This window comes from Epargyreus clarus, unplaced genomic scaffold, assembly GCF_041222505.1.
Source record: "Epargyreus clarus isolate Ecla_fem2 unplaced genomic scaffold, WU_Ecla_fem_2.2 ptg000034l, whole genome shotgun sequence".
Taxonomy (NCBI): domain Eukaryota; kingdom Metazoa; phylum Arthropoda; class Insecta; order Lepidoptera; family Hesperiidae; genus Epargyreus; species Epargyreus clarus.
In genome coordinates this window covers 821,653-965,831 of record NW_027332239.1, presented here as the reverse complement: position 1 = coordinate 965,831, position 144,179 = coordinate 821,653, and the positions used below count along the sequence as shown (strand labels likewise).

The following is a 144,179-nucleotide window of genomic DNA, read 5'->3' as shown; positions in this document are numbered from 1 at the left end:
AAATTTTGTAGGTTGTGAGAACTTCGTTTTAATTTTAATGTTATATATTCGATAAAAAAATGCGATTATATGTTATAGGTGTTAATTGGAAATAAAATACGTAATAAATTGTAACCGTTACAAATTATTACTAACATTGATAATAAGCACCCAATGATATAGTGTCATATATAGAATACAGCTATATAAATATTAGAATTAGTAGAAGTTTGCATCCCATAAAACTTATTTAATTATTAAGCAGGGAATGAATTTTAATGACATTTCTAAGTAAGACATGCAATTAAAACATGACATATACTATACATACATACAATAAAAGATTACATTTTATCTCAAAGCACTGTTAGGGATACGCTCACGCGATCGAAAACAGAAGTACAATAACAAAAAAGTTTAACATCACTAAAAGGGACAACCCTTAATAATAATGGGACAGATTATGGTAAGTTAAAACGTTTGACATTTATTCAAATCGTAAAAAGTTTTACAATATAGTATTAGTTGTTTTGAATTGCATCTTGTACTAATTTTATGCACGTTTTATGACGCTAATAATAAGTATTTATGTGTTCTATGTACTATTTTAACATAAACTAAGCGAACTGTAATATTCCAAGTCATTTAATGAGTGAATCATGACCAGTTCATTATTGTTGCAATGATTTTCTGCGACTTTTTCATATAACGTAGTAGCAGAAGTAGCAGAAGAACATGCAGTCAACCCCTGACAAGCCTAAATTCTTACCTGAGGTCGGCCGCAGACACTTTACTACCCCTGAGGACTAAGCTGGAATGCCTCGGAAAAGTACGTCTCCCTTACCACAAAAACAAGTAATCTAAATGATTCTATTCCAGAGGCACCACAGCCAATATTCTACTTGTGAATGAATTACAAGAAACTGGTGGATTTATCAATTAAGTGGTTAACGTGACTGAAGAACTGCTGTGAAACAACTCCGAGACTATTTAGTAATTCATCCATATATTAATAGTAATCAATCAACTGTTTCGTATCGAGAGATTATTCGAATAAAATTAAAGATAATTATACTGCTCATTGATCACTCGAGCGATTAATTGGACACCTGAGTGGCAGACGCTTAATTTATCTGTTCAGTGGTATTAGCGACAAGATAGTAATTTTAGCAATTGCATATGGGCGGAGCATATGCAACCTAAAGCTTATCAATAGCTACCAAAGAAAAAAAGAAAATCAGCTCACAAACAAAAAAGAAAAACTGTTTTGCCTTTCCTTATCAACATAGATAATGCCACCTCCACGCACCTACGCCCAAACACTTCGTACATCCGCAGCGAGGTCTAGGTGTCTGCCGATAGCATCGCCGGCGGAACCCGCGGTCATCTCCGATCGCCGGATTCCATTCACGCAGAATTTTAGCCCATGTTTGATTTAACACCAATTATGGACTTCCTTGTTCCAGGGTTAACCGTGCGATTTGTTTTGCCATTCCCTCAGTTGGTGTCATTTTGCTGGATGCATGGATACTGTTAGATTGTGTGGACGTCTTTGTTGAGAAGTTTTATATTTAAACATCTACATAAAAGTAGTAATAAACGTTTTACTGGCATTTTTCTCTATAAATGTTAGTATCTGTAACTAAATTTTATTATTTATTATTATAATTATATTATTTTAAAAACTTTATACTACTAATTTATTTTACAAAATTATTTCTAACAGTTATTGTTTTTAATCACAGTAAATCTTGTTTAAAATAAATACTTTAAAAACATAGCTATTATTGATATGTCAAAGTCTATGAAAACAGTGCTTTGTGGTTAAAATTAAACAGTAGGATAATCATAGTTGCCGAATAAGTCAGGTATCTCTAAACAAAGGTAATGGTCATATAATGTAACCTTGAGGTACACCTATTTCCCAATACAATTTTCAGCTGACAATAATCAATAAAATGCATACGAACGATCGTAATCGATTGTCTTGTCCAGAGACATGCATGAGGGCCGAGGCATTGTCATGTTTTTTCCACATTTTCACAGTGAAGGGACTGTGTGAACTATGGCGCATCAAGGTCATCATTGTCAAAGGCTGATAACTACGCAAAATCAACTTTGCACTCTAGTAATCTACGTAAACGCCCTATTGTTCGGATGTAAGACCCAGATTGCCTTGCAGATAGCTTCGGGCGATAAGAATTAGCTTTGCAAACGCGGGTTAATGTTCCAAGCCATTGTACGGTTCCCGACTTTTTATACGCTAGACATATTGTTTTACGGTTTACTTATAACTCTTAGCCTTCACAACTTATTGAATGGGTAGGATAATAAAATAAAATCATATTTACGACACGACACAACTTTACGTAATGCTTAGAACGTAATGAAATCAAATCCATTTTTACCGGTCGAATCTACTTAATGCGGTAAGTTACAGCTTATGGCATCGATATGTTTTTGAGAGTCACCTAAAGTGTATGTTTAGCTTAATAAAATCTGGCAATAAAATCGATTTATAAATAGGAATGGGAGATCAGAGGGATGTGAGATCGTCGGGCAGCTGTGGGCGTAATGTGGTTGGCGTCGATTGCGAGTGAATAAATAATCGATTTAAAATCGTCATAAGGGCGTATTGTAACCCGAGACGAGGTTACGACCGCCAATACGGACGCGAAAAGATGAACAGGTACTGACGTCATCTGAAGTTTCACTTTTTAAATCGATAAAAGTAATCATTATGTTGTAACATACATAAAATTTAATCGTGTCTCTGTTTAGCTGTTATGCCATTAAAGAGATCATTTGCAAGAGGTTGCTGACCTGAAGAGTTCATTGGAACAGATTAAATAAAAATGCATTGTTATTGTAAAATAGTAAAGTATGCTTTGGTATAAAATGTGAGGTTCAGTATACATAAAAGGATACACTTAGATCATGATAATAATGTACATAAAAAAAAAAAAACCTATAATTAATGTGCTTTTATTGCTGGGATTACCCGTTGAAAATAGAGGTGGAATCATCATATCAGTCTTATAAAGGTACAGTGGGATATAAAAAGGGTTGCAGCGAGAAATCTGTGGATGTCTTTAAAATTTGTATCTCAGCATTTTTTAAATCCAAAAGTAGATTTATTATTACATTATATTTTATTGTAGCAAAATATGGTATGACGACCCAAAGATGTACCTGATATGAATATGCGCGTATTTCAAGTGTACTCTACCGAATAAGATTATAATTGTGAATGTTATGAAGAACCCTTTGTGGTTCGACTCCGGCGGCACCACCACCACTCTTATTTCTGCCTAATAACAGCAGTGTTAGGCGCTGCTGTTTTCCATTTTAAAGGGTGTGGTAAGGGAGACATACTTTTCCGAGGCATTCCGGCTTACCTCTGAGGAAGAGGTAGCGGCGCGTATGTGGCCGACCTCAGGTAGGAATATCTAGTCCTAACTGGGACTCATTACAGATTTTCATGGGCGGCAGTAGCCACTTACCATCACGTGGACTGTATGCTCGTCTGCTACTCCTATATTATAAAAAACATGTGTTACTTTAAATTATTTTTCAAGATAAAAAATTAACAACAGATCTCTAAACCTGAGTGACACAAAGAATGAGAATCAACAATTAAAATTATTGTAAACGATTTGCAAATACGTCATTGCTAATTACTTTAAGACACGCTATGCCTTTTTATCAATGAATAACTGGCAATTATTATAAAAACCTGACTGCTTAAAATTATAGCCCGTGTTACTCTCATAACGTAATCGAATCGAACGACACGTCAAATGATACAATACTTCAAGCCATTTGGGCTGAAGGACATGCCAAAGAATAATGTCAATAACGCTCTCTACACTCACAGCCCCTCACTAGGATTCCGTGTCGTGCTCAAACCGCCCGGCCAGCAACCCCGGGAACGACGGCGGTATGTGTGGTCGCATACCGTCGTGTATAACAGACGGTGTGGCGAGTGGCATGCTAACCTGGACGGAGCCCGACGGGGCAACGCGCTAAGAGGACTCCGGTTGCCTTCCTCTGGAGATCCCGGAGTCCTTTACGCAGCGCCGAGGACGGCCACCGGGGGGGTCTTAGTGCGGTAAGAATCCCACATAACTATGTGTCGCTCCCACGGCACTGGGTACCTTTCGAAGGGTTCCCCCTCAAAAACAAAAAAAAAAAAGGATTCCGTGTAGTGGGTGCTATGGACACACACAGACACAAATACACAAACATCCAAACTCAGAAACAGAAACCTAAATTCATTATTTAGAGATCTATCTGGCCGGGGATCGAACCCGGGACCCTCTGCGCGTAGACCGGTATGGTGACTGTGGCTGTGGCTGAACCCACGCGGGTCATCGACAAGAGACATACGCTTGGTTTATACCTTCCACAGTGGGGTGAAAAGACTATATCGATGAATATTATCAGTGATAGTCCAGTGATTTGCAATTCGCTCTTACAATCAGCAGAATCATGATTCGATTTTCAAAGAAATTCGAAATTAATTGTCATTTGCTTAAACGGTGAAAAAAATGTGGTGAAGTTATTTAATTAATAATTTACTTAAAAATAGAGAATAAAATAAAATCTCCTTTCGTTGTCTCAATAACTAGCCTCGTCACACCGTTTTCAGCCTAAAAACAACGGCATACTTATCCGAGTCGTTCCAACTTATACCTCAGGAGTAACGACACATCTATGGCCGACCTCACATACGTCTTATTCTCGCGGTATTATTACAGATATCCATGTCGGTAGCAACAATGTGCTTGAAGGTGGTAGAACAATTTGTGGTTCGACTCCGGTGGCACCACTGACACACCTATTTCTACCTATAAACAACAGTGTTTGGCGCTGCTGTCTTCCGTTTTGAAGGATGTGGTAAGGGAGACGAACTTTTCCAAGGCGATCCAGCTTAGTCCTCAGGGGTTTGCGGCTGCTCTGTGGCTGACCTCAGGTAGGAATATCTAATCTTATCTGGGCTTGATTACACATGTCTATGGGCGGCAGTAGCCACTTACCATCAGGTGGACTGCATGCTCGTCTGCTACTCCTATATTATATAAAAAAAAAACACTTACCATCAGATAAACTGTATGGTCGTTTGCTACTTCTATATTATAAAAAAACCTTCTGCAAATAACTAGTGCCTATTTGGTTATTCTAATGTGAATATATAAACAGTGCTATTAAAATACATATGCCAATATGCATCTGACACATTTTGTCCCAATAACAACTGTCAGTCCAACATAGGGTCCTTCTTCATTACGACACGACACGCCACGGCTGCGGTACCGGCACCAACGACACGACGGCGGTAACTACTGGCAACAGCCCGACAGGTTTTTGATTCTATCATTTGAAATTTTCATTAATTCGTATATTATTTACCTTATTATTTATGAAATATATGTCAACTAGTATCCTTCCTAATGGAATCTTACGTGGGTACCCGACACATATATAACGATGCAGCAAACAGTATATCAGTGTCGTGCCATGTCAGCGAAACAGTAAAGTTCAATTTCATAACCATGCATCCAGTGATGTCCCAGCCGCAGTCCCGGTGTCGTGCCGTCCCAATAAAAGAGCCCATAGTCGAAACGGGCGTATGACTCGAATATTATTAGAATTCACAAAATAATCGGTTCATATTGCGTTCCTATTAATAAAGTTCGATTATCCGTCCAATTCAAACTACAATATAAAGGCCATTCCATCCGAGCATCACCACTTACATAAAAGAGCGTACCTTATGGTACAACGAGTGTACAGATATAAATATTGCAGCAAATTAGTTTGTTTGTTCAGATCTTACGAGCGATAACCGTCTATATATAACCTAGTTAGCATTCGGTATGAGGTAGGTGAGATTCTAGACCGCTTCCTTTCTGAACTATATTTGTGGTAGTCGAGTGGTAAATTGTATCGTTTTCAAAAGTACCTACGATGAGTAGACTACGAGGTCTGGTCTTAAATGCGTGTGGTCGAGTTGCTGATACCAGTATATGTATAATCTATGCCAGTACATTATGTTCTAATACAAAGCATACATTGTATTGAAAAACTCATTAAACAATTGAGACAGTTTCTAGTGATTCTCGCGGCCTAACACTCAGAGTGTCGAGTTCGATCCCGGATGAAAAGAAGACTACGAGAAGTTTGAAACATCGCTAATTTGTTAGCAGACATATATGGCTTATAATATGTTCGTCAGGGAAGCTCACTATGTGCAGTTACAATTATCCATTAGCCAAATAATCATTTATTCTTTACATAATTACAATTTTTACTGAGACATGACAATCTAACTTTTATTACATCGATGAGCTTAATATAGGACCGTAAGTATATCCAGATACTTTGCAGAAAACCTATTTTTATCAACTAGCTGCAACATATGCATTTAAACCGTCCTCAATTCGAAGGAAACAGCCTGCGACAGTCGTAACCATCAACACGGTAACGTATGGGTTGAAAGGTCCAGATGGCCTTATGACGAAGATGGCAACTCGTTGTTATGAGCGGGTTTTACCGGGTTTCTAATAGAATTACTATGATATGATACTGTACACTTAGGGTTGAATGTTTCAGAATAAAGAGATGATACGTAATTTATTATTACTATTTATTAATCGACATCAGAGCAACCTGGTCGAATATGCATTTTTTTCATATCATAGAAGTATTAAGCCAGCAAGCACTCCAGCTGATGGTAAATAACACCTGCCCATGGACATCTATAAAACCAACCACAGTTACAAAGTAGAGTTCAACCTGAGGACAATCACATGCGTTGCTATTCCTGAGGACTAAATAAAAAATCATCTAAAATGAATTTCTCCCTTACCACATCCTATAAACCGGAGCAGGATTAGATTTGACTCTTATAAAGCAGAAATAAGTGTAGCGATGCTGTCTCCGGAATCGAAAGGTGCCCTTGGCATAGTTAGTTTCTCCACCAGCGGAATTTGAACAGGTTTGTTTCCTCGCTAAGTAAATATCTAAGAGTGAGAATTTGAAGCCTCGTGTAAGTGTATTTATCTTGCTGTTTCAGTCTAACCAGGATTAGGTAGGTTATTCTATACAACTGCAAGTCACCCTGCAGTAAAAGTACCTCAGGCAGAAATTGTTGTGGTTTGATACCGCAGTCGAATTATGAAGTGTTCTCTACTTCCTTGCATAAAAAAATATGACAATTAAATAGTCCTTCGCAGTATTTGACAATGCTGTGTAATTTAGTAATAAACATTAACGAATGTATTTTATATCCTTTTTAGGATTAATAAATGTTAGTCTAGATCTTTAAGCACATAAATAGAAAAGTGGATAGTTTTACGAGACAATAAATAAGCATTAAATACGCGACAAATTGATTTGTAGCACCCGCGCACTGCCGAGCGCGGTAGTCCAACAAGGTGGCCACCCAACACGGTGCTCCAGGATAATATGAGACTTAATTTTTTTTCGAAATGTCACCGGACTTTGGTAGCGAGCGCAAAACTCAGCCGGGACAAGAAGAAAGGAGGGATATTTTCGGTCACCGTAGCCAGTTTCCTAAAGACAAATACAGTACCAGTTTCGATATTGGAACGATGAAAATATAATTATATTATATAATTTCTTCTACTGATGACTTTTTTAGTTTACGTGTCAATCGTGACTCGTGATTGTAAAAATCTTTGTGTTTTTGCTATTGATAACAAGTTAATAATAATCACAAATCAGTAGTAGTATTATTTAGTCACTCTTTGTCACTGAATACAATGTTTTATTTTATGCTTCTTAGAAATTCAAAGAATATCTATAAATGCACAAATAATTATTTAAATTACTTCATTAAACCAGTAAATTCTTTCGTTTTCTCACTAAAGAAAACTATGTGCACACTTTCGTAAATTCACATTATTTTTAACTTTATTGCAATATTTTAAATTTTCAACATTGCAAGCCACATCATTTTTAATTATTTTACCTGTAGTCCACGTTATTTAGTTTTAAACACTGCGACCTAAATATAGCGGCAAATTAAATCAACATTAAAAACATGATCATAACAATTTAAAACTAAACTTAACTCTTATTTTTTTTCATAATACAATATCGAATTTATTTTCTGAACCCTCTTTTGTCCGATCTCAGGAGTCTTTTATAGATTTTTATTCCGTTACGGACCTCAGTGAGCATTCAACTGAGCAAACTGCAAATGCATTAGGGAGAATTACTCTTATTTCCAAGCAACCTGGCCACCCTACCACAATCCACATCGCCACACAGACGCGCAATAAATAGCTGATATGACAATGATAACGTGAATAATTCTATAATGCCATATAAAATATGACGCGTATGGGGTTTCAGTGGTAGCGGAAGGCACGGCAATATTTACAGCTCATTGCGAGCCGAGTGGATGCGCAATTTTTCAAAGGATTTCACGGTTGTATTAAGCTTAGTGGATTCGTTATGGTCGTCTATTCGCGATAAGTATATCGGGGTCGTTAATCGATACATTTGCTAAATGCTGCACCTGTTGGATTCGTAACGCTTCTGTATTTTAAGATCTCTTGTTTTATAATATTATTATGTGTTACAGTGAAAACATTTTGATAAAAGGATATTTTGCAGGGAACCTAATTTGGTGATAGGTGTTCACTGGCGTTGGCCCTGTAGTTTCGGGACCAGAATAGGGCTACGGTATCCCCTGCCTGTAGTAAGAGGCGACTAAAAGAGGCTTTCGAGGTTGCGGGCGGCAAGAGTGGGAGCTCGAACCGCCGCCCACGGCACCGGGTACCTTTTGAAGGTTTACCCCTCGAAAAAAAGAAAGAAAATAGAGCAGTGGTTTTACGTGAAGCTGGTGATAGCTGGATATACTGATAACTCCTCAGGACTTAGATGGCTGCCTTATACACATGTTAGTTAGCTGGCATCCACATTCTTCCACCGAAACATAAGAACTGTCTCACTCAAGTAGTAGTGTGGTGATATTCAAGAGCCACGATCACAGGGCTACTAACCTAGAGTAGGTAGATTCATCTGCCTCCAAAATTAACGTGGAATCAATTCTATTTGCGATACAGAAGTTCATAGGCCAGTGACCCCTTACCTTCAGGTTGACTCGTGCAATTTTACAAAAAATATATAAGAACCTAGTCCAAACGCAATACCCGGGTAATCAGGTTGCATTTGCTCATTCAAGCTGTTATGCGTCTATTTTATGTCCTTCATACACTACGATCGCTATCACTGAATGTAATCCATACTTTATACGTCATAACATTAGAGGTTGATACACACGGTACACATGCTCACCTGCTAGGAAATATTGACCATCAGTGCCACCTTTGGATATGTGTGGCCAATTCCATATAGGCTGATGATAGTACTTAGACAACAAACTTAGTGCTTTCTAGTTCTGAAGACTAAAATGGCTCATGAAAACTTACCTAAACACCTTAACTCACACACACAGTCACACAGCACATACAGAACACAGCATCACTTAACAGTAGTGTTAAGTACAGAATATAAGACAGAAGATAGGTATTTTGTTTCTACCAATTTTAAATACCTTTACGTCGTAATATAATTCAAAATATGTTCACCATAGATTATTATGCTACATGATAGCATCATGTGTGCTCGCCTTACACAGCTGGCCAAGAACGCATGAAAGCATTCAAACTTGAAAAGTTATATTTTATTGCCCCTACAAACGCAGATCGAATTAAAATGGCTGATGATGATGAAACTCGATTCATTGCTCAGTATCGATAGATCATTTACGACCTATCGAAGTATTCAGATTCAGATCTTTTACGGCAACATAAAGATATTGACTATAAATTATATATGAAACGAGGTATAAAAACTTCGGTGTAATATGACTTCATAATGTGTGTTCGAAATGGAATCGAGTTTGAAAGGCTGAACTATCTGGACCATACATATAAGCCATAAGCAATAGAGGTGAAAATACAGTTTTCAAATATTCGTAATAAATGTTAAGCAAATATAAATGGTACAGATGTTGAATGCAAATGAAATAAATAGTATGTATTAATGATTGATTTCTTTCAAACTTACATTTATTATATCCAATGTTTTCCTATCAAAGATCGAAATTAAACAATTTCTTTCTACTACAAATTTTCAAATTATACTTAAATTAATATTTTGGACAAATATTTAAAAAAGAACTAAAAAACGAAAGCGTACAAACAAAACCAAAACAGCACGCAATCAGACAATCTAAACGCCAAATAGAATCGAAAATTAGCCACGTAATTTAAATATTAAAGTTAGGTAACCAGCAAACAATGGTATCAGCGGCGGTCGATAAAAAGCGCACAATACACAGTCGCGATTGTCGGCGTGTGTGAACCGGGCCGCGCCTTGACCGCGCTGCGCCATGAGCGAGTCCGCGAGTGACGTTCAGTGCATACGTCTTATGCTAACTTTAATAAGACCTTTATAAATGACGAGATATTGTTTTTGATCATAAAAAGAACCAGTACCTGTACAGTCCGCTAGGGGCGCTGATCGGAAATGTAAGGGCAAATACAAAAACAGTCATTTTTGTAGAAACGTTAAAACTCATACTAAGGGTACAGGTCGGTATTTGACCATGCTGCGCCATGAGCGAGTCCGCGAGTGACGTTCGGTGCATACGTCTTATGCTAACTTTAATAAGACCTTTATAAATGACGAGATATTGTTTTTGATCATAAAAAGAACCAGTACCTGTACAGTCCGCTACTGGAGCGCTGATCGGAAATGTATGGGTAAATACGAAAACAAATACAAAAACAGTATTTTTTGTAGAAACGTAAAAACTCATACTAAGGGTACAGTTCGGTATTTGACCATGCTGCGTCATAAGCGAGTCCGCGAGTGACGTTCGATGCATTCGGCTTACGCTAACTTTAATAAGACCTTTATAAATGACGAGATATTGTTTTTGATCATAAAAAGAACCAGTACCTGTACAGTCCGCTACTGGAGCGCTGATCGGAAATGTATGGGTAAATACGAAAACAAATACAAAAACAGTAGTTTTTGTAGAAACGTAAAAACTCATACTAAGGGTACAGTTCGGTATTTGACCATGCTGCGTCATAAGCGAGTCCGCGAGTGACGTTCGGTGCATTCGGCTTACGCTAACTTTAATAAGACCTTTTTAAATGACGAGATATTGTTTTTGATAAAAATAACCAGTACCTGTACCTAAGGTACAAACTCATACTAAGGTAAAATCTTTATGGATTACGTGATATGCTATTTTAATAATAAATTAACCGAACTACCATGAGGATGTTCACAATTAGCATTGAGTGCATTCATCGTATAGCAATAGGTATTTATAAATGACAAATTATATTATTTTCGATCATAAAGTTAACCAGGTTACTATCTTTCCGCGCTGCGCCATGACCGAGTCAACGAATGACGTCGACAAGATACAATGTTTTATCATAAAAATAACTGGGCCGCTCATTGACTGCGCTGTGCTATAAACGGGTCCTTAAATGACGTTGAGAGATCTTACGTAAAAGTTTAATGCGTCCTTTAAAACAGACAACAGATGTGAAAATACTACATCGTGAACAAAGTTTGAATGACTCGATATGGCTTGTAATGATTTTATATAACTTAAATAAATTTTATTTTTATCTCTACGTATATTGACAGCCTTACATCATAAACAGCTTTCAGTACATCTAATGAAACACGTTTGACTTCTATGAGTCAAATATCAACGAATTAGTGAAGGTGTGAATTGCAAAGCGATCTAGTGATATCGTTATACAACCATTGTTCGCGCTAAGAATACTATCTTAAACATTTAAAACCCGGACCGAGGACGATACCTCTCAACCGAAAACTGGTTTCCATAACGTTATTTAAGACTTGTTGATTAATAACAAAACATTAGAACCGGATGACACCTAATAGCACCGAACATTGAAATCAATAGAAAAAAATCATACCGATAGTAAAGACGTCAGTGATAATCTGAAGATAAATAGTGGCAAACTGGAATTATCAGAGCGTGATCGTCGGAGCTGCGGGCGCATTCACACCGAAGACCTGTGATAAATCGACGACATTTATCTGTACGCGATTGTATCAAAATATTTTAGTCGATCTTCGGGATAAGTGTCAAGATGGTAATGGAGCGGGGCTAGAGTTGCTCCCTGTGAGACTCCGCGTCTGAATGGAGACACAATCGGGCGTTTGTTACGTCGTGGCCGTTTGAACGATTGTATCGCCGCCCAGAGATAAATTCCGGGTAAATGTAAACTTTAGGTAGCCTTTTAGAGTGTTTCAGTGACTATTGACAACGGGGCGGCAGTATCAAATGCTACTTACTATTATATTATTGAATACTCTTCTCCTATACAAAATAACTTATGACCAAAAGTTGTTACATAGATCATGCACGTTATTAAGAAAATTAAGTTACGGATAACAAATAAGTAATCCAATTACAAAATACGTTTTAATAATCTACAAATTTAATATATTTAATCGTGGCCATTTTTTAACCAGAGGAAACGAATCTTTAATCTGATCATCTTTTAATAATTCACATGAATATAATTTATCTGCTTGTTGAAACTATTTAATCTAGTATTAATTGGTGATATATTTGAAACAATTTAGCTGGAAATCTCAGACATCTATAAATTTTTAAAGAATTATATGAACTTGCTAGTAAGTAAGTACATACAATTAGTAATGAATGGAACTTTATTATAAATTATGATGAATGTTATAATGGTTTATTAAAGAATTTAAATTTCAATGACGTAAATGACAAATAAACCCCTGTTCATTTGAAGTTAATTATACAAGTTTCACATTAATTACGGACAATTATCCAAAATTATTGTTGATAATTTCACTATAGCTCAAAGAAATGCGACCTACAATTGAAATACAATGGAGTGAAAAATTACACCTTAATTAATTGGTGTTTACATCGTTCATATACATTTTTAGTAGCTGCTGTAACCTCAAAACATTTATGTACTCTCGATCAAAAATAGAATAAATTGTTTAGCATTAAAGATTTATTTATAAAAAAAAAAACTTTCTTTCGGTAGCAAACGAAATTTCGATTACTTTTTGTTATTATTGATACATATATTATCACCATTTTTTGTAGACTGAAATATATTTTTTTATTTACTTTAGATTTTAGAACTAGGTTAGAACTTTGATTTTGAGTGCTATACGATCAAATGGTTTAGTGAGCTAAAAACTGCACTACAAGCATACAATTTTGTACAATACAATAATTTCAAAACTATATCAAGTGACAAATGGGTACCCACTCATTAATTTATTAATATAAGCCATAACCCTCAAGCGTCTACCGAAGCCAGCAGACAATACGCATTGTGTAGTGAAACAAAAAGGGATAGAGCCGCTCTCATAACATTGTTAAAATTCATCCCGTTCGAGAATAAAACTAACGGTAACTATTATCTAAATGAATAATTTAACAGGACGGGTGTGAGATTTGCGCATTTAATCATATTGCTGTAATAACTCCGGTTTTATAGAGAGAGTTGGCGATCGAGGCGAGTGGAGCGTTCTTAGGTCGCGGCTTCAGACTTGGTTTTTACAGTGAAGCGTATTTATACTGTAGAAGTAAAAAGAGAATGAGTAGTTCATTTAATGCTAAGTAGACTACAATGAGACGGCCGTCTATGTCCTAAGGAATATCAGTTGTGATCAGCTTCAGGTAAAACCTCATGTTCTATATGAAGTTGGTTATATATATTACACGGGTCATTTACCACCAAGTAGAATACACGCACGTTTGCCACAACAAATTAAAAAAAACACCTAGAGCAAAATCCATACAAAACAAGAAGTCATCTGAAGGAAATTTCAGAAACATTGCTATACTAAGAACTAATTTCGAACACTTAAGACATGAATGGGCTTTACGAAAACCTTAAAATAAAAAGAAGTATTAGAATTATAAAAAACATACAATTGAAAAAAGGCTTATAGTTTTATATACAACGAAGTTAAAGGGGTTCAAAATGGCCTGAATTGCTTCGAAAAAAGAATGGTACCGCCGTGCTGCGTTTTTTTGTCTCGACTTGGCGGAGGCACCACCATGCCTCCAGATTATATTGAATTACGACAAATTAAGCAGCATAGATCTCACACGCTAAAAGTTTAGGTTCAAATCCCAAGCACATCTAAATATATAAATATAATTTTGAAAGAATATTACTTTTTTTCTAGTTCTCTTACTACCCTACCACACGCTACGCTGTCCACTATAGCCGCGGTGTTAGTGCAGGGTCACAGGTTCAAGTACCGGACGCATACCAATTAGTTTACAGTATTGTCGTAGTTATTTCTAGTGGTGGTGAAATTCATAAGGCGATTGTACACGCATGAGTATGGGATGCAAATTAACTTATGGTTTTGACATACTTTGTGTGAGCACTGATATATTAGGTTTTATGGGTAAGTCTGTAAATATTAATGTTAGGTGTCATATATCGATTTATTTTAATAATATTAAAATAGCAAACGGGCAGTCTACATCTTTATTTTTACGAGCATGCAGCCCACCTGATGGTACGTGGCTTCTGCCGCCCATGAACAACTGTAATCAACCCCAGGTAGGATTACATATTCCTACCCGAGATCGACCACTACACCCTTCAAACCAGAACACAGCAGCTAAGATAAGACTAAGTTCGGACATGAATGCATAGCGACCCCTAAAAACTAAACTGAAACGTCGTAATTAAAATACCACATCACGCAAACCAGAATATAATAGTTCCTGACACTCCTGTTGTAAAGTAAAAATATCAGTGGATTTTTTTACGAAACTGAACCACAGAGGGTTCTACCAACTTCAAAACAGTTAAAGAAAATAGTGTTACAAAACTGTTATATACTCGTACTTTGTTATATTACTTGAGATGTGATGCACTAATAGTTACCATTTCACCATAGAACTCCAATATATCTAAATTCTAATCATAATAAATATTATATTCATATGTATATTTTATCGATTGGCGCTTTTATCATGTTTTATTGGATTTCTGGTATTAATACATCACATTATTAATGTCAACGAAGTTTTCTGCATAATGTGAAGTTCGACTAGCACAAAATGCGTCTAGTATTAAGTTCAGTTCAAGGTATAATAAAGTCCTTAATAAACTACACTTTTTTAAAAAATCTTATTTCACTGTCAAAATAAGTAACATTTAATTTCTACTGAACATTTAGGTAAGTTTAAAAATTAAGATTATATATCTGGAATTCAAACCCAAATCACCAAAGTGGAAGCTTGACCACTGTTATCTGTATTGAAATATCACTTGCCAAAGATTACTCTAAAGATTATTCAACGCTAATTATTATTTTATACTATAACAATCACACCACACCACCAGATGACGAATGTACAAAACAATACCCGGATTTAATCCTTACAATTTGTCACCAACACGTTGATTTCCGTTCCCAGTGACAAAAACGGGGCTCTATATTTTTTGTACCTCCAGTCAAATGAGATAAGACTTATTTGTACCGTTTTGTTTTGGTCCCTAAGTTAACTGTCGCAGAATGGGACGCTAATCGGTTTTTTGAATCTATTGTTGTTTGCGGTTTGGTACAGGTATGTTTCAAGACGTGCTATGATTTTAGACCATTTTACTTATTTGTTTGTCTTTTTTTATTTTAAAAAATATTATTTTCTTTTTCATTTTTTTAAATGCCATTATTTTTACATATAATTAACAAAGAATTATACAATATTATTTACAATATAGAAAAAAAACACTTGTAACATGCGCTATATAACCATACTACGAATATCATTTACGACAAAACTTTTCCAACGTACGCATAAGCCTAGACAATGCCAAAACAACACCGTTAAGCAACCATTTATATGGATAGGCATAACTTATATAATTCTTATTAGCGACACTTTTTATTAGCGGTCATTGAACCGCCCATTCACAAGTAACATCACTACTTTACATTTTGAACTCTTTGTGTATTGAAATTAAGCTGTAGTAAGGTAATGACATTAATCAATTCATAATGCACATGAGACATTTTAAGTGTTATTTTAAGCGGTTTTATTTGAAAACGGTTACGTTACCGATATTTTCATATCGATATGGAAAACTGTTTTCGATCGATATTTGAAACAGCTTATTATTGTCGAGTCGAGTAGGTAGTTTGTGAACAATTGACAAACGCACTTGCACATTTTTTTCCACATATTTCATTGTTTTCGTCTCTTCTCACTTCACCTGACAGACAAAAACGTAGTGAAAATAGGACTGATAACATTTTAAGGTACGCTTTCTCTAATTTTGTTTCGCGTATCTGTCGAATCGTTGTTTTTGTTACAACGGTTGGCTACGTCAACCGATATGGTACGATATATGAATGAAAACGGTTTTTAGTTACAGTACAAATATCGGAACCATGTCTAATGCAATAAATCGAGGCGAGCTCCCTAAGTACTGAGTATCGGATTATCAGCCCCTAAATGTCGCACGGACAAACGATATCTCACTCGGAACGAGTTAATTCCAATCTTTTTAGGGTTCTTTGGGAAAACTTTAGATGTTATAAAGCGATTAGTTGGTATTATGTTTTAGGAAATTTATACTTATCTTTAAGTTTTGCTGTTTTAAAGTGTATTTGTGATATCTGCTTTGTAACACCAATGTTAAACGCTACTGTGAATGTTTGAACGGTTTGGTAAGAGAGATTTTTTTCCGAGACATTCCTACCGCACACACACACAGACAGGGAGTCTGCCCCTGTTTAATATGCTAATATTAGCTGGGTCAGAATTCAGTGAGTGTAATTCTACCTGTCGTTGATTACAGATGTCCATAGGCTACATGGGCTATTTGCCAAATAATGTGCATGCTCGTTTACTACATATTACTCTCTCTCTATATATTATAAACAATTACCTAAATTAGTTACACTTACTATTGTTATGTACATTACATGCACATGAACTCACACATCAAACTCAATACTCAGTAAGCACACCACGCCACCATAAAACTTACGATGATATAATATTATTATGAGTTTGTTCACCCATAATTATTTGCCGTCACTCATCGAAAGACCGACCGCGGTCAGCTATATCTTTGGCTTAAATATGTAACTTGTACCAATATTCCTAAATTCTCAATAGATGAAGTCTACCAATTCGTACTTGGCCAGTATAGTCTAAAACCCAAAAATTTTCTCTCTCCCAGAGAAGAAGTGGGAGCAGCAGTGGGATAGTAATATTCTGGTGATGAAGATGCCTGTACCTTCGATATGACGTCATTTACCCCCGAAATAAGAACACGTCTTATTAATTTTCACTTAAGAAATCAGTTACCCATCTGTACCTATTACTTATCCCATCATAATCAGTGACTCACCTAATCACTGAATGAAATAAAAATCCTGCTAAAACCGGTATACCCGTTTTAACCACAACAATACAATATACAGAAAGACATTCATAAATTAAGAACACACATAATAACGTTAATTCGTGACTACTTACTATTCAAACACTTAGTTTGTACTCTGATTAATTCCTTCCTAGAAAAATAGAATATTTCGAAGAGGTAACAATAATCTCGGTTACGTCATATCTATTTCTGCTTGACTGGTAATAGACCAGGGATCGTACGTGTCACGCGTTGTAATATCAAGCCTTTAATGCCTCATTATAATATACCTATATGAACTAGGAAATGGTAGTAACCGTCCGTTATTTAAAAGTGTATGGATGATTCGATTTTTATGTAAGGAAAATTGATGCATGTTATTTTCTCATAATACATATGTATATCTTTACTGCCTACATTTATTTTTGCAGCAAATAACAATAGTGAGCAGAGGTAACCCGCATCATATTAATGGTCTAATCCCTCATGGTCTTTTAAAATTTTTAATAACATCGAAATCCTACTATTGAAGAAATTTAGTTACCTAAGCAGCTACGGTCAAGACTTCAAACATATTTGGAGTAAAAGAAAAATAGAAGGAGGTATAGAAAACCTTTTTGTTTCTATAATATCGGAGTAGCAGACGAACTTGCAGTCCACCTGATGGTAACTGGCTACTGCCGCCCATGAACATCTGAAATCAACCCCAGATAGGATTAGATATTCCTACCTGAGGTGGGCCACAGATGCGCCGCTATCCTTGAGGACTAAGCTGGAACACCTCGGAAAAGTATGTCTCCCTTACGTTCCTTCAAAACGGAACACAGCAGCGCCTAACACTGATGTTATTAGGCAGAAATAGGTGTTGCGGTGGTGCCGCCGGAGTCGAACCACAAAGGGTTACCACTTTCAAATCAGGCGGATTTCATGCTTTTATGTGAGTACTACACTAAATTCAAACAAATAACCGTCTACATATTCTACTTCAATGACAAATGTCTCTTACATCATATTTTCAAGCAAGGTGTGTCGACAAGGCTTAATGTGTGTTATCTTAAGAACCACCGAGCTTATCATTGCCTCTTCAGTTTACCGACTCTAGTGTAGAGTTGACACTCGAAGTGTCATTCGATTGCGTATTTTGAATAATCGGTAGTGAATTCCTATGTCGAAAATTATGTAGAGTTTTGTAGAGTGACGCAATTTAAAAAAAAATAAAATTTAATTGTCAATTTCGATTTAGTCTTTCGTGTCTTATGGTTTACTTGTTGGTACAATTCGAAAAAATGCATTTCTTGTGTTTTGTAAATGGTAATCTTGATAACAGACTTAACTATAAAAGAGGCTTTTTTTGGAATTTTGTAGCAAACTAGAAGTCGATCTAGTAAAATGTTGCTTATGATCTGTAATCAACCCCAGATAGAATTGAAATTGCTATCTCAAGGGTAGCTAGCCTAGGGTAGGCTTACTAGCCCTAAGAACCACCCCTTACCTGTGTAGATCAAAAGGATAACGGATTATGTTGGAACTTCCACGATAACTTTATTGGACGAAATTGTAATACCTAAAAGTATTGCTAAAATTGTCATTTTGCAGTAGTTTATATATTTTTGATAATTTACCCCAATTTCTTCAGAATTAAATTATTTATCAGGAACCCAAAAATTAAAATGTCGTCCAGCCACTTAACAAATAACTTAAACCAATAAATATCGGAGGCCCGTTATTCTATACTCGGGTACTACTATCTTGTATAACGACGTATTTAGGTACAGTCGGCGTAATAAATATACCGCCGGACACAGTACAGTCAGACTAATAAATTTATTGTAAAATTAAGACATATGAACGAGATCTAATCTCTCCCCAGAGATTTATGTTCCGAATAGATTTATTTTTTATAAAAAGGCATAGAACGTCGCCTCTATTAGAATACGGTGAGACTTAGAATATGTGTCATTTTTTCTTTTTTCTAATGTTCGTCGGATCGCATTAGATTGTACAATTTGTTATGCGATTAATTTATTAGCGTTATATCGTTTTCTTGATATATTTCGTGATATATGTGGAATTGTTTCTTTTTGAAATTTTGGAGCGTATACTAATGTGGTCGGGTTTTATCAATTTTAACTGTATTATCAATAATTTATTTTTATTTATAGTAATAGAAGGCATGGCAATATGTTTGCGCCGAAATCTTTTGGTTCAAAGGGTAATTCAAATTTGTACTAAGGCTGACTACACAAATGAGTTAATTGTACTTCACTTAAAATTGTTGCATCTAACAGTAGAAGTAAGCGGGAGTTGAAATATCAGTATCAAAATGAAGTATTTTACTTACTTTGACAATCACACTACTTTGAATATTCTCACTAAAAGAGTTCAACACATGAACACTGAAGAAAATAAAAGACACGAGAAATGGTACCCATATTTGTCTTATTTTACATGTTGTTTCTCCACAAAATATCGAGCGTGTAAGTCTACCGCGTGGTGAATTGGTAAAGTATCAAGTACCAGTACTTTTAAAAAAATATGTAAATTTAAGTGTGTAGATTTCCTTACTTTTAACTTCACAACAGCCACACAAGCCAGTGATAATTAATAACAAAATGGTCTAAATAATAAAATTAAATTAAATAATTGATTTCATTCCAAACCCTAAACCAGTAAAATAAGAAAGTTAAATACTTAAATTCATGAAGTTAAGTAGAAGTTAAAACATAGAACAGGTCAAGGTTAGATTACTATGCAATTAGTAAAAAAGTGCACTTATTTGAATACTTTTTGAATACTTTCGCTTAACATGTTAAGATACAACCTCTTAATACTGGGCATAAGCCTCATTCCACAATTGGGACGAATCTGGAGCGTACACCATATTATCGGTCCATTACGGCTTAGTGTGGCATACGTTGAATAGTCATTAACATCAAAAATGTCATAATTATCAAAAAATGACTGAGTTGCGCCACTAAGCTTTAGGGATTTCAGTATGATTTTATTTCAATATTATCTTTTGAATTTAAAAGTATTCTGGTATGAAGGGTGTGCTAAGAGATACATACTTTTCCTGGCCGTTCCAGCTTAGTCCTCAAGGGTAACGGTGCATTTGTGGTCGACCTCAAGTAGAAATATCTAATCCTATTTGGGGTTGATTATAGATGTCCGAGGGACATCTCTAATCAACCCCAACATCGAGGGAGGGGGGAGGGGGAGGGGGAGATCGAGGGGTCCGAGGTTCAAATCCCAGGCACGCACCTCTGATTTTTCAAAGTTATGTGCGTATTAGAAACTAATTATCACTTGCTAAACGGTGAAGGAAAACATCGTGAGGAAACCTACATACTTGAGAGATTTATAAAAAAAAATCTCAAAGGTATGTGAAGTCTACCAATACGCACTTGGCCAGCGCGGTGGACTATGGCCTAATCCTTCTCATTCTGAGAGGAGACCCGTGCCCAGCAGTGGGACAGTAATGGGTTGTTGATGATGATGATAGATGTCCATGGGCGGCAGTAGCCACTTACCATCAGGTGGACGCCATGCTCGTCTGCTACTCCTATATTATAAAAAATAGGTATGAATAGACTCAAGTTACTACTACTAGTACCTATGTATATAATAGATAGTATTGATTAATACGAGTAAATAATCGTTATGACGTCAGCAAAATTATTTTCTGATATGAATATTGTACGTATGTGATAATTTTATGCAAACGAGGTAGAAATAATGCTCAATAATACACACATACGAGTTCATAGTGAAATAAATACAAAACAAAACTTGGTATAAATATCTGTCCTTCTATAGCAAGAGCGCTGCTTTTTTATACTATAGGAGTAGTAGACGAGCATTCAATCAATTTGATGGTAAGTGGCTACCGCCGCCGGTGGACATCTGTAATCAACCCCAGATAGGACTAGATATTCCTACCTGAGGTCGGCCACAGATGCACCGCCACCCCTGAGGGCTAAGCTAGAACGCCTCGGAAAAGTGTGTCTCTACCCCTTCAAACCAGAACACAGCAGCGTTTAACACTTAATATTCGCTATAAAATTTGTTTACGCGATTCAAAATTGAAGGTCATTGATCCTGTCATTTTCACGTGACGCTGTGTTCCCTCATAAAATGTCACTCACTCCCATAGATTAGTAAAGATTACTCACTCCTAACAAGAAAATGTACCCAGTTTTGAGAATTGAAATAGTTGCGTAAAAAAGTTTTGCCACGTTTCCGTGCTAAAATGTCCCTAAAATATTTGAAAAAATATTTATTTATTACGTACATTACGTAATTATTAGGTAAATTAGTTATTTATTCATTAATTTTCTCTAAAAATGTTATTAATTGTCAAGGATTCAAAAAAAGAACTTACTAAAATAAGCCGTTTGTGGCTTCATTCAATTTCAAGGCGGCGAAGTATCTTTACTAATCTATGCTCACTCCACAGAAAAACTACGTTACAAAATATTTTTGCGAGCAAAAATAATACACGTAAAGCCAAGAATACGGCTAGTCTTGTAATAAATGGTGCTATTACAGCATTACTGACTTATAATTAACTTACGAATGGCAAAGCGGTTCGTGCGAGATACATAGTCATTTTTAAATTACCTACACCTTGTAAATGATTCATAGGGAATGGGTATTAGTGTTAAGTGTTTAGTTGTTTCATTTGTTGAATGAGAAATATGAAGATAAAGAAGGAAACTTGTTATAGATGGATTGTGGATTCGTCGATGAAGAATTCTTCTTTGTAAATATAACGCGTATTTTAATTTAATTTTGTAGCGACGCATATTGTTGCTGAGTCGTGGATTCGTCGATTTGGGATTCGTCGAGATTTGTGTCGAATAAATTTAGTATTTACGAGTATAATATTTTTCTTATATTATTTATAATAAATTTATCATGGATTCGTCTATTTATTCTAGTTACACGTTACAAAATTTATATTTTTTTAGGTTTCATTCCTATTGTTAAGTCTATCTTATCTGTCCGTCTACTTATACAATAGTATACACACTAATTTAAAGGATTTATTTTATACATAATGTTTTAATACAGTAACGAGACAAGTGTGGGTGGGGCCACGACAAAGATCCCGGAATAAAAAAGGTTATTTTTGATAAGTACTATTAGGAAATAAGGTATGTGGTCGTACTGAACCCTCGCGGATCGACCCCTATTCGTACTTCACTATTATTAAAGTAACTGCACCTTGTACATGACTAATAGAAAATGAGTATTAATGGTTAGTACCTTTTTTAGTTATTACATTTATTAAAAAAGGCTTATTAAGATAAAGAACAAACTATATGAAACGTATTATTTGTATCATTGAATTGTAAAAATGTCGTAGGAAATAGAAATATTACCTACTAGTATTAGATAAATTACTAGAATAAAAAGAGTTGTCGAGTATAGGAACTTATGTATGCGCATTAGAAGATAAATTTCATTTTTTTTATCTTTACTATACAACAATAATAAAGTACAAAATATATTTTTTGTGTTTAACACATCAAATTAATAACTAAAGTCAACGTTATATTAAGCCTTATTTCGTCCTTTTATATGATGGTAACGCATGGTGAAATTTCGCTATATTTTCTCTACCGCTTACAGAAATACAACTTCAATAATAAAACGTCGAAAAGGTTATAAAAAAGTTTGCAAATATCTACTACAGTTACAATAAATTCAATTTCATTTACAAAAGTTTTTCAACCAAATAACGGCAGTCCTTAAACGGTAAAAGCTGAACCCAAAAGTTGCGTCACAGGCCCGTAAAACCCTATTTGAAAAAAGGTTATAAAAGCCGGGCGTCATCTGTTAACTGATCGGTACCTTTATCGGTACCTTTACCTTTTTAGTTAACCCAATCTTTTGTCTATAAACATTTGTTTCGCAAGGCGGTATTCTTTGCGAATTTTTTGCAATTTTACGCCATTTTTTGCTACATAATTGCTACATTAGCACTTTGAAAGCAATTAACAAACGGGTAATTTCTTTTGCAGTGTTTGCGCAATTAAACCATTACTTCATAGTAGTATTGCTTTCTTTTATTGAAATGTGTATCGCCAAAACGTAAATACAGCAGTAAAGTTTGTGCGATTTTTATGTTTTATTTTTTTAATGGTTTAACAGTTACATTTTGTGATTAGTAAAACTGTTTGTACACTATAAAAAGTAACCCTAGTTTTTTGGTATAAGTACTTAGTAGTTTTTCCTATGATATAAATTATTTAAATTTCAATTTTGAATTCCATCCATTAGATTAATACGTTCGGGGTCATTTAAGGATTTTTAAATAAGCTGCCTCATTATTTTTTATATTATTATTATTTTTTAATTAATTATTTTTTTAATATAAAATGCGTCGTAAATGCATATTTGTCATTTCGTAAGTATAGAAAGCAGTGGTAAGAATTTTAACCACCGACAACGAAATCGGGGTTCGAATCCAAGAAATTATTTGTCACTCTGATAAATGAGAAGTAAATTCTAAAAATCTAGAATTCGTTAACGGTCAGGTAATCAGGTATGCATACGTCTGGGCAATGCTTATTTGGCCAATGCTCGTATGTCCAAAATCCCGTGTGTCCAATATCCGTGTCACTAACACTAGACTAATGGAGTGATAATGACACATTTTAAATTATGAGTATTATCATTAATTTTCGCAATCAAATATTCATATGATCCATTAAAAATTACATTTAATCTTCCAATGTTGACTAATTTGTACACATTAAAATAAATAGCATAGTTGGCCACTTTGCATAATAAATGTTACAGATATAAAGAATGTACTAAAAAGATATGAGCGAATTTATGCTTACATAGTGGTAACGGCACATTCATACGAAAACATATTTAAAGGCACAGCTGCACTTTTTAAATGAATCTTTCATAGCTTATCTACCTATGTACTTAACGCAGTATAGGTACCACAGCTTTTATATAAATGGTAGCAAACGAGCATGATGTCCAACAAGCGGTAAGTGGTTTCAGCTAAGTAAGTCCCATTGCTGGGCACGGGTCTCTTCTCAGAATGAGAAGGATTAGTCCATAGTCCACCGCGCTGGCCAAGTGCGTATTGGTAGACTTCACATACCTTTGAGATTTTTTTTTGTAAATCTCTCAGGTACGCATGTTTCCTCACGATGTTTTCCTTCACCGTTTAGCAAATGATAATTAATTTCTAATACGCACATAATTTCGAAAAATCAGAGATGCGTGCCTGGGATTTGAACCTCGGACTTCTCTATCGAGAGGCCGAATTTCTTAACCACTAGGCTATCGCTGTCTTCCGCCGCCCATTGACATTGAAGTCGATAACAATAAAGTAGCACCTTGAATTGATCAACTTGCTAAGTTTAGTCTAAATGTAATAAGACTAGTAGGTCAATAGGAGGCATTCTAACTTAAAGCTTAGTAGTCGCGATTTATAAAAAAAAATCAATAAAGGTATTAAGGGGACATAGGAGGCATTTCAGCTTAGTCCTCAGGGTTAGTACAACTGTGGCCGTGTGTGGATTGCAGATGTTTATGGTCGGCAGTAGCCACTTACCGTCAGATAGACTAGATAAAAATTAAAGGTAGGAAAAAACTCACCACATCCGCACATAGTCTGGTATCAGCCTTAATTATGCACAAGCCGTCTAATTAATTATAATGCTCTGTATAATGTATAATGTCCACTGCATAATTTGCAGCATCCTAGCAAGATATTGATTTATCTGCCGCTGAGATAAGAGGCAAACGAATCAGTCACTTGTGATTCCGTAAGCTTATTAGACTGGTTTTATAGACTTGGCTTAGATTATAGAATATCTAGATAGGATGAGCAAATTAATTTGTGTAGAGTATGAAAAATGTTGCCCCGTGCCAAGGTTATGCAATCTTGCAGTTAGGCAAAATTAAAACGGTTTTTGCATTTCTTATCGTTGGCATAGTTTTATTTTAATGTAATTAGTGTGAAATAGCATATTGAAATCGGAAAAGACCAAAAAAGTTTATATAAAATGTAGAGATATTATATATTGCAATTATATATTGTGTGTTGCTTAGGTACAGCAAAACTTCGAAATCGTATTTTTTTCTCTACGTCATAGTAAAATTAAATAGGTACTATAACTATGCTTACAATGTAATATGAGGATAGAGTTAGAATAAAGTTGTATATTTTGTTTTTATTTAAGATTCTAAGAAAGTATTAAAGTAACAAAAAACGGTACATTCATTTTGTTAGAATTGTTTCACGTTTTTATTGACTGCATCGTTTCTTATGCCACGATACAGGACATAGCTTGTTTTTTACAATTAGTAGAGACTTGAAGTATTCTCTATCACGCTGTTTCAAGTTGTATTTGCTGGGCATACACGTCACTTTTGAATTCGAAAAAATTTAAAACTTAGTCCGCCATGTTGGTACATGTAAATTAATACAGTTAACATGCCTTTAAAAATAATATAGACAACTTTTATAACAGTAGAGTTCCTTGTAATATTTGACAAATTCAAATTATAAATATTTTCCGCGTTCAAGTTTTCAAAAAATAATAGAATATTATATCTCTGCCTTTCGGACTCAGAAGCCTCATTTTATACCGCAAGGCTTCATATCTTTCGTTGCATGGATCGTAGCAGACAAAACTACGAAGACTAGTACCTAAAACGCGATAGTAGTAATTTTATTTCCGCGGCAATATCCTAAAATATATTCTATTCACGTTCTGTATTGTATATTTAATTAATGGAAATTAGTATTAATGATCCTAATTAGTGTGAATGATGAATGACTTTAGATATATGTGTATTTTGATGTTTAAATGCGACCTATATAAGTATTTAATTTAAGATACAATAGTGCACATTCACCTACGCTTTCCGGAAGGCATATATAAGTTTTTTCTTAAGATCCACATTTTCGAGGATGAGGATAGTTAATTGTATATTGACCTTTAAAATCAATAGTTGACTTAGTAAATATTGATTTATTAAAAAAAATTGCAACTTTCAACAAAATGTCTCTTTACATCGTAGATAGATATCTATTTAAAAGTTATTAAACCTTGATAGAAACGAGAAATAACCCAATCAGCTTAAATAATTAAAAGTACCTACGCACTGCTAATAAAAGAACGTAAAGCTCGAACATTAAACGCAACGAAACGCAATGCATCAAACTATAAAGTTGGTATAATCGTCGCGATCTATAACGTATCGTTTCATTAATCCCAGGATGCGCGAGCGCAGTGGCAAAGTTCACGCTCCCACCACCAGCCGTGCCTATACGGTAACGCACGAGCATTAGAGAAAAAGACGGAGAGATGTAGTTTTGTACACGTGCAAGCAAGATGGTGGTATAGAAAGATGTTGCGTTAGAATGTGGCCACGCCCCCTCGACGTCCGACCGCTCGTGTCCACCTCCGACAGCATTCGTGCGCGCGCGCCGTCGAAGCAACACGCTCGGCGCCGAAAATTTTCGACAGAAAATGGAAAAGATCGCGCGAACTTTAAATCAATAGACCAAATGTTTACGCTCACGGCGAAAGTTGAACGGTTATATGTAACAGTGCGGTTAGCGCGATTTCAGTTTGCGTTTTCAGTTAGAGGGCGGCCGCGAATGAAATGACATATTTGCTGAAAGTGACTGTATTGTGACAATTTTGAAAACGATAGTTGGCGCGTGTGCGACGCAGTGTACTGACTCGGATTTTGAATTTAACTCAGTGAAGTGTTCTGTGGGATTTTTCGGAGGCGGTTCCGGTTGGCGCTGAATACACACCAAAGATACAAAGGTCAGTGGTTCTGTTAATTTCTTTACCAGTTTTATAGTCTACTTTTTGTACCGTTTTATCTCATCGCATACGAATGTATAAACATATACATTGTTCAACGATAAAGCTTTTTAACACAGAAATAAAACACACTAGCAAAAGACACAAGTCTAATATTACTTAATGTTATTGGTATTTATTTTTTATTTTCATATAAATTAATTTTTTTTTTGTGTATTAATTAACCTTTTACTACATTATCGCATATTACCAGAAAAGTATAACAATATCCTTATTAAAGCTTTATCAAGCTTGTAAGGAAGTAGAACCCGACATAATTAAAAAAACACAGTTCAACATTAGAACTAAGTGTCTGAAGTGTCAGCACATTTTAAGGATAATTTAGAATCAAATATAACAACTAAATTAAAAGCTCCATTTGGTGAATGACACTAAGCCAGATGTTTATAAATTATCCCAATGCGAAATAAATTATTGTTTAAAGTCATGTAAGGTTAGAAAATATCTATGGTTCTATCAAATTTAAATACACTTTTATTAATATCTTTATGAACATAGAAAATATAATCGACCGCAATAGAACACGCTTTCTCCTGTAAAAGACATCAACGAGATCCCCATTTCTCCACTCTTACTAAAACTTACAACTTTAAACATAGTAACGGTTTTTAATCATTAAATCCGCTTAAACGATGCCAATTCTTAATCCTGGACGGATTAAAATAAATTCGCAAGTTTATCGGATCAAGTAGGCACCAAAACGTTTCACTTTATCTCGCGATAAAAGGACTATTTTTTATCTTTAGCAGATTACGATCTCGTTCCGAAGATTGGCTCAGTCCTTTTATTATTTTATCTTTATTAGATTAATCATTTTAACAAGCTTTCGTTTAAAATGTAAGCCTTAAAACTATAAGCCAAATATAATTAGCTAGACTTAAGAAGTCGTTAATTTCTTTTGTACTTATATTTAAAATATGATTACTTTTCTAGTGAAATATCGCAATTTGGATTAAATAAATAGCAGTCTATTAAAAAATAAGTATATCTTATCCTAGATTTCGTTTCCTTATTATCGCAAACACCTCCATTAAAGTTGTTAATAGCTATTTATTAATTATAATTTTCAGTTTAATTTCATATTTATGAATATAAATACCCAATTATATTACGAAATTATGAGATTAATACTTTAAGCTTAATATTCTAGAAGAGAATTACGAAAAAAAATGTGGTCCAAAAATTATAATTACTTCGTTACGCTATACTATAAATTTAATTTCCAAAACGATATATATAATATACATATATCCTAAGTGTAATTATCAAAAATTAATTTACATAAATTAATTATTTCGATTTAACGGACCAAAAGATTTGCTTAATTTCCCGTTCTGGTCATTAAGTATTTAATTTAAATTATACAACAACAGAAATTTTACAAAAAACCTTATTATTAATAAACGAAAAGCACACAGTGCATAATTAGACCTAATGGTCAGAAGGAACATTTGGTAATCAGTAATAAACTAAATGGTATGACTATTAAATATCTTTATTCAGTTAAGAGGCCTGCGTGACAAATTATCGCACATTGACAGGTGGTAAAATGTTTGCAGGTCGAATCATTAACTTCACTTTTACTCCTTAAAGTTAGAGTATTATTGCTGCTATGTTCTAAATACAAAAATGCAATCCAAAATTATGATCGCACGAAAAACTCCAACATAGACCCCAAGGGTAGCAATGCATCCATGGTAACCTTCGTCATGACGATTTTTCTACATGAATTTGGGCATGTCCACAAATAATATGTCCACAAATACTTTTAACGTACAAAATGAATGTAATTCTACTCTCTGAACTAAATGTAAGCTCATCAGTTAGATACCTGACCGGGGATCAAAGCTGGAACCTTTTGTTCTTTAAAAATACTGTAATGAATACAATACGGCATCTTACTCGTATCAACTAATGTATTTTAATTACTTCATGAAAGATTTCTTCATGAAACTAAGTGCATTATTTGAACTTTTACCTTGGTGTTAATATTAAATCATATTTTGAAGGCGATAGAAGGTAATAGAAGAATAAGTACTGAAGATTTATAAGAACTATGTAGTTTGCATTTGGCTATGTAATGCGTTTTCAAATGCGTATTAATAGGTTGTGAAGTAAATTAGTAGAGACGTCGCGTCAGATACCATCTCTAGTGTTAGTCAAAGGCATGTTTTTCTATTTCTATCTTTGACTTTCATTCTTTCTGTCAAATATATAACAATGTTCAAATATTTAATTCAAAGTTATATGAACTAATTTAATTCTGCCAATTTTGCTAATGCTGCCAAAATCAAATTTTAAAAACACATATTCCAAATTAAAAAAGACGAATGTTTTCCTTATCATTTTCCTTAACATAAAATTCTAAATGACTTCACAGTACTGTGCATCAACACAGTGCATGCTAGTCGCTTCATTAATTTAACAAACAAACACTTAATTCACAGACATGGCGGCACGAAGCAATAATCATTATAAACATTAACCAAAAGACAATCAGAAGCTATACCATACTGACCTCTTTTAAAATCGAAATTGAATTGAACAATTCACTATTATGTTCGTAATAGTGGAAGTTATTAAAAACAAAGATAAAAACAATATTGAAGGAAAACAATATGGCGCCGTGGGAATTATTCCCACGTTCAATGAAACGACAGAAAAACTGAGTGTCATTTGTGCTTTGGGCTTTAAATAATGAGTATAGGATACAATGACGATTGTTAAATGCTAGTACTTAGACGTCAACAAGCGAGCCACTGGTCTGTTGGCCCTCTGCAATATAAGGTAATTTTCGTAAAAAATGTACGTGATTTCGGTGATCATACACAATATAAATTCTGCTTCGTAAGTATTAAGATTTTATTCGCACGCACAACTAATATTTTCGTCATTACAAAGTATATTTGTAAAGCTTTAATAAAAATTGTAAAACTAATTGGATAAGACCATAATAAAACTTGCAAACTATATAGTATTAAATGTAAAACTTCCTACTATTTATTTACGTACGTATTTTAGCACCATTGATTGTAGATAATATAGAGAGAACTAGTACTTAACTGGTATTGTCGACAATTACAGCTTATCAAGCTGACCAATAGCGGGTTGATAGACTTCACACAACTTTGAGAACATTATAGCACGTAACTCTCAGTCATATACCCTATAGACTCATTCCATTCTCCTTAATTTTTAATGGGATAATTAAAAGAACTACACTGGAATTTTTAAGTATTAGTTTCCCAAAATAAATTTAGAATAAAAAATCCCGAACGAGAAATAGGATACTTACGATTCTTTTTTTAAGTAACTAGTAATTAGGCGTAAGTATTGTAATTGAGAGAGCTACTTTCGTAGGGATGAATCTAAGATATATTACACGAGGGAAACAATAGTTAAGAATCTTATAGGTAATTTTTAGCTTAAAATGACGAGTATGTTTACAAAGAAATTAAAAACGCATTATTATGCGACTCAAATCAAAGATCCGGGTTCAATTAGTAGCAGAAACAAATATTTGTAATAATATTTACTTACTTATTTCTAACAACATGATAATATTTTTTCATTAACATTAAAAAATCAATGAGTTATCGCAATATTTTCAGTACTTTTATTTTCATTTTACTTAACACCGATTTCACAACTGACAGAAAAGGAAAAACCAATTGTCACTACTTCAAAATGAGAACACAATCCGATGCGATTCCGATGTTATATGACAATGGTTGGAATGTAGAGACAGGTCCTACAGCCGACGAAATAACGATAAAATGTAATATATATTATATTTATATTTATAGTATGCCTACAGAACAATTTGGTACTATTCGCCTGTAATAGTATTCTAGTAGACACAAATTTTCAAATGTTATTGTAGCTATTTGTAGTAGAAAGAAATGATTAAATGCCACTGTTTCTGGTGTACAGAAATTGTCAAATGTCGTTGTTTCTAGTAGTCGTAATTATCCAAAGGCATTCTTTGGTTGGGATAACATATTATGATAGATTGATTTTTTAGTAACAGACCAAAACCTTTTCTTAGCGACATTCTATAACTAAGACTCTTCAAATATCCTGTGAATGTAATAAACTTTTTTAGCACATTTTATTTGAAAATATTCTTGTTGGAATGATTCTGTATATGAAAACTTTTAGCCGTTATGGTTAATTCAAGAATCGAAACGCTTGTTTTATAAGATGCATTTTCATAAACATAAATTATTCCGTAATAAACTTTCCTTATAGGCACGCGATAGAGAGTTTTCCTTTTAAACTTTACAAAATGACTCATAACACCTTTGTTACATTGAATCAAAGCGTTTTATAAAGGCTTTCGTAAGTTTACAAGTCTCTTTAGTTATCTAAATGCGTTTAGTTACCTAAATCTGCAAGCTCATGAGCTTCTAAGCTCATTTACCTATTGGCGCTTCCATTCTTCATGTATGTAAACGAAAATTTCTATTTTTGGTAATTTCTCTAAAGTTAAGGGTGACTTAACATTACTTTTTGTTGTAAATTAAAAGTCGTTTCACATTCCGTTCCATTTCAAAATCCCTTAGCTACTCGGCGGCGATGTAACAGCTCCCTAAAATTAGCACACAATCAATCATAGTCAACCGTTTAGTAGTTTCGAAAACTTCTTTTCAGCGGAACGCTAATTGCTAACAAATTAGCGCGTTGCGACACTCATCGCTTTCTGAACTGTCGCAACTGGGTTTGCTTCAGAAATACTTAGAAATAGTCCATTTTGGTGTGTGCCTTAGAAATTGCTAATGGTGATTTAGGGTAATGAAATTGTTTTAAGTATTTTGAATGAAGGTAACAACAAGTATGAAGCATCAGCTTCAAAACATCAGGTTTTTCTGTTTACCGCAGAAGGCATGTAATCATTGTCTTAAGTCGGTTACTATCCCACTGCTGGGAACAGGTACTTTTTAATGAATAAGAGTTTGGATTGGTAGCCTTCGCATGCATTGATTTTTTTAAGAGAATTGTCTGTCATGTAGTTATGAATTGTCATAAATGATATAGAATGATGAATTTCTAACACGGACAATACTGTGATGTGAACCCTCGACATGTTGGGCATAAAAAAAAATCCAAAAGTCTTAAATATTCTCGGTAGGTACTAGATTTGTCACTACATTAAGAGTAAGCCGATATATCTCTTACGTCTATCCCATCTTAACAATAAAACAAAAATAGCGTCGGTGACGACACAGTCGAACCACGAAGTGCTCTACATTTTTAGTCCGAGCGTCGGTACAATTTTTAATTTAGTTCAATGAAGGGTAACTTTAGTCCCAGTGTAGTAGCGGGTTCCCAAGCAGAGCAGTTCCCACGTGCACGTAATGCACTCTAATGGCGACGTGCATCATAATCGCCACTGGAGGCGCCTGTACACGCACCGGTATCTACTATTGTGCGGAAAATGTTATATTACTGTCCATCTACACATGTGTGTATGTAAGGTAGTATAACATTGCCGTTAATATTTTCTAAAATAAGACAAAAGTTATTTAATTTAGACTTTTCTGGTTGTGTTCTTCGTAAATGTTACGCAAATAACGTTTTCTAATTGACACATTCAAATCTATAACCCTTAGTATGAGTTTATACGTTTTTACAAAGATGACTGTATTTGTATTTGTTTATGTATTTGCCCATACATTTCCAATCAGAGCCCCTAGCGGATTGTATCAGAACTGATGGGAAATATTTAAACAAATATAACAGTCATCTTTGTAAAAACATAAAAACTCATACTAATGGTACTGACCGAAGCAACTAAATAAGTAATAAATTTTGTTTAAAATAAATTTAGTTCAGGGACTGAGTATTTAAATTTATTAATATAATAACTCTGGAGCTAACAAATAAGACATAATAAAAATGCATATAATAATTACGTTCTGTATTAAAACAAAAGTATAATAACCAAATAAAGGAATTTTACAATGCGAATAAGTCAGAGCTCCAATTACCATTTTTCTCCTAAGATATCTTACTCGTAATTAAAATGGTATAAGCTTGGTACTTTTATAATATTTTTCTATAAATTATGCGAGCTTTTAAAATAATAAGAGGATAGTAAGAATTTAAAATCAATCAATGGAAACTCGATTAAATATTATACAAATATAATTTTAGGCTTATTAATCTGTAAACTTTCCAAAAACTAAAAATTAATACCGAAAGACTGAAGAATTGTTAGTACTAAATAAATGAAATAGGATAAAACATGTATGGATTGACAGATATTTCCAATTTTTACTTTCATCGAATTATAATCGCGTTAAAAAATATTAATTGCGTAAATACATTATCAGTTATTCTGTTGTCAAAAAGCAGTTTTAAGCCGACATCAGACCACTATTGATAGCAAGATAGTTGATTTCGCAGTTTATGAAATATTTTATCAACTTATACAGTAACAGTATTTATATGTATGTATTACAGCCTGACTTGTGCGTATTTTTTTGACTTGAAACTATATTAGATCCGACAATATTATATTACACCTAAAAATATTACCAACTTTTTACGGTTTTAAAATTTCAAACTGTAAAACTGCAAACTATATATGTTTTCAAAATTGTTTACTGCAAACTGCAAAAGTGTAAAATATTGTTCTAATAATCAATTCGATTCTTTTCTCTGAATAAAAAAGGTTTTGTGTAACACGGCACTAGTCTATCAAGGTTTTCGAATATATAAAAATCTATCCAACATTTCTTCCAACGGAGGGATTCCTTGCGATGTTGAAAATTAATTTGTAATGAGAATAATATCAAATTTATGCGATCTTTAGACACTAAACTATACCATCAGAATAAAACTTCGTAATTCCACCTACTGTATCATTTGTTTTACGGTTAGTGTGTTCGGTGCTTAAGAATAAAGCTTACGTGCATTCCGTGTGTGACTTTCCGTTTCATCAGTTGTAAATGGAAAACTCATATTTATTTACAATGCTTTATTGTAAACAATTAGTATTCAAGTTAACCTTAACATTTACAGAAATATTTTCATAGGCAATTATACTAAAGCTTTACAAATTTAACTTATTGAATAAACTGAGGTATAGATGTGTAAACAATTTTCGTATTGCAGCAGTAACAATATTGAAACAGTATTCCGACAGGTATATTTTTTCTCAAAAATTAAAAATTTGGAAATTTGGAAACCTCATTTTTATTTTCATGATATATTACATGAAATTGCATGAAAATGAATGAATTTTTAGACAATAACACAGGGCACTCAAAGACCGTTACCACGTTTTACAAAAAAATCCTTTAATAAACTTTTTATTTTCCTGAGGAAATCCTCACAGTTAGGTTACGTTCGTTCTTGCTTTGAAAACTCAGAAGCTCCTCAGAATCAAACCTAATCCCAAGCGGAAGCAATATCGCTATCTCAGCTCATAAACCGTACTTAACCGTACACTCAATTTATTATAAGCCCCGGAATGTTGTCCGATGTTAAGTTAAAGGGAATATTTTCCGCATTTTCGAAATATTTGTGTTCAGCAACAACTTCATTCGGGGAGAGTCGTGCGCGGCCGTGAGCGCTCGGAGAGGTTAACATGCGCCACTATTCGGCTTGTTTTGTATTGATTCCGTAGGGGTGGTATGGACGGGCAGATTGTACGACTATTTAGGTAATTTGGGTCTTATACGCACGTTGTAATTAAGCGAATCATTGAGATTAGACGATTTATTTGATTAGGTCTTCCTTTTTTCCTGTCGTTTAAAATAATAACTCTTACCTTTTTTAATTTCAAAAGTTATCAGTTACAGTAAGGGTTATTATAAAAATATTAAGCCAGCTGTAAAAGTAACTAAATTTTACAACTATAAAAAAGAGTGGTGTTCTCTAGCTTATTAAAATAGCAATTCTAAGTCTGCCGTAACATTGCACATACATACTCGTACCAATGTTATAAAATAAGATAATAAATTAATTATTAGTCTGCAAAGTAGATAACAAAATTTTAAAATTAACGATTTAAATTTTAATTATCACTTTCTTCAAATCGCAAGTGCGTATCTTGCCTAATGTCGTACATGGACGACATTCTTGTTTACGACACGAAAGCACTAACATTTTATTGGAAGTTCGTGCTGTCTCCACTCCATAAGCGTCGTCGATCAACTATCGCGCCATTATAGTTAATATTGCGGCTATATAAAAAACAAATTTGTTTAACATCAATAATAATATCTAGAGCTGAGTGTACTTTAACATTAATAATAAAATCTATAGCTAACTTTTACTGTAAAGATATGTCTAAAATTAGTACCTAAATTAAGTTTAATACTCGAATCGCTTGCCAATTTTCCGTAATGAAAGTAGATACATGCTCGTATATTGGAAATATCAAACCTTTTATGTACAATTAAAAGAACTCATAATATGATCACGTAATTGTAATATTATGAGGGTTATTCGTTAATTAATAAAGCTTGAGGCTTTATTAATTAACGAATGTTCAATGCATTTCGGTTATGATTAGGTACTTTGCAAGTGTGCAATTATTTTCTTAGTAAAATATTTACTCCAGGTACCTACATATTCTCTCCCTGTAGAGTCCCAAATCATCCCCTGAAATCGGTTGCACGGCTTCTAATTTAAGCTTATACAAACAAACACACTACAATACACAAAAATGTATTGTTTTAGTGAGAATACACACAAATACAGCTTTGTTAAAGAAGTAAAATACACGTATTTTTTTGTCGTATTAAACCATCACAATTTTATCTCATTAAAGACAATACAAATTATGTTCACGTGTATTCTTCTAATACCCTTACAGAACTATAGAGCACAGGAAATATTAATTAACATCGCACATCAAGTAACAATAACAATTTCTCCTTACATCTATTAGTAAAACATCATTAGTTTTTTGTGTAACCCGAACCTTAAGTAGCAAGTGGTTTATATATCATTAATTACTTTTCGTCGGTCAGTTAACTACTATTAATTTTAATTAAGTCGAATCGAGACTTATTATGAGGTGGTGTAATTGAAAAGTTAATAGCGACAAACAGAATATTGACCTTATCTATCTACCTTATATAAAATAATAAACAATACCTTATATAAAAGTTTATGAATTATGATATATTTTTTTTTTTTATAGTATAAGAGTAGCAGACGAGCATGCAGTCCACCTGATGGTAAGTGGCTACTGCCGCCCATGGACATCTGTAATAAACCCCAGATAGGATTAGATATTCCTACCTGAGGTCGGCCACAGATGCGCCGCTACCCCTGAGGACTAAGCTGGAACGCCTCCGAAAAGTCTGTCTCCCTTACCACACCCTTCAAACCGGAACACAGCAGCGCTTAACACTGCTGTTATTAGGTAGAAATAGGTGTGGCGGTGGTGCCGCCGGAGTCGAACCACAAAGGGTTCTACCACCCTAATAATATTCATTTTTATTTTTATAAAAAATTTCATATTGTAATATTTTTGGACCACTAATAAATAAGAATTTTGGAAGGGCTGGCGCAGATATTACAAAATATGATGGACAATATATTGTAATTATAATATCATTAAAAACAAACATAAACAGTACTTAAATTACGTATTTTGTCTTTACTTAAATATCAAAATTATAATTACATTACTTATAGCTTCTATAAAATCATCTTAAAAAAGTCAACCGAACCCAAACTCTGTAACCTATATAAATACCTAGTAATACTATTAATAATAGTAAATCCATTCTTAAATTCATGACAAAACTTTTAAAATATACTTTAACAATAAGTAATGTTGACATAATGTATATGAAGGACAAATATTATTAATTATTAAAAAGTAAAATAGAATTAAAAATATCCGCTGTCAGTTCACAACTTGCACCACAGGTCAGCCGAGAGATGATTTCTATCACTCGGTTCGCATGACCCCTTGCATCACTCACCGATCTCTAATTACGAGCCAGCAAAATTTGACGATACCCCTTACGAATAACCAACTTATATTTACCGGTAACTACAACCAAAATGAACCTTATTGGTACCAAAAATATTTTTTGTAACTGCACAAATAAGTTTGTCGGAGGTGTTGATATTTAATTTGTCAATGTTACCGATGACAGGCTTGTTATTATGTTTCATGCTTTTTACGTTTTATGAAATCGTATTTCGAGAAGTGGTGTGGTGTAACAGGGCCTTATTTTTTCGTTTAAATGTCATGCGCACGCGCAACGTATGAGATTTTTGAATTGGTGTTTCGTAGTGAGACATTAGAGACCGAATATTGGAGCAACGTATAGTATACTAACATATTTCAATTCCCAACTATGGGACTACGTATGCCTAGCTGTGTTAAAAAAATGTTCGCTTTTACAGAGGACTATCAAAGCAGAACAAAATACAATTATAACTCATGGTTTTCAAAGAGGAAATTTTAATTACGTAGCCTCCGCAAATAGGTTTCCGTCATTCTAGACAAAGTTAGGTCACAAGTTCAGTACTTTACTGTTACTGCGTGCGTAGTTGTAACTTTTTCAGTTTATTGTGCGCTCTCCTAGCCAATCTGTGGAACGGCCGCCTTACGACCTGTAGGCGCCGTAATGTCTGCAATCGAAAAGCGACTGCTTATTCCCTACGACGGAAATGTCGTGTCGTACCCATGTTATAAAAAATAATATATGTAAACTAGGAAGTGCATTGAAAATTGATCTACTAATAAGCTATAAATAATCATAATATAACAGACAATAGAAAAGTTTATGTTAGCCAATTCATTTAATATTTACGATTTGTTTATACTATTGTTTGTGCAATTAAGTTCATCCTTTATACATCAATTTCTGTACACATAATTTTTATTTATTATTAGTAGGTACTTGAAAGATTCCGTTTCACAAGACGTCTAAAATGACAATATATTAAGTGTCAGTCATGAATACATAACATGTAACATATTTTATTTTAACAGTAAGCTAGTTACTAAGTTTGCTAAGATTATATAAAATAGTTATTTCTTAAATATAAGATTTTAAAACTATTAAAATTCAAGAAACAAAATGAACTTAATAATAAAAAAGATAGACACATTATGAGATCATCCAAAACTTATACCTAATATAAATCATAATAAAAACAACTAGATTATAACAATAGTGCTCTAAGCTTACGCGACAGACCGAAACGACGCTCCACATTTTATTTACGAGTTTGTCTAATAAAAATTGGCCAAATACGAGTCTAATCCGCACAACGAGTGTTCCGTACTATCATTTATTTTTAGTTTTTGATATCATAGCAGCCATAGAAGTTAATGCATTGTAAAATTTCGAACTGTCTACTTATTTTATTTTTATAGGTAAAGCGAAAAATGCCGAAAAATAGCGGTTTCGTGTATGGCTACCCAATATTTTTTTTTATTTTTATTTTTAGTATTCTTGTTACAGTAGCCACCGTTATACATACACTGTAAAAATTTCAAGTGTCTATCTATTACGGTTCAGGAGACAGAGGCCTATGACAGACGGAGAGACGAACAAACAGCGGAGGCTTACTTAGTAATAGGGTTCCATTCTTAGTCTTTGGGTACGGAACCCTAAAAACCACAAAAATATTATTATTCAGTTTATATGCAGTAAGTCGTAAGAAAATTCGACACAGATCTTCATTTATATTATCTTTATAATGAACGCCGAGCAAAAACAATAAATATATACACTAACAATTGTTTAATTTTTTGGTCCAGTTCACAAAATCACACATTAACACTGACATAATTTATGTATCTCATTTTATTGTTCTTCTATTTATTTAAATAAGATTTACAACGTCTTTTTAATTAAAGCTTATTCGTTTAGATTACTCTTGGTGGTGTGATTATCTTAATAGCATTAGATTAATGCTAGGTTAGAAATAACTTACTGTGACTGTACACTAAAAACTGTCTTACTCAGTTCATATAAAGTTGGCGCGTGTGCTTTTCGTCAGAAGTTATGCTTCTTTGAAATATGCTGATATATCCTATTTTTAAGGTGGTAGAACCCTTTATCTCCGGCTGCACCACACCTATTTCTGCCTAATAACAAAAGTGTTAAGCGCTATTGTGCTCTAGTTTGAAGGAGACATACTTTTCCGAGGCGTTCCAGCTTAGTCCTCCGGGGTAGCGTTGCATCTGTAGTCGACCTGGTAGGACCTGGTAGGAATATGCCGTAGAATATGGTATAAGATTGTAATTGGTCACTGCCACCCATGGATAGTTTCTATTCAAGAAGATCACAGTCAAGTCAGGAGTCACCTTGTTGCGCGTTACGTTGCCATGCCACCGAAATACAAGATCAGCTTCACGCTAGAAGCTACAGTACCTTTCTGAACCATAACCTTTGGAATCGTCCCCAAATCGTCGCCGTGGCCTGTAAAGGCGACCATACGTAATAAGTAGCAATAACTCGGGTGACATTTACCATTGAATTTCAATTTTACGAGCGCGTGTCGTCTCTGTATGATTGATTCCCACAAATAACTAGAGGCGGCATTGTGCTGTCAATCCGTAGATTGCACGGCTCCAGTGCGAATCTATGATTTCTATTTGTGTATAAGTTTATTAATTGTGAAATCAGTTACGACACGCCGCTTCTTTTGATAGGGAAATTGATTTCGAATGTGCTGTTCTCAGGTTCAATTTGGACGTTTTGTAATTTTAATGTGGGTTTATGTATTAATTTAATTTATGAAAACCTGAGGATTCGTAAAGAATAGTTAATGTTGCGATAACTGTACTAAAATCTCGTTATTCACTTAAGTAGTAAAATTTATAATGTCGGGATGGTGTCATTCAAATTGATTAAATTATTAAATTATTATACGACCATCACCAAACAGAAAAAACTGAAAAATGATTTTCTATATATTTAAGTTCATGATGATAAATTAAATCTATTTAATATCAGAAAAAATATAATTCATCTTTACTTAGTTGCATTCTGGCTTGAAGGGTGAAGCAATCTAGAAATACTTTAAATTTAAATTTATAATTTGATTGTCAAAAACGTAAAAAAATTGTGATAGACCTTAAAGGCAACTGTATCCTTAGTATGAGTTTTCACGTTTTTACAAAAATGACTGTTTTTGTATTTATTTACGTATTTCTCATACATTTCCAAACAGTTCTGATACAGTCCGCTAGGGGCATTGGAAATGTGTGGGTAAATACAGTCATGTTGTAAAAACGTAAAAACTCATACTAAGCGTCCCAATATTCTCTTTGGGTCAGTTCCATCTGTTTATGGGTGGCAATGACCACTGAATAAATAGTTAATTGCACTAAACGCTTACGTTTCTATGTTAAATCCAAATACTGTAGTCTAAAAAAATCATATAAGTAATGGTTAAAATTAAATATTTTTTAATTTCCACGAATTAATTTAAAGAATATTCTTTATTATACACAATTTAATTATGTATGAATGTGTGAAAATTAAATCGTGAAAATAATTTTTCATAATTATATTTTCCATAATAAGCTTCCTTGTATTTTAATTGTAATGTGTTTTAATTATTTTTGTCTTCATTATAAACTGGGAAGCTTATAATCTATCTTGTTCTCATTGTAATAACTGGACAAAAATTACCAAATAAGATAACACGTTTGCCTTTAGTTAGTGAACTAGTTAGTTTTGAACCCTGTTGACCCTAGGTGGTTCAACTTCAGAGACACTCGGTAGTGTGTACGACACCGACACCTATGGCGGTCCATAGGTACCTATTTCTGAATTATAACAGCAGTTTTGGTTTGAAGGGTGTGGTAAACTTACCATTGTCCTTACCTGGCTATTTATACTTATCCGAGGCTTTTCAAATAAACTAAATTAACTAAGTGTAAGTATTTTTATTTTACCGCATCACTTTAAACTGGAATCCATCAGCGCTTGACAACTGTTATTATAAGGCAAAAATAAGTGGAGTAGCGATCAGACAAATAAAGACATTAGTTAAATCACAGTGGATTCTATAACCTTCAAAATATATGCTAATGAGGCTTACGCCATACTCCAGATTAAATTAAACAATTGCAAATACGCAACCATAGGTATCATAATAACTCAGAATAGAAAAGTATCACAGAGATAAGTAATTTGTTTATCAATTTTATTTCATTATATCTTTTTATTTTCGCATAATTATTTAGTTCTTCCAAACAATGAACTGAATTTAAATCTACTTCATGGTTACTTTAACTTAATTACGTTAAATGATTCCTGAAATGTTTCAAAATGTAAATCATATTAATGAAAATCTTATGCAAAAACAAAGAGACTCCGCTAATAAATAATGACGATAAATTTTCATTATCAACCAACGGATTTCATTATGCTAAGAGGTTTCCGTCGAAAATGCGTCCAGTGTAATTAATTATAAGGTAGTTGCGTCTCACGAGGTTACGGAGTTCAATTAATTTTCTTTTTATAGCATCTAAGTAGGTATTAAATTGAAATATTCAAGTGCCAGTTAACTCCTAATAAATTAAAATAATAAAGAATCAGCTTATCGTGATAATTCCACGTTACATTAAAATAAATTATTGTCGTTCGTAACGCATAGGCATTATGCCACATATAATAGAAAATAGAATCAGTTTTTTAAATAAAAAAGAAATTAATAAAGTCACGGCCGGAAGATAGCGTTTATGCATAAGCTGAGTCTGTTGTAAATTAAAAATATAACAATAGCGCTATCGACGTCACGGTGACGTCGATGCGCGTACGTTGAGTTATTACTGCGCAAGATCAAGGTAGCGGTGAGGTGCCGATTACAGGCGGAAGCGTATATCTTATAATTCCTAATTCCTTTCCTTTATTGTTTTATTATTTTACGAGCAAATGTTTTTAATTATCAATATCATAATCAAATTAAATACTTTCAATATAATTAGACATAAATATAAGAATACAGTTGTTCCTCATATACTTACTCGTATATGAGTATTAGTTATTGAGTCGGGATTATTGCCCGATACTACATTATGATACATTATTTTGTTGCCTTTAAATTTATCTTGCAAAAATATTTTAAATAAACAACAAATTCAACCATTTATTTTCCTAAAATCATGTCATTTTATCGACACATAAATCTCTATACACTTTTATTTGTTATTTATAAGTTGAATTTACAAATAGACTTAAGGTAAACGTTGCCTAAGAGTTAAAGTCGGTTTTTACGCTTAATTCAAAACCCAAAAATATTTATAAAAGAGTTTGGTTGGACCAAATAAAGTAGGAAGAAATATGATTAATTAAAATCGCTGGAAACTTGCATCTTGTACCAGACACAAATTGCCCCGTGCCGTGCGAACTGGAGCGCGAAGTTTTGCACTCTTATCGACTGTACAATACTAGTAGCATTACATACACATTACGTTCCAATTATACAAGTGTTATACAATTTGTATAATACTCACACAAGCGCAGTTATGCGACTACGTCAGTCGCGTTGTCGTTTTCGTGGTCGTCGTAGTTTTGAATATTTGTAGTCAATGTGTGACTAAAACAATGAATGAGTTAAATTGAGCATAATATTTACGATAATATGAAGAGAGATTACTACGCGACTAATAGTAGATTTTTTTAAGCATCATGACAGATTCATTCAGGCATTATTTAAATAGCTTTAGGAACCTGTACTGACACCTATACATAACCATCTTAAGTATAACATGAACAGTTTAAGCTATGATTTTTTCCCAAATAGAAAAACTCTTGATCCTTCTAGCAGATGTCTCTAGCAAAGTGGAGTATTTTATTGTGAAGGTTGTTGTCTACCTGTCTGACATCGTTTTGACAAGTTAGCGACACTTAGCTTCTAACGCTTTACATCTGGAATCCATAACCACATTAGTGTGCAAACACCATTACAAAGGTTTCCCAAATATCCTATACGCGTGCTAACTATCGAAACATGATCTAAGCACATAATGAGTTAATCGAAGGCCCGAAAGTTAAACAATGCTAACCAGTATTAGTGTTGAAATCATTTCGACCCCAAAATTCGTTACTTAAGCATTTGAACAAACATTGTAAGTGAAATGTAAATATCATGTTACAACACTTATGTGGGATTAGGGCGAGAATCGTGTGAATGGAACGATAAGTGCAGCAACTAACGGTTGGTTGCTAGCTTTTGTCAATGCATGCTAATTTAGGCTTTAGGTCCTCGCCGGTAGCGATTTATCGATTTCAATAACTCGATTTACGTTTAAGTCAAAATGTAATTGGCATGTAATTGTTTTATAGATAGTTTAATTATAGACGTTGATTGCGAAGCATTTAAATTTCGTATACATTTATGTTGTATCGTGAGATATTTGGTCGGTGTTTCTAAAAGTCTCTTGATATGGCATTCTATATAATTGAACCTACACTATACTCATCATAAAAGTAGATACAATATTGATATGAAAATTAGAGCTTTTAAAATTCATAACAAACTTTATTTCTATAAGACATTTAAACTCAAACAATCTTATCGTATTTTATATTACGCTTTCCAATAGTTCAACAATAGAGTAAGAAATACAAAAAACTATTAATTCCAAAATTGAGGCAGTCCTGTTCTCACCTCGATACCCTGAAGTGCTAAGTGGGAACCAATTTACAGTGCGTAATCTCCGTCTCTACAATTAGTAGAGTGGTAGAGCTTAATAGAGTTGGCGGGTGACCACACAGATCATCGCACGTTGAACCCGAGAAAGAAATGAAAGCAGTAAATACAGTCAACTGTTGTATTTATATAGCAAAGGTTCTCCTGTTCATTTTTTTAATAGAAACCGTCTCATTTTAAGACTTTTTAAAAATTCAATAAAAGTGTGTGTTTATTTATGAGCTAGACAAAGTACCTATACAAATAGGTGTAGGTGTGCCCTAAAAAGGTATTTCGGAGTAGTCATCACTTACGCTTGCAATCCACATAAACCAGTTATCATTAATAATATCCTCCTCTCTACTCCCGCTAAGTCATGCCAAAATCTATTTAGACCGAGCAATAGATATTTTAAAAATTGTGGTGCAAACAAATATACATTTTTTAATTTTAAACATTGACAGCATTACATACTTACCAAACCTCCAAAACACTCCCTGACACTTCATGTCATTACAATTATAATACATAAAATCATCAAACATTTATCTGAACAATTTGACCCTTAACGAATGGCGTGATGTCCCGCTCGCATGTACGGCCAGCATAAAAGTTCAACCGTGAAATTATAAAATTACAAAATCGTATGTGTTTTGTTGATTACGACATAATTTAAATTCTATAGCTTTATTGGTTGATGTCGAAACGTTGTTTGATTGTGATTCCACACAAGTTTTCTGACAATAGAGTTTAGCATATGACCGACACATGTTATGTACAGTTTTGACGTATAAAAAGACCGACTTCTTATTATTATTGCTGTTTATTTTTTAATCGACTATTGTTATGACTGTCATATTATTTTTATTAATATAATTTATTTCAATTTATATTACGTAATTTATTCTAAAAATAAATATTGAATTATAACAAACAAATAATAAATAAATTGTGTAAAACAATAATTTATCTCTCTCTATAAGTCAACAAACAATATTTTATTTTACACACTGTACTTTTACCTTTATTATAGTTTACCCCTAGAAATTTAGAACATCCTACATGGACTAAGTAATCACGCATGAAATTAATAATATTGTTGATATTCTAGATTCCGACGGTACTCCACGGTACCCCACAATCACGCGTTCCACATAACACAGTCAATCCCCTGTTCCCACGCCGTCAATTGTTTATAATAAATGTTTAGCTTATTGCTATCTGCGTTAATTTAATAAGACAATTGTATTGTGCAATGAATTCTCAAATGATTATGATCCATTTAGTTTGATTTAATGTCAACTATATACTTTGCATTGTGAAAAGGACAAATTTTAATATAAATCATTCACATAAATAGCATTTCCGTCTTAATTAGTTATTGGTACATTTTAACAAAACAGTATACTAATAGAATTCAGTAGACATTTCCTACTTAGTTTCTTACTTAGTTACTATATATATTTACCCCTATAACTACAAATAATCTAGAATTGTATAGAATATCAATTTCCAGTATGATTCCTCGATATTGAATTAATGAATGAATTAATGAATTGAACCAACGCCATCTAGGGACGAATTAAAACAACACGAACATGAAAAGCTCCTCAATGAAAAATGGGTACATAGATAGGTATAACAAAATGATAACCGATCTCTTGTATAAATTATATACATATTTTGTTACATGAAGATTGCCGTATTGTCAAAACGACATACATTAATATGCTACTAGCATATTTTTGACGCTAGCAGGATGTTTCTCAATTCACAATTTACTTAGGATTTTAAATATCTTATAGATGAAAACAATAAATTTTTGAATATATTTTGTGAACATACGAAACTATCATTCCTCAACCTTATATAATATTTTCAAACCGATTGTATAATTTCTTAATAAACAATTTAATTAATTCATTTAATGTGTATACTTAAATAATAAACCATAACGTCTCTATTGTGGACCGTACCAGTAAGAGCGCGCCTAAAAGCCTGACCTTTGCAAGGCACATTGAAACTAAGCAATTATATAATAAAACACATATTTACATAACCGCAAACGACCTGAGAATCTATAGAGTGGTTTATCTCTAACATTTATCTATAAACAATAACCATTTTAATTCTGTGTGAAATTTGATCCGACTATCACACTTGGAGATCGGAGATTATTTTTAAGGCTTTGTTCTGACCAGGGATGGGATGACCCGTTAGTTAACTCCGTTAGTTAACCGAAACTGTCGGATATCCGAAATGAAAATATCCGAAACCATAACCGAATCAGAAATAAAAGTTTCGAATAATTTCGTATAAAGATGAAGCCGATGCTGTTCTGGTACTTTTCAAATAATATCAAATCATTAACTATTTGCATTTTTTTCACTGTCGCAATATGGATATTAAGGATAATATCCATATCCGCAGTCAATGCTATCCAAAACTTTTGAATAATCCAAAGCAATTCCATATCTATAACCATATTCGAAACCGGTAAAATATTTTAAATAAATCCGCACCTATATCCTGATCCGAATTTTCATATCTATAACTTCCCTAGTACCTGGTGAGCTTGAGTGCTCGAGCTTAGGTGATGACGTATCGTTTTGTTCGATATTATCCTCTTTCTTTTAGTATATCGCTTTTGATTTCTATTCTTCAATCTGCGATTAAGATATCTATATAAAGCAGCGATATCTTATCGGTCCGCTATATTACTTTCTATTTGACGTTCACGCCTGTCAATTTTTGGATATGACAGGACAAAAATGTCATACTTTATTGGAAATGGTAGAGTTCTCAACTTATACCTACTTTGTAAATGTTTAAAAACGTATGTATGTATGTTCAATGATGTTTTGAAACGATTATCTATCTACATATGTGTTCCTACACAATCATAATTTGAAAGCCTTAAGGCTCTAAAATATTTTCTTATATTTTGAAAGTAATTAATAATAGATAACCTATTAAGTAATAGATAATCGGATACAAAGGGAAATGGCGAAAACGAAAATGGAACTAAATAATTTAGTGAACTATTAATATACATTAATAATGGATAGATTTTACTTAGCATAAGTAGAAATAAATCAGTTGTACTATAAAACGTACATAATATTTACAATATTGTAAACATAGTAAGAAAACAAACATTGATATTCTAATTCTACGTGTACAGGTGGAATAAGACGTTAAGGTAAGGGTCAATACACACTGTAGTAGCTCGATTCACCCCTAATCTCAATCCAGCAAAAGTATTTTCAATCCAAGAAAAGACTGGGTAATTGAAGATCATATTTTCAACTGAACGTGAAATAATAATAGACTTGGTTACTCAAATTTATTGCGACAAGTCTTTAGATTTTAAACTTTTGACGGAGCACATATGACTCTAGGGTTTATCGTTGAAATAGCTGAGTTGATTCTTAGACTAACAGTTTCGAATAAAGTGCATTGTCCTATAGATTGTCGCTGGGTGGCATATAATATTTTTTTAATATTGTAATGGATTGTACATATTCTTAAGAGAAATAAAGTCTTGTGGGCAACCAAACCAAAATAATCAAGAAGCATTAAATACAATTATAATGTTATAAAACCAACTTTTTTAACAAGTGTTTTAAATTAATATGTTCGAATTTCTTAAAAAGGTTTATCTAAAGGTAATCTCCATTTTATCCCAAACCAATCCAATAAATCCTGAATTTGTCTGGATTGAGACCGCGCGAGGACTCGCACGCCAGTGTGTATGTGTCCTAAGTCGAGCGCGTAAAAGTGGGTGCTAACACAATCGTTCCGGAACCGCTTATATCGGTAGCGTTAAATGGTAGAGTAGGATGACCATGAATGCAAACACGGGTTTTACTCCTTTAAAGATCTGAAATTGTTGTTAATAAATTAACGTAAAATACATAAATTCTAAAATATCGTTAAATGTCAGCATGACAGTGGTGACAATACGAGTCTGGATATCTGGCATGGCATGTAGTGTGGGGTTCGATTCCCCGTCCAGGACAGATTCAAACGATTTATTTTGGTTACATTTCTGACCGCGAAGTCACAACTGCCTTCCATTTAACGGATATAGTTAGAGCTCTCCCTTACACTACACATTCTACATTGTGTCTCTACACTTACATTGGATATTTCGACTTAGTCGTCAAATGTAGTAGCGTATACAAATGTAATTTGTAAAATAAAGTATATAGATAGAGGTGACTACTTACGAACACAAACTGCCTCTTTGCTACTCTAACTCTACAATTTTCAAGCTCAAGCTTATTTTTTTCCTTATTTTTTTTTTCAACTTTTTTTACAATCCCTTTTTTACAAAAAATTTGGTCACCCACACCCGCGTGTGGCGTCGCGACCAACAAAAGCCGCTAACTCGCCGCTATCAATCCGGCGGCCACATCTCGACGTGCTAATTTAGAAACCAGACTTTCCCCGCTTTGTTTGTTGATCATTATCAGGCCGACTGCGATATTGTATCAATGTGTGTAATGGATGTGAATTGTCACCTTTGTGTCATAAATAACGTGTATATTTTTTAAATATATTTTTGGACACGCTTAAAAAATATAGCTTTTCTTTAAGGAATTAAAATATGTGTGCATTTAATAAAATATTAAATGTTCACAAACATTTGTTGTCAACCCCAAGTTGCCAAGATTGTGTTCTTGCGCTTGAGGCCTACCTTGGAACGATTCATATATCTCTGCTTTAGACCCTACAAGGGGAACACAGTGGCGCTACAGTATATGTGGTGAAAGCACTAGAATACTCCTAGAAACAAAAAATCTGAACACTGGAATACTCCTAGAAAGAAAAAATCTACTGAACACTGGAATACTCCTAGAAAGAAAAAATCTATCTATACTAATATTGTAAAGAGGAAAACTTTGTTTGTTTGTTTGATTGTAATGGATAGGCTCAAAAACTACTGGACCGATTTTAAAAATTCTTTCACCATTCGAAAGCTACATTATCCACGATTAAGATAGGCTATATTTTATATGCAATATATTTTTTAAATAGATTTTCAGGCGGTACAAAGTTTGCCGGGTCAGCTAGTCTCGTATAAAAGTACACATAATTGATCACTTAAATAATCCTTACTTAATATTATAAATCCGAAAGTAACTCTGTCTGTCTGTCTGGTTGTCTTTTCTTCACGCCTAAACCACTGAACCGATTTTAATGAAATTTTGTACAAAGATAGTCTGAGACCCGAGAACGGACATAGGATAGTTTTTATCCCGGAAATCCCACGGGAACTAGAGATGGCGATCTAAGATCGATTAATCGGAGAATCGATCTTTTGGACCAAAAAGTCGATTATTTTAATCGATCTCCAGTAATGGATCGATTCAGTGAGTCGATCTTTCAACCCAGAAGATCGAAATTCGATTTTTTCATAATTTACCTACAGTTACTTTACTTATCCATGTTAGTCGATCATCTATCTATTTATATAAAAATGAATATTTGTCTATATACATTTTATAAAATCGGAACCTATGCATTTGATCAAGTGATGATCTTTTGCAAAGTTGTTGTCCAAGAGCCCACGAAGGTTTGGAAGTTGGTAAGACCGACAGATGGCACCACTGTCATTCCAATGAAGGTACGAATTTTCTGTTTTATGTATGTCATATTATATCTTTAAAATGCGGGCGAAGCCGCGGGTACCACTAGTAATATATAAGACTGATACATGCGAAGCCCAAAGAGTAGGAACGCTATCCATCAAGTTAAATAGTTATGGCAACTTCACAAAACAAATATGACAATCCGGATACTTAATATATCGTAATGAAAAAATTATAACATCTTCACAAAATAAATACCGTAATTCGGTTAAAAAATTAACATACATACATACATAATCTCTCCAAATGACACAATGATAGCATTTTATAAATAAAATCTCAAATTTCGAGTAAGTGTACTCGAAATTTGAGATTTTATTTATCTGATGACTACTATTAATCATCAGATAAATAAAATCTGGTACGTCGAGCTCATCTTGTACTAATATAAGCATTATGACTGAAGATAATTTCAAATACCTCATATAAGCGTCTACGTGTGGCTTAACCATATCCTTCAAACTTAAGTACTTACTCACTGACCGCACCACAAATTCTAATAACAGCGGTGCATGCAATACTATGTAAGTAGCACTATATAAATTTCAAGAAACATATCGACAATTCTTGTCGTTCTTCATTTAAAATTCTTTACTATACGGTTTAAATTAACTAATCAAGCCTATAATAAAAATTTTAATCCCGACAGCTTAAAAATATAGACTATGTTACCCCCAAATTAAGATGAATTCATGGATTAAAATCCAAAAAGAGTACAGGACGCCCCCCGACCAGGTGAACTGATGCCTGATGCGGACGGCGGGTAACCACTGGATCCAGAAGAGTGGCGCAGATTAGGGGAGGCCTATGTCCAGCAGTGGACTACTAAAGGCTGATGAAAAATCCATCAAGTCGTTTTGGAGAGCATGCCAAAAATTGACACATAATATGTACATGACGGCGCCGAATTGGGTTGCCATGGTGATGTGAGAGAATGAATTATTATGTCATGATTTCTGCCGGAAAAAGTGATAATTTGTAAAATTATTTAATAAACGAATTAACTGTACTTTAGAATAAACTAAGTGAGGAACCCAAAGTGATTTTTATTATATAAAAGAAAGTATGTCGGACACCGAGCCGATATCAGAAGTGGTATCTCCGCCTCCACTGCCGCCATCCAGTTGTGCCGCTAATAATGTGATGATGGAACAAATATCATTGTTTTCTTCCGGCATGGAAGCTATATTCCAAAGAATCGCTGAAAATATGACATCTCATCACACTGTTCAGAGTGGACCTATCAGGTTAGTCAATTTTGATCCAGATGAGCCGGAGGCTGATATAGTAAATTGGTGTACACTAAGCGAATTGATTATCAAGAAGAAAAAATTGGATGGTGTAGACTTAATTATGGCCCTGACACATTCGCTTAAAGGCCGCGCTGCTATGTGTTTGACGAAAATTCAGCCTGATAAATTATCCTGGGATGCCATTAAAGAAACTCTGATATCAAGATTTTCAAAGCCCATGGTGATGCAAGACTACTTCGATGAGATAATTAAATTTCAGATTGACAACAAAGAAAGCCCCGCCGAAGCTGGCATGCGACTATGGCAGCTCATAGAAAAGATTCCCGGTGCTAATATGCCGGAGAAAGTAGCCACCGGATTTGCTATCTCTGTATTATCGCAGTGTGATGACAAAATTCGTCGAGAGTTAAATTCTGTCGTCATAAACAGCAAAACTCAGTTGTTTCGTACGTTACGCGGCTTTACACTCAAACGAAAGAACGACGACCTTATTATGAGCGATAGTGACCCAAAACGTTCGCGCACTGCAATACCATTCCGTGGCACTTGCAACTTCTGCGGAAGAATCGGACATCGTGGCTTTGAGTGCCGCGACAAACAGCGACAGCTTCCCTCAAAAATACCTAACGTTACAACGAAATTGGAACCACCTCATACGTGGGCAGGGGCACCAAGTGCCCGCCCGCGGACGAAGTGCTACGTGTGTGGCGATGCCAGCCACATAGCCACAGCGTGCCCCATGCGCTACAAAAAGATAGAAAACGTAGCTTCGGGTGCAACGGCGGAGCCTAAGCGTGTCAACACGTGTTCCAGAGCTTCGCATGGTGTGTTACAGATAAGTGGTGTTGACTTACCATTTATGTTTGATTCAGGATCAGAGTGTAGCCTCATAAAGCAAAGTCATTGTAATTTACTGATTGGAGAGCAGTTTCATGAACAAGTTATTCTAAAAGGTGTAGGATCTAATAACGTTATGTCAGTATTACAAATTAAAAGCCCAACTATAGTGCAAAACATGTCATTCGATGTTTTGTACCACGTTTTGCCAGACGTACACCTTAGTGAAAGTGTTTTATTAGGTCGCGATATTTTAGAAACAGGTTTGTCTGTGGACATTAGTAAAGACAAATTAACTTTTACAAAAAATAAAATTTTAAACTTATGCTCAAAATCAGGACCTTTCGATGTAAACATGGTTGATACTGATTTAGTAGGGAAGGATAGGGAACGGTTAATTGAGATTCTGAAAAAATATTCTAACTTCTTTATCCAGAAACTGCCTACCACACGTATTAAAACTGGTGAGTTGAAAATCGATCTCGTAGATCCTAATAAAACTGTTCATAGACGACCTTATAGATTATCCCCCACTGAACTAGAAATCGTGAATGAAAAGGTTCGAGAAATGCTCAAAGCTAACATAATTAGAGAAAGTTCTTCGCCGTTTGCAAGTCCCATTCTTTTAGTAAAAAAAAAAGATGGAAGTGATCGTATGTGTGTGGACTATAGGGAGCTCAATAGTAACACGCGTCCAGATAGCTACCCCCTTCCGTTGATCAATGACCAAATAGATAAACTCCATGGAGCATGTTTCTTTTGTAGTATTGATATGGCTTCAGGGTTTCATCAACTCCAAGTTCACGAAGACTCTATCAGTAAAACTGCTTTTGTGACACCAACAGGCCAGTTTGAATTTTTGGCCATGCCCTTTGGGCTTCGAAATGCTCCACAAGTTTTTCAAAGAGCAATCGATACTGCGCTTAAACCACTCTACGATGATTAAATTATGGTGTATATGGATGATGTCCTCTCTGCGTCCAAAACAATTGATGAAGGATTAGCACGTCTTGATAAACTGTTACAAGTCTTGTCTGATACTGGATTCTCATTTAATGTCAAAAAATGTTCCTTCATGAAACAAGAGGTTACGTACTTAGGCTATGTTATTTCATCTGGAGAAGTCCGACCAAACCCTTGTAAAATTGAAGCTCTTAAAAATGCCCCAAAACCTGCCACTGTAAAACAAGTCAGGCAATTAATTGGTCTAGCAACGTACTTTCGGAGATTTATTCCAAACTTCTCAAAACTATTAAAGCCTTTGTACCCCCTAACGTCGGGTAAAGGACCCATTTTATGGACTTCCGAATATGACAATATTCATAGTGAAATTGTCAAATATTTGACTTCAGAGCCAGTGTTGAAAATATTCGATCCCTCATTGCCTATCGAGTTACATACCGATGCAAGTAGCGATGGGTATGGATCTGTTTTAATACAAAAGTATGACAATCACCCACATGTAATTGGCTATTTTAGCCATAAAACATCTGACGCAGAGAGTCGCTATCATTCGTATGAATTAGAGACTTTAGCTGTGGTGAAGTCTGTGGAGCATTTCAGGCACTATTTGTATGGCCGAAAATTTACCGTGTTCACAGATTGTAATGCTTTAAAAGCATCTCACTCTAAGAAAGATCTTACACCTAGGGTCCATAGATGGTGGGCAATTTTGCAATCTTACGATTTTGACATCGTGTACAAAGAAGGCAAAAATATGGCTCACGCAGATTTTTTGTCCAGGAACCTCCCCCTAGAGGAACAAGATAATAAAACTAATGAGCTAAATCGTAAGAACCCCAAAATTAAAATTGTAAACATTTCGGAGCTAGAAAAGGGATGGCTATCTGTGGAACAACAACGTGACTCAGAGATTTCAGACCTAATGGCTAAAATTCAATCCAATGAATTACCAGCTGAAATTTCACACACATACGACATACGGCAAGGTATATTGTACCGAAGAATAGAACGCAATAAATCCACTAGGTGGTTGCCTATCTTACCTCATTCTTTGATATGGTCGCTTATAAGTCATGTGCACTCTGAAATTAAGCATCTAGGTTATGAAAAAACTCTAGACAAACTGTATGATCTTTATTGGTTTCACAACATGGCAAAATACGTAAAGAAGTTTGTAGACTCATGTGTCATTTGCAAATCTTCTAAGGGTCCATCCGGTGCTCAGCAGTTGCGTCTTCATCCAATACCAAAAGTAGCGATTCCGTGGAACACTATTCACCTTGACCTCACGGGAAAGTTAAGCGGCAAGAGTGATAAAAAAGAATATTGCTCCGTCATTATTGATGCCTTCACAAAATTCGTCCTGCTAAAACATACATTGCGTTTAACGTCTGCCGATGCCATAAAATCTGTAAAAGATGCCGTTAATTTATTTGGTGCTCCTAAAAGAATAATTGCTGACCGAGGGCGCTCATACGATAATTCTGATTTTAAAGAGTTCTGTAAAGGCTACAATATTGAACTGCATCTTATAGCCACTGGTACCAGTAGAGCCAACGGACAAGTTGAGCGTGTGATGAGAACCCTAAAAAAGTCTCCTTACCATAGTCGAGGCTAATTCTGACAACACATGGCAAGAACATTTAGGAGAAATTCAACTCGCTCTTAATAGTACTCGTTGTAGGGTAACAGGGTAAACGCCAATAGATTTAATGTTCGGTATACAGGGTAATTCATTGGAAATTTCTAAAATTTTAACAAACTGCCAAAATCCTTTCAGATTAGATCTCGAAACAGCACGGTCAAGCGCATCAGATAATATTAAAAAATTGGCGCAAACTGATGTTATCCGTTTTAACATAGGTAAAGCTAGAGTTAAACCTTTTTCTGTCGGAGATTTTGTCTTCGTAAAAAGCGAAGAGCGACATCAAACGAAATTAGATCCAAAATTTAAAGGCCCCTTTAAGATTACTGCAACCTTGGATAATGATAGATATGAGTTGAGACACGTAAATGGTTCAAATAGGGTTTACAAGTTTTCTCATGAAAATTTGCGGGAAGTGCCTCGTGGCGTATCAGGCCTACTGGAAATTGCTGAAAATTACGATGACGTGACGGCGGTAGACATAGACGAAAATGACATTGTTGATGAAACTGATCGCAATCATCCTAATCTATTAGTATGTGATAATGATAGTGACACTATGTCTGTCAATAGTGATACTTTGACTGCAAACTCTCGTGCCTCTGGTGCAGGCGACATTGAGGCTCACTTTGATTGATGTGGTATTCCCAATGTTAATTCAGATTAAGGTAAAGTGTGGTGCACTGTCAAAATCAGATTTGTGGTGAATGATGGTCAACTTGTTAGAAATAAAAAAAAAATAGATGGTTTAAACAAAAGAAAAAAAAAAGAGAAGAAACAAAAAAATAAAAAAAATAAAAAAAAAGAACAAAAAAAAAAAAATAAAAAAAAAAAAATAATAAAAAAAAACAGAAAAATGATGTCACTGAAGGGATTACCGGTCCAGTGACTTGGCTAAAGGGATATCTATCCGGACTAGCCCAATCAGCTAAAGGGATTTCGATCCGGTCTAGCACTATCCGGTCCAGTTTTATACTGAAGGGATAAAGTACCTACCTGAAGGGTCTAAATAGACCGGACCAGGCTTAGGTAATCTGAAGGGTTTTGAGAACCGGACCAGATTATAATAACTATCATAAATTTTACCTTAAGTTTAAATATTGTAACTGTCAGGATGAACGAACATGTTTTGTTGGCAGATGATCAATGAGCGCCCGAGGACGTGCGCGCGTCAGTATGGCCGTGACGGCGCCGAATTGGGTTGCCATGGTGATGTGAGAGAATGAATTATTATGTCATGATTTCTGCCGGAAAAAGTGATAATTTGTAAAATTATTTAATAAACGAATTAACTGTACTTTAGAATAAACTAAGTGAGGAACCCAAAGTGATTTTTATTATATAAAAGAAAGTATGTCGGACACCGAGCCGATATACACATATCGAAAATCATTATCTTGTCGGGTAAACAACCAAGCAAGATAGGACAATATTCTTCTGCATTCTTCCCAAGCTACGAATACACATACCACAGACAATTTACATCTACCCGCTTTAGTTGATCCCTTAGCGTGCCGTCTATTAACGGGGTCGTAACTCAGAAACGTCTTTTGTATGCTTTGGTGCTAACTGTACTGAATGGCGGGTATTGTGGTATGGCGCGTTTCAAGTTAAACCCAAAGTGTGGGTGTGTGGCCTAAGGGTGCCCACACACCAGTCGATTCATGTCGTGTTATGTCGTGTTTGACGGTTCGAGGATACCGATTGCTAAAATGGCAATCGATCGATCGTGGATTAAATCGTAGTCGAAGTCTATAAAAATGTGTTCAATCTGTATACTCTATGTTAATTCTCTTAATCTTCTTTAATTCCCAAAGCTATTCCCTAAGCGCTAAAACAATCATGTTTCTAATACACTCTGCAAAACTTAATAAGTACCTTCTCTAAGTAGTGTTCAGCCGAACTCTATTCCTTCTATGCTTAGGTTATCAGTTTACCAAGAGTTGTCACTATTGAACCTTTCCCTATCTGTTGTGTTGTCAATCCTTATCCCATATCCCAGCAGCTATATAGAATCACCAAAATTACGTGGATAATCCATACTTAGTTCCATACATTTGTTTTGACTTTTCTCCTTAAATAGTGTTTTAGTTAAACATAAACCCAAAAATAAGAAGATTAAAACAGTTCAGTAACAGATGCAAATCCTAACCACAGTTTTTATTTTAATCCATTCAATCCTGTTATTTTTACACCGAAATGGAGCTAAGAGTTATTTTAATTTTTGGAAGTCATAAATCAGTCAACCCTTGTCACAGATTATAAAAGATTAACAGATTGTCTTTGTTTTTGCTAATCTTGTATTATCTTGTTCGCGCCCTTGTCAATGTGGTTATTTTAAACTATTAAATATTCATACTTTTTTCAGTGTTTTAATAATTAATAAGGTTTACAAGTCAGGTAGCAAATGTATTTACTAATATTCGAATTACTGTGTGTGGACTGCATAAATAAATATAATAATATATAATTACTACATCAAAATAAAATTTAATTATATAACAACAATAACTAATACTAATATTGAAATGCGGTGAGATGTCTTATGATTTAACTGCAAAAGCATCTCTACAACTACGTATTTCTGCCTCGTAACAGCAGTATTAAGTACTGTGTTCCAGTTTGAAGGGTATGAAATGGCAAAGACATGTTCACGAGATATTCTAACTTAGTTCTCAGGAGTAGTGCATATCTGATATTTATATTCATAATATTGGCCTGACCGGGGATTGAACTTAAATTCGCACATACCGTTACTATCACGTAATGGTTGTATGTAAAATTCCGTGTGTTGTCTGATATAAAAATTACAATTGCTGTTTATATATTATTTTATATTACTGTGTTTACATTCCTTTATAATCTACATTCTTTCATTATCTGTACCATTTCGATCTTTAAACTAACATCACTTTCTTTTCAGGTATGGCGGTCAACAGAACTTTTGTTTGCCGATCGGATGGTGAGATTAAGAATAATAAGATAAAAATGTTCTAGAACAACTTTAAATGCATTGAAAAACTGTTATTAGCCTCGCAATACCTAATAGGGATGGGCGGCGCTTTTGCGCGCCACTGCGTAATCTAAAACGTTATAACTAGTGTTCGTTGTTTTCGGAAAATGGTTTTTTAGTGAAGTAAATAGAGTTATAACTCGAGTGGAGTGGAGAGTGTGGATAGTTTTATTAGTTACGAGGCAGGGTCATCGTGAGGTCGCGCGCAGTCCATAGAATTATGCCCCAATTGTTTTTCGTTCGCGCGATTGCGAGTTATTGCTTAGGCCCTGTACGCATCGTCCCTATACCATTTACCGTTAATGTTTCTACAATGAATATTGTATTCTCCACGTCGGAGGTCGAGGCACATGAAATTCATAATTACGTTGGAAGTTTCGGGCAGTTTTTTTAAGGTTTTCTGGCTGAAACGGCGTTGATTAAAATAAATAATATTATTTATTTGACAACAGAGTCTTCATCTATATCATTTTAAAAACATTAAAAAATAAAAGACACTTGTATTAAATAGAGGAGAAGCATTTGGTCCAAAACATTGTTGAATTGCAAGGTAGTCCTTTGATGTAAAGAATAGTTTATAACAATTCTTTTAAGATCTATTTCATACAGAAAAATACATATATGCACAACATATTTTTAACACTTTTCCTTTTTGCCTGTATGCGATTTTTCTTAGCATTTTGTCAATTGACAATTTCTATTTAGTACCTATTCCCAAAGGTCTGAAGTAGCGTCCAGTGTGACCAAATACCGGATAGTGCGTACACAGCTTAACGATATCTTTTTTTACAAACGATTGTCTGGATCGAAAATCGATTTTGCTTTACGACCATCGGATGAGGTGTGAAGCGATATCGACACGTACCCGTTCGATTCCCGTTACGTCATCGCATTCCTGGATTCACTGCGAAGTCTATTGCTCAATAAACTCTATTTCCTAATTAGAAGTTATTGCGAACCTTTATGTATGAACTGGGGATTTATTAATGTGCCACGGTAATGCCCAAATGCATTAAAATTGAACTTGCTTGCTGTAATAGGCTATAAAGCGCCCTCTATTAATTATTTGTGTGAATGTTACCATAGAGTCTTTAATTAGTATTTCAAATAATTTCTAATTTACGTTATTTTATGATAAAACGCAAAGAGAAAATATCTTGTAATTACTGATTTTATTCTGTTTCATCAATTTAGCCCTCAGCTTTTTAAAGCTTTGGCGATAGTGTCGCCATCTGTAACCAAACAAAACACTAATACTGCCTTATATTAAGGACGTACGCTAAATTAGTAGAAATCAACATTAAGATTACATGGCCCCTCATAATTCCCTAATATTTAAATCAAAATTTTAAAATATGTAACACTTCCCATACCGAATTCTTAAAAAAAAACAAAAGCTAATGTCACTTCAGTACAAATAGGTGTCAGAACATCGCGTGACTTACAAGATTTTAGATTGAGCGATTTGTAATCGAGCCTTAATTATGTTTAAACAAATGGCAATTATAATTAAATAAAAGTTAAACTGTAATCAAGACGTGATCGTAATTGTACAATTGCTTTTGACCCGCGGCGGTCGGTTTAATATTAACTGAGGATGAATGATGAGCTTTACTGACTATACTGAATGGGAATAAGTTTTTTTTTTATAATACATGAGGAGCAGACGGGCATGCAGTCCACCTGATGGTAAGTGACTACTGCTGCCGCCCATGGACATCTTTAATTAATCCCAGATAAGGTTATATTCTTACCTGAGGTCGGCCACAAATGCGCCCCTACCTCTGAGGACTAAGCTGGAACGCCTCGGAAAAGTATGTCTCCCTTACCACACCCTTCAAAACGGAACACAGCAGCGCTGCTATTAGGCAGAGATAGGTGTGGCGGTGGTGCCGCCGGAGTCGAACCACGAAGGTTCGACCACCTTCAGTTATCTTGTTCCTTGTGATCTGCACACTTAGTATAAGTTTTTACGTTTTGACAAAAATGACTGTTTTTGTTTTTTTTTTTTAATAATATGAGCAATAACTGTTGCTCTGCTATCTGCATTGAGTGGCCAGTTACCTTAAAACATATGTAATCAACCCAAGATAGGATTAGAGTCCTACTTGTGGTCGACCACAGACATTGCTACCCACAAGGACTAAGTTCTAATGACTTGAAGTGTCCCTAACGTCACCTTCAAACCAGAAAATTTCAGTTTCAAGATACCAAACAAACAAACAAAATTACCTTTTCAAACATTCTAATGTTTTGAACAAAAAGTCCAAACAGCTCTACAACCAATAGCAATATTTGTTTATTTGTTATTAAAATATGAACATTAATTACACGTTACGGGTAGGGCGAGCCCTTTTTAATTTACTCTGATGTTTGCTCTCGGTTTTATTACCTTGTTTTAATTACGACCATTCAAATTACCGTTAAATTGAATAACGTTGTTCATACATGGCCATTAGTGACATAGGATTTATAACTAATAGAAATGTTGTAGCGTTTTACTTTGCAGCAAGAGATGAGAATCCGCTTGAGAGAAGTTGGTATTCTAGACAAACACGGAGAGTCTCGGGGTCGATCTCCAGACCAGATTTTGAAATGAAATATAATTGATTCTATTCTGATTCGGGATGTTTGTGTATTCGTCTTTATTCGTTTTTAAATGTGTTCATGCCACCCAAGACACAGTAGAAAGTGTTATTCATATATTCATTAAAAAGGCATGCAAACCATATAATAAAAAATGTTGTCTCTATACCAAATAAAAAACCTAAACTGAACCGAATAAAAAAACATCGTCTTGAATTTATTTTGTACACATTTGTAACAAAAATATTTCTAAATATTATTACATCTGTGGATGAGGCATGACGATTTGTAAGGAACTTTTTATGTGCATTTCATAAAAGCCGAGGCCTTCATCCTTATTTGTAAGAAATAAGATTGATACTCGCTCAAATAGAACCACACGAATACTAAAGAAGTTGGTTATGTCTATTTAAATAAAGTTATCACGAATCGGTTATGTTTATAACAATTTTATTACCAATATTGAACATACAAACTAGATCTTTACGTATTTAATGTTGCTATGCAGAATATCAATTAGAAGTAATTAAACTACGATTATTTTATCTATGTACTCGGCTAAATCAAGTAACTATAAAATGGTCTGAGATTAAATGAACGATTTATTTAATCAACTGCCTTTAATTAAAAGAATCAGAGGGATACCGCATTTAATTTGAAATACAAATTTATGAATTTTATTTCGAAGTTAACAAAATTGGCGTCTATGAAGTTAATTAATAAAAGTCTTATCATTATTAAGTTGAAATATAATTTTAAGAATTGCGTCATGTGTAAATCTCAAAATGGTTCAGAAAATAAACGTATTGTAAAGTTAAATACGTTCAAGTTTACAGTTATATGACGAATATTAAGTAGTTTAGGTGTCAATTAAGATTCTTATCACTTTAAAAAAAAAAGTGAATAATACTCAATAAACTCCAGTGTAGGCACATTTTCAGGAATATTTGCAGAAACTTTTACCTTCACATACTAGACTTTAGAAGTTTCTTAGAGCCTACAAATGCGCACGCGCATACACTTTCGTTACCGTATCGGCCGGCCGGTCCATTGCAAAATCTATAATAACCTCATTTCAACACGTAATAAAGAAATGCGCCTCATCCAAGCTCGCACCCACACCAATCCCGACTTTACGCGCCCAAAAATAAGTACTATTACGAAATAGGCACTCATTTGTAAGAATTAAGCTATATTGCAAGTGTAATATCATCGTTGGATAGCGGCGCCTCAAGCGTTTTGCACGATCAATATGCCATCTCTGTCACACGTGCCTATTATTATCACCATCTCTTTCACTCAAACTTTCGCGTTGTCATTTTTGCAAATTGACCTTTGATCCTGAAATATAGAGATTACGTTGCAAATGAATTGCAAGGCTCTATATTTGTAGCTGTCTGCGATCACATTCTGGGCTGCTCTGTCAGTGACTTTTATTTTTATAATGTCTGAAAGGTGGTATTATACAGGTTCTGTTGACTAATTTATATTTATATAAAAATGTAGTTACTAAATTTTGAATTATGAAATTCAAAAGCTAACGTATTTCAGAAAATGCTCAATCACTTGGCATCTATCATAGAGACTTACTGAAAAGAATATCAGTGTACGCTAGGTATCAGGAATCAAAAATCAAAATATTTTTAATCTTTCATTCCTATTTCCAATTCTATTCCTTGAATGATATGTGCATTTAACAAATTAGGTAACTATCACTTGCTTTAATGCTGAAGGAAACATCAGAAGGTAACCTGCACTGAAAGATCTTTAAAAAGTTTGCAAAGTGATATAAAATCTATCAATCCACGCTCGGTCAGCACGGAGGATTATAATCCAAATCCCTCTCGTCGAAGTCCTGTGCCTCGCAGTGGGAATGTAATGAATCGATAAACATGTATTTTACGTTCCAAGCAAAACAGGACCTGTAACCACTAAGTTATTACATGTTACATCGTTTCAAAATATGATTAACACTTTCTTCAAAGCGCATTTATAACTTCCTCACTACTGTTTCCCTAACCAAGCAATATTCCTTAGCACAGATAGAATGACTAGTTAAATAGCGCGGAATTACATCATAAAGTACTGGATTATGAGTAATCGTCATATTTTGCGAGAACTGCATCTGTTCCCACGGTCGCCCGCCCACGCCCACTTATAACTAACACTATTCTAGTTCCAGCAGAAATTCAATATTATATTCCATGTTATGTATTGAGCATTGGGCAACTTTCGAATGATCTAGATCTATGAATACGTACTTAGTAAATGTGTGTGTGAGAAAGTAGTATTAAATGCATCCAGACCGAGCGGAGATTGAGCTGACTTACCACCTTAGTCATTAGGTTGCAAAGCATCTTTGATCGACCTTAGGTAGAACCCTTATTCAAATGGAGCAGATTATAAATAGGATTAGAAGATGATGACTCTCCCATGTTCAATAAATTTAGATTGAGAAAGTTCTGTCAGTGCTCATTTATGTCACTATAGGTACGTAAGAACCTACATAACCTACGAATTTTAATGACGTTTTCATTATTACATCATGTCAATTTCTTAAGTAAAACATACATTTAATCTTTAAGCTGTTGCCATTTTACATAGTCGTATCGATATCAGTTAAGTTGAGATGAATCGTATTAAATAAGAGTGAATTCATTTCTACTTTTACTGAAATATAGGCTGTCATATAGATTCGATAGACATAACCTATTTATTATCTTAATTTTTAGATTAAAACCTAAAATCCGTGTCTATAATAAAACTAAAGCACCCAATCAAAATCACGTAAGATCCTTCAATCTTTATTCCAACATAAAAGGATAATCCGATTTTAAAACGAAATGCAACATAAAATAACCATGTCTACTGCTACGCTGTTTAATTACAGCCAGTTGAAACGACCATACCGCGTATCTGGTTTATTTATATCTTTATAGGTTTTTATCTTGAAATATCATCTGTCCGTGCGTCTATTACTGTTCAGATAAGCGGCGTTAAGTTTAGACTGAGATAGGAGCAACGCCAGGGGGCTAATGTGTATTAATAATACATTATTAATAAACTATAAGTATTATAGATAGTTTATCTCGGCTACTTTGTTAAGTCATCTGCTTCATCAATCCGCAGTAAAACAGCGTGTTATACAAGCCATCTGCTAGTTGGGGGAAAAATACTTTGTTAAGCTCGGAAAACTTCGCAAGAATTATTTTTTTCTATTCTTCAAAAACAGAAGGTATTCTAACTTTATCGTCATTGAAAGCAGCGTGTCAAATCTTTATGTTATGTTGTTGTCCCTATAGGACCTGGGTTTTAGGTTTTATATCACCACACTGGCCAAGTACGGTTGATAGACTTCACACACCTTTGAAAATCTCAGGCATTTATGTATTTTTTTCACATCAAAGAATCGAACCCTGGACCCTTAATATGAAAGCGCGAACCACGCACCCATCACCGCTTAGATCCGAATCAGTTCTAGTGTTAACTGCATGCTCGATTTCTCCAAGTATCGCAAAAACTACTTATCTACATGTAGATACTTACGCTAAACTACTTTGTGGAGCTTGTGAAGTTTTCCCAAGAGCTCTCTTCCCGTCATATGTCGCGTTAAAGACCACGATATTAAATACCCATATCAATAATTCAGACAACATCGTGTGGGAATGGTTCTGGCGTTCTAACTCGCATGTTTATCTTTATATTTTCCGAGTAATAGATAAATGCTAATTACAGAGATAACCTAATGAACTTTTAAGCTTATCGATATGTTTGCCGACATTGGAAATATATCAGTTTTATATTAATTTGACTTAATCTTTTTCAAAGTTTAAAACAGATTGAATTTTATTTAAATAATCACTACATTTACAACGCAAGTACAAAAAGTTAATAAAGGATCATCACACACAATCCTATAACAAATATATTTAAGTAGATGAAGTAATTCTTTAAATATATGAACAGATGAACCCAAACCAGTGTATCTTGGCGCCTGACTACTCAAAACCAAAACGATCCATTAAAATCACTAAACAACACAACCGCGAAATAGAAAAACCCCATCACCTTTCACATTTCCTGCGGTGCTGAAACACAGTTATTTAAGTCAACAATTGCACCTAAGTACTCCCAGAAGTCTCAATCACGTTAGCTTAGATTCCCATACACCGCATTAGACGTGTGCCCGTCGTGGCCCATTACCTCGCCACGAACCGCTCCGAGCGGCCCGGCTTTCCCACCTACAAACGCCAATGCCGATATTTGTTTATAGTTTTGGTTTATGATAAATTGTTCAAAATTGTCCGGCTCGAAGGACCAAGTTTTATGTAACGTTACTCTTTTTTGGCTCCAAATATGAGAATTTGTTATAATATTACAATGAACGTAACTATACCACTAAGCGTTTAAATGTTAACGCAATTTTTTGAAAATATAATTCATAAGGACATTCGAAGAAAAAACTTCAACGAGATATGACACGAGTGATAACACATTTTAATATACAACCGACAATAATTACTACAGCACCAGGAAACATATGTAAACATACTCGCACGCATTAAAACAAGCGGAAGTATTTAAACACAAAATTTATTTCATACGAGCGAAATAAATATATCCATCTAATTTTGTTGTTTGTAAACATCCTTGCATTAAACCAGTTCTAATCCGGGATGAAGATGACTCGTTAACTGTAAAATAATGAAAAATATTCGTCGCATGCATAGAGCACAGTAATAAAGATCGCATCAGGTTATAAATACTCGATATTATTTGATCGCTGCCGATCCGGCGCGACGATTGCCGATGTTTGCCGATCGCTATCGGGATATTTTTCATTTTAAACGCCGGTAGCGCTGGCTGCAAATTGTTAAGAACACGCGCTGTTTTTGCTGGTTTTTGAAATAGATTGGACAGATTTTATACTGCTACGGTTTTTGAAAAAGAGTTTGTACGATAATTTATTTTCACTTGCATTTATAAAGAAGTAATAATAGTTCAAATTTAAAAATTTCATCCGTCACAAATATATAAGTACGGTCACCATACTATTGTAACGTACAGAGAGTTCTGGGTTCGACCCCAGTTAGACATCTGACTGATAAATTTAGACATATGGTTCTTGGATGATTGTGTTTTCGTCTTTGTGTGCGTCCATGGCAACCATGATATTAAAAATCGTAGTGTGCATCTTAAGCCTCCTATTATGTTTCATCCAGTCCGTTCTTGATTTTATAAACACTTACATATTTATAAATTCAAGTACCGTCTTCGTAACGTAACGTTGACATAACAAAGTAAACTGTTAATTATGAACCCAATCAAAGGTTTCTAAGTTGCCAATGTGAGCTAACCTCCGCGCCCTTTCCCAATTAATGGTTACGTTTTCGTCAGATAATAGTTGCAAGAAAATAGTTGCATAAGCTCGAATTAGATCACGTACTCAGTTATCCAAGAATTACTTAGTTGCTCTGTTAAAGTGAGAATTTCTCTTTTATGTTGATCATAATTAGTTAATATTAATTGTGAAGTCCAGAAGGATCACATTTTAAGGATTTTATTTTTAAAAATAATAGCTAGTGATTACCAATTTTATTTTCTAATAACAAGCAAGTCAATAGAAATAATATTTTACTGCACTTTGCGATGTTTTAGTGGAACATATTATTCTAAGAAGTAAACATATTTTCTAAGATTAGTGCTTTGCCATGGTTAAAAAGATTGACCTACTACTGCGATGATGACAACATGTGAATGTCCAAACGTCTTCGATTATTAACATATATCAAAGACATTATAAAATCCCAGTAACCCAAAAATAAAAGGAACTAAGAACAGATGTCCCGCCAAGAAATTTATAGGAGCTCTGAGTCCTTAAATAAATAAATCCGAATAAAACATAGGGAATAACTATTAGTACACGATTTCGGAGATCGTATCAAACTTTCAACTGGGACAAACAACGCACTGCGATTCCCTGAAACCCTTCAATGGGTACTCCATACACTCCAAACGAAAAAGAAACTTGACATAACTACATAAGATTCGATTTACAAATACACCACAGTGCCACCCGCTGTGTCCGTTAGCAGACCAATACGAAAAATAAAATATCAATTTTTAAAATAATAAAATCTTAGAACGGTCACACGGCGTCACATTCTCCCAGACACAATATCAAATGTTACACCAATCCGAACTCTACCCACCTGTTATACGATACTTGTAGAGCACGTTCAGTAGAGTCGGTAGAGTCGCATGGAATCACATAAATTCGAATAAAAACGTCAAAAATGAATTCTCGAGATAGTAATCGCAATAAAGTTAATAATATCGCGATGAAAATCGAAATAAATAAAAATAAACAGTAATGTGTGAGGGCATTAAGAATTAGTGTAGCGAATGCGTTATGGGCCTGTTTTCTTAGTGTGTTTTACGAGATCGTTTATCTAGACTCTACCTCTGGTGGCTGGTTATAAAACGTTTTTGCATTTACTTACTTTGCAGATATTATCTTTATTTAAATCATTCCAATGAAACCTGGTAAGTATTAAAGATTACAAATAATGTGTAGCCTGCTGTAATAAAAAGTTTTTTAATACATATATTTTTGTTAAATTACTTTGAACAAAAGTTGTTGCTGTCCGATGAAAGATCTATAAGATTTAACTCAAAATAAACATTTAAATTAAACATATGTGCTAGCAACTATTGCTAGGTATAGTAGCTATAAGATAATTAAAAGGCCGGTAAACATACAACCAAAACAGACACACAAAGATTCCATAACCGACCGAATATTAACTTTAAATTCTTTAATAAATATAAACAGATACAATTAAATATAATTATACAGTTACGGAATAAATTGAAAAGATATCAAAAGTTAATAAATCAAGTAATTTAATAGATGCCATAACCAATAAACACCCTGTATATCTCGAGAAATTAATATTTCTTACCCACGTATCCAATTGTAATTAAACAGTAATATACTCTATGTTACTGCGTCTATCTAGCAGGTGTTTCAGGATAAAGGGAGTCCTTAAAATTGCAAAACTTAATAGCGATATTAATTAGCACACAGGAAACATTACAATTGCTAAGTCAACATTTGGTGACATATAAAAGGAATGATATAATATGTGATGAAATTTTATCTATAAGGGAAGGTGAAATTCATACTAATATTTTAGCTTCAATGTTACGTGACGACTTAACTGCACTAACTTAATGTAACGTTTTATAAATTAGACGTCAAAAATTGTTAGTCACAAGTCACCGACTTCAACAAATATTGTCATTTAAAATATTTTATTTCTACAAATGCTAATAAGTAAAAAAAAAATATTATATTATTCTAGCAATTAACGTGTAAACGAAATAAAATGAATCCATAAATCATGTTTATCATCATTTAATTAACCCTAGGTAAAATTAGTTCCAAGTAATTATGTTTTATCTTCAGTAAAGGATACATACTCAAAAAGTCAGTCGCAGAATTGGGTCTATGATTAATAATACGTGCATAGATGTGTAACTCTTTTCGGTACTTCCCTACGGTATTAGAACAATTGAAGGATAAATAGGTCATTTGTCACTTGATTTCATTTTAAATAAAAAAGGGAAATTCCCTAACGCGAATCTAATTTTGATCAAGACATCCATGTAAAGAGGACAGCTCGATCTGCGACATACATCCTTTTCTGCTTTTTAAATTCTGTCACTTATCCAGACATACTTACGAATTGGTTTACAAATAAAATATTAAATTTAAAAACATAGATAAATGAGTGAGTATTTTTGTACGTTTGAACAGCACATACCATGATTCATAGTATTTAGACGTTAGAATAATTTTATGTAATGTCTCTTCATAAGTCATTACTCAATTTTTAAGAAGTTGGACCGTCTGTTTCTCAATGTACGGTGCAGTAGCCATAAAAAGGGGGTCGTATGTCACCGGATTACCGATTTGCCCATCCATTAGCCACGAGCCGCACTGACTGTGTTTCAACACTTTTTGCTCGCTTCGGTCTCTGTTAGGGATGTAACAGTGTATCGATAAAATGTATTTATCATTATGACACTACATTCAATGTTACTCGTACTTTCCGATAATATCTAAAATAACGACATTAAATCCATCGCCCATACAAAGAAAATATTGATAAAAATCATTTGAAATATTTTATAGTAATACGACTATATCAGCGAATAAAATGTTCATTCGAAATTAATTATTTTAGAAATTTGTCTGCGAAAAAAAATATCCACCTGCTTGAATATGTTAGATTATAGATATATTAATAACTAATATCGCGTTGAATTTTCAATAGTATCGATATAATCACATTTTAGACGCTCAATATAAATAAATATCGATATCCACATCAATAATTTCACAAACCTGCATCCCTAATGTCAATGTCACCTCGACTTCTTGCGCTCGTTTTTATTTCGTTCACGTATAACACCTCATTTTCCTGTAACGATGCTTTGCAAATACAATTTTGGGTATCGAATGGATTTCGTGTATTTAGTACTTTAAATCTTTACTATTATTCTAGTAACTATTTTGCTATTTTGAATGCAGAGGGTAATGTTATTAGACCGCATGTATATACGTATATGTATGTATATACGAATGTTTCATTTTTCGTACTAAGGTAGTCCTTAAGCAGTCCCTAGCGTTGCTATTCCTGAAAATCTTATTGAAAAATCTTGATCTAGTGTTAATATTTTACCACACTTTAAACTAAGATACAGCAGCACTTAACACTTTAATTAGACGTGTACAGAGGAGCTAAGTCATTGTCTTCTCTGACTAACTCAAACATTATCATATTACGAGTAAATCAGCAAAACCTAAAATTACCCTCGTTATCTTTACATACCACAATAATTATAAAGTAAGTCACGTAAGCTTTTAATATTAATAGTCTGTAAAATTTAAGTACCCCTTAACTTTACGCACAGTTTTAGTACAGAATAAACCGTTGCGGTTGAGAGTTCATATGGTGCGTTAGATTTACATACGCGGTATTGCCAACTTAGTTTACGACGGCGATATATGGCCCGGGTCGGGGGTAGTTATACTAAATCTAAGGGCCAATTATATGGAGAATTATCGCCATGACTGTAATCGTAGGCCGTATTTAACAGGAACAGGTGGCTTATGCACTTTCAATGGAGATGTTGAACTCGTTGAAAGGTATGGTATGCTTTGGTTATATTTTTAACCGACTTCATTATAAGATTGAACAAATGTGCATACAGTACTTAATAGAGCGTGGTAAGTGGTCATGTGTACTAAAAGGAAGTGATCACTGCCGTCCATGAAAATCTGTAATTAACGCCACATAGGACACTGGTTCTTTTTTTATAATATAGGAGTAGCACACGAGCATGCAATCCACCTGATGGTAACTGACTACTGCCACCCACGGACATCTGTAATCAACCCCATATAGGATTAGATATTCCTACCTCAGGTCGGTTACAGATGCGCCGCTACCACTGGAACGCCTCGAGAAAGCATGTCTTCCTTACCACACCCTTCAAACCAGAACACAGCAGCGTTTAACACTGCTGTTATGAGGCAGAAGTAGGTGTGGCGGTGGTGCCGCCGGAGTCGAACCACAAAGGGACTTGAATCCGATCACAGATGCATTACCTCTCATGAGGACTAAAATGATCACCTCATACGCTCAGCTGGCATCTATACCCTCCCACCGTAACGCAGAAATACTTCACGCTAGAATAGATACTACGGTGGTACATCCCCAATCTCATAAACTCACTCTATCTTTCAAACACATACTGATATAAAAATTGATATAATATCACTAGGTAGTGCAACGGTAGTAGATACCCTTTCGTTAGCAGAATAAATCATATAACGTCAAAACAATACGTCAACAATAGCAAATGGGCGAGGTTACGGAGATGGCCGGTATTAACATACAATCCGTACCGCGACAGCATTTCAATAAATGTACGGAGCTGTACTAAAACACGAGATGAGAGAAATGCTCTGAATGCCAGGGCCGTTCTACAATGGTGATGACTTATTGCGTTTTTTTTTATAAGTAACATATGCTGTTGATATAATATTTGTTGTCATTATCTTATTTTTCGTGTCAGTTTTGTTAAATTTTTATAATCGATTTTATACATTGCGAATTTTTTTGGCTTGCTGTCATTATTTACAAACTAACGCAATCGAATCGAAAGACACTACTTTATAGGTTACGTATAAATGTTTTAAAATGTTTTTTTTTTTATTTTGTAATATACAAGTCATTTTTTTATATCTAATATGTAACTATCGATAAAGTTAAATTTGTTCGCACAACCTACCTTACAGTTGTTTAAAGTGCCTACCCATGATGTATTACATACACGTAACATAGTTACAAATTGAATGTATTCAAGTATATATTTCTAATCAAAATAAATCAAACAATGTTGCCACTTGATCGTAGATGAACAAACGCTTACGTTTGCAGGAAGCTAGAGTTTCACCTCATAACTTATTAAAATATCAACACAGTTCACAAAGTTGCATCTTACAATGAAATCGTAAACAAATTCGCCATTGTGGAACGAACCACGCGTGAAAGGTTGGACTCATCCCGTGACCCGCGCGGAAAGTGCACCTTAAACCATTTACACTTTACGATTTTCTAAAACACACTCAATCCGCTGGGTTTAAAGTCGACTTCCAGTAAACTGGTAAGGAAATTTATGAGCCACCCGACCGAAAATATCCGTTCAATTTTACTCTTACTACGACTCTGTAGAGTTGGTATTTCAACGTGTTAGCCGGTAGAAAGTTTGAACCGTAACCCCTAGACTCCAGTTGAATAAGTAATAGCAATTTTTGATTCCGAAGCCAGATGAAGATGGCGGTTCTGTGGCTGTTTACAAGTGTCGTGGAGACAACGTAAATGTCATAGTTCTTAGAATTTTCAATGTTCTTAAATAACCGACGCGAGCCCTGCGGCTTATGTAGACAACTAGACATATTTACAAAGTTAAGCAACGTCCGGCGCGGTCAAAAACGGGATGGGTTTCCACGGGTGGCTAAGTTTTGACTTCGGCCTCGATTTTTAACATTGCATAATAGTTCTTAAGCCCTATGAGTGGTCTTCAAAAGCGTCAGCCACCCAATTATTAATAGGTACCTACCAATTTCCCGCCATCAAAGTGATGAAGGTATTGGCACAGTTAGCCGTCCTCGGTGGTCACCGTCACCGTCAACGGTGTCCGCTTGCCACACTTCCGTGGCCACCACCGTGACCGTCGCACACGCCTTTGACGACCTACTACAATAGCATACAGGGTGATTAATATTCTAATAAGGTTAATCAAACAAGTTATTCTTATGATCAGAATGTAACCCTTACTGTAAGCATATGTGTAATGTTTACAGTAAGGGTTACTATTATACATATATAAGTACTATACATGCATACTATAAGCATACATAGTAATAATATTTAATTTATAAGAATTGAATTACCCAAACATAAGTACAAGCACTAGACTTATCTACTAAACGTCGCTCAAAATTTGTCAGACTTCAAAAAAAAGACTCGAAAAAAGGAGGTGACCACGATTCTTTCTTGTTAAATTTACACCCCTTTTCACAAAACGATATTAAATAGTAAAGTTCAAAAATCGATATATTCAATAGTTCATACAAAACATAATTGCACCATTAAAATGTTAGAAATAAACCAGCCTGTATACTCGTTAATAAGGGTAATCTAACATTTGCATCATCTCCGGGACGGGCTTCAACCGTGCCTCCGATCGTAATGGGTGCCATTATGTGCCATCGGAAGGACTTAATAGCCAATATGCGTTATGAATGACCTTCGTGGAAACATGATTGATTTGCTAACTGGCTACTGGCAACATTGTAGTTTCATATAAACTGGGTTAGTGTTGCCAGATATTTTTTGAAACTGTTGATTTTTTTGGGAATGAAAATTCGAGAGTTTGGTAAAAGCGTAAAAGTAAAAAAAATAAAAACATCGTAGATGCAAACGAATTCGTGAACATAATGTTGTATGTAATAAAATAAAAAATGGCATAATCGCAGTTTAAAGGTCAGAAAAATCGTCTTACTTCCACTTATAACAGGAATGTTAAGTGCTGATTTGTCCTGGTTTAAAGGGACACACACAACGAATCCCAACTTAGTCCTTTTAGGAACGCTGTCACCGACCTCTGATAGGACACCGATCATATCTAGGATTTATTACAAGTGTTTATAACCGTAGGCGCCTACCATACCATACCATAAAATTGACAGCAGGATCGTTTGCTAATTGAATTTAAAAAAACTACTCCCATTTTGCAATATAATCGTGTTGTTGTTTACAGGTCCGATAGCGTAATACGAATTTGATGATCCGTTATTAAGCAGCGAAGGTCGCGACAAGGCCGACTATTACGAGCGGAAATACAAAGGATCTTTCCATACTACGATTTCTTTACACCCAACGACTTGTAAAAAGTTGCGTATAACTAGTAACGGTGGATGTCTCCATAGTTCGACTGTTGCCTATGCTATCACCGCTATGCCTATTCTGATTTATACCAACACTGTTAAGCGCTAATATCTGGTCTGAAGGATGTAGTAAGGTTTCCAAATTAAACAAAGCTTTCTTAATTAATTTTCTAAAGGTCTTAGCGCATCAAAGAGCTACCTCATCACTCCTTAAGATTATGGGCTAAATTGCACTCTACTTCCCATCAGGAGTATTGAGTGCTCGTTGTCTACATTAATTTATTATAATACAAATAATTTTATAGAACAAATTATTCTACTCATAAGACTACTACTATTGAGATACTAGAAAATAAAAAATCAAAACTCATATTACTTAAATTAAAAACCCATGTCCCCCATTTATTATTTAGGTAGGTAATTATTATTAATATATTTTCTATTCTGAAATCTCACTTCAAAGCCTCAATGGAACGCTATCTCCCATTTGCATTTCAGCCTATCTCATATATAATAAATAAGGCAGATTCGTAGTGGCTATCTCGGATCTGCGCAGGCGCACCGTTTGACGTATGAATGAAACCTCATCCATATTGATCCTCGATCGATCCTAGATCCATGAGTTATTGCTACGGCCGCCATCTTTGAAATCAATTCGGGACAATATAACGCCCACGAAGTTTATTAGGTAGTCTGGTCTACGGTAGTTATTTCACCTTAAAACGTGTAGGACTATCCGAAGTTTAACTACGGAAAGACCATAGACACACCTATTCCTGCATTATATTAGTAGTATTAAAACCTCTATCATCTAGTTTATAGAATTGGTATGATACAGTCTTCGGAACTAAAATCAAGTAGGTAGGTCTAAGTCTGTTTAGACTTGATTATTACAAATTTCGACAGTAGTTTTACCTAATGGTAGACTTTATGCGCGCACATAAACAAAGCAACAGCAAAAGATTTTATATAAAAACTTTTAAACTAGAAGATTCATAGAAGAAATTACGTATGGTTTCTCTAGCTATTGCGTCGGCACACTTGATCTGAACATTGGTTCCCAACCGATTATTTACAGACAACATCTAGTCAAGGAATATTAAAATGAAACTCTCATGTTGCATTAATACTAATTCAATTAATTTAACGGTGCTGATGTCACAAATAATCTTACTTGTCCTTCCTTTACAATACATGATTTCAAAGCCATTTCAAATCATAGTAAGGTTGAGAACCTCAGGTCTAGATACAGCTAATTTTATATTTAGTGCTGTATAAATAAATAATATATTCGAAGGCGTGGGTGACGTGTCTGTCAGCTGTGCGTATCTACGCATGTTTTGTATATTAATATGACACTTGCTAGTGCGGTAACTCACATGTATAAATTATGCGTATCGTTTTATTTATAACGTTATAAATATGTAAGTGTAACCGTTATTTTAGGAACTTCGGGATCTTATTTTTGACCACAAGAATTAATAAAACAATGTAATCATTTTTTAATAAATTCTTTTAAATTGATACAAATTTAATAAACCAAACAAACTTTGCTCAAGAATCTTTATAAATCACTTTAATTTTCGAATTAGCTTCAATAAATTATACTGTTTTGGATAAATTAAAAATATCATTAAAATTAACGAAACAGTAAAATAATAATTTATTGTAAGTCAATTCGTAGAATGCTGTTTTTAAATAAATGGCATTTATTCAAATAAATCGAATGTAATTTTTAAATTTCGAACCAGCCGAACAGATTCGAGCGCATAGTAACAGCCGATCGGTGAATTCGATGGCATTTGGCATGCAATTCAAAAGTGTAACACAATAGGTATCATGCGCATGCGTGCTCCACTACTCACCAGCGATTGGTCGCCGCCGCCCCGCCCCGCCACACATGTATATAGATTAATTGTGTCGTGTCGTATAACAGTTATGTTACGTCATGTTCGCTTGGTACCTACGTTCGATGTTGAAGCTCAAAGCTAACAGAAAACAATAAATAGTACTAACAATTTCTAACAATAATCATATATTTAACGTGTATTTGTAAATAAGCATGTGTAAAATACATATACGAGTAGTTACCTATTATGGGACGAAAATAGTTAATACCTGTACAAAATCATATTTTTACCTTAAAGTCGCTTGGTTGCTCCGTATGGCCTCAATGTAGCAATCGCCTTCTACGGGTTAATGAATAGACAGAAATTTTAAGGAATAAAAATAAAAAAGGCTCATAATATACCAAAAATAACATTTAACAAGCCTATAGATTCTCATAAATTTACATACTTAAAGAAATAAGACAAATATGTGTTTTTAACGAATTTCGAATTATTACAGAATTAAGTGAAGTTTTCAATATTGTATTTTGATAAGCTATTTTAAATCAACATTGCTGACATACTGTAAAACGTTAGTTCTCTAACAAAAATTGTCATCTCTTGTAGTTGGCAATAAAAAAATTGTTACACATAAACTTTACAGTCCAACTACACCCGTTCGCTAGCGGTACAGTCGCGCACAATACGTTGCGAGTTGTGCAAAATTTCTTTTCCTCGAAAGCCTTTACGAGGCCTTTTGTCTTGATGCCTTTGAGCAGTACCTTTCATCCGCCGACCGGCGTTTTGTTTCGTTTTATTTGCAATTAGTCATTGTTCCTTTTTTAGTGCGAACTATTTTACTATTCGCGCTTTTGTTGTTTTATTTCGAAATATTTGGAAACAAGTCCGGTTGCGATGTTTTAAGCGTCTCCAGTTAATTGCGCTGACTAAAAATTGGTCCATAAACTTTTATTACCTTCTTCGTTTAAGAAAGTCTTTTACGTATTCTAACGCATTTTTTATTGCGAAGAAATTTTGCCGGTTGTAAAACTCTCGCAATTATTTCTATTAGCGCGAATGAAACAATGCTTTCTACGCACCGTTTTGGAGATAATGTGCACGTTGATCCATAAAGCATTTATCTAGATACTCTTTTAAAACTCTATCTGATCAATTAAAGAATGTTACGAAAGTTGTCATATAGCGTAACACATCTAATCTTTTTTTTTATAAGTTAAGTGGCAAAGGAGCTTGCAGTGTCAGGAACCCCCCTGATAGAACTAAAACTCTATATAAAATTTGCCTCTGATGCGTTACCACTCACGAAGACTAAGTTAGAATGCTTCATGCATACGTCTTCTTTACCACAAACAATCTAAAACACAGCAGCACTTATTCGTTATTAGATAAAGGAAACGACGGAGTTGCTTCCAAAGTCGAATTATGAAGGACTCTACCATAGATTAGTAAAGATTACTCACTCCTAACAAGAAAATATTTGAAATAATTATTTATTTATTATGTAAATTACGCAGTATTACTTATTTATTCGTAAATTTTCTCTAAAAATGTTTTTATTTGTTGAATTCAAAAAAGAACTTACTAATAAGCCGTTTGTGGCTTCATTTAATTTCAAGGCGGTGAAGTATCTTTACTAATCTATGGGCCCTACCAACATCTAATATAAATGACACACAAATTTATTTAGTAATTCCTGAGACATAAAAGCTTCTCTACATTGGATTCATACTCCTTACATAACACAAACGAAATTGAAATGGATCAATTCGAACTTACCCAACGAGATACGCCGCTAAGGTCATGAATATTTCAAACGGATATTAAGTCGTCAGCGGCATTGTGCGCTGCCACAATGGCTCCCGTTGCAACCAACTGAATACAATATCAATGTCTCTTTTAAATCTAGAACAGATTAAAATGTTCTGTGATGTATGAGTTGAGATGACGCCCCTTTACAACAATAGTTAGGAACAAAAATGTTGACGGCGGCTAAGGATTACGTTATCTAACTTGTCTATCAGTCCTAGAAGTCCGTTGCTATATTTCGATAATGAAATGGTAAGAAACTATACTGTAATTTGTTGATTACAAGAATAGATGACAATGACCTCTCAGATCTATCTCATCAGATGTTCAACATGAGAATACGGTTAGTTCCTGATTTTATTCAAAGGTTTCACATACCATTTTTTTTTTTGTTAAAACAGACCTACCTACATAATACTTGATATGAAAGTTAAAACTTGCTCTTCAGAAATAACAACATAATTAGTTAAACTATTGCTTTTATACATGGATTGATGCTGAGCAGCAGTGACCACTTACCACCAGGTCTACCATTCAGCCCACTTAAATTAACAAGCAAACGACTAAAAAATCAATAAATATCGTAAAGACCGAAAAGAAAGACCACGGGTTAAAAAGTTAACTCAGTTAGGAAATCAGTTAACAAATGAAATGATACGGTAACCAGTTTTTATACGGTGTTGTGTATTTTATAAGAACAAGCATGATGATCTATTTGAAACAAATTCCGATCCGGAACGGACGTGACAATGGAAAAAAGTTTTATCAAAAAGTTGCTAAAATAAGAGAGGGTTATTGTAACGATGAATGTTATCGACACGCAACAATAGGCATGGTTTACTCTTATCTATCTATGAAATTGCCTGATGGCGTTTTGAGACAAATCTTTAACAAAAATATTGTGTTGCCTTTTTTGTATAAGATCTGCCAAGTTAAGTGGTCACTCCCGCCATTAACTCTTTTTTAAGTAGAGAAACCCGTAGAGCTTATTCCTCTCAGTTGTCCTCACAACTCTTGTGACGATATGCCGATCTCTTAACAGCGAAAACCTCACGGTATTCCTCTTCCTTTGTCGGTGTAGATATGTTCTTAAGTATTTCTTGATGCTCTTCAACCGCACACTAAAATCGTTAATACGTGGATCGACCTATACACACTCAGATTTTTCATATTATCTTAATGTTGGCCTGACCAGAGATTGAACCCAAAACCCTGAATCAGACTTATACGGTGACGTCACCACGCGGCTCGAGACAATAACTGTATCACAAAAAAAAAAATTCGAGTTAGTTACAAAAGCTAAGAGCTAGTCGCGGACATTGTGATGGGAAGTGGGTGAAATGACTCAGCACTCAGACCTTCTTCCATTACCACCATTTTTGCTAAAGGGTAACTGTGACAATCTTTATTTAATGAGAATTGCCAGCTGATTTCCATGGAACTAAACGAACTTACAGCTCATCTGATTTTAAATGCTTATACATTCAATGAGTTCTCTACGAACTTATTTGAAATGTCCTGTATATACAACCAACTGTACCCTTAGTATGAGTTTTTACGTTTTGACAAAATGACTGTTTTGATATTTGTTAACGTATTTGCCCATACAATTCCAATCAGCGCCCTTAGCGGATTGTATCAGAACTGATTAGACGTTGTTACCTGAGATAACAATAAAATGAAATAAAATATGTAATGTGTAGAAGGGAAAATTATTATAATATTTTAAAGTTTTTCTCGAAGGAACGGAATACATTATTTTCCATCTTAAGCTTGAAAGTTACAACACATTAACAAATTATGTGACTAAAGTAGTAACAAATATAATGTCAGCGTGTCAGCAGTCGAATCAGTTCTTAGAATATTCACATCTTTAAATTCATAATATGTAAAATTTCTATTTAAACTCATTTCCATTTTACAGCGATATAATTACATAACATTATCACAGCAATATACATAATGCCGCCATATTTTTGGACTAACCAGTGTTATTAATAATTAACGAGAATATAAAACATCCAACAATCAGATACGTAGGTGTAATCTGAAATATTCATCAAAATTTAAGTACAACATCATATAAATGTTAATAACGTAAACCTCATTTCAAAATTGGAAATCTGGACAGATCTGATACAATAAAATGTTATTTCATCCTAGTTCAACGTTTTATAACTATGGGAATCTTATATTCCGATCTATAAAACATCATTAACTGAAAGAATATAAGCGATTACTTCGAACGGAACGGCCGTCAACACTCGTAAGCACTCATTTCCAATTACCTTACAAACGACACGTTTCATTAACATTCCTAAGCTCGTATCGATGTCGCATCGCGACCCGCGACCCACGAGCGGCAATAAAAAATCAAATCATCCTAAAAATTATACCGCTTTCATAACCTTTCAAAGTCACTTATGCGAAATCATACAACGGATTAAACCTAAAGATTAATGGCTTCATCAAGTCGGCATTCAGTTTCCGTAACAAAAGTCTGGCGTCGCCGCCATAAAACTCAGGCTTAAGCGCTCCGATCGTTTACAACAAACAATAGGCGTATTATACACAGAAAGAGTCAGGTGATAGCACCTTGTATCATAATACTATTATACGAGGGTATTGATCGGTCATCGGAATTTGATTTGTGTGTCAGAGGTCGACTCGGGACGTTTGAAATAATATAATCGATAGAAAGCTCTAATCTGCTCTATTATTTGAACAAAGTACTGGGAACGCTTGTCCGTTGATTTGTCTTTCGTTTGATTCGAATTAACTTGACACCTAAAGATTTCACCACCCAAATCATCCACGGTCTATAAATTATAAATGTGCATGTAATCGTAGTGATTACAATCGCACTAATAAAAGTCACAGTTAAATACAATGATACTAATAATTTATGCTTAACTGTATGTTACGTCAAAGTGCGTACGTCATTATAACGCCATGGTTTTCACGCACTGGCTCATACAAATGTTAATAACATTCAAAACTTTTCTGATAGTAACAATATATTATAACGAGTCTTCTATGCGACTGTTCGTTTTAAATACTGCCGACACACAATTGTTCATTGTGCAATAGTAATAATGTCAGTTAAAGATACCGTTAGATTTCTCGGGCAATCATCACCTATGTTTAGTGGAAAAGTACTTTAGGTTCACTAATTGACAATCAATAATAGGCAAACACATAACCTTAAAACAAACGCACAAGGCAAATAATTATCTATTGTAATTATTTGAATTGAAGCAAGAACAGCTTATATGAATAGCTTCGAACATAAAATAAATTAAGAGACTTCGAAAGCTCAATTCCATTTGTTGCTTCAGCATTCATTCGAAGTTCGCGCTGTCGTGCTAAGTTTTATGAATGAATCGACTATTTCAACTAACTGAATATTTTAGTACGCCATAGCAGATGTTTTACATGCGTACTTTATGACTTCAACGTTTCAAGTTGAATACATTAAGCGGTTTCCGTTCGTCGAGTCATTCAACCGATCGCACGACTACCATTCATATTTTCGAATAACGTGCGTTTATTTCCGAATCCATTCATTCGAATTACAAATTAAGAACGCAACGTCATCGTTCTTATTCGCAAATAAAATCATTTATTCAAATCCATGCCGTTTGAATTTATATTCTATTTTTGAATAATGGGAATTATGCATACTTTGTTCGTTTGAATAGTATAGTTGTAAGGTTGCGTGCGTTTCGTCCGTTGATGAGGGTTAGTTGCGATTGATGCAACTGTTGAAATATTTTGTCACAACAATTTGTCACGGCGTGCCACGAAAGTGCGTGTCAGGATGACGTGACACGCGTGTACATAATATCGTGCGCTCGCTCCCCGCGGGAGTTCCCGAATTATATCGATTAGGCGCAATTAATCATTCCTTTATCGATTTTATCGTTGATCGATGCAACGGAATCCTTTTTCGATAAAAGGTGGGCTCTGCAGGATGACAAATATTTGAATGAGTTATTGTTGAATGTGAAGGCGCGTTGCGTAAAAGACATTTCGTATTTTATTTATAAACGTCTCTGATACATTTTTTATTACGTAATGACATTGACATTTTGCAAACTATTTTAATAATAAGAACTATCAAGTATAATTTGTGCGATTTATGGAAATCTTAACTACCCACAATCCCGCGAAATCATCTCATTTTGTGGGATAAAAAGTATAATGAGTTACAACGAAATCGCATCATTATCCTTCCAAAAACGTAAACTTGATTCGTTATACCCCGCCCTATTATAAATACATTTAATAGGCGATTATATCATTATTTATTCAGATCAAAATTAATTCTAACACTAAACAGTGACGGAGCTGACAACAGGCAACAAAACAGCTTAATCTCTCCAAATGAATCAAAATTAGTGCGGGCAATTAGAGCAACAACAAAACATCTCGGACCCGACACGCGGTCCGGAACTGAGCGGAACGAATTGCCACCGAGATACGCGGTTAGTATAATTATATGGATTAAAACCCGCGTAGCACAGTAGCGTTGTGGTCACTTACGAGTATAGAGATCGACGTTTGATTCCCAATATGCTAAAACAGGAATAATTATGCTTGCGATTATGTCCAAAAAAGTGATCATTAAGATCACTTTTTTGGACATACAGAGGAAGTTCTTTCACCGCTTCTTTTCCCTAACACCTTGCGAAGTAAGTATGTAGGTTATTGTCGTTCAAAAAGAGTTATTTAAGTTTTTAAACCAATATTTTTGATTTCGATTCAGGTGCGGCGTTGATACCGCAGTCACACCACGGGTTACCATTATTGCATAGCTTACAACATTTTATTAGGGATTCAGTAATGCTTAGAACATTTTATTTACAAATCGTTACTTAGTTGCTAGCAGTAACTTATCGATACACTAAGACGGCACTGCTAATTGGAATGAATAATAAGAGGAGTGTACGGTTTAATTGATCATTCGTTCACGTTCGTTCTAATGATGCTATCGGTTGGGTAAATGTTCTTCAAATATTAATAATGGCACGGGTCAAGTACATTCGAGTTTCGCATTTGTATCTGTTTCAAAGTATTTATGTGCCTCATTAGAGTGTTAATTTGCAAAAAGTAAGTTTATAAAGATGAACTAAGATGTAATAAGGTGTATCAGAGAAACAGTGTAGATATGTTGTCTACGGTGCCTAAGTACGAATAATTTATGAAAAATTTTAGTTTTAATTTTTATCCTTTTAATTTGTAATTCTCTCTCTTCTATCGTCTCTTTATAATTTACTAGCTGACCCAGCAAACTTTGTACTGCCTCAAAATATATTTATCAAATACATATATTTCATATAAAATATAGCCTTTGTTACTCGTGGATAATATAGCTTTCGAATGGTGAAAGAGTTTTTAAAATCGGTCCAGTAGTTTTTGAGCCTATTCATTGCAACCAAACAAACAAACAAAGTTTTCCTCTACTAGCATTCTTCTAGTGTTCCTTACTCTCATTATTTAAACTTACAATACTAGACGGCGTTATTTGTTAAATTACTAAATTAACCGCCTCCAAAACAATCATACAAAATAAACAATACATAATAATGCCAATTTCCATTTCACGACATTTCAAGTAAAGCTAAACCCAATTTTCTTAGCCTGTTCCGAGGCTTATGCAAAATAGCAGCGATCATCCGCCATTTTGTACAACAATATGTATTGTTGTGGCCCGAATTTCAGAGCGGGTCGGAGGTCGCGTCCTAATCGCGGTGGAGACGTGAGGGCAACGGGGGTACTAGACCTACGTACATGACTCAGTAATGTAGGTACACAATCTATACTTAACTCAGTTCTAGAACTTATAGGATAGGTCTATAATTCTAGAGTCTAAATTAAGCATAGAAAATCTGCTAAATATTTATTATGCGGCTGCTGTCTATTTAAATGTGTACATCATATTTATAAATAAAATAAAATGTTTGTGCAATTTCGAAGTAATTGATATTGCCTAAGCTCAGTTTTCAAAATACGAAATACAACAACTTTTCAATTAAAATTTGCTTCTAAAACTAAAATAATAATTTAGATATGTCCATATTATAATAAGTATGAGTATATTTATTTAAATTTAAAAATGAGAGATAACATATTTATTTATAGATGTCACGTGTAAGTTAATTTTAGATTTTTTGTGCCAACTAATATGTACAAAATGCTCGTTCATTTTATATTTTACTATTATTAAATATATCTGTTATAAATAGCATAAATTAAAAAATAATATTTACGACTAAAATATAAATTCTATAATCCTTACTTAATGACAAATCATAACTAACTACACAATATCTACAATATAATAACGCACAAATTATTAAAATTTGCAACATTCCGACATCCACGAAACTCCCAACGGAGCATAAATAATAGGAAAACAGTACAACACTAACAAGACGTTAATTATCTTATTATAAAAACCTGGGCGTTTATAACAAAAACTGAGTGCATATAAAATACACAAGTATGACCACAAGAGCGTGACAAATTATCGCCTATCAAAACCAAATCAAGAGATCGCGCTTAGCCGACGATCTATAAGTTGCTTCCACACTTCGCGATTTTCGCAAAATAAGGACAATTGCAGACGAGCGTTTTGTAGGAAATAGCCGACTGTTCTTAATTGATTGTTGCTATATAAAACAATATTTTCCCATCTGACAAATCAAAATAGTTTTATTTCGTGATTCAGATAAAGCTTGCAGGAATTCTAGCACACATATCTTCACAATAAAATTACCTTACCTTACCTTACTTCGGCCTGGCCACTTATTATTATATGATTGAATTTCTTTGTGATTTGACCACATATAAGTTCCAGAAGACCACATTCCTAGATCCAAATGGCTCAATATCACACAGGTCACCTCATAAGTGTCCTAAGAACATATTTTACTGATTTTATTATGTATTATGTACTAAGTATTATTGGTAAATAAAAAAATGGCCAAAATATATATAAAATAATAGGTCATTTATATTTTTTATTTGCTTATTTTTTCATGTTTATGTATTATTGCAAAACGTGTAAAAAGCATTAATTCTGATACTTAACAGTTGACGTTTTATTCGTTGTATGTCAAAAATGTTTTTTTTTAACTTATAAATATTTGTTTGGATGACCAATAAAACATATTTTATTTTAAAAAAATGCGATTATCTTTAACTTGACATTTATTTAACGTACTTAATTTTCTTATGACACTGTCGAATTACAAAATCATACTAACAAAATGATTACAAAAAGGCGAATTTTATATCAGCAATAAATCATTTAATTTGATATAATTAATACGGTAATAACTTTAATGTGAAGTATAACCTTCTGATACGCAACCAAATTCTAATAATAATATCAAAGTGCAAAAAGCCAAAAGATTGTACAAAAAGCGTTGTAAAAAGAACCATAAATAACAGATTATATTTAATGCGAGCTACTTGAAGTCAGTTTTTCTACATTTTTCTTTTTTTTGAACGTTAGTCACCCGGTAGCTGATCGAGAGGTCGCGCGATATTTGCAATTTCGTACGTTCGAAATTTATTCGACTTAATTAAGGTCATTAAAAGTTTATACATTGCAAATCGACAACGTTAAGTTTGACAATGTTGACTGAAAAATTAAATATATTAGTAAATCTAATATATTATGATATAAAAAATGTATACATTAAATCTTTAAATTAAGTGCTTAACGTGGTCAAACAAAAAATAACCACGCCAAAAATTAGTTATTTGAACACACTGGTAACTTTGGTAAACTTTCTATAGCATGAATCGTATTTCGTATTCGTTTTTATATATACCTAACATTTAGTGTACTAACAGAGATTTTGAACTATTTAAAACAGCGGAAAGCGTAACCGAAACCAATACTTTTAAATGTAAAAAATCCTGTCATATAATATAAAAATATCTTTATAATACTATAATACTTAAATAGTCTTTAACGCTTAAATAGACGCACAAATAACTTAACGTGTTGTAAAGAAACTCCATTAAAATAAATTTTACACGCATCGCACTTAGCGCTTTATCCATAAAGCACATTCAGACGATCTATTGCCGTATCTTATAAATGACTTTATAAAGTTAGACCTAATAAGTTCAAAGCCACACGTAACAAATCCGATAGTGTATAGTTGTAAAAAACGGTAACACAATAATAATGATTTAAAAGCATAATACTTTTTGTGTGGAGTATCCGCGGCGAGGTTCCCGCGCTATTACGGATTGGTCCCGCTCACTTATATCGCTCTTCGCAGTTAGATTTTGTGAGAACACCGACATGTTTCGCTTTGTTTAGGGATGCCACTCAAATATAGCTGTGCAAAGGACACATGTCCGCGGGAAAGGACATTACATACAAAACTGGAACTGTTGTGAATAATTAGTAGAATAAACCACACAAAAATATATTATGTAATGATTTATAGCTACAATTTATATATGCAACTGTGCTACATAAATTCTCGTAACTAATTTAATGAAATTAATTATCGATACCTACATCGATGCATACTTACTATAACTAATGAATTATTTATTAATGAACAATATATAATTATGGATCATCATTCATTCTAAATTTTACATATTTACAACAGAGTTGTTTTAATTTAACACGAGAACATATTTTAATGACATCAATGACAGTTATTTATCGTCACTTTACTTTTTAAAATGATTAAAGATACTTTACAAGAGACAATCTCCTGGATTTAAGAATATCTCAAAGGTGACAACCCTAGCTCATTCCTTATTCTTACACCGCTCTTTATCTTATTGCTTATTACACTTGATTCTGCTCCACGTATCGAATTAACGCCCGACTTGAGAATCGCCGCCAATCCGAACACCGTCATGCCACAATATTGTGCATTATAATTTACTATTCAGTATAAACATATTAATATGAATCATGCAATTTTATGAACGTCATCTGAAATAAATATTATTAAAATTAGGATAATAGGACGATTTTTGTCGTTTTAACGCCAGGGTTTTAATAATACTCAATAATATTACTCTTATACAAATACATTATGAAGAACTAAAGTTTAGTTAGCTATGTTTCTTCTCGTTGCCAATACAGCAGAAAATAAAGACAGAGATCGGAAATCCTACTGATAATGTGAAGTGGCCTTGTCACTCTTTTAAGAAATAGGCCCAACATTAGATGTATTCAGTAATGGATATTATCAATGGGACTTGTACTAAAAAACCATGATCGATCTGTTCCACAGAGTTAAAATTCGAAGTCAAGAGTATTTTAAATCCAAGGTCAACAACAGCTAAAGGCTTTCAGCTATAGTACCTTAAATATGCCTCATAATGTGAGAATAACTTCATGCATACAATGACGATATCCTGATCAAAATATCACGGTATCAATGCGTTCTGATATTAATCTATTTGATATTAAAGCGTAAGGTTATATTTAGTTACTAGCTATGAACTTATTATGGATACATCCTTGTACTCATTCATTCATAAGTAAAATCTATGTTGTTCAACGGTTTTAAATGTGGGCAACAATGTTACTAGAAGTTATTATTTACTCATATTTCGGTGTGCATTGGTTTAATTGTGTAACATCTTATAAATTTCATTGTGTGTCTTAAGCTTTGTAATACCATATATACTTATACCACAAGCTTAAAATACATGAAATGATCACATTTCTCATTACTCTTCCCGTTTCTTTTTTTTTACAATTCCGATGGCAAGCGTTTTTGTAAAAAAGTGTGCCGACTGACTTACAATGTAGCAAATATCGCAGTCCTCAGGAGTCGCAATGCATCTGTAATTGATTTCTGGTAGAACCCCATCAGATAGACTGCATTATCATTTGCTACTTCGAACTTTAAAAAACGTCAAACCTTCCAAAATTTAACCATTTTATTTCCTTTCATCATTATCATCATCAACCCATTACTGTCCCACTGCTGGGCACGGGTCTCCTCTCAGAATGAGAAGGATTAGGCCATAGTCCACCGCGCTGGCCAAGTGCGTATTGGTAGACTTCACATACCTCTAAGATTTTTTTTTTTTTTTATAAATCTCTCAGATATGCAGGTTTCCTCACGATGTTTTCCTTCACCGTTTAAGCTAGTGATAATTAAATTCTAATACGCACATAAATTTGAAACTCAGAGGTGAGAGAGGTATTTCCTTTACTAACATCGAATTCAGCCGAAAAAAACTAAGACAATTTGCTTAACTACTAAAATAACCTGAGTAAGGATACAGACTACCTAAATCTGCACTATAAGTATAACGTAATTTGCATTGTAGCATAACAGTTATTATGACGGCATGCTACATAAATTTCGCGTAATATTAATATTTATACCTCGATCCAAGTATTGACTGTGGAATAGCGTCGTGCGTCAAAATATCGCAGACTACGAGATATTAATCTACACCAGTACGTTAGATAATAACGCATTGGATGATTCATATAACATTAGCCTACATTCTGTACGTAAACAAGTGGTCGGTAAATTGTATGGAGTTGTATGAAGGGTATGAAACAGTGATAGCCTAATGATTTTAAACTTTACCTCTTAATCGAAATGTCTTAGGTTTGAGTCATAAGCTATGAGTTTTCAAAGTTATGTTCGCATTAGAAATTAATCGCTCGCTTAAAGTACGCAAGCTGCAACAAGCATGAAAATATAACTCAGGTAGGTCTTAGATCTATTTTTTATACCTGACGGTAAGGGACTACTCCCGCCCAGAGACATTTGTAACCGACACCAGATAATATAAGAGTTCTACCCGAGGTCAACCTCAGTAGCGTTGCTACCCCTAATGACTAACTTGGAAAACCTTCAATAACCTATGTCTCCCTTTCTACACTCTTCAAATGAAAGCACGTAATACTACTGTTGTAATACAGAAATATATGTAGCGGTAGGACCTTCGAAGTCTAACCACAAGCTCTCTTCCATTACCATCTTCAAGTGTTCGTCTAGGTTACACCTGTGTATAGAAAGCCCTTTTATTTTCAACCATTTCATCTTTGACTTGTCTTCGTCAACACAGAACTCTTCGGTTGTCACCGAGCCCTTGGCTCATTCCCATACACCATATTCCCACGGAGGTCGCAGCGAGGCCAATAATAGTCGGCAAATGACAGAGCGGCCCGCTTCACACGCTCGCGGCCCATCAAACCGAACACACATCGATTTGTGGTACTGGAACAACAGTATAGTTTCCGCACTCGTGTCGCGAGCGAAATAGCTAGGAATTGTTTTATGTTGTTTGTTTGTTATTGTTGTTTGGGGTTTGGGAATGGCCGTCGTGATTGATGTGTTGTCGAACAGTAATTTTGATCGAAGTAAAAATTTTATTTACATATATGAAAGTTCGTTGTTCATCGAAATTAAGAATTGAATACATGTAGACTTTGACAAAGGATTAGTACACAGCTAACTTCGCCGATATTTGGTAAATGAAAAAAATATATAAACACGGTTTTCCATGCAAGTGTAAGGTTTAATATCGGAAATGATCTAAAACAATCTTAACAAAATACCTTTCATAAATTGGCTATATACGTAAATCTACACACCCATAAACAATGCCTCAGAAATAAACCGTCTCATCTTGTACACATTTTTAATCCTTCAACAAAGTACCAAGCAATTAATATGATAATTGCACGTCTAGATGATAACAGAGATAAATAACCCCGTGACAACCCTTTGCGGATCTTGATTTATTTTCAACCGAATTATAACTTTTCGGCTTATACGGATGACCAAATTTACAAACAACCTTATCGCTTAAAATGCAACCTTCTGACTTATAATTAGAATTTCAAACCATTTAATCTTCGTAAATGTATAAAACGTCAAACGTAAATAAGTTTTCGTTTAAATTTAGCTTTGTTCAAAAGATATAGGATTTAAAATCCCTTGAATTCCTTACGGGTGTACAGTCCAAAAAAAAATGGGCGCAACTGACAAATTAATTAAGTCGTGTAGGAAGGGAATCGATCTGCTAACTCGAGTTATATGCTCGAATACACACGACTCGGATCGTGCATTTGAGGATCGTTGACCTCTTCCTTTGCGAATATGCAAAGAAAAAATAAAAAACTTCAATCAAGTACATGAATTGAATTGCGCTTGCAAGTTACATAATAATAAGAATTGCTAATTATATTTTAAATATGTACATTTTATCTCTAATATTACTTTGACTGACATTTCATACTTCCCAAATTGTAAGGTTAGGGTAATGTCGGAGCGAGGGTAAAACCGTACTTTCGACATTGTATATTATACTAAATTGGAGATATGTATTTCATAAAATTGGCAACATTTGGCCATGTGTGTTATAGGTAATTGTTTGATGTTGCCAATAAAAAAATGGCAATTTACCCTAGAATTTATTTCCTATAGTTTTACCCCAGGTCCCCTGATATTACTTTAACTAACCTTACTTTATAATTCGTAGAGGTACAATAAATCCGTTTTACATAAACATAAAAAATGGTATAGCAAAATAGGTACAAATTGTAAAAAATAACCTTTTAAGTCTACTTACAATAATTAAGTATTAGAAACGGTCAAGACCTCAAGATAACGACTTTTTGACCTGTATAGTTTATCATAAAATCAGTTGCTATCAACACGGCTAATTACTGAGTGGATGCCCGCATCGAATTTATAATTACAACCCATATTCACTTTTAATATAAACATATCGCCAGATCTATGTATCAGTATCTGATATCTGAATATCAAAGGGATTTTAATATATGTTGTATAAATTTGTATGCAATATTATGGTTTTTAAATCCATCTAAATTGTTAATCAGTTTGTTTTAGTAATCAAAATCTATTTTCGTCTCATCTTCAGATTATCATTCTTGTTCTCATAACCGTCTTGTGTCATGCAATATAAATATTTTAAGTAATAAATGACGAAAAGTAACTCTTTGTCTGTACTATGACCATTACCGTCATCTCTTGGATTCCGTAAAAGGAGACTAGGAAAATAAATCTTAAAGATTAATAGTAGGAACATCATAAGAAGTAATTTTTCTGTTGCACCAATACAACCAAGCGCAGTCATATAGAACAGCCTTACTTACTAGCCCATGAAAAGCTTATGGGAAGTTAGGAAGCCTATAGACAGGTTTAGGAACTGGAGAATTAAAAAAAATACAGCAGGTTAAATGACAATATACTTTAAATATTTCCCAAATCAGTTTAATGAGAGAATTAGTCTATCGTGTTCCTTTATGGAGTATCAGAGGAGTGATAATGTGATAAGACAAAAATGATAGGTAAAACATGAAAAAGAAAATAATACCAAAGATCGCCGGTCTTAACATTCGGTACAATTTAAGTAAAATGGATACAAAGTAACAAACATTCGAGCTTAATCCAGATGACAGAGCAAGAAACCGCTCATGTTCGGTCTAATTTAGAGGGGACGACAAGCGGAGCCGTGCTGCGTGATTTACTGGGAGCGGAGCGCCGAGATGCATCCGATTAGCGATCAGCCCAGCCCATTGTTGGCCGGGGCTTTAGATTAACGTAGAGCTCGTAATTTTAAAGTTTAAAGTTATTTTTGCTGATCCCTCAAATAAAATAGAACATAATAGTTAATTTTCTTTGAATGTTTACCTCATTCAAATATAACGTTCGGATGTATTATTACGCTTCAAATTATGAAAAGATGGTAACATTTCAATCATAAAAAAAACTTAACAGACTTGCTTATTATACAGAAAAAACGAGCAACACTTCAAATGATGGCCGTGAATGTTAAATAGCTTGAGTGATAATAAAATAGCAAGCAAATATTTACGTAACTGCAAAAAAATGTTTTTTTGTAAACATTTCATTTTCAGTAAATTTTAATTGCTTAATATTTTAGACGTCTTATTTAAGCTTCACCCACTTCACTTCAATTATTATGAACATTTTCCTTTCCGAGACATGAAGGTATCAAATATCCGAGCTATGTATAACAAGATCGCAACAAATAACTCATAAACACTTACAAACAACAACAGTTTAGCTGTCCGGCCATCCATAACGCTATCTGCGTGATCTCGAACATACATTAGCGTATACTGGGAACGATACTGGCGCACCTGTGACCGTGGCTTCACACTCTCGTGTTCGGGTGAATTTGGTTCGAATACGAATTGTTATTACAGCTGGGTAATCTCTCCACAGCTGACAGAGTTCTGAATATACCTACTCCACTACACTGTTCTAATATAGATTATAATATATTATTAAAGGGAAAGAAACATATTTTATAAATATTAAATATGCAATACATAAAATCTATGATATGAAATATAATTTTGTCAGTAATGTCATATAAACCAATATTAGCAATAAATCGCTTGTCATTTCACAAGTTTCTGAACTCTGTAATGTTATGTCACGCCAAATATTTCTTATACATTTGTTAACGAAAAATTACGACATTGAAAAGTATTTTATATGATTTAATTCGTTTTATGTTTAATTTAATCTTGACTTAAATATTTAACAAGATATTTATTTAACTGTTACGTAAATTTATTGATGTAAACGTAAAACCGTGTTAAATGATTATTTTAAACAAATAAACTACAAATTACTAAAAGTGTTCTCTGTTCGAACATAACCTGAAGAACCCGAGCGAACTCTACCGAGCGTTCCCATGCGGTAGTGTGTCTCCCCCATAACCATTCTACGACGGTCCCGCTGTTCACAGATAAACGATTACTGCGTCCGTCGGTACTCGGTGCGGTTTTGTTGCGATCCCTATTTGTCTTTCGTTTTGTCCTCTGCCCCTTCAATAGTATTACAGGTGTATTCTGACGTACTGATGCCTCGGAATGTAATAGATGGGATCTTTATGGCGATTTTGTGAAATGCAGTCGGTTTGTTGCTGATTTTGTAAAATTTGAAATTTACAATTTCTCAATGGGTGGAATAATTTTTAAAGTAAGGCCGGCTTTTAGCAAGGACTTTAGTACTATTTGGTATTTAGTCTACGGTAGTAAGTAATAACCAATTAGTTATCATCAGATGAACTGCATGCCGATTTGATACTTCAATTAAAAAAAATCTACTCTTCTAATCTTATTAATTTTTAAAAATCAACTTTTCTAAATTCCAAAATTACAAAATAATGTTTATCATAAACATTTTAAACGACCAATATAATAATAACATTCTTGCTACTGTAACAAATATTTATTTCTATAACAACTTACAAAACTACGTATTCACTAACATTAAAAGCACTATTTCTAAAAAAATCCACGATTTACTGCTAAATACACGTATAAAATTTGTTCTTCGCTTTATTAAAAGGTAGAGTTACAATAAAGAAGTGTATAACATAAAGTTTAAATGATAATTATCGTCACCGCGAACAACCGCCCGCCCCATTTCACATATTTAATAAAAGAGTTAACGAGCATCTGTCCTCATAGCGCAATAACAATATATCCAAATTACTCCCCGACCTTTAGGCCATGTCGCACTACTAATACAGAGGCGATAAAAGATATTATCGCGAGCGCATAAACTGAATACGAATGTACTACGCAATTCGATCATCGACGCAACGTCGAATCGCATAAACATAGACGTAGTAAAAACCGTGTACCTACTTTAATTGGCTATTCAGTTCTGATGGACAGAGTTTCAGATCCAACCCTCGGCCAAGCAAATATCTCATTTATGTATTTAGACATGTTCTGTATGTAGGTGGCTTGTAAAATCATAACATCTACAATACAGAAAATTGTAGAGCTAATGATACCTATACATAATAATATATAATAATATAAGATTCAGTTTTCCCCATTCACTCGTATATTACTTACACGTTACAGAAACCCCGTCTCTTTCCCCGTTTCAAATGAAACGGGGAAAGAGACGGGGTCGTACCTTAAGACGTACCTTACCTTAAGTACCGTACGTACCGTACCTTAAGACGCGGTCTTAACGTTAAAGTAATCCTACAATTTATTAAGAATACGTATAACGACACGTTTTGGAAATGTTCATTAAACTGTACTGTATATTACGCTCAAACTGAGTTACAATGGACTAAATATTATATGCATATGAACAGGGGTAAGGAACAAATTAATTAGCGGGAACTGTCAACGGTTAAGTTTTATTGTAATGATGCAAAATGATCATATAGTTCACGATTTTGCAATTGGAAACTTGACCAATATATTATTCTTAAATACAATCCAATAAGACTAAAGTTGTAACTAAGTATCTACAGAATCTTATTTCTTATAATTTAGAAGGAATAAACCAGCACGCAGTTTACCTAATCTATAATTTACCCCAGATAGAATTAGAACTTTATCTGAGGTTACAAGCGTCTTTACCCCTTGAGGAATAAGTCTACTAAGTGTTTCTACCACTTGTACCACCAGTGTACTTTACCACACACTACAAACTAGAACACATCACTAAAATACTATTATACGGCAGAAATAGGTATGACGGCCGTGGAGTCCAACTGCTATAGATTGTACCACCTTCGGGTCATTATTGCATTAATTATAGAACTCCAATAGGTCGCTTATCTTAGTAAAATTAGGCACAAGCTTATTTGACTCCATTAAATAAAAATAAAAACACACAGTTCTACAAATACGATGTTCTTTCTTATTGGATAGATAGAACATCATTCTTATTAGAACTGAACATTCAGTTCTGTTAACGCCAATGAACAGCTTACTTTTTACTACAATACCAAATTGCTACGTACTTTACTGGCTCGGGTAGTACGTGCCGTATTAATATTTCACGTGTCGGTGTAAGTTTAATATTCAGAGTGATGTGTGCCTCGAATGCTTCGGTGATGCTCGTAATAGCGCAGTTGCTATACACTTTGCGAAATATTTCCACGTAGTTGCCTACTACTGTGATTTTGATAATTATTATGTATTTACTTACTTTCGAAATTTTCCACGGAGACCTTATAATCTTAGTGACATGACAACGCAGAACCCTCCTAAGAGTCAGTGATAAGAACAATTCATCATTTTATGTTGTCAATTTTGCTTAATTCAGATTAAATAATAACTTTGCAAAGAATTTATAGATATATTTAATTTCAGGTATATTTGTTATTTTGTTTAATAATATTGTAATTCGTAATACTAACAAATATCATTGAATGTTACAGATTTTTTGAGTGTTTGCATTATTATCATGATATCCATAATTTACTCATCAAGTCTATAATTAAGAACAGATACTACTACGTAGGAAATTGAAATACTAACGAATAATTTATTAAACATTTTAAAAAGAGAACAATATTTTCACGCTAAATACAATCCAATAGTAGCCTATCAACAATTTTAATCGACATACCGATCTAATAGTTACTCGAAAAGCGATTTATCGGAAACGCATTCAATAACATGCACCATGCTCTTCGAAATTAACAACTAAATGACTGATTGGAAATGGCAACTCGGTCACGGCGTATTAACATCGAATTGGGTTTCTGTGGCGGTTTTCAGTTGCGCGCTCATTAATGTCGGCCGATAAGCGACATATTGGTTCGTTTCGCGCGCTTACGCTTTCTTTGTTGCGTTTGTAATTTGAATTTAGAATTTTTGTGTTTTTTAATGTGCGTTTTAATATTGCGTTTTATTAAATTAGTTGTAATATTTTTTATCGTGAAGAATTTATATTCATTATTGTCTGTTTATAAATTAAATATTTTTAGCAATTTACAATTCCATTTCTAGAATACGCTATTTCTTATGTTTTACTTTGAAGTCCTCTTTTTTTTAATCTGTAAAAAATATATAATATGTATTTTTAAAAAGATTAAAATAAGTTTATTATTTTTTATTCTTTGTCGTACATAAAGACAGTGACTTAATGAGACCTAATATTCAATTTACCGAATACAAATATGATAGCTCGATAACATAAATCATATTAGTCACTATGTAAGAATGATAAACAGAAATTAAAATGTGTTTTTTTTCTTGTTTCCAGATGAACCAAAAGTGCAAAGTGTGCGGCGAACCGGCGGCAGGCTTTCATTTCGGCGCGTTCACTTGCGAAGGATGCAAAGTAAGGATCAATCATTATTATATTCTTTCAGTATACAAATTATACAAGTATACCAATTTGTAAATAATTTATAATAAAAGCAAACGTGCAATGAGATCATTAATTGGAAGTGATTTTTATGTGGTCACTCAACTGATAACTAGATTCTAATAAGACATTCGAATAAGGGATTCGATTTCAAATTTAATACAGCCTCATTATAAGACTAAAATGGATTCCATTGAGTTTCATGACAATTTAAACCAGAACATTATAGACTACACTGCTATTGTAAGGAAGAATTTAATTTTACATGCAGTGATGTCATCATAGTCATGACTGTTTCTTAAAAACGTAACGCAAATATTCAGTAAATAAATAATTCAGTAGATTATATTTTTCTGTGATATATAACAAATAAACATAAAAAATAAACGAGGTCTGGGCACGCACAAAACATCAATTTAATTATCATTAAGGAAGTGCAGTAGAAAATTGCCCTAACTTTCAAAAAAATCATACCAAGGACTTATCGGGTCTTCACACTAGCGCGTACAAACGCTACATTACCAATTATTATTTCAAAATGACTATATTATTATTACCTACGTTGTATATTAAACCGGTGGTATGACAATTCTAAAATATGATATATTTTTAGGAACAAATTAATAAAGTGACAACGTAATAATTATGAAAAAATAAAAAAATAGTTTTGATAATAATAAATAAAACACTAAACAGCATTTGTTTTAGCAAAAATATTTTACAGTCTTGTCAACACGTACTGTAGGTAGCATAAATAATTTAACACACGTTAAATTACATAATTAATTTAATATGTAGCGTCCACCAACGCCAATACCCAACATTATTCCCAAGGTACCGAATATCCGTATTCGAATATTAATTGCCCTAATCGATTCGTTTGCTATTCGGAATCGATTCATCCTCATCCCTGCCAAATATGAAGAATCTCTTACATGCAAATTTATACTTTATTTTTATGGAAGTAGTTCGATGTATACCGCAGGGCGCTGATAGAGATTGACTGTGTCCGGGAGATTCACGTCGATAACTCGCTCGAAGCCGGCACGCAATGTTCCGTTATAATTTTTTTGTTGACGCGTACTAAATTAGAACATTTTGCAGATTTCACGTGTTTGTTTTTACTATGAATAAGATACGTTATATTTAGACAGCTCTCAGAATAAGTTACGAGAAAAAATATGTTCACAATGTTTACAGCCTAAAAACTTGCTAGTTAACATAAATTTAAATCTATCCATTTTTTCACATACTCGCGGGTTTTTCCTGTGTCTAAAGTTCAAATCTCCTATAGGTATTATTTTATATTAAGAACGAATTTTTCTTTATTTTTAGAAACGAATAAATATACTCATAATTTTCTAAGACAAATTGTACCTCTATTAAATTTGTAGACTTTAAAAATTGTGTTCTCCAAACGTGTGTTCATCGTATTATGAGACTAAATCAATTATTATATTGACATTATTTTTCCTAAGAAAAACGAACCTAAGCCTAAGTAGGCAGGGTCAATACGTATTGTTTGGTTACGACAGAGCAATCGGTGTCAATTGGAACAGAACTAAGCGAGCGATCACAATGGGGGCGCTTGCGACAGGACCGTCGCAGGATGAGGGAAACTTGTGACGTCATGTCCGGTGGTTAGAGTAGAACCAATCTATAGTATGGTTCCGGTATCACTCATATACATGGTTGTAGGATTCGAACGAGAATCTTATACATTTTTTGGATTGTTTATATCACCATACCTATAAATCCATAAATACCTATACATACCTATAAAGTATTGCGTGAATCAAATTAGAAATTTTCAAGATTAACCGGTATATTATAAAAAAAAAAACGAAGAAATAGGTTTTTAATTTGTAAGAATCTGTCTCGACCTCTAACTTTGAATATATCAGTGGCACCACCGCCTGCTTCAGAAAGAACTCCTGCTCTGTAAGGAGTTATTCACAAACGCTAATGGTTAACTTACCATCAGGTGCACTGCATGACTCTCATATCCATGTTATAAAAATCACCAAACGTGATTACGCAAGCGAAAAATAAGGCCGATCAAAACATCGGTAATTGAATTACATACAGACATACATTATCGATGTCGAAACATGCAGAGATCGCCAAAGGTCGGTCATGGTGTTTGCACGTTGGGAAACAGATTACGACTAAGTTCAGAGGCCGTAAAATGACTGCAGACGAAATTATATCGAAACGGAGCATTTCAAAAAACAATTCACGAATTAGAATTTGTTACGTTGCACAACTTTGTTTGGGTTGGCGATCTGTCACAAGCGCGGCATCGGTCTGTTGGAGAGTTTCGGGTTCGATCCTTGGTCAGGCAAAAACGTGAAATTTAATAACGTATCCACTAGCATTTACACGATATCTTAGTGTATACTATGAAAAAAATATTAATTGTAAATTATTTTAGATACAATGTATAAGTGATTTTGATAATGTCGTATATATTATTTCTAATTTTATTCTGCCGCTAGCGAATTAGGCATTTATCAGCGCTCAAGGTCTAGGTTGAAATTTAAGCCACACACATTTTTATATATCGCTTATGAAATTAAATATCACTTTAAAAAACATATATTTTTTTAATTAATAATAATAATATATATATTTTTTAATAATACGCATTTTAAAGCATAATAATATTTTTTATTCAATTCTATTATCAACAAATTAAGCCTTACCTATTACTTTGATATATGGTAGGTATTATCTATTAAAATAATATATCAAATTAATATGTTCGTTAAGTGTGACGAGCACAACAAAAACTGACACGTAAGCGTCAGAGCGTAGCCATTGTACACCATTGTTACATAAACGCCGCACTCAATTAGTTTATCAGATTTATTAATAACAATGTTTTACTAAATTAGTAGGCAATTGTGTTATTGGACGCCACCCTTTTATGTTTTACTATGGCACGGGCTTTTAGTTACATCTAGGGTGGTGTGAGATATCAAAGGAATTTGCATAATGTATTAAAACTAACTAATGATGTTAGTTTCCTAAAACAAATAGTGTCGGTAGAGTCGGTATAGAAATTTAGACAGATAGGCTAACAGACAGACAAATATGCCAACAGATAGAAAAACAGACGTAAGGACGGACGGACGAACAGATGGAAACTCCATAAAACATGTACTTAAGAGCATACACTCCAAAAAATATGTACCTAAGAGCTGCAATAATTATACAGGGTGAATCTCCATAAAGTGCACATATTGAAACAGGTAAAATTAAACCGCATTTTGTCGACAAAAAAAATAATAAAATTTTTTTTTTTTTGGTGTTTACGACCTTTTGAAGTTTTTTTTTTGGAATTGTGCACCTAAAGTAAATAAATCGCTATAACTTTTGAACTAAATGAGTTATCATGTTCAAACAAAAATTACAATGAATGCCAATTATAGGCCGTACTGATCCATGAAAAAAAAGAACAAAAAAAGTTTATCTTCCCAGAAAAAAATAGTCAGATTAGTGTGAAGAAAGCAATTTTTTTAGGTTAAATTTCAGTAATCGTGAATTTCCTCAAAATAATCTAGGCTTTTTATTTTATTTTTATTATGTAATGTAATTCTACGTCGTATTAGCTTTCAAACACTAAAAAAAGCATGCCTCTAACTTAAGTATAAAGTTTCCTACGAGCGCTTAAACAAAGGCAGTTCTTAAGGGTGTTGGTAATAAATAACATTTTTAATACAAACTAGTGTTTTTTTTTTAATTAATAAAGATTTATTTTATTACTGTTTTATCACTTTAATATCGTCAAAAATAAGAAACTACCATGAATTTACCATTGAAACATATTTTTGATAGTTTCCTTTGTTTATATTTTGGACATCTAATTATGGGTCGGACTATAACAGTTTTATTAGGGCGCACGTGCGTCGCGTCTTTTTTGAAACGTTCCTAGCAAACTTTATACTTGAGTTAGAGGCGTGGTTTTTTAGTGTTTGAAAGCTAATACGACGTAGAATTGCATTAAATAATAATAAAAAAATAAAATGCCTAGATTTTTTTGAGGAAATTGATGATTACTGAAAATTTTACCTAAAAAAAGTGCTTTTTTGCACTAATCTGACATTTTTTTCCTGGGAAGATGATTTTTTTTTGTTTTTTTTTTTCATGGATCAGTACGGCCTATCATTGGCAATCATTGTTATTTTTGTTTGAACCTGATAACCCTCTTAGTTTAAAAGTTATAGCGATTTATTTACTTCAGGTGCACAATTCCCAAAAAAAAATTCAAAAGGTCGTAAAACCCAAAAAAAAATTTTTTTAATTTTTTTTATATTTCTTTTGTCGACAAAATGCGGTTTAATTTTACCTGTTTCAATATGTGCACTTTATGGAGATTCACCCTGTATATATTTTGTATACCGGTTTCCTCTAGACTATTTTATTACAATAAGCGGTCTATGCTAATAAACACCTCTTTAAAAATGTAAATATAAGATTCAGAAGAACGTAATCCATACAAGAAAATTACCCGTTATTTGCAAGGTGTAATCTGTTAATAATTCGTTATTCAGACATTTCAGTTTAGAGGTATTGCATCAATGTGACTTGAACTGCTGGGTAATATTTTCAGATATTTTAAGCTTAAGTTGAGATACAAGGTTACATTGCAAAACGGTTTCACTTAACGTCTCATTGCGAGCGATGAACGAAAGCTTTAAGCGATGAGATTAATTCGAAGTTTGCATGTCGGTGTTACTGATTAATAAATTGTCAATAATCATTAATTAAATAGGTTGAATACTCTTTCTATATTTCTATATCTATATCTATATTTTAATCATGAATCTTTTGTGATTTGTGATACCTTGCTGTCATATAAGCTGATAGCAACTGACTTGAACTCTCCAATAAGATTGTTCAATGATTTCTATTACAATAAGATACAATATATTTCTGAGCTCTAGTTAGGGTTTTTTCACGAAGTGCAATAGCTAACGAGCTCATACAATTTATATTTAAAAATTAATTATCTCTCTACTACTAGAGTAGTCTCTACACTATTAGCGTCAAGTGCAGTATTTTTGAAACCTCCCCAGTTCAAAGATGATATTTGTATCCAGTATTGTTTATTACAGCAATCCCTAGTCTACCGTACGCGATACGGCTGACCTCTTAGAGAGTCTGCGATGTATCGGCAGTGCCCATCGGTCGCACGACCGTCAGCCGACACGATTATATTCGAATTTAGAGCACATTCAAATTGCGGTAGAGCACGCGAACGGAAAACGCTGAACGGAAAACGCTAAAGCGGTTTCGTAACGCCCGTAATAAATCATGGCTACTAATTTGTTTTTAAGTTCGCGTATCTGTGTGGGTAATCGGGTATTGTGCGGCGTGTGGCGCCGCGCCGCCATTGTATGGCCTAGTCGGTTGGTCAAAGATGCCGCTACGCTCCGTAATTTGTCAACCGCGTAATGGTCGATTTACATCGGGATTTTCGAACGGGAGCAATGGTTAGGGTTTACGAAAATTAACTGGGCCATACCATTCTTTCAGTTTTTTTGTTCTTCTTGGTATAGTTTTACTTTCTTTTTTCCTCTTCTGGATAAATAGTTTACTGGTAATTTTTATAACTGGTTTATTTAAGAATTGATTAGTAAAAGCTTAATCATGATCGTCATTAATACATTACTGTCCCACAACTTAGCATGATTCTCCTCTCGGAATTAAAACCATGATCGACTAAAAGGGTTAAATGCGAATTTATAGATTTAAAATACCTTTGAATTTTTTATAACTCCAAAGGATTTATAATAACTTTCTTCACGATATATCATTCGTTTATCGCTACTACTAATACTACTCGATAAACTCATCGATATTGTCAGATCTTCAGCTCCAACAAAAATCTTACTGGTACCAGCTCAAATCTTCTTAGTATTTATTCTCATTCGAACATCAGTATAAAAATTCCCCAATGTAAACCAGCCATTACTTTCAGAAAAGAAACAAAAGCAAATCCCTTAATGGCTTCGGACGCGAGTGAATTAATCGGATTGTTCCATACTTAATTGGGCGGGCGACGTTTAGCGCCACGGGTCCGCGGATTGTTTTGCAAATCGCACGTCTGTTAATGCCCTTAATATGGTAACGAGCTATTTCTGATCCTAGCCAGGTGAGCACTTAAATCAATGGGTAAAATAAATTGCCTCGATTAATGAGGTACCATTAATAGGTATAAATGTGCATTGGACAAAAAAGACGACAAAACACAGACCTAAAAATTCATTAAAAAGATGTGTGTCTAGCTCGGGTTTGAACACGAAACTATCTTTAGTTGAATTCGCTATGGTGACCGCTCCGCCACGCGGTATATCACTTTTATATATGTGCTTTATTATGTTGGTTTGGTATGAACCTCTCTCTTTCTCTCTCTCTTGTGAATCCTAAGAAACTATTTGGGAATAAAATCCAGGTAATGGACAGCACTGAAAAAAAACTACGGCAAAATCTCCCTTCAAACTTAGCTTAGGATGACGACGCAGTAGGGTTGGCTGCATACTCTGCAACTCGTGCAACATGAAACTATAGCCCTAAATAGAATGACCTTGTAATTACGAGGTGTTAATTAAAAAACTGAATCGAAATCAATCAGTTCAATCGCCGCGACGGCCGTCACCATACTGAAACAATATCTGTTTTATTTGCAATACAATTCACGGGGTGAATCGATTCGTCTCGATTGTGACGCCGAATCGATTCCATTTTGCACTAGCTCGTTTGCGTGTACCGTTTGGCTCATTCGTCACAAGCGGCGCAAATGGCGCATAGGATTTTGGGGTTCACACTGTGTCACTTTTCGAAGATAAGGTCGAAAATCCGTTCTCGTTAGTTACCGGATAATGATTGTCATTGTTTTATGGAGGTTATGAAAGTGTCCACCGACGCAACGGCCGGTTGGCACACCGATTGACTTATTGGAGCATGGCGATGATTTTTATGCGCGTCACGAAGTCGACACCACACGACGTTGTTTACGCCCTACGCTACGTATGTGCGGATTTTTGCTTGTTGTGAGAACGGGCTGGCATTTTTTATATTGTAGCAAGCGAACACGCAGTCCATCTGAAGTGGGAACAGCTGCCTATGGACAGCTATAAGGAACCCCAGATAGTCGACCATAGGTGGTTGGCATTCCTGAGAACTAAGTTGGACCGCCTCGTTTATGTAAATCAAGAGAGATTCACATTTCATCCCCATGCATCAAACTAAGTCACAGCAGCGCTGCTTCAAAGTCAAAAGCGCAAGTGTCTTTAACTTCGTCAAACAAATAGAAACACATCTGGAATTACACGACTTAATACAAATTATGCAACAAAATATTTTAGTATCTGTCAAACAGACATCCTGGGTTATAACTTCAGTAAAAATTATGACAGTCGGAAAGTCGGTGCAAATATTTGCACGATAACGAAATAAAAAGCTTTTGTACTTAGTACCATTTGGTGTATTAAAAGCAATATTTACCGTAAAACAAAAAATATTAAATCTGTATTTATGTTGATCTATGTGTGCAATGTGTGTACTATTTTTAGGAGGTAAAAATAAGAAAGGCACATGAGATCCACATATAAAGCATATACATTCTACCTGCAGCCGATCGCAGATGCTTGCCACTCTTGAGCAATAAAATGTTCATCTTATTTGTAAATCCCCCGAAAATTACTTTGTACATACCTTTTTCTCTGCATAATATATGTACATCTTATACAAATGTATATGCTATTCAAAATTCTTAGCTTGTTTTCAAAAACGGCGTGACATTTTGACAAATAACAGTCCATAGGTGCGGTATACTACTTTTAGCGGCTATTCAATGATTGTACTGATACATGTTTATTGACGTGATATTTCGCAGAAGTAGAATGTCATTGATAAGTCATCTCATTAGCGCGCCCGTATCCGTTTTTGTGGTAACATCTATGCTAGTTTGTTTTGCAATAACCCGCCGATTAGGTTTGAACTGGTGTTAAGACTCACGTTAAATGAACACAGAGCTATTAACAGGTATTTTAAATAAGAAATATCTAATTTTAGAAATAATAACTGGTACAGAAATAATAACATAATATCTGTCATAGAAATAAGGGAACAAGAAAAAAAATCTTATAAAGACAAAACCAGACTGAAAAAGCAATTAACTGAAAATAAAAACTATTCCTACATTAATTAAATATATTAAAATAAAAGTTAAATATTATAAGAGTCCTTCTGACGCAATGGGTAATAAAAACTATATTGCAACTAACCAACAACATGGATGTGCAGTCAGCTTTGCTGCAGTAAAACTGTAGTACTGATTTTTGGGCGTCCTGTTTATTTTAAATGAATACACTAATGGAGAAGTATCTAATTAATCTTACTTAAATTATTTCGTCTATGACCTTGTATCGAAATATTATAAACTATTTCTCCTTTTACAAGTAACTACATTGTCTCGAAAATTCTGAATATACCTAACAAAATCGTCAGATTAAAAATGTCGAACAGGATTCTCAAAAATGGAACATCTAGAGCCGTCAAAACGAAACCGGATATCGATTATCAGAAGCGATGCGGCATCGGCTCACATTACACGAATAATCGATTGTATTCGAATGTCAGTCGCAATCAAAACATCGCTCGTTCAGGTCAGTGCTTCCGACTGCAAACGCGGGATGACGCGCGAGCATTCTTCACTACATTATTTTTACATCTGTCCAAAACTTGGCACAGAAAAACGAACTTTAATCGATAGAAATAGGTTTAGTTTGGAATAAGTAGCTGCTGCATACATTATAGATAACTTTGTCGATATTATTCGATGTTGGAGCAGAGGTCAAGTTGGAAATGTTATCCGATGTTCTCACGCTTGCCTCATGTTCGGGCGTGATTGTTGGACAGTTGACCAGCAGTTTGGCGAGCAATTTGTCACATCGCTGGTGAGAAATCGAGACTTCTGACCTTGGACAAGATTGGCCTCGATAAGGGTGGCCTGGCTTGTAGCCTGCTGTACCAGGATGTTGCGAAATAGACTGTAATTTGGTTACATCTTCTGAAGACGATTTATTTGTAACGTCTTTATTTCAAGGATATATAAAGCATAATTGTTAGAGATCGAAGTCGAACCACGAAGAATGAAACCATTCGCTAGCTCATTGCTATCCCACTGCTAGGCACGAGTTTTCTCTCAGATTAAGAGTAATAGGTTTTTAAGCCATAAGTTACGTAGGCGAATTGGTAGGCATTCACATTTCTTCGAGAGTTTTTAAAATATTCTCAGATGTGTAGATCCTTCACCGTTAACGTAAGTAATAATTTTTAATACGCACTTTAATAACCTCGAAAACTACGAAAGTCGAAGGCCCATATTCCATCCTCGGACACGTAGATTCCATCCTCGGACCCAACGATTAAAAGGACATATTTTAAACTAGGCTATACCTATAACTAGCTACATTTATTTTCTAAGCAGCCACATTTTCCTATAAAACATTGGCGATCTGAAAAAGCTCTGCGGTAGGTAGAGCGTATAGAGCGCGCTATAAAGCGAGCCATAAGTTTTTATGCCCCAGTTTACGAGGTATTAATAGCAAGTCGGCAAATTCGCAACCACTTTATGATTGATACTTTGTTACGTTAAGTTACGGTGATTTGGTATCTCCAGGATTCGTTGTGATGTTGATGGAATTTGCCCTTAAATAATCCAGTTTGGGGCGGATTTATTTAGTGTTTATTTCGGCCCTATTACGCCCTCAAGTCCGTTACCGTCTGGTATTAAAAGACTGACAATAGGAATTCCAGTCATGTTTTTATAGCGTAGCAACGTATTCGTGATTTACTAAACGTTAGATCGCTTACTTATCTATCGTTACATAAATACTTCAATACAGTGATATGTAATCCAATTGTTATAATAAAAACCCGAGTACATATCAGCCTATCAAATCAAAACATCTTCATACAACTTAAAAGGTAGCGACAGACTATTTATATGTAACGTAACAATTCTTTTCGATTTTGATTGTTACATTACAATTGTGTAAATTACCTACTCACCTGAGAAACAGTTACCTTTGTAATTTATTTAAAAAAACAATATTATAATATTGGAGAACATTGATATGAATTTTAGGAAATAACAGTATCATGCATTAAAAGCGGTATTCTTCTTAATGCTCTTCTTAACAGTATACTTACTACAGTAATGTACGAAATTATAACACTACATGTGTGTGAAATCTAATGGTTTGATACTCATGACAAACCGATATAAAGCTCATTTTAATCTTTAAATACACTTATTACATCAACATTAGAAAATTAATATTACAAATGTGCGAATTAAAATGTTCTGTACTCTATAAATATGTATTCATGTAGTGCTCGTTCCTAAGCTGTTACGAGCAAATACTCATGGTCAGTCCCGAGCTTAAGTTCTAAGCTACATTTATTCGCTTTGTCCCCCACAGTTCAGATGCTATCGTGAATAATAAATGCTATTGACTCGCAATTCATTTGACATTTCCTTTTTCATCCAACGATTTTATTTCAACAATGTCTATTTACTATCTTGTTAGGGAATCGTTTCACTACTGAGAGTAGAGAGAAAAGCGACGAAATTACGAGACAAAAATATTCCTTCAAATTAGATTTTAAGGCCGTTTCTTCATTATTTATACTTTAAATTAAATCAAGTTGTTCATAAAAATTTAATACATATACGCGATAGAAGATTTTGCTGTTCTAAGTAATTTGAATATAAGTTCTATCGATATACCTAGAACAATTGAAAGAGATATGGAGTATTCTTCAGAATTCTAATCCAATGCGGGATGTTGGAGTTATATAGAACTACAAAATATAAAAATAAATCGCTTATCGCTCATCGCTTGCCGTCATACTAGATGGTTAGTTACAAGTTTACTAAACAAAAATTTATCGCTGTACTATTAAACTCCATCTACACTTTTATTGGCGATAAATAATAATAGCCTGTAAGGTTAAACGCACACGGAGCGCATAAATCGTAGCGTTTTATCCGCGCACATAACGAACATAAAATGTTACGAACAAACTTCTTACGAAGTTTATTTAAACTTTTATTTTTAAACGATTTAAACGGAATTAACAAGGACAGGAAGTAAGTAAAATAAGTTTTTTGTTGGCAAAAACTTGGTAATAGGTATTATTATTTTGTTTCTATATCTTTTCCTACTTTATGTGTGTATGAGAAACACGTATACAAGGCGTTAATGTTACTGAAAAAGATGTACAGATTTCTTACAAGTGTCTTGCGAATATCCACATGTCTTACATTTTAATAAACAAAAAAATAAAAGTGAAAATTATAACATACATGTAATACTTAACACACTTATACTTATAATATAAAAACACATGAATTGGATTCGATTAGATCACTGGATTGAAACGGATCGACCGTACAACCATTCCACTTTTGGATTGGAATAGGTTAATGGATGGTTTGCATTGAATTAGATCACTGGATTGACTTAGAACTGGATTGAAATGCAGAGACCATACACAATAGAGCTACTAAACAACATTGTAACAACGTAAAACTTTGACGTCAATCGCTATCCTTGTAATAATTTATGGCCACTAAAATAATATTGTAGCCTATATAATGACAATATGGAACATTGTTATGTTAATAACTACATTAATGCTGCGACAAATAGTAAATCTTAAAATAAACATTAGGTGAGATAAGATCTAATATTAATTTAAAAATGAATGTTGGTATATTATACGCAAGACTACACTACGACGCCATTTGACCAATCGACATACATTGACACGTTATGTTTCTCATTGACTTTTTATGAACTTTATTGTATCGCTTCCTTATATTGCTACAGTATATAAACAACACGTTCCAGTGCTAGGGGTTGAAACTCAGCCTATCAATTAGGGGATCTGTACCCTTACCATGAGTTTTTACGTTTCGACAAATATGACTGTTTTGGTATTTGTTTACGTATTGACCCATACTATTTCCAAGTTCTAACACAATCCGCTAGCGGTGCTGATTGGAAATTGTATGGGCAAATACGTAAACAAATACCAAAACAGTCATATTTGTCAATCCGTAAAACTCCTGGTAAGGGTTCGGAACCCACAACACTGATTTTTCAAAATTATATGCGCATTAGAAATTCATTATCACTTTATATAACGGTAAAGGTAAACATCGTGAGGAAACTTATCCTTACGTCTGAGAATTATTTAAAAAAGCTCTCGAAGGTGTGTTGTGAAGTCTCATTTACATTTGGCCAGCGCGGTGGACTATGGCCTAGGCTAAGTTAGGCTAGGCTAAGTCTAACTAGCAGAGATAAAATAGATTAACTTTTACAAGACTTTGACGATGTGATCGATTTCGCATAGAAATTTCTTTAAAAATAATCATGTTTATAATTTTTCACAAATAGGCGGCAGTGACCACTTAACATGAAATGCATTTTCATTTATATTATTTTGTATATATTTATCATTTATTTATGTATAAACGTCATGCATCAGATAATCCTAAATACTCTAGTTTTAAGTTACTTGTTGCATAATGTGATCATAAACAAGAAAGCCCAACCATCTATCCTATAAAAATAGCCTACATGGTATATTGTAAACTGTTAACTGCGCCAGGAGCCGAGATTCGAGTGGCGTGGTTATAAAACCGATCTTTATTTTGCCGTTAAACACAATATTCTGACTAGCCTTGGTTTTGTAACGAGGTAAGTCCATGCATCTATACTATAGATCTACCCATAGTTCTATACTGACTCTAGCTTTACTATAGATTCTAAAGCTTGAAATCAAAGTATATAACTTATAGATCTATCTAACTGTAAGTATAATTCTGTGTAATTGTATCAAGATTGAAGAACATGCAATCCACCTGCCGGCAAGTGGCCACTGCCGCCCATGGACATCTGTAATCAACTATATATAGAAACTATATATAACTAGTGGTGCCCGCGGCTTCGCCCGCATATTAAAGAAATAATATGACATACATAAAACGGAAAATTTGTACCTGCATTGGAATGACAGTGGTGCCATCTATCGAAAATTGGTCTAACCAACTCCCAAACCCTACGAGGGGTAGGCTCTTGGACAACAACTTTGCTAAAGATCATCACTTGATCAAAAACATAGTTTCCGATTCTATAACTACTTACGAAATAAAAATTAATTAAAAAAACATTTTCCCACGGACTAAATTGTGAATCTAAATCATTATCAAGTCCCCTTGAACACACACAACAAATTTCATCAACATCAGTCCAGTCGTTTAGGAGGAGTTCAATGACATACACAAGCACATAAGAAATATATATATAAAGATAAGGGTTCTACCTCAAACCGATCACAGATGCGTAGGTGTTAATTAAAGAGGTAAAAAGACCCTAATTTAACGTCCACTCCTAGTTTTCAACACAAAATGGTTCTTACTTTCAATTATAAATAAGGAACCCCTAAATATCAGTGCTAATAACTCTTAATAATAAATGTATTTCGCATTAGAAGTTTAGCAATGTTTCTTTCTGAGCCAGTGCGGTAATTTATTGTTCGCCGCCGAGTATAGAGGCGCGGCGCATCTTCAATAGCTGCTAGGGTTGCCAACCTACCAGTTTTTAAATATTAATAAAAGGGAAAGGGGCAGGGCCGGATGGAATACCGTCAATATTTGTAGTTAAATGTGCGAAACCTTTAGCTTTGCCTTTGTCTATAATTATTGATAGATCACTAAGTTCAGGCATCTTTCCTACCGCATGGAAGGAGGCCCTAATAATCCCTTTATTCAAGGGTGGTGACTCGAGCTCTGTAACAAATTACAGGCCCATATCAATATTGAATGTTTTTGCTAAAATTTTTGAAAGTTTGGTATGTCCTGCACTATCCTGGCATTTTAAGCAATTCATTATACCAGAGCAATATGGGTTTGTTAAGGCTCGTTCAACTGTTACAAATTTAACGTCCTTTGTCGGAGATCTTGCTGAGTCGATGGATAAGGGTCATTCAATTGATGCTATATACACTGACTTCAGTAAGGCCTTCGACAAGGTAAGTCATCATATTTTACTTAGAAAACTGCATAATTTGGGTATAGACGGCGTTTTTCTCAGTTGGTTTAAATCCTACCTAACAGACAGAAAATCTTTTGTGGTGGTAAGCGGGTATAAGTCTGCTTCGTTTCCTGCTCTCTCTGGAATTCCTCAGGGCTCCCACCTTGGACCTGTGCTATTTAATTACTTTATTAATGACATAGGCGATTGCTTCCGTAACTCTAAATTCTGTATGTTTGCAGACGATCTAAAATTCTATAGGGAAGTTAATACGTGTAAAGAGAGTAGATTTTTGCAAAATGATCTAGATAATTTAGTCTCATGGTGCACATCTAATGGCATGACTCTGAACATTAGCAAATGTAATGTAATTCATTTTTCTAGGAAGAGTAGGTCAATCCAATATTCATACAAAGTCAATGACACGTTGATAAAAGAGGTGGATCATATTCGAGATTTAGGAGTAATACTGGACTCTAAACTACGTTTTAACCAACATATTGATGTTATAGTGAAAAAAAGCTTTAAAACCTTAGGATTCATTTTACGTACTTGTAAAGATTTTAAAAAACCCGGTACCTCTATTGCTATTTTTAAGGCACTTGTACGCAGCCAACTGGAGTACTGTAGTGTTGTGTGGAACCCGTACTTTGCAATATATGATAAGAGAATAGAAAACGTTCAGAAACGATTTCTATTTCACTTATCATATCGCTGTAAACTAGCTAAATCCTTGTCAAACTATAACGATCGCTTAAGATACTTTAACATGATATCACTGAGCAACCGTAGAAAAGTATTGGACCTCATATTTTTATTCAAACTGGTTAATGGTTTTATTGATGACGTCAATCTTGTTTCTCGAATAAATATAAATGTACCGAGGAGAATACCAAGGTCATTAAATTATAAGCCATTTGTTGAAAAAAAGACTCGGACAAAGCTGGGACACTGCTGTACCTTAAATAGGATCTTTAGAAACTATAATTTTATTCATAATAAAAGCATTGATACTATTTTATTAAGTAAGACCCTCGACATTCATTCTGATAATAAAACACGGCCTCAAATAGAAATAGACATCTTCTCTAGCAACTTGGCAAATTTCAAAAATAATTTATTAAAAATTTTTAATTATTAATTATATTTATGCAATTTTATGTAATCTAATCTTGTCATTTTTTTATTATTATAAAATTGTCTACAAATTTAAACTAACTTTCAGTAAATATTAATATTATTTAATCAAAATCGGAATTTATTTTAATGTTTATATAGCAACTAGAACTTTATATTATAATTATTTTATCGTCAGTGTATGCACATCATGTTTCTTTTCACTGGTAATCAATTCTAATGCACGATACTTTTATATTATTTTACATTTCATTTAAATTTATCGTTAATCACTTTTAATTTTAATTTTTTTATTCTTCATTGTTATAACATTATATTCTTATTGTAATTAATTTATTGAATGAATTTTAATTATTTATGCTCTGTATTTACACTTAAATTGTTGTTAAGTCTTAATACATGAATGTTAATGTTGGTATTAATGCATGCCGTTTGTGCCTATAATTGAGGTGACACTTAGTTTGTAACTTATTTAGTCAAGCCTGTGTATTGGAGGAGATGGTGTACACTTTGTTGGTGCAACTAATAAAAATAAATAAATAAATAAATAAATAAATATTTTCCAAAATATTTATTATTTCGTTGCAAATAATATAGTTGATAAGAAATAGTTATGAAGTTAAATTTCAATGAAAAGAAGTTAGATACATATATGATTTTTTTAAGGTGGACAAGAATTAACTAAAATTTAGACTTTGTGAGCTACATTTCGGGGCATTTTCGCCTTCAATTGGCATAGATGCTTATGCTGTTGAAATAATAATTGGATGTTGTAGATTACCTAAACAATTTTCTTTATATTTAATGGTCATAAAATATATAAAACGTATTATATAGAAGTTAGTAAAACACTATATTAACTTGACATTATTTTGAAATTTATTACACGTTAATTAATATGTTAAGTGTGTAGTAATATTGACACAACGACTGGTATGAAATTGTATGTCTAATATTCGCTTTTGATGTGACAACCCTATTGAAAACCCACTCCTAAGACTAAGTCCCGACGTTGTGAATTTGTAAACGCGTACAAAATATGACTCGGGTTAAAGTTTACTGCTTGTACGTACGTGTGAAAATTGATATTAGCGACTGGAGCACTTAGTGCTGCAAATTGGTACGCCTGTTGAGCGGCGTACGATTATTGGGAATTATTCCTATAGATTACTGGACTTAATTTGGTCTTAAATTATGTTATCTTAGCCAAAAAGGAATAATTTTTTATGAGTTTCTTAACTCAGAAAATCAATCCAAACGAATGTAAGGTAATAATGTAATTTTAATAATGAATATAAGGAAAACTTTTCAAATTACAGATTTTTTACCATAGAGCAGAAGTCTTTCTATCTTTATCAAAATCATTATTTCTTTTTTTAATCTGATGATAAATCGTAAAATAACAAAGAGGACTTACCTTAGACTCCTAAATAGCATGTATTGGGTGCATGCTTATGGAAAACAGCTGCTCTAGCGGCATGCACGGTGATAGGTCACGTGCCTCCCCGTGCATTGCACAAGCCTGCGGTAAAAACAATTCAAACAGTTGTTTATCTCTCTAAGCATTTGAAATAGAATTCTGCCGGTTTCACTGAATATTTTAAAGTTTAGATCTAACGATTTCACTAGGAACAGATGAAACCACTATCCTCATTATTTTAAGAAAGTTTTTCTATGCAATTGAAGTACTAAGAAATTGTAGTTCATTTGATGCTAATAGACATTGTCTATAGATTCAAAAGCTGTCGTAGTCGAACTACAAAGATTGAGAAACGCTGAAGTATTCGTATCTAGCTAATGACTTCTGACACTGATTCTAAATACAACAAAAGATGGAGTTTTTACAAATATTTTATTTATCCGAACATTATCTTTGAAGCTCTTATACAATTATGTGAATGACCGAACCTTAAAACAGAACAACAACTCTTTTATACACAGGGCCCGAACTAAAAGAGGTCGCGGCAAAAAGGAAGGGCGGCAAAATCTTACAAATACAGATTTTTGGTATAGGAGGATCTTTTTTTGCCCACCTTTTCTTATAAGCAATTTTAACATTTGTCCCGGGCGGCAAAAACCGTAACGCTACAGCACTTACCTACTGACTTATTAGGTGTTATTGTAAATGATAAAGATTTTTTCCGGAGCTGCTCTACACATACAATACAAAGTTAGTAAAACATATATTTATCTACACAGAGTCAAAGCTTGCAGGCGATACAGGTCGCGGCGCACCTGATCCTGCCTTGCATAACGTCTGTACGTCTATAAATCTTCACATGTAATAAATGTAAGATCTCTTGTCTGTACGCTCATCTTTAAACTACTGAATTAATAGAACGTCATTTTGTAGGTGCTATTATCTAGACGTTTTTATCCGACTGCAGAGAGTTTTACGAGCATATGTTTTTTTTTGTGGATTGGTTTAAATTGTGACAGTGGGATACATTCATTTCTTTTTTAGATAATTGATTTTTGAAGCCTGTTTTAAATGTTACTTTGTAAATTCATCTTACTATGATTATCAATTAATATTTTTTTAACTTTTTACTACATGTATGTACATGACGTAAGATTTCAGTAGATAACCGAATTCTGACGAAGTTTTATTCTAAAATAGCGCTAAAGATGAAAACTATTTCGCAACTATCCGCGGTCAATCCATTGGTTATTTAAAATAGAAAACTCTACTCGAAAAACAAGAATGACTCTTTCCAAAATTATTCAGAATTTCTGCATACAAGTTACAAAATAGTGGCCGATTCTCTTAATTATTATATCACTTTCATCCATCTCGACGGCTGTAATTACGCGATTGGCGCTCAACGCGTAGATAATTGGACGTAGTAAATAAAGCTCAGCTATTAATGCACAGTTGAAAAGATAATTACGGTAAGTGCCTGTTCACACGTACCATAACCCAACACACCACAACAACTCCGTGTGCGTGAAAATTCATATTTTTTTAATCTACAATTAAAATTAATCGCACCGACAACGCAAGTACAAGATACACCGCGCATGACAGATCGGCTACTCTATTCAAAACACACAGTTTTTAAGTTAGCACAATACAGCTATTTAATTACCACAACGCACAAAAAGCCGAAGCAGTATTTGCATGTTACCAATTTTTACCGATATTTTGTTCCTATCCTGTTGTGTTCGTAGTAAGTGTGAATAGGCGCTAAGAGTCTTACGTAACGTTTTTAGGTAGGCGACTGTCAACGATTACTGTCAGTTGGCGTTAAGTGGCGTGCGTACTGACTGTACAGCGCCGCGGCTTTTGTAGCTGCTAAGATCTACAAAGTTAAGCAACGTCGGGCGCGGTCGGGAATTGGATGGGTGGTCGTTAGTAGCTTAAAGATATGCGTGCTCGTATACTTTGAAGGATGTGTTGTACCGTCGATTAGGACCAATATTGTATAGCAGAGAAAATGTCGTCGAATCTAGACCCCGCCTGGCTTTGCTTATCTAGGCACGGTCAAGAATATGATGGATGACCGCTAGTGGATAAATTTTGCTCTACAACACTTTCTCCGAAGCCTTATAGACTATTTGACGACAGAAAAAATCCCATTATGCTTGTCTTACAGCAGCAGACTTATTTGAAGCGTTCCAACTTAAATAATTGACACCCATCCCACCCTTATATGCCTCCATATGCGAATTCGACTCGTACTTGGCGAATTATTAATTTAATTTTGATGGCATTTATTATAGACACTTATACTGCGGAATTTTAGTTTCGATACGTTCCACGGGGGCACTATAGGAGTGAATTCGTAAACGTCGAACGTTTTCGAGCAAACGTAAAAACTCATACTAAGCGTGTAGGTATCGTATCGTCTCGTCAGAGCAACGTATCACCGGATCGCCATATCGTTGTATCACTAACATTCAAGTCACGCGCGAATCGTTTAAAGATGGCATTGTTTCAGTTCAAATTCCTGATCTATGACGCTATCGCTGCAACGACTTATCATTCACTGGACGCAGGCCATTTTGGCAATGGCGTTAACTTACTCCGGCGTTACTTAATGCATGTAATGCTGTGAATAACAACTGATTATATTAACTTTGTTAACGATGACATAATGTTATGGCGAATTACCTACATCGTTGAACACGTTGTTGAATGATACTATGATTCAAATGAAGTTAACGTTTGTTGTTTTACGTCATCTTAAAAGATTTTGGTCTTCGGTAAAAATGAACTAAATGTGCTACAAAACGGATAAGGGCTAAAATAGCGGATTGGTTGAATTTCTGCGGAACTTTAGTACAAAACTGACAAGAATGTAGTAAAATATAAAACATGCTGTATTGCTCTAAATTGCGTTTATAAAAATAAATTCCAATTAAAAATTTTGCTTAAATTGCTTAAATGTTCAAGTATTTATGACATGTCTATCTCATAAGTCATCTCATCTCGATGTTATAGAAACGTTGTCTCTAAGCAAGAGCTTATTATGATTATACGTTTTCTTTAAAAAAATGTTAATTTAGTATGAAACCCGAAAACAATTAATTTCTAAGCTAGATTTCATTTTTTCTTTAATAAGATTGAACGCATTGTTAATTACAACCATTTCAAATTAATAACTAAATTGTAAATTTTCGCAACACAGTTACCCCTATTAAGCGCCATAAACTTGACAATAGGTTATACAACGAAAAATCCAAGGTCGAAAAACGAAACCGAACATAATCGCTCGTAACCGACCGGAACCGAACCCGCGGCGCGGCCTATATCCAGCGGATGTGACGTCGGTGCCATAAGGCGGGTTTCACTTTCGGCACTACCGAGCCAGCGGCCCGTGTAAATACGCCTTTACGTTGCGTTGGATGGCATAGAGAGTGAATTTCCTGCAATACGATTATTCGCACTATTAACTACGTTAAATTAACGGCTTTTGATTTAAAATGCATTATGCATTAATAATTGCAATCGTCATGATGTATCGACTATGTAAAATAATCATTAATATACAAACAAATTATCTTAGATGGCTTTTAGTATTCTTAAATAACAATTAATGCAATGCAGAATTCTAAATGTCCAATTTCGTTTCATATCAATCGTAGGCTATGCATTCAAATGTTTCATTTTTGAATTATTTCCGTTAAAAATAAATTTATATTATAATTTAGCTATTAAACTCTCTTGTTTTTAATATATTGCAACTTTCGTCAATTTGCACAAAAAATTCGAGAGTTATAATTGCTTGGTCTACGATAATAACCTTTGATTTTCCTTCTTTCCAGTCATTCTTCGGGAGATCGTACAACAACCTGAACTCCATCACCGAATGCAAGAACAACGGCGAGTGCGTCATCAACAAGAAGAACCGCACGGCATGCAAGGCATGTCGACTCCGCAAATGCCTGATGGTCGGCATGTCCAAGTCCGGCTCCAGATACGGTCGCCGCTCCAACTGGTTCAAAATCCACTGCCTCCTTCAAGAACAACAACAGGCCGCTCAATCCCGATCACCTCCAAGGGTGCCACCGTCGCCGCATTCGATGCCGCACCCACCCTTTCCCCCACACTTGTTTCCGGGATTAGCGCGACCCAGGACGAAAGAGGAACTCGCTTTGCTAGGTCTAGATGACTACAAACAGCCGTGTTCTGGCTCCCCAGACTCCCATCGCAGCGGCTCCTCCCCGAAACTCGATGAAAAAGCGCGGATCACACAATCCAGACCTCCGGACAGAACGCTAACGCCTCCCAGGGATACCTACATGCCACTGCCATTACCCAACCTACCCTTGCCCCACTTCCCCCACTCGCCGTTCTTACCGCCGCCACCGTTCAGCCCGTTCACGCATAACCACCACCTCCTCTTTCCACCTGGCTTCCCTCTGTACTCGCGGCATCTGCTAGATCATGCAGCGCTAAGACAAGCCGTCGAAAATAATAACGACGTACGACTCGATGACAATAACACAGATTCATCGAAACGTTTCTTCTTGGATGATATACTGAAACACCAGCGGTCTTCGCAGCCAACTCCACAAGAAGACGTTATATCGGAGGCGGAATTTGTTCCGACACCTCCAGCTGAACGGAGAACATCTGAATCGCCGCTTCAAGAGAATCCAATGGACTTGTCAGTTAAGTCTGACGGGAGGTCGAGCTCGGCGCGGCGACGGTCGGATGATAGCGAGATTATAGCACCGGATAATGATGATGGGGAATCGGGCAGCGCAGGTGGTTCGGCCAGTGAGGAGGAAGACGTTGCGTACGCGCAAATCAAGAGGATTAAGCTCCACCCACTCGATCTGACAACCAAAGTGTGACGTCAATCGCGGATACGTCCAATAGTGCCGTTATTATAGTAAGCAGTATGTTATTGACAATAAGCAAGGGCCAGTAAGTCGGATTGTGATTTTAAATAAGTAGAAGATTGCAGTGACTCTGAAAAGATGTTTGTTTTGTGAATTGTTATCGGTTGATTAAAGAGTCTATCCAAATACGTAAGTTAAGTAGCGTTTAGTTAAAGTTATTGGTACTTAGAACCCGGTTGATGGATGTACAAATTGTGTGTAAATAAGTAAATTATTTCGTATTGTGTAAGCGTTAGCTTAGTTAGTCGGTTTTAAAATGGAACAGCCGGGTGTTGCAACATTCCATTTTTAACGAAGAAGTATAACTATATTTTTTTGTATTATTTGAATATAATTTATTCCATTTTAGTAGAATTTTGATTGAAGTGTCGTTTGATTGTGAAACGTGTTAACTTCGGGTGTTGTGTAACTGTTATCTTTGTATCTTATTTCTAAACTATTCTTGTAAGTTTATAGCTATGTAAACTCATTAATTGGGTGCGTTTATAGACTGTTAGCAGCAACTCAACTATGGCCGAATTTTTTAGGAATGTTTCTTTAACTTGCTATCAGTTTAAATATAAACGTACCTAATTAAGAACATTCCATTTTATACTTTTACAATGATACTCGTTCTCACATTACATTCCTATGGATTTGCTCAATGTATCTGAACTGAATCTGTGTAAGGTTTTCTATCGATTTTCCTAAGTACTCATACTCATGTAGACAAATTTAGTCGCAATACACATACTCAGTTGTAATACTTCAAACGTTCGGTTGTAAATAATGTAACTTAAGTAGCATGTTTTTAAATACAATTATGTGTTGAAGAATACATTCCACGAAAACGTACAAAATAAAATATTCACGCACTCGATTCTTTTGTTTAATTTTGTCCCTGAAGGTACCTAATAAATAAACTTAAATAATTAATAAAATAGTTACGAATAAATAAAATAGGATTACAGTATACTGGACCAGAAGTCGTCGTTAACCCATTACTATTACGCTGCTGGACCCAGGTCTCCTTTCATACCGAGGAATCTAGGCAATAGTCCACCAGGCTGCCCAAATGCGGTATGGTAGACTTCACACATCCTCGAGATTTAAATAAGTCTGAGGACTTATTGGCCAGCTGCAGGCTTCCTTAAGATAGTTCCTTTACAGCTTTAGCATTTTTAATTTTAAAAAATCTAATAAACATGACGGGAGGTAGAGTTTTCGACTTCTAGGTGTGGTAGAACAGATGCACTTTAATCGAGCAGTCCTTACCCAACGGCTCTATAGTTGATTTGAAGCAGGACTCCTGATCCACACGAGGTTGGCTAGAGATGTTTATGGTAGAAAGTGCCCTCTTCACATTTGATGAAAACATGCTTCCTTGCCGCCTGCTACCTATAATAAGAATAAATACATAATATCTCCTCAAAATAACCTTAATTTTGCAATTGAAGCGCACATTTCATATTGGATAGCGAATGATAAAAAGCCGTCATTTTGTCTTATCTATCGAGAGGAAGCTCTTATCAAAATAAAGGTATATTTTACTTAATGGAAATTAATAAACAATTAAAAAGATATTAAATATATCATTATAGTTACCTGCTGCAATATCTCATAAATATCACATAAAACACTACATTATCTTTACTATGTACTAAATATTATCACATTTTAATAGGTTATAATTACAATATTACATTGTAATCAAAATTGAAACAATGACATTTTAACCTTATCTAATATTAAGTATTCTCTGACTTAACCCTACAAAGTGTACCAGATGCGTTCCTGTAATTTACTAAAAACATTTGATGTTAATCTTTGGAAAGATATCGCAAAAATCTAAAATGAATTCATATATTTTCAAATTCCTTCCAAAATATCTAGATTTTCGGTACATTTTTACACTACAGTACACTTTACACTAAAAGTAACAAAAATAATTAAAGTAAAATAGTAAAATTAGAGGGTATGGAACCCTCCAGGTGCAAGTTCGACTCGCACCTGGCCAATTATTGGCTTTCATACTGCGCTATATTTCTTGCCATATGGTAATCTGGATATTTGTCGGTGGTTCTGAAGGTAGTAGAACCCTTTATGGTTTGACTCCGGCGGCACCACCGCCACACCTATTCTACCTAATAACAGCAGTGTTAGGCGCTGCTGGGTTCCGGTTTGAAGGGTGTGGTAAGGACAGACAGGAGACAGACTTTTCCGAGGCGTCCCAGCTTAGTCCTCAGGGGTAGCGGCGCTTCTGTGGCTGACCTCAGGTAGAAATATCTAATTCTATGTGGGGTTGATTACAGATGTCCATGGGCGGCAGTAGCCACTTACCATCATGTGGACTGCATGCTCGGCTGCTACTCCTATATTATAAAAAAAATACCTGGTCAATTATTTGCTTTCATACTGCGCTATATATCTATACTCGTTGACTAAAGTTGACTTGTAAGTTGACTATACTTAGGTAATAATTTTATATTTGCTTCATTAATCAAAACACGATTTATTAATTTCATAATTGGCCGTGAAATATGAATATGTTAAGTTTGTTTAACATAGAAATGTTAGTGAACTTGTTCTTAAATAATATTTATATATTCTCATCTCTATCTCTACATAAATAATGAAATTTATATTCTCTATTAAAACTATGCAAACAAATGAAAATAAAGTGTGCGACAGAAGAAGAAACAGAAGTTTGTCTCACATTTGTGTGATAAAAGAGATTTTTACATATCTACGGTTATCAAAATTAGGTTACGGTTATAATTTCAGGGATAACAAAGCATGTATGGGCGACCTCAAGTAGGACTCCTAACCTATCTGAGGTTGATCCATCGGGAGTAATGGGTACTTACTCCCGATGTTTGGGATGTTTTTCTTCACCGTTTAAGCAAGTGATAATTAATTTCTAACTTCATACATGGAACTTTCGCGAAGAATAAACTAATTACCTAATAATCGCTGTAAGACACGGATGACAAGCGAACCCGCGGCCAATCACTAGTAAACAAATTTCCTGAATGACGTGTATAGCAACTATTACCCCGGTTCCCGAGGACATTGAGACGAGCAGGCCATTTCTATGCTACGTCGGAGCAGAGGGCAAATATCCGCGAACGAACTCCATACAGTATGAGAACGTCACGATGTCATGGTGGCAGGTCAAACATACGTGCGAATGGACCACACACACCACTACCATACATACCCCCAAAACACACCACCGTACATAGACATGAAAATTTTGATTGGAGCATGTGAAGAATTTATGATCGCTGTTTATGATATTAGAACGTGATGACGATAGAATATATAAATACCTCTCTGATTACAAAGAGCCATCTATCAGCGACTGATTCCACAACGCACAATTTTTATCAGAATACCCTGGGATCAGGTCACAAATATCTTACGTTACTTTTTACATTACCTTAATAATATTTATTAATTAATTATAATTATATTTTAAACGCGTAAGGTTATAAGGCGGAATGGATAATTGTTTGTGACTCTTAAACGCAAAAATTACCGATGGTTTTAGAATGAAATTAGGAACATAAATAGTTATGACCTAGATGAACGTTTAGGATAGTATTTACCGACCGCGAGGTGAGAACTGGGGATAAAAGCTTATTATTCCAATATTATGAATTGTACTGTTATAAGTTTTTCGAATTACTATTTTTTGTGTAGACCCAAAACGATTTCTTTGTAATTAAAAAATAACGCATGGCATGAGGCATGGATGATAGTTGTCCCGCAAATTACCTAATGACTTTTACCCCGCCCAGGAATCGAAGTGGACATGTTTTGCGTATTGGCCATTACTAACGCGGCTGTCAGATGCTGCAAATGCGGAGTCAAAAGATCATTGTGTTTCAATTATATATTCAATTATATATACTAAGCACAAGCTTTTCAGCCTTTTAGCTTTTGAGCCTCTCTTTAGTTTGCAATCGTAGTCTAGGTACTTAATAAAATATGCATACTAATGTTGAAAATGTCAAGATAATCAAAAAAGATTGATACATAAGCAATTACTTAATTTAATATACTTGATTGATAAATTTCAGTTTAATCAATCATATCAATCATATTAAGCTTTGAGACAAATTTTAAAAATAAGTAGGAAACATACACATTAAATATAAAATATTTATTTACATGACTTTTTAAAGATAAAATATATTGGTTTTGATAAAAAGAGAACAACATAATTTTGCGATGTTACTTCCCATTCTATCTTATACGTAAGTGTAGGTAATATATTATGTAAACAAAAAGAAATACAATAAATCATTATTAACTGCTTTCATAGTTACGGTAGATTTTATAGATATGGTCGTTCGTGTTACTTCATTTCAAAAAGCTTAACCCTTAAAACTTGAAGACCAATTGACGTAAAGCATCCCGAGCGAGTTGAACAAGCACAAAACATGGACATCCATATACATATGTGTATAAAGTTAAGATTAAAGATTTTCATAACCAAATACGGTCTATTAGAGATAACGTTGCGTTTAATAGGTATACGAAATACAAAAGGGTCTAACCCTTAAAACTCGAAGACTAATTGACGCAAAGCATTTCGAGCGAGTCGTTCAACTGGCATAAAACATGCACATGTATACGAATATGGGCTTAAAGTATTTAAAATTATAGATTTTCACAAGCAAAGACAGTCTAGCAGTCATAACGTTGCATTCTATACGTAATACGGAATACAAAACAACTTAACCCTTAAAACTCGAAGAGCAATTGACGCAAAGCGTTCCGAGCGACTTGTACATACATATGCATATACATATGGGCTTAAAGTAGTTAAAATTATAGATTTTCATAAGCAAAGACGGTCTAGCAGTCATAACGTAGTTGCGTTTAATAGGTAATACAGACAGTCGCATGTGAGCGGCGCGCCTTGACCCGGCGACACGAGCATCTTCGTTACGGATGTAGGCACGCTGGATGTGGCCGTAAGCTTTGAAAAGGGTTGCTTTCATAACGAAGTAAAACGATGCAGAACTTCTTGATGTTACATATAGGTATTTCTGTCTTATAAGAAGAATTTATAGCTGCTGTGTTTCATATTAAAAATGTAAAAGGGCTAATGAATAATCAAATGGGTAAAATCATGTTACATAAAAACGTTCAGCAGCTATCTCGTAGTCAGTAATGTAGTGATTCTTTGAGAAATGATTTGGACACGACTTTTTTAATAGTTGATGTGTAGATGCTTATCCTCTAAGCTTGTCATTTTTTTTAAATTAATTAGCAAACAAACACGCTATTAGAATTATATTAAGCGGGTTCATTCCAAATAAAAGGGAGTCCTGAGCTTAGTTACGGGTACCTGAGAAGACTGCCATTACAGTACCTTTTATATAATATAGGAGTAGCAGGCGAGCATGCAATCCTCCTGATGGTAAGTGCCTACTGCCGCCCATGGACATCTTTAGTCAACCCCAGATGTCCTATAGATATTCCTACCTGAGGTTGGTCACGGAAAAGTATTTCTCCCTTACCACCCTCTAAAAAAGAGAACACAGCAGCGTTATGAAATAGGTGGTGCCGCCGGAGTCGAACCACAAAGGGTTCTCTACCACCTTAAAATATCTATTCACTTCTAGCCACACATCCCGCTCTAGCTCCGTGATCCCAAGTATAACGCAAGTGGAGGCGACTTGTGTAACAGTAGTAAGCCGGCGCACAATAACTGCCATGTTATAGGTCATTTTGTGAAGCTGAATACGTAATTAGAGGAGCCCAAGCCCCGAACACTTTAGATAAGAATTTTCAAACGGTATTGCACAAACATATTATGTACTTGTATATACTGCGCCGTAATGAATATTACTTGTACACAATAATGTCTAAGTTCGCCCTCCAGTAATGGCTACGGTGTGTTTGTTTCGTATGTCTTATGTTTGCGCTATGTTCTAATTTGGAAATTTATATGATAAAAGTAACAAACTATTCCATCTAATGGTAAGTGACAAATGACATCCATGGACATCTACAATCCTCCGGTTGCGTTCCTCTGGAGATCCCGTAGCCCTTTACACAGCGCCGAGGACGGCCACCGGGGGGGTTTTAGTGCGGTAAGAATTCCACATAACTCTGTATCGCTCTCACGGTACCGGGGATCTTTCGAAGGTTTCCCCCTCGAAAACAAAAAAATAAATATCTACAATCATCCTCAGATAGAATTGAATTCCTATCAGAGGTTAGTTGCAGATACGGCACTACATATCAAGATTTACTTGAAATGCTTTGCCATACCTTTCAGACAATAACCTAGCAGTGTTATTATTAGGTAGAAATAGGTGTAGCGGCGGTGCCTCCGAACTAGAATCATGAAGGATTCTACCTCTCCTTATTCTACTACTACTACTACTGAAATAAAACTTTTACACGAACATTATAAGAAACATGTAAGATTAACTCTATATAGATATTTGAAGTATTACTGACTACTAAGTCTGTAATATTATTATAAAAAATCTAAACACTATAGCGCGATATACATGATTATATCGTCATACATTAGATTTCAACGCGTTCCTGTGATATATTATGTGCCAAAAGTTGTTATTTATTTAAAATTACGTAATTGTTTATTTATTTCTTCATTGTTTCAAATATTTTTTAATGTAGAATTCTCATAACGGCACTAATATATTAAATACATTCCAAAAAGACTACTTCGTAATCCATATTGTTATGTTATTTAAACTTCAAGGAATAATGAACAGGAAAATGCTTAAAAAAAATACCTTAGAACATAATTTTTTGCAGAAAACGCATGAAGATTTGTACCTAACCTAAAATTATTACTGCACATTTGACAGGTAAAATGACAAAACAAATATTTCAAAATTCAAGAAAATACAAACATCTTCACACAACATATCAATATTATATAGTATGTTAAATAATATTTAGTCACCATTTTTATGACATTTCATATCAGCGTTCTATTAAACGCTTACACACAATCTTAAGTCGTGGATTCTGTCTTTTTTATTCTTAGGCTATCCCAAAAAATAAATCATTGTAATTAATGTTGAAAGATGAAATTTCAGCCTTTACATAATGGCCGAATAAAGAATAAAGGAGATTCTTTATAGCGACCATTACGGATGTGCCCAAATTATAATTATTATGAGGACGCAGTGAGACGTTCCTCTCAGAATGCCATTAAATGATAATAATAATGTAACAAGTTTACAATAAATCGTTTCGTAATATTAAGCGACATTTAATGCTGCTATTCAGAAGCCAGTTAATAATCTCGTTTTGTTTTATAAGGGCTGTACTAGGATTTGTTTTTTGTGAGGTTTATGTATAGATTACGCTGAGGCTTAGAATTAATATCTAAATAATCTATTTAAATGTTATCTGAGGATTTAACTAAGAAATTACTGAGGTTGGACGATATTAGGACAAATCCTTACTTAGTTGCATTGTTATTGGCAAGGCGTTCGCAGTGTGTATCTGCGCCTCTTAAGAGAAGACGGGAACTACAGCTTCATTCCAATAACAGAAGAGACGTTATGTACCAGATGTAATTTCAATATAGTTGTATATCCACGGCTGTAAATTATTAAATGTTCATTAAATAAATGATTAAACACATGTATTGGCTCGATGATGTTATTTATAACTCCTAATTTGGGGTTCTTTGTGTTGTTTTCGATTGTTTGGACTAGATAATTTTCTAGTACAAATGAAGGCGATAAAATATCATACGAGTAAATATAAAATATTTATCATTTTAGTAGATTTAAAGAAAAAAATGCACTACTTGCAAACTCACCATAAATTTTCATAAACGTAAACATTGGAAAGGCATAAAATATAAATCGAGAAAAAATTAAATTCGCAATCGATTTCCAGCCGTACAATCGAATTTCGAATAATTTGTGGTGATAAATGTGTAGCGGCCGTAAGCGGGCGCCATTAAGTTTCGAGTGAAATCTTTTTACAGCCGCGTATATCAACTTTTTGCGGCAATATTCCCATATAAAGTGCGCTATGTTTTAAAAATAATGAGTGTGGCCGGCGCGCGCGCAGCAGGGCGTTGAGATATGGTGACACGCTGCATAGATCACACGTGGACGTTCAGCGTGAACTGCGACTGGGAAACTACCCGGTTTATTGTTTCCGGTTAGATATTGTTTGAGGGTCTTGAAAGATAATTTGAAGGTGGTAGAACTCTATTAGTCTGAATCCGGTGCCACCACACACCACCTATTTTTGCCTAATAACCAGTGTTGAGCGCTGCCGTTTTGGTTTAAAGGGTGTGGTAAGTGATATATTATTTTCCGAGACGTTCCAGCTTAGACCTTAGAACATGGTACGACCAGGGAACTCCCACCACGCCTATATAACTAAGCAGTTGATGCGTTTCGGTGGAAGGGTCTGATTACTGACTAACTTACATATGAGGCGTCCATCTTAATATTCAGGACTGGCAAGCGCATCTGTGACAACACACCTATTATTAGGTAGTTGTATGTCATTGGAGCCTCCGGAGTCGAAGCACAAAGGGCTCCGCTTCCGCTTCAAAATTGTATATTTTTATGTAGTGTATGTATGTATATATATATATATATATATATATATATATATATATATAAAAAATATATATATATATATATATATATATATATATATATACATATAATATATATATATATACCCTTTGTGGTTCAACTCCGGCGGCACTATAAATATCTAAGTCCTATTTGGGGTTGATTACAGATGTCCATGAACTACAATAGCCACTTACCATCAGGTGGACTGCATGCTCGTCTGATACTCCTATATTATAAAAAAACCTACTTGTATATTTTTTCTTTGGGACTTGTTGACTTTTTACTTTACTTGGTATCTTTTTACTTTGTGACAGGTTGAAGTGAGATTGAAGTAATTCTTAAGGGAATTGCACCAACCATTATCCTCGTGCACTACCCTAAAATATTCCTGGGATACAACAACCACTAAGCATACACCAAGCTTAACACCACAAAATAAATGGCCATTTAAATTTTTTTTTTTTTTTTTTATAATATAAGAGTAGCAGACGAGCATGCAGTCCACCTGATGGTAAGTGGCTACTGCCGCCCATGGACATCTGTAATCAACCCCAGATAGGATTAGATATTCCTACCTGAGGTCGGCCACAGATGCGCCGCTACCCCTGAGGACTAAGCTGGAACGCCTCGGAAAAGTCTGTCTCCCTTACCACACCCTTCAAACCGGAACACAGCAGCGCTTAACACTGCTGTTATTAGGTAGAAATAGGTGTGGCGGTGGTGCCGCCGGAGTCGAACCACAAAGGGTTCTACCACCTTTAAATAACTACAATAACTACAATTAATAATTTAAATAACTACATAGTGTTCCGAGCTTTGTAATTCCATTCCCACATATTACGTACATATGGCTAAGTAGTGTCACTATGAAGTGAAATAGTGAAAATGCCAGCCTGTAATTAATACGGCGCGACCGCGACCCGCGGGTCACCGCTCGGCCTTTTTGCAAACTCCACATTATTAACATATATGTAGCCAACTTTTGTTACTACAGAATCGCGGAAAGCGCGGCTTTTGATCTCGGTTGAACTACAAAGTTAAGCAACGTCACCGCGGTCGGAAGTTGGATGGGTGACCGTTAGTGTTGAAAATTTAATGCGTACTTTTGTGCTTTAAAGGATATCTAAAGCCGCCAGTCCTGGTTGGTACAATGGTTAGCACTCGTGAAACCTTCCCTGAGAGATTATGGGCGGTTTGAAAATATCTGATACGCGTTACTAGTTTTACGGTAACCCTTAGGCTCCTTCTGCCATACCGCATCGGACGAGTATTGTGAAATACACTCTAAGCGTCAAGTTATGAAGAGAAACTCGTGCCCAGTAGGGACACTCATCATCAATCCTTTACAGTCCCATTGCTACACGATTCTCCACTCAAAATAAGACGTGTTTAACCCGTATTCATTACATTTCCCCACAATCTTCTTTTTCACATCTTCTTGTAGTGTGCGTAACATAAATTCGAAAATCCACGATATCACTACGCTATCACCGCCCCACACACTCTCACAATATCGTAATTAATCATAATTAAACTTTTAAAATTATATCACGGTCGTGTTGGTTATTTTTTCGGTTAATTTAACTCTAATTTGCACATTTGAACATTTAATAGTTCAAATTACTGAACAGCTACTTATTTTAATTGTTATTTATGATACCCAATAAACAAATATAATTATAAATATAAATCTTTCCAATTTTTCAGGCAATTAACTGAATTCATTACTTCATTCTATAAGTGGGATAATTACAACACTTTGTTGATATGTAGATGATTTTTTATATCTGCGTTGGATTTCAATAGAAAGCGTTATTTCTTTACAAGTTTATAAAAATACGTGAATATGTAGTGATGTTCTTTTAATTTTTTCACAAATACGATTATTTACATAATAATATGATTGAACATAAAAATGTGTTATTAGGAAACAGAACGTTTCTTTGTTGCTGTAAACATTAGTTCAAAGAAATTTACTTACAAATAAAATTTAAAAAAAAACGGTTTTATTCTATTTTATAAAAATAAATACGCAAAATCTAATATGATTTATATTATAATATACAGACACCTCAAAGTATTTTTGTTTTATATAGATAATCTTTAATTAAATATTCAATAAACATTATTTACGCGCTTAGAATTAATAAAAAATCTTGATCCGATTCTAAGTTTAACATAAACAATTATGTTCCCACGTGTATTCACTTAAAATATGGCGACATTTATTAAGACGACGTGCTATCATATTTTTGATTAAAATATAACGATTTTTGAACAGCGTGATAGCGAATTAATGTGTTATATATATTCATTAACAGAACTCGATGGGCTGCCAGCATTTATCTTTGCCTTTATATGTGAAAAATTGATGGTCAACATGTAATACTTATCGTACATTTGAAGTGACCATAGTGTACCGGGATCGGTAAAGAATTCTATATGAATGAATAAGATCGTGACAGTTGTCCAATCTCCACCTGCATCCATTCGTAGCTATAGAACAAGCAAGTTTTGATAGAAATATTATTATGCTTGATGAAGCTCTAAATATAGAGCGCTTTTTAGCATATCATAACATTTCCGCAAACTAATTGGTCATATGTAATCAGAAACCAACAATATACAAAAAACCTTAGTATATTTGTGTAAAAGTACCGCCCGCAGAGAAAACGCATCCTCACTGCCCCGATTGTCATATAAATGGAACATCAAATAATTAACTCATTAATAAATATACAATTATGCTAATATCTGTTACGGTTTTGACATCTGATATTGCCTTGTGTTGAAAATGTCTCGAAATTAAGACATGTGAAAATGTGCATTCTAGTGTGGGAATGTTGATAAAAATGTCAATATCGAATCACGTTGTTATTTATAAACAGACTGGTATTTTGAATCATAATCGCAAAAACCAAATGAGGTCAATCGCAGATGTGTGCTTTGACTACCCATCGTTTGAGGAGACAGATTTTAAAAGATATAAATAAGTAAGCATTGTACTGGCTCTATCAAGCACACAAAACTCTATCACCTTTGTCAATTAATTCACAATAAAAAATTCATGTAAAAACAAAATGAATAATCGCCCCCAAATGGCATTGGAGTCATCCTTGAGATCAGCTTCGAAGCACGAGTCAGTTGAACTAAAATATAAATATGGAAAGACTTGGACAAAGAGCTTACCACACCCATCAAATTAGACTAAAACAATTCTTTCGCACTGTTGTAATACGATACCAATAGAAAGGGAACACCACAAAAGTGAAAGAAGTTGCTACCACCTTTAACACCCTATAACATGAGCAGAAAGAACTACATGCCTTGAAAATACCAAATTAACATATTCAGTATCTAAGACGAAGCCTATTCAATCAAATTTATTATTTTGGCACAAGTCTGTTACACTTTCTAAATTATTTAAATGTAACCGGATGTAACTGTAAATAAAGAATATTAGTCGCAGATTAACTCGAGATCACCTTAACTTTATAAATTGGTTTAATAATGCACACATCTGGTATTCCGTTATAATCTCCAAAATATTACGGACATAATTTTTAAACCGTTTAACCTAATATCGTCCAGTTTATTACGAGCTAAACTGTGAATGTTAAGATTACCGATTATCTATAATTAAGAAAGATTATAATAAAAATTAAAACTATCTCGGACGGTAATTAAAACGCAAGATTGTTTTTAGGTTGACTGCACATAAGATTAAATAAATAATTTAAATATATTAAGATAAGTTTTTATCCTATTTTTAACACTAGCTTTTTATAATATACACTTTGTGATCGTTAATATACGAGTATTTACTCAAAGAAACAAATAAGTAAAATTTTCGTCAAGTCGACCGCCGCGGCGATGGGCTTAATTTTCTTTAAATGAATCTAAATAAATTAACATCGATTTATAAATAGTAGCAGAATTAACTTACGTCCCACAATTATAATGATAGATAATATATAATTTATATGAATAAAATTCAATATATGAGTAATTTAATAATTTGAAAATAGCAAACAAACATGCATTCCACTTGATGATAAGACAATTACCGTCGATCGACTATAATTTAATTTACATACGATTAGAGTATTACCAATTTAACAGAGCTATTTAATGAAATCATAAGATCTGAGTATATCCCAGATGACTGGACGAAATCAACAATAATACTGTTGCACAAAAAAGGGGACAAAGGTGATATTGGAAATTATAGGCCAATAAGTTTGATTTCGAACATCTACAAGGTATTCTCCAAAATACTACTATCTAGAATTACCAGGACTCTCGATGGAAACCAACCGAAAGAACAAGCGGGTTTTCGAAGCAACTATTCCACTATAGATCATATCCATGTAGTGAGACAAGTTATTCAGAAATACCAAGAATATAACAAACATTATTACTTAGCTTTCGTTGATTTTAACAAGGCTTTCGATTGCTTGGATCACCAATACATATGGGAAGCACTAGGTAGGCAGGGTGTAGAATCAAAGTACATTAGACTTTTAAAAAATATTTATGCAAAGAGCACTGCAATTGTTAGGCTGGAAACAACAGGAGAGGAATTCCCAGTAGGCAGAGGTGTCCGCCAGGGCGATCCGATATCTCCAAAACTATTTTCTGCGGTTTTGGAGATGATTTTCCGGACCCTGGATTGGTCCCAGAACGGTCTGAATATCAATGGGGAGAATCTCAATCATCTTCGTTTTGCGGACGATTTGATCTTATTCTCAGAGTGTCCAAGAAATTTAGAGCAAATGTTACAACAGTTGTCGGATGAAAGTGCTAAAGCCGGGTTATCAATAAATACATCTAAAACTAAGATAATGACAAATTTCATACAAACATATACTATACGAATAAATAACCAAGAAATAGAATATGTAAATGAATATGTGTACTTAGGACAACTGATATCGACATTTAATTCCATGCAAAAAGAAATAGAAAGAAGAGTGACAAATACCTGGAAAAGATACTGGTCTCTAAGTGAAGTTATGAAAAACAATGAAATACCTATAGCATATAAAAGTAAAATATATAACACGTGCATTTTACCCTGCTTGACGTACGGTTGCCAAACATGGGCATTGACAGACCGGTTATGCAATAAATTAAATGTATGTCAAAACGGAATCGAAAGGAGTGTAATTGGAGTTAGGAGAAGAGACAGAATAAGACTGAAAGAAATCAAAAGCAAAACCAAATTTAAAAATGTCTCGAAAAAACTTAAATGGAGATGGATAGGGCATATGTTAAGAGAAAAGGAAGAGAAATGGACAAGATCTATAACAGAATGGTACCCACGAGAGGCGACAAGAAAAAGGGGAAGACAATTGAAACGGTGGGAAGACGATATTAAAAAGATAGCTGGCCCACGATGGATCAGGATAGCTAAGGATAGAGATGAATGGAAATCTTTAGAGGAGGCCTTTGTCGGAAGACAAGCTGCTACAGGGGAATAAAGTTTGCCGATTTTAAGAAAAAAAAAACAATAATATTAACAAAACATTAAAAACATATACATGTGTAAATTTCAATACTTAGAATTAAAATACTTAGTTTGTAACTTGTGCAGTAATAAAGGCTTATTTTATTTATTTTATTTATTTAGAGTAATACCTGCGATTGCTACCCTTACAGACGTTTCAACTTAAAACCTCATATTAATATCCTTATCCTACACCCTTAAAACCAAAACACAGCAGCTCACACAGCAGTAATGAATCAAAAATAAGATACATATTGCATCGAAGGCTCTATAGCAAACGGCTCTACGGTAGAGACGCCAATACAAGAGTTATGGCGCATTGTGACAGTGGCCGGCGCACGACGCACCCGAGGCATCGAGCATTCCCTCACATTTATAGGTTCACGGATCTTGCACTTGTTTTCAAATCTATTTTTGTTTCTAATTGTTTAACGTTGAAGATATTTCTATGTGTGTAAAATGTTTCAGTTCTTAATAAAAACAAATATGATTACAAATGTTTTTGCGTATAAGTAAAGTAACAAGCAAAGTTTTCCATATGTACTAATTGACACGTAAAAAGTTTTTATTGTGGTTCTTGTTTCTGTGCAGAGATAGCGAGCGTTGTTCTACACATCGGGTTGGTTAGAATAGAACATGGTAGGATATGTATAGGATATGTATGGGTACGTCTTAATACTTTCATTGCTATGGTATCATAACTCTTCCCTATGTATTTCCCTTGTGATCTTACATATCTCGGAACTTATTAGAGTAATAGCAAAATTGTCATCTGGATCAACCAATGAAGAACACAAGCCTGGGTGATAGAAGGGTAATACTATAGTGAAACATAAATAGTAAGAAGTAGTAGAAGGTGGTAGAACCCTTTGTGGTTCGACTCCGGCGGCACCACCGCCACACCTATTTCTACCTAATAACAGCAGTGTTAAGCGCTGCTGTGTTCCGGTTTGAAGGGTGTGGTAAGGAAGACAGACTTTTCCGAGGCGTTCCAGCTTAGTCCTCAGGGGTTGCGGCGCATCTGTGGCTGATCTCAGGTAGGAATATCTAATCCTATCTGGGGTTGATTACAGATGTCCATGGACGGCAGTAGCCACTTACCATCAGGTGGACTGCATGCTCGTCTGCTACTCTTATATTATAAAAAAAACAAAAAAAAAAACAATGTTAACATTTATTTTAAATCTTAGTTATATTTACATATTGATTGATTTTTTTACCAAGTATATAATCGGACTTGCGGTTTTACAGTATTGTACAAAATGCTACTAATATAAAGTAGCTAAGTGTGTATGTGTAATTGTGTATACGTGTATGAAGGTGTTTATGAATGATTATTTTTCAGCTAATAGGAGTTTAAATGAATGCAAATACAAACATTACCCTTAGTACGAGTTTTCAAAACATCCCACAATTTTACGTTACGTTTACTCAATCCATCATTCTGTTCTGTTTGCTTCAGTAGACTGAGTAAACGTAACAATAAGTAAGTGCTCAAGTGACGATTAACTTTTTGTCGCCCTCACTTGTTCGCAAAAAAGAGAGACAAAACATAAAGCGCCATTTTGTCAAATTAGACATTTAATGTTACGTTACTGACACCATACTTCTGATACAATCCGCTAGGGGCGCTGATTGAAAATTGTATGGGCAAATACGTAAACAAATACCAAAACAGTCATATTTGTCAAAACGTAAGAACTCATGGTAAGGGTATTGTTACAGTCCGTCGCATACAAAACAGTTTTATAACAGGCATTTAAAGGATTTGATTAGTGAACACTAATTGTCTTTTGTAATAAACAGAAAATAGAATACATATAGTCCACCAGATAGTCCATAGCAGCCTATGACATATATGACATAATTATATAGGTACATAAATGTGTGTGCTATAAAGCTGAGATGGGCGTAGTGGTAAGCTGTTAGTCAAATTACGACGAATCGTCGACACCAACTTTATCTACACAACTTATTTGCAAAGTATTTTTAAAAACAAATATCGAATACTTACATCCCCGCAAACAAACCCAGGAAAAAAATTGTAGCGAATATTTCACCTGATGATTTTAATACAAGAAAAAATGCTTAGGCATTTAAATAAGGCATAAATACAAATTAAGTTATTTTTTAGATATGGTAAAACGTATTTTATTTTACACTTCAAATTAATTATCATACGAAATCGATTAAAAGTAGTAATAATAGGCTCAGTTCGACACTTATTACAGTACATTTCTGACCACCATTTATTATTCTGTCATAAAACCGCTTCTTTAGATAAATGATGTCATTTCAAAACTAATAAAAATAGTAATTATTTTTTACTATAACTATGCAAATATACAATTAATTTGTATAAATATAAATTAAAAAGAATAAATATAAATAGAATAAATAACTAATTAATGTACGTTTGTGTGTATATTATTTTAGTAAAAGAGCTGGCACCATTGTCGGGTAGGTATTTGAAGCAACTTTCAACTTGTCACATACCACACCTATTATACTCTAACTCCGTTACTGGTTGGTTACTAGCGGGGCTAAATCAACCCCATTTATTTAAACTTATTTTTTCCTGAAACGACACGATTTGGCCGAGATTATCACTTTTCAGGCAACGTGATTTATGAAATTTTGAAAATTGAAAATTTGAAGATTTATATTTTTAAATTTGCCACCTTCAGCCAAACAATAAACGTCATAGACATATGAGAACATTTTATTACTCTATTAGATTTAAGCATGTTTTATGTTTTCGTACACAAGTAAAGGAATATTTCCGAAATGTTTAATTCAAATCAAATTGGAATCGAATCAGTACAATTTTATTGAATGAAATTCTATATACCTTGCCTTATTGACATGCAAATACAGTCAAATAAATACGTCTAATTATAGTTATTTATGTACTTACCTCATTATAGCAAATGTCACAATAATATTAATTGAAGCAACCATAATCTGTTTTAATAGACTGTTAAAATATCTATTAAGATTTACAATACAACTATGGAAAATTATTATTACAAAAGACACATTTCCTATACTGATAATTTTTGTATTCGAAAATTAAAAATCGAACCAAAACTCCAAAAACATACTTTTATATTTAAAAAAAAAGATAAGATAAATTAGATACCTATAGGTTGATAGAAGCAGGCTAAAGACACATACCAGGCAATTCAACTTAGTCTAGGGGCAGTAATACGTCTGCGACTGATTTCAAGAAAAACTCAAAATTATTATTCTTATTTGTAATTTTTGATAATAAAGGAGTAGCAGACGGGCATGCAATCCACCTAATGACTACTGTAAATTACTACTGTGATCGGATTAGATATTACTACCTGAGGTCGGCCACGGATGCGCTGCTACCCCTGAGGACTAAGCTGGAACGCATCGGAAAAGTATGTCTCCCTTTCCACACCCTTCAAACCAGAACACAGCAGCGCTTAACACTGCTATTGTTAGGCAGAAATATGTTTGGCGGTAGTGCCGCCGGAATCGAACCACAAAGGGTTCTACGACCTTCCAAATGAATTAGGGTTAATTCAAATATCAATGCACGGAAGTGACCGCTCCTCATTGCTACTTTGTTTTTTTTAAAAGGTCATCGTGCATCCTTCCCTGACATTTAATTGCAATAAACGGTCGTTCATTGCTCTGTGCAGTGATTGCAAGTGCGACATATGAAGACACGGGTCACGATCCACAGATCTTAACGACTTGTTCCTACAGTTGTACATAAAGGGATCGTCGTGAACAAATACTATGATTTTGTATCTTACTTATCGATCGATAGTTTATTTATATGATGTCCATTTGGATATTAAATCAGCACCCTTAGTATGAGTTTTTACGTTTTTACATAAATGACTGTTTTTGTATTTGTTTACGTATATCCCATACATTTCCAATCATTTCTGATATAATCCGCTAGGGGCGCTGATTGGATATGTATGGGCAAATACGTAAACAAATACAAAAACAGTCATTTTTGTTAAACCGTAAAATCTCATACTAAGAGTACAGGGATCGTCGTGAATAAACACTATGATACTGTAGAATGATGATTGATCGATACCTTATTTATATGATCTTCGTTTGGATAGTTAATCAGAACTGAACTGCAACCCTTAAGCTCGGTACTAAATCAAAAATAATCAAACTATCATTTTTTGCCTTCCAAAATCCTTGATTAATATTTCATAATTTTTAGATAGAACTACTCAAAATTAACTGTCAATTACCTAAAGTCAACTATCTAATGACAAACAAATGGATGGATTAATTATAAATAACGGGCATTAGTTGTCGTTCGTAGTACAGTGAGACTATTAAGGATTATAAGCACTTGTTTTTAAAAATTGTAAAAGTGTTTCGACACTATAGATTTCCCAATTTAATGTAGATTCAGTTTCAGTTAGAATGTACTTATTTTCGAGACAACAGATAATAATCAAGTGACGGTGCGCCACCTTCATAAATATGGAAGTTAGAGCACTCGCGGTGTTATTTATGAGACGTTAACCGAGATGATTTAAGCTTCGTTCTTCACAATCCACCGAATTTGGGGATCCGTACCAATTTTATTTTATTGAGAATGTTTTTGAAATGTAGGTAGAAATTTTTGGTCGAAAAAACTTACGTCCACGCCACCTGTGATGAAATAGTAAGAACGTAGGTATGTAGGTAGGTCTTACAATCCATCGTAGTTAAACGATAATAATTCGACTGATGTATTTCTATGTAATAACAGCAGTAGACGTTCCCCGCCCCTAGCGGACTGTATCAGAACTGTACCCTTACCATGAGTTTTTACGTTTTGACACATATAACTGTTTTGGTATTTGTTTACGTATTTGCCCATACAATTTCTAATCAGCGCCCCTAGCGGATTGTGTCAGAACTTGAAAATTGTATGGGCCAATACTGATTGGATTGGTGATTGGAGTTTTTGTATTGTATGTTCTGTATTTATTTACGTAGTAACGGAAATACGTAAATAAATACAGAAACAGTCATTTTTGTAAAAAACATAAAAGCTCATACCAAGGGTACAGATGTACTAGATTTATACTCGTTTTCTACTTTAATCTTATAAAAAAAACATAGTTCAAACTTTAAAATCTTGAAATATAATCGACTAAGTATAGACCGATAAAGGTAAGTACGCACAAATAGAGTATGGACATTGTAACAACAAAAATATCAATGTGGTAAAGGTGTCTTAATTCAGGATTTTCGCCTTCAGATGTAGTGATGTGTTCACACATCTTTAACCAATTACGTAAAGATCGGTCCATATCCTAGACTACAGATAATATACTGCGGAAGCGATTGATATACCAACATTATTAAAATTCCTAATAACTCTTAGTAATGTAATAAAGGAATAGATTTTATTAATATAGTCTAATATTTCAAGGGACTTGTATCATAGCTAACAAATATTCTTTTGGGTCATGGATGTATCTATTATATGGTATTACATGGTAGGTACTCTTAATGCTTATTAATATCTATGGGCAGAAATAATCACTTATGACAAATGATTTGCAGGCTTATATGTTATGTCGAAATTGTATAAAGTTCAATCAATAACCTTTATTACAAATAAATAAATAACGTATTATATAATCAGTGTTTATATTGTACTTCTTTGGATTGGGGACATCATGGACATCAATAAAGATGAAATAAACCTAGTAAAATGTATAATGTTATTTACATGCATGCATTATCTCTTTATTTAGTAAATTTTAACATTGCCGCAACAATTTTTTTCCACAGATCTAATTTTGCCATAAACAAAGAATATAACCTTAACTAACCTAACCTTACTCTCATACTATTATTTGCATGATACAGTTCTACTGAATCATTATAACACCTACTTCTGTTACAAATCTGATCTAATGCCAGATTCAAATCTAAGCTAAGAAAACAAACTGTTTTATGTTTTTCATTTATACGTACGGAACCCATTGCGACAAAAAATAGTAAATCCACAATAATAAAACATTTTGGTTCTAAACAACTGTTTAAATATCGTGTTATGTATAAAAGCGCATCATAAACATTTAATCGAGAAATACGGTACTTTGGATGCTGCAATCGTTGAATATACAATTTTTTACCGCGAGTAGGGATACGGCAGATTGTAGATCCAAGTTCTGAACAAAATCCGAAAGTAACATACCAAGTAAGTGTACATTTACAATATAATAAATTTATGGACTTATAAAAATATTGAGAAACTTTCATATAAAATAACATATAAGTTAATTCAAGGATAAATTAAATTAAATAAACTAAATAAATTAATTAATTAAAGGCCTTATTTTTATTTCTTATCATTTAGTCAACGGTAGTAAATTACGAATTAGGAATAATTATTAATAATGTTAGATTTATTACATTAAATTTATTATTTATATTTAATTTAATAAATATATTAAATACTGATTTTAACTTAGATAAAATGACACATATTGTTTTTGTAAAACATTATGCACCGATCAAAATTAGCTTTAAATAATAGACTATTTCTACACCAAGGTATTTTATGGAGCAACTTGGCCTTTTCACGAAACAAATATTTCGGCGCGATGATATAATCTTTATAGCATCTACAGATAGTTAAATTCATTTAACTCGATAACTAGAAACTAGATTAAAACGAGAATATTTAGTAGAATTCATTATCAAGATTTAAAACAATATTTCAATGATTTTACGAGAGATTAATGAATTCCAAGTGCTAATTAAAATAAGATTTGATTCAAGCTCTGCCACCAACGATGCGGAATTAAAAATGTTTGCCCGTTTGTTATATTATTAAGAGATGTAATCTTGCTTGTCGCTTTCAAAAGCGCGTATTAATTAGATATTTGGAACATACAAATTCTCGCGGATGTGAAGTTTATGTACATGATTGTATTTAAATGACTAATTTAACTTATCACTCGTTTTAGTAAGACCAGCTCACAGCTACATTATGTATGTATTGAGAACTTATTAATTAAATACATTGTTATATTCATGAAGCTATCACAATATATAGCTATTGAAGGTGGTAGAACCCTTTGTGGTTCGACTCCGGCGGCACCACCGCCACACCTATTTCTACCTAATAACAGCAGTGTTAGGCGCTGCTGTGTTCCGGTTTGAAGGGTGTGGTAAGGGAGACAGACTTTTCCGAGGCGTTCCAGCTTAGTCCTCAGGGGTGACGGCGCATCTGTGGCCGACCTCAGGTAGGAATATCTAATCCTATCTGGGGTTGATTACAGATGTCCATGGGCGGCAGTAGCCACTTACCATCAGGTGGACTGCATGCTCGTCTGCTACTCTTATATTATAAAAAAAAAAAAAACATTAACATTGACTACGAATCATTACAGTCTCAAGATCCACCTGCACGTTTGTAACTTTCACCAGTTTTAACGAATATGAATGTTTGCAGGTAATTAATAAAGGACTAAAGTTATGAAGAGTTACCAACTATGTGAAAGTCTACCAAGCCGCCCTTGGCCATCATAATATTTTCACTACAGCCCACCTCATCAGAATCAATTGTCGGCGACTGAACACAACCCTTAGTATGAGTTTTTACGTCTTTACAAAAATGACTGTTTTGGTATTTGTTTACGTATTTGCCTATACATTTCCAATCAGCGCCCAGCGGAAATCTCGGAAATACGTTAACAAAAACAATCATTTTTGTAAAAACGCAAAATCTCATACTAAGAGTACTGGACCCTCAACGTCTCAAAACCACATTATTTAATCTCAGTACAAGATACCTATTTATCCACTCTCTAATTAAGTTCTACATTTGCTTAAACAATTAACCTACGTTCAAAAGATTTGTCCAAACACGGGATATGAGGAAACGAGCAAACACACCAAGTAATGAAGACTCTACACACGACTCTACACACCGTTAATCAGCTCTAAGTAGAGACAGTTCGCTTGAAACGAGTATTAAGTAGATTATCATGTTGCACCTTAAATCTTCATGCAACGGTTTTAATTAAGGATGTTTGTACGAAGCTCTATGTAACTTTCTGGTGGTTAAGAAAGAAATTGTGTCTGTATACGTATTATGTAATGACCATGCATCATGCAGCCCATCTGTTAAGTGGTAACTGCTGCCCATTAACTGTTGTTCGTACAAAATTGAATAGTCATCAGGAAATATTCATAGTGTGGAATGCCGGAACCATCAGATGAATTTACGAATTTCGTGATTTTGTCTATCTATAATGCTGAGGTCACAAACGAGTTCAGTCCGTCTTATAGTAAGTGACTACAACTACCCATGGACATATGTAATCAACCCCCAAATAAGGTGAGATTCCTACCTGAGGCCATAGCTGCGTTGCTATCACTAAGCTCTGATAATTATGTCTCACACACATTTCGAAAAGCGAAACACATCAGCGCTGAACACTGCTGTTATAGTGTAGATGTGACATGATTCTTACCGAATCGAGCCACAAAGGTTAATTTACATATACAACATAACAATAGTAAAATCATAGAAACATAAGTACGTCAAATCGTAACAAAATTAGAATCTTAAATTATTAATTATGTAATTAAAACTTTTCCATTTGATCTGTATTAACAATATCGTAAAATTGTTAATAGTTGTACTAATCATGGGCAATAATTAAACTTAAGGAGCTCGTAATAAAAACAGTAGGGTCCTAATTAAAACCGAGATCAGGCAAAGATAGACATTTTATCTTCAATCCAGCCACCCCATGGAGAATTGCCACGGACCATAATTATTTAATATCAATGTTAATATCCTCTCGTGTAATTAAAAATTACCTGGACTATTACACAAGTATGTGCTCAATACTATCTTTATGTACGTATCTGCGATGAGCAGGGTTCCGGGTTCGATTCCTAATCACATAGACTTAGTTGTAAATGTAGATTTTTGTCTGGTAAGGGAGACATACTTTTCCGAGGCATTACTATTTAGTCCTCAGGTGTAGCGGCGCATATGCAGTAGAAGTAACTTATCCTATCTAGAGTTGTTTACAGATAACCATGGGCAGCAGTAGCCACTTACCATCAGATGGACTGCTTGCTCGTCTGCTACTCCTATATTATAAAAAAACAGTTGTGTGTGGGTGCAGGCTAACTTGCTTGCTAATCATCGTCATCATCATCACTGCTGGGGATGGGTCTCCTCTCAGAATGAGCGGGTTTTAGGTCGTAACAACAATTACGATGGCAAAGTGTGAATTATTAGGCATTACGCAGATATAAAAACTTTTTATTATAGAATTCTCAGGTGTGTAGGTTCCTCGCGATGTTTTTTCTTCACTGTTCTAGCAAGTGATAATTAATTTCTAATATGTACATGATGTTGAAAAACTTTGGACCAAGGACTCCAAACTTATTAATCCAGAATTTACAGCACTAAGGCTCGAAATTATCACTATATCAGTATAGCATAAAGATGAATAGAATTTAAGCCTGTATTTTTTAGATTTATATTTTTTAGAGTTATTTTTTAAGATAAAATTTGCTTATATAAAACTAACATAAAAAGTCGTAAAATAAAGATAAAGTTCGCTTAGTGTTTGCTTAACAAATTACAATGGCATTTAAGTCTTCAACATGCATTCGTAAGTTCATTATGCAAACAAATGTGAATTATGATAAAACACGACGGATTTATAGGTGGTGACGTGTGTTCCTAATTTGACCGATGACTAGACACGTGGTACTGTTAACTGTGATGTTTGTTTGTTACGCTTTTAGAACTAAGCCATTGAAATGATTGTAATGAAATTTGTTATGTAAATAGTTCAAAATTGTAGAAAGGATACAGGCAATCTTTTAAACATAATTCATGTGGGTCATATCACGTATGTGTGTAGGAATATTGCGTGAAAGCCCGCTATTTTGTACATTACAACAAATAAACAGGTGCTATACATATTGAGTAAAATAGTAGTAGTCAATATTTTTACCGTGTTTTCGGACTGTTTTGTCAATACCTTGTTTTAAACTTAAGCATGCAGTCCATATTACCATATAGAACGAGTATACATGAAGCACATCACAGATGTGTTGATACTAGAAGTGAGACGTTTATACTGGGTTTTTGGAATAGGTTTTTGACTGGACGCGTAAAGCCTTATTCCGTGTTCACGTAAACGCGTCTCGAGTATTTAGGACTCTCGTCTAGTTGCGAACTTGCTACTTCTTAGTACAGACTAAAGTCTACTGCTTCAGGCTAAAAATATTTGTAGCGATAACACCTCCACAGTTGAACCATTGTGGTTCTACCACCTTTTTAATTCATCTTGTTATTAAAGAGCATTACAATCACAATTTATTTGCTCTAACGAATCAATATTTTTTTTATAAACAATCCTTGCAAATGTTACACGTAGTTAACCTTTCAACCATCCTAACCGATTTTGTGATAACACAATAATTAATACTAATTTATTCAAGTCGTGAGCAAAATATTGAGAGCGAAATTAATCAAGACATTTTTATCAGGCAATATTTGAATTTGAAGACTTTTTAATTATATGATAGCCATTTGCGAAACAACCGTCATAATTTTAGTATGAAATCATATTTACAAATGTGCACAAAACTCGATAAAAATTCTTATACTCTAAAAATATATTCTAGTCGTTACATATTATGTAGTTTCTTAGCTATACAAGTAGATACATAATATATGTTTCTGAAAATATTGTAGGTATTGCCTGAAATGAAGGTGGTTTGACTGTACCAGCACATTTCTATTCCATAATAACGGAGTTGCAGGTTACTGTGCTGATTTTAAGAAAGTGATAAAGTTTTTTTTTATAAACATCAAATTGATTAAATCGTAGTATCGCGATTGGGAAAATCAACTCCATACAAGAGTAAAAGCAAAACTCTGATATTTGCGCTTGATCTACTTGATAGATACTAAAGAACTTCATTGAAGAACACACGCCTGTATAACGTTTTGTGAGATGTAGATAAGGTTGTCTTACACCAAAGATAGCAACTACCTCAGGAGAGAAATGTACTATTTGTAGTAGGAATTTGGATGTAACATACTTTCATACGATGTATTAATAACGCGGAAATAACTTGAACAACACATAAACACTTCTTATTTGTTACTTTTTCATTCTACAAAAATCCCAATAATATTTTTTTATCACGTAGCCGTGCCGCGACCGTGTCGTTGTTGTACGTAACGTTCATTTACAAACTTATCCTACTTACACTGCACTTGTTACAGCATCATTAAAATGTGTTTTTTATTCATGAGCGATCCGTCGATGGTTCGATTGAGCTATCAAACACGGTTTTATATCCCGATCAACATATCGATCATTAGCTACCCAATACACAATCACTTAAGTACTGTTTTATATATTTTATGTGCAGTTACAAACACTTGTTTAAGTATTTGAAATATCACAGATATATTATTATTAAAGGTTTTTACGCCGTGCTGAGTCGTAAAAATTAATTATTAAATTAATGCTTATAAAAGTTGTAGTTAAGTTAAGTTTTGTATTTAAATTCTGTTTATTTGTATATTTTATTTGCAACTTTCAGTGACTTAATAAAATATTGTTTTAATATAATTCAATACAATATGGTGCTTGATTATAAATTTAGTGTTTTTTATTAATACTAAAATTTTTATAACACTATTCTGGATTAGCCTGACTATTTTCTAAGTATATGAATAATTAATTAGTTTTATGACTATTAAAAGGCAGATTTTAGTATTCATGGAGTCAAGTGTATTAAAACATAATTAATTTTATTAGGATGCAATAAAATACTAAATTAGACCTGTTTTTTTTCACTTCATCACTTCAAAATTGACAATATTTGTCTTTATAGTAATAAATTATAAAAAATAAACATAGAAATCACACAAAATCAGTTTTCTTTATTAAAACACTAAATATAAAAAAAAACTATGTCGAAATTAGTTAAATGCAATAAAAATAGTAAGTAAACTAATATTAAGTATTCATTAATGCACAGTAAAATTTGTTACTCTATTGTACAAAGTGTTAGTGAACTTTATCGTTAATTTCTCTACATATTTAGTTACGGCACACATTTCCAGCAATCAAATCGTGGCGAATCTCTCGTGAGTTCAACAAATAGCAGAACGGACAATTATTGTTTTTGCAAATTAAAAACGATTAACCGTTATAATAATCTCAGTGCGTTATTCCGAATATGCATCTTCAGTTGTCGAAATATGAATAATTAAGCGTAGTGTGAGAACTAAACGCATCTTTTACGTTTTGGCGTAATAGACATGTACCTACCATTACCACGCGTTTCAAATGACATTTATTAGTTTTTGATCCTGTATAATCAGTGATATCAGCTATAATATAAATTTTATTAGATATGATTTCAATACAGGAAAATAAAATATGTAATGTAATAATGTAATAAATTTAGTAAATGATGCAGATGTAAATCACATCTGCATCATTTACTAAATTTATTACATAATGCAATTAACTTCATTTAAACTAAACTAAACACACTTCTTACTTGGTACTTCATATCCTAACGAGTTAAAATTTTGCGCACTTACGTATTCGTGATGGCAAGAATAACAATATACGGGTACTCACAGCCCCAGGATACTAACGTTACACCATGACATACAGCTCGCGTTCTAATCAGTATTGTATTTTCAACACAAACATATTTAGGCATCATCGTAATATTCGTTTAAATAAAATGTCAAGTACCTATTTTTAAACGCGACTTAAAATAACAAATTTAAAAACGCCAAAAAACTAGAATCTCAAAAACGATACTTACACTCTTTCAGCGTCACGCCGAAAAAAGGTATTCCGATAATTAACTTACAAATGTATGCATTAATAATACCGGGTCACAGTTCATGCGGTACAGCGCTTAGCGTAAATAAATTATAGCGGGTTCGGTTCTCGTGTTGAAACAACTATCGATCTCGTTTTCGTATGAGATATGGTGATAATTTTTCATACGCCGCTCTCTCGCGTTCCGGCTAATTGGCTGATCACTCGTATTTCCCATTAAAATGAGGTTGGTTTACATAAAATATTATAATATCGAACTGATCAATATTAGATTTTTGATTGGATTTGGAACTTTCTCACGCAATTCTTATTTTTGAGTTAGTATTGGTTTATGGTTATCGAAAGTAGAAAACGTGGAATCAACGTTATAACAATATTCGAAGGCAGTATAACTTCAGATAAAATAGCAGTTCCGTATGGAGTTGCTATCAGATTTCCATGAGCGGCAATAGCCACATCAGGAGGACTGCATGCTTATTTGATACTTTGCTCCTTTGAAATGCCCTGATATATCTTTAAAACTTGAAGTCAGTAAGAATATATAATAAGAATATAAAAGTGACTCAATATGGTTTAGTTTAATGGCTACGTTTTCCTTAAAGAATTTGCTTCCTACTGTTTTTCTTAATGAAAAAATTAACGCTATTCACTATAAAAACGAACATAAATTGTAAAAACTTTAAACATATTCGCTTACTAAAAATATGAACACGCAATTACATATAATATAATATCTTACATATAAAATTCACGTGTCACAATGTTAGTCACCGTTCGGGGAGTACGGCTTTACCGATTTTCACCAAATTTTATATGCATATTCAGTAGGTCTGAGAATCGCCTACTATCTATTTTTCATACCCCTAAGTGATAAGGGTTCTTCAGTCTTAACATTTTTTTATTTATGTGGCAATACAACGTTTGCCGGGTCAACAAGTAATACTGTAAAATAAAAAAACTTTACACCAGTACATGTAGTAGGTAACGACATCGCGCGCGTTTTGTAAATTGTTCGTAAATAAATAATTAAAACCTTTCAATAAAAGTTTAAATTCAATTTTTACTAATTTTTACTAATAAGTAATTCTAAAATTTCATAAAAATCTGTATTTATTTGCGTATCTGAAATGACGTTTCATTTCAGATACGCAAATATAATCAAAATCGCTGAACTTCACTACCGTTCGTCTATTAATTTTTATGGAGCCAGCAAATATGGTAATGATACATAAGATGCAATCGCTAAAACGTGAATCGTCATCTGTGGGGGGGGGGGTTTCAGTGCGGTAAGAATCCCACAAAACCCATATCGCTCCCACGGCAT

General features: G+C 34.2%; 1 protein-coding gene and 1 pseudogene across 1 annotated transcript; both read left to right on the top strand.

The window, feature by feature from the left end:
- The first annotated feature begins 26,918 nt into the window (after nt 1-26,918).
- On the top strand, nt 26,919-116,745 carry LOC140756027 (knirps-related protein). Its single transcript, XM_073091421.1, has 3 exons — nt 26,919-27,289; nt 94,177-94,254; nt 114,804-116,745. The coding sequence occupies exons 2-3, from the start codon at nt 94,177-94,179 to the stop codon at nt 115,836-115,838; spliced, it is 1,113 nt and encodes a 370-aa protein (XP_072947522.1). The 5' UTR covers nt 26,919-27,289; the 3' UTR covers nt 115,839-116,745.
- On the top strand, nt 50,580-51,733 carry LOC140756192 (uncharacterized; annotated as a pseudogene).
- Nucleotides 116,746-144,179: the final 27,434 nt, after the last annotated feature.

What these genes read in the sequence shown, in the direction of transcription:
- LOC140756027 (XM_073091421.1), top strand. Translation starts at nt 94,177, where the DNA reads ATGAACCAAAAGTGCAAAGTGTGCGGCGAACCGGCGGCAGGCTTTCAT. An exon ending in TCACTTGCGAAGGATGCAAA is followed by an intron (nt 94,255 to 114,803) that starts GTAAGGATCAAT and finishes CCTTCTTTCCAG; the next exon opens with TCATTCTTCGGGAGATCGTA.